We start from the raw sequence: 144,179 nt of genomic DNA on the forward strand, positions 1-144,179 counted from the left end.
TTATTAAGATGATAGGGTAACAACTAATGTCTTGGGAGCCTTGAGTGGGACAATCATTCATGGAGAGATAGAGGATGAAGGATGGAAGGATAGAAATTCTACTCTGACTGAGACTATAGTGCATTGGAAGGTCTCTGATGCCTTTCTAGGAGCCATTCTTCACCTTTTGAAACTTTGCCAAGTGTGACCTTTCTGCACTGAATAAAGGTCACTTTGATTTCTATGGTTAGTGTGCTATTGATGGATGTTCTGTGTATCAGTTTCTCTATACAGCAATAAATCCCCTTTTTTTCTCTCAAGTCATAGTTTTTCCATTTGAGCACCAGTCTTCAAATATTGGTTGCATATACTCCATGAATTTTGAACATGTAAAAATAAGGGTCTAACGTTTTTCATTACAATTTTAAATAGGTGTCGAAGATTAGTTACTAGTATTTTATAAATATTGATTATAAATATCACTCATTTTAATGACTCCAATGGAGTATAAGGCAACAAGATCATGACTCTCCTAAGAAAATAAGAAGCATGAATAGTTTCTTCATGCCAATTAAAATTCTGACACCAATGCTTCTCCTAGAACTTCACTCTTCTAAGGTCTGCTGATTTCTTTTGTATGGATCAAATTAAAATTCCCTATTACTCATTCATTAGAAGCAACAATACAATTTGCTTCGACGTGGATGAAACTGGAGGGTATTATGCTGAGTGAAATAAGTCAATCGGAGAAGGACAAACTTATGGTCTCATTCATTTGGGGAATGTAAAAAATAGTGAAAGGGAATAAAGGGGAAAGGAGAAAAAATGGGAAATATCAGAAAGGGAGACAGAACATGAGGGACTCCTAACTCTGGGAAACAAACTAGGGGTGGTGGAAGGGGAGGTGGGTGGGGGGTGGGGGTGACTGGGTGATGGGCACTGAGGGGGGTACTTGATGGGATGAGCACTGGGTGTTATTCTATATGTTGGCAAATTGAACCAATAAAAAATAAATTTATAAAAAAATAAAAAATAAATCTCAGGTCGAATTCGTAAAAAAAAAAAAAAACAAAACAAAACCACAAATTAAAATTCCCATTAATAGAGGAACCCACTGGGTTCCTAATTCTGTAGATGTGCCTCTGGAGAAGTGGTGGAGCTCTAAATTGGGCCTCTTCGTAGGCTACTGGTCCTCAGAGCTGCTCACCAAGCTGTGGTTAGGTGGGGTCTTCTGTAAAAACTGTGGCAACCTGTTTCTAACAAAAGAGTTGGAACCTGTCTGGAGCAGACTGAAGTAGAAATATAAGGGCTACCACAATAGCTAAAGATCTTAAATTGAAAATATCTGTAAAAAATACCAACTAACTTTACCCTGCTCAGATAATAATGGATTTTGGACTTCTTTTCTTCTTCTTCTTCTTCTTCTTCTTCTTCTTCTTCTTCTTCTTCTTCTTCTTCTTCTTCTTCTTCCTATTCCTATTCCTATTCTTATTCTTTCTTATTCTTATTCTTTCTTCATTCTTCTTTTTTTGCTTTCCACATTGTATCCTGGACATAGAAAATGCCTAGTAAATACTTTCTGGTTGGCTATCTTTATATATTATCTGTTAAATAGCCACAACTTATAAGGGATCATAGAGGAATTTTGTGTTGTGATTTGGCATGGATAAACCTAAAGGGATCCCCCACACACTTCTCCAGATGTTTTGGCCTTAAGAGCTTTTGATCTATTTTCCTGAACAGAGTTTGAGAAATTGAACTACCCATGCTCTGAATAAAGAAGGAGGTGGGGGCAGGGAGGAGAAGAGAGGGAGGAGGAGGAGGACAAGGATGAGGATGAGTAGGAGAGAAAAAGAACAAATGGAGCAAACACACTTTTTCAGTTAAGACGTTTTGAACTCTGAGATTACCCAACAAAAGTGGCATAAACAGTAAGAGGGTTGTTATCTCACATAGCAGGAAGTCTGGAGCCAGAGAAGTTCTAGGGTTGGTTTAGTTACAAAATGATGTCACCAAGGTGCTTTCCAGGCTTTTGCTATGCCATCCTCAGCATTTCAGTGCTGTCTCCTCTGGTGGCTGTGAGACGGCTGCCGTGGTAGCAGGTATCGCATGCAGACAGGACAACATGAAAGGAAGAAGAAAAGCGGTGTTTGCTTCAGTAAATATCTTTTTATTAGCAAGGAAAAGACCCCAAAGCATATTCTCTCTCAGTTCCCATTGGCTGAGACTCAGTTCCGTGCCCAAACCAGTCACTGCAGAAAGAACTAGAGAGGCGCCCATGAAGCAAAAGGTCACTTAATTCCTCAACAAAGAAGAGTTATAAAAGCAACAAAGGAGGAGGAAATGCCTAGTGGATTAGGCGTCAACAATGTCTCCCACGTTATAACATCAGACTAGGCTATCTGCTTCCCATCTTGTTTCTTTGGATTTTCCTTCAGGGATCTACTTCTTTGGACATCTTCTTTAAGGTGTAGTAGTTTTGTACTTTGGATGTGCTCTAAGTTTATACTCTGTTATAGGTCAGTTAGCAGTATTTTATCCCTGTGCCTCAATGATTGATTCTGGGTATGTCCATGCTTAGTTCATGGCCATTAGCATGGCCAGCAGGACTGGTTTAAGTTGATGTCATCAGAACGAAACTCCAATCCAGCTACGGAAGTTGATAGTTGTCTCTTTCTCCCACATTTAAGTGAGCTTGCAAGTAGCTGTGGCTGCTCCTAGAAGCCGTTTTGATCTCTGAAAGAGTTTAGCATGAGATGAAGTCAATATAGACTGCGGAACAACCAGGAGAATCACACAGAAATTGAGTTTGACCCATGAGAGAACTGTGCCTGATTTTATTCTATCTCTGGATTTTTACACAAATCATACATCTATGTTATTGGTTAAGCCGGTTTGGATTTTATTTTATTTTTTAAGATTTTATTTATTTATTCTTGAGAGACACAGGAGAGAGGCAGAGACTTAGGCAGAGGGAGAAGCAGGCTCCATGCAGCGAGCCTGATGTGGGACTCAATCCCAGGACTCCAGGATCATGCCCTGAGCCAAAGGCAGTCGCTCAACTGCTGAGCCACCCAGGCGTCCCTAAGCCAGTTTGAATTTTAAAATAAACACTTGCGGGCACCTGAGTGGCTCAGTGGTTGAGCGTCTGCCTTTGGCTCAGGTCGTGATCCTGGGGTGCTGGGATGGAGTCCCACATCAGGCTCCCTGCATGGAGCCTGCCTCTCTCTCTGTGTGTCTCATGAATAAATAAATAAATAAATAAATAAATAAATAAATAAATAAATCTTTAAAATAAAAAAATAAACACTTGCTGAATAATACATTTAAAGAAAAATCCTAATTGTAGCTTTTACTGATTTAAAACTCTTTATTGTCTCTCCATTGTTCTCAAGATAAAGTCTAGAATATCCAGTCCCAACCCCATCACAGCCTCTGTTTGCCTGCAGCTTACATTTCACTGCAGTATATGTATATATGTATATATATATATGTATTTAAGATTTTTAAATTTATTTTAGAGACAGCAAGAGAGAGCATGAGCAGGAGGGGCGGAGGAAAAGGGAGAGAATCTTAAGCAGACTCCCTGCTGACCTAGGAGCCGGTCATGGGACTCAATCTCACAACCCTGAGATCAAAACTGAGCTGAAACCAAGAGCTGATCACCTGACTGGGCCACCCAGATGCCCCTCACTGCCTTGAAATATTGTTATTTCCCAGGTTGTGGTCTCTGTGCCATTTGCAGATCTTTGCACACCTTACTTTCTTTGCCTGGAATACCAATCACACTTTCCCCCCCCGACTTGTACCTACTCGTCTGTTGCAGATATTATTATCCTCTAGAGAAAAGGGCTCTAAAATAAAAGTAAGAGTAGAGGATACCTCTGTATCTCCTACCTCTTTAACCACACCTGCTGTTCTTACAGTTAATTTACTAAAGAAGATCACAACCTCCGTGGACTCTTGAATGGAGAAGCCTGCCTTAATTCTCAAGAGCCCTGTTGGCAAACATCTTCATATCTAGTGGCTTAAATTGACCTGAATTTTTTTCATATATTATTCAACTGTTGGTTCAAAACTTTTACTGAGCGTAGGTACACAATCTCCTCAGCTAATTGGATCTTGCCTTTAAAGAACCCAACTCTTCTGCATCTGAACTCAAACCCTGAATATTTAAATTTCACTTGTGCCTTTTTTGATTATTAGTGTATCATCTGGAAAAATGTCTTTGCCTGCTTGTATGTATTGTGTTGTATTTCATGGGTATTGAAAAAACTTGGTATTTATTTATAAAACCCATAGTAACTCTGTACTAAGGTAACTTTTTTTTTTTTGTACTAAGGTAACTTAAATGGAAAACACAAAATACCTTCTTGTTTAAGGGGTTACTCTGTCCCGCGCTGTTGTAAGTAACGTGCGTGCGGAGGAGAAAGAGGGAGGAGCAACAGTTGCTGGCAATTTCAGAGCAATGAGTGATGTGCTGAATCACTGCAGAGCATAGAATTTGCAAAGTAATGATTCACTTCTAGCTTATGGGGCATAACCTCTCTGCCTGGGGTAGCACAGAAAAAGTGACCAAGAGCATTTGTCGACCCTTTTTATAATAACCCATAGTTGCTTTAAATATTCCATTTTGTAATCCCTCTATGGAAAACCCGTAGAATCAAGACATCTATTGGTCTCAATTGCGGAAGAGCCAAACCTTAAGTATTTCTGCAGTTTCTGGTCTGGTAAATGTGTCGTGCAGTTTATTTTTCAAAAAGTGACACATAAAACACTTAATTCAATTTAACAACAAGGTTTGGCTTCTAGGCAGTTTCTCGTGTGTGACTTCAACAGGTTTTCTTGGGTTGACCAGGGGCATTTGTAAGGAGTATCACATGAATTAATGATGGTTGTGCACAGAAAATTAAGTGTTACCTTGCTATTTATGCCGCTATATCCCTTGGTGCAAATCCCTACGGAAGACCTACTTCTCCATGAACAATTCCTAGCAGAATATCCTTCCAGTTCCATGATACTAGAGAGAGAACTTAAAACATATGAGGGGGGAAAAAAAGCACACTTGGGCTTTTCATTCTTTATTACCTTGGTGGTGTGGTCACGCACTCCTTTTTTCAAAGCTGTAAAGCTTTTGCTGCAATGAAAATCCTTCCTGCCAGGTTGCCCAGCAACAGCTGAACCTCAGTAAATGAGGACTATTTCACACTGTTACAAAGACAATCCCGTGTGGAATGAGATGGTACTCTTAAGAATCCTCTATTTCATGTGTTTATTGAGATTAGTAGCTTTAGCCTGCTCTGGTTTATTGGGAGGCAGAAGACCTTGGGTTAGTCCTGTCTGGTCTCTATCTCTGATTTGTCGGGTGAAGGCACATATGGGGGAGATGGCCCCATGTCACCATGGGAGCGAAACTGGGAAGGAGGGACAGGTTTGTCTTCAAAGCCAGCTCCATTTTAATCTGTGATTTCTCCTCACAATTAATTTTTAATTACAAATGAGACAGGAATACGTTCTCCTTATAAAAATAGAGTGATATAACGAGTCGAGTTTCCCTGGACTGCTCTTTTCAAGCTTAACTCATTCCCAGAGATCACCGCTATTATCAGTGCATGGAGGATCCATCTGAGAACGTGTCCTGTGTATTCACATACTTGTAAATGCACACGTAGGGGTCCTGGGACGTTGTTTTGTGTGTTGATAGGTGGGTTGGCTTTAGAAAAAGGAAGGTCACACTATGTGTTTTGTTTGGTCACTTGCTTTTTTCAATCAACAATATTTCTGGGAGATCTTTTATATACATACTTTTCCTTTTAACACCTGGCAGTATTCCTTGGTTTGGTGTACACACAAGAGTTGACTGAGCCCTTCTGCCCTTTATGAAAAGGATGTTTCCAATTCCCTTTCACTTTCCCACCTCCTTGGATTGGCCAGTTCCTCCCACTCTCGGTCCACCAAGGTCCATGCATTGTTTCCATGATGCCAAGCAGTACTCACTGAACCCACTGGGCCACCTGCTGTCATGTAAAGTTTTCTTTCCATTTTTTTAAAGATTTTATTTATTTATTCATAGAGACACATACAGAGAGAGGCAGAGACACAGGAGGAGGGAGAAGCAGGCTCCATGCAGGGAGCCCGATGTGGGACTCGATCCCGGGACTCCAGGATCATACCCCAGGCTGCAGGCGGCGCTAAACCGCTGTGCCACGGGGGCTGCCTGCAACGATAGTTCTTAACCTGTATAGTTGTGCTTGTGCTTCTGAACTTTGCTTATTTTGTTTTCTCCACTTGGATATCCTTTTTCATTCTTCCCTTCTAGCCCTCAGTTCCACCTGGCTGATTTCTACTCATCACTCAAGGCCCAGTTTAAATGTCACTTTCTGTACAGTCTCTCTCTGCTCTCTCCCTGCGCCTCTCTTTTTACTTGGTTCTTTATTCCATTACTAATAAAATGTGTGCTTTGGTATATGCACACACTCACACACATTCATGCACACATGAATTATTACATTCAGTTATACAGGGTCCCTAGGTATGGTTGTTCAGGCTGTGTACTGCACAGGCCTGTGGGGCATCATTCACATTAATAATTGTTGCATATTAGTTTTGTAATGTTTATTTGAGGGGCACCTGGGTGGTGGTTGGTTAAGTGATTGACTCTTAATTTTGACTCAGGTCATGATCTTGGGGTTGTGGGATCGAGCCCTGCATCAGGCTCTGCACTGAGCACGGAACCTGATTGTGATTCTCTCTCTCTCTGCCCCCCTGCCACATGTACACGTGCTCTCTCTCTTTCTAAAATAAACAAATAAAATCTTAAAAAATATATATGTTTATTTTAATTATTGTGTTTTGACCACAGCTTAATTTATTTACTTTTCTAAGATAATAATTTTAGGCACTCCACTGTGTTTGTATCCTTTGGCATGGGGGGGGGGTGTTAATAACTGATATGTGTATAACCCTTCACATAATTACAAGGCATATTCACATATAACAATACTAGTAGTTTCATTTTATTCCTTTTGTTAAGTGTCTCTTATATGCTAGGAATCTCTCAAGAAGATTTCTTTTACATGCATTCATTATTCCATTTAAAAATCATAATTACAGGGGCACCTGGGTGGTACGGTCAGTTAGGCGGCTGACGCTTGGCTTCAGTTCAGGTCTGATTTCAGGGTCCTGAGATCGAGCCCTGAATCAGGCTCCATATTCAGCGCAGAGTCTGCTTCAGATTCTTCCTTTCCCTCTGCCCCTGCCCCCCTCAAATAAATAAATCTTAAAAATAAAAAATCATAATTGCATGCAAAAAATAGATAACATTAGTTCCACTGAACAGTGAAGGAAACTGAGGCTCAGTGAAGTTGAATAACTTGCCCAAGGCCATTAGCACTAAGTGCAAGTCGTAATGCCCGACTCCCTACCCCTTGACCTGCCATTACCCATTTTATAGAGGAGGAAACAGAAGCTAGGATGATAAAGGGCCTTAACTTTATCCATACTAAAAAGCTCATATGCTTTGCTCTATTGCATATTGGCCCTTAGGTTATCTTAATATTGCAACTGAAATGCTCTAATTGCAGTTTTTTAAAAAATTAACTGTGGGTTATTGGCAAAACTTGACAATAAAACCACATCTTGCAAATGAGGAGACTGGAGCTGAGAAAGTTTTAGTGACTTGCCCAACATATATCTAGTAAATGGCTAAGCCTGGACTAGCCCCCAGGGATTCTAACTTCAAATGCATCACAACACATCACAAGTCAAGTTATGGACTGCAGTGGGCTCCATTCCCCGGAGCCTCACGACAGCATCACTCCGGAGCTGGTACCTCCATGGACAGCCAGCTGCCCCCATCACCACCCCAGAGGACATGATCCCTTTTGAGCTTCAGGTGATAAGAGCAGAGCTATATATTGCTGTTCACCTGACTAGGATGCCAAGGGCACCCAGCTGGCTGAGAGTCATCTGGGAAAACCGGAACCTGCCCGTGGAGTGGGAGGGGCGGGGATCTGAGGGGCCCATGGCTGGGCTCCCGGGAACCCAAGGAGAAGCAGGGTGACATCTGTGCTTGCAGATTCCGGCCAGTGGCTGATACCTTTGCATTTGCTGTGAGAGGGATGAGACGGTGCTGTTTTGACAGGCATAGCACTAGAAGCTGCTGAGTCACTGCTGCTACATCCTTGGGGGAAGTGGGGGGGGTCATTCAGCTCCCCACTCGGCCTCACTCGCTCCGGGATTGGTTAGCCAGGGCTTTGGGCATATTGTAAGGAATGCATGCATGGAGCCTGGGAAACCAGGGCTGGTTTTGAAGGAGGTGGTATCAGTTAGGGAACAATTGCCAGGCTGGAGGGAAAGGAGTCCCCACTTCTGCATGCAAGCCTGCCCCATTCGCAAGCCCACGCTGTGGTCCTCAGAACCCAGCCCCTGGCTCCCCTTACCTCCTGGGCTGGGCATTGCTTGAGCCTCTCTGCTGCAGTGATGAGCTCACCCTTGCAGGCCGCGAGTCCCCATCTGTGGGATCAGGCCATACTCTTTGCCCCCTGGCCTACTGCCCTTTTGACAGGCTTGATATGGGAGCCCAAACGGATTGCTTTGCGAATTGTTGTTTTGCTAATTTCATTTCCTATGAAACAACAAGTGATCGCGGGTTCATTAACCAGTTGTGGGCAAATGGCTAAGTGGGCCAGGCCTCACCTGTACCGGAGCCGTTGCATGAGGTTTGAACTTAGTGTGGCGCCGTGGGGAGCGGGAGGCAGGCACCGGCCGCAGGTGCCAGCGCAGTCCGGGCTCGTGGTGGGTTTGAGTGTCCAGGTGGGCTTTGCGGGTCTAGACAGGATGCGTGCAATCAGGAGGGCATGTGAATCGGTGGGGGGATAGTCCTCGTTTCCCACCAAGGGAGCTTTTCTCTGGAAACCTGTTTGCTGGGCACGGCTCCGTGTGCCTTTGGTTCTTGGGTTGCCTGTGCTGCATCTGCGAGCTGCACCGGGGACCCCGGGCTCCTCCCTGAACAGCGGGGCTCGGGGGCAGTGCCTGCCCGGGGCACAGGCCCTGCGGAGACCGAAAAGTGCCCAAGTTTTTGCAGCTCATGTGACCCAGGCATCCAACTATTCGAAACACAGTAGCTCTTGGAAGACAATCGTGACAATGTGGAAAAACAATAAAAAGCAAAAAACAAAACAATCCCCCCCGCAAGCACCCTCCCCCCCACCCCCCAAGAAAACAAACAACAACAGCAAAAAAACCAAAATGAAAGAACTAGAGCTGAGGCGAGAGATGGAATAGTTCCTACTTTGGGGCACACACAAAGGCGGGAACCTGGGACAGGTGGGTAGAGCAGAGGCATGGCAATCGCCACTGGAGGAGTAGTTTCCAGATGCCGGTCATTCCAAGGTTGGGGAGGAGATAGGATAGTTGCCTGGAAGGGAAAGGAGTCTCCAGGAAGAAGAGTTTCTGGAGGGCACCTGGGTGGCTCAGTCGGTTAAGTGTCAAGTCATGATCCCCGGGGCCTAGGATCAACCCCGCATTGAACTCCCTGCTCAGCGGGGAGCCTGCTTCTCCCTCTCCCTCTGCCACTCCCCCTGCTTTCTCTCTCTTTCTAAAATAAGTAAATACATAAAATCTTAAAAAAAAAAAAAAAGAATTTCTGGAATCCAACCCCTGCCTGTGAAGGGGGACAGTAAGACTGTGGGGTCAGACCGTCAGAATCAATGTCTGTAAGAGACAGGCACCACTGGGTGATACTTGAGTCTCATTCTCCACAGCACTTATTGCCATCAGACAGCAGAGCTCACAGTCTGTTGTAGAAGGTGCCTGGCACATGCTCATACTGGCCCAGGTGAGTCAAGAATTGACAACATCTATTAGGAATTGGGTCCAGCCATGGGTCAGGGTGAGCTCAGTTTTCTGAAGGCACTGCTTGATTCCCGCCTCATTCCTAAGTGGACATTTAGGTGTGTTCTCATACACACCAGTTTCTGTAGGTCTCCAAATCACCCAAGTAGGAGTTAGGACCCACAGATCTGAAACTTTTTCTCTGATTCCCTCAGGGATGATTTGGACATCTCTGAAATAGCTTTGGAAAATTCACAGTTGATTGGTGGCTCATGTGACCCTAGAAAGCATTTCTTAACTCTTGATATGATTGTACCAATGGGCTAGGAATGTTCCTGTGTGCTTACGCTACTAAAATGACTTAAGGCACGCCAACTTCTCAATTAACAATTGGAACGGGTAGTACTATGGACTTGGTAAAAATTATAGACTAAAGGTGTTTTGTCACAGGCAGAGATGAATTTGGGGAAGAGTAGATTTGATGCACGAAGAGTGTTCCCAGCCTGGGTTTACTTACCTTCCAATTCCTCGATGTCTACTGACAAAGAAGTCTCTTCCCATTGGAAATTCCAGACTGCAGAGAGTTTTCCCCTCAGAGCCTTACACATCTGGATTGGAGATTAAAAAAAAAAAATCATACAGTTACTTCTATATAGTTGGAAGTTTAGCATAATATAGCCACAAGAGCCAGCTTTGTCCCTTCCAGCTCAGAGGTCTTCCCATTTTACCATGCTGAGCCCCAGGTCAATTAAATCAGAATCTTATAAAATTGAAACCAGGTCACAGGTGGGATGGGATATAGATCCCCTCAGCCCTTAGCATGACCAGAGCTACTGGGCAGGGCTGTGTCACCTCTGTCCTCAAACCTCCTCACTTAGGTTGCTGAGGAACATGATCATTTTCCATGTGACACAGGCTGGTCGTTTAAAATCAATTCTTCCATTTACAGGAAATCAGTGTGAGTACCATGATGCCAGCAGCAGTCAACGTAAGCAGCCATTTGGGTCAACTCTGTAAGCTGGCAGCTTCCAAGAGAGGGTACCCGCTATATGCGTGCTTCGTGTCTCTCTCCCTCACTCCCCCCACCTCATCTGTCGGTGCTTCTGCCTGTCTGCCTGCCTGCCTACCTGTCATTCAATTTACTTATTTATATTATGTTCCCAACCGTTCTTAAAAGGGAGTCCTTGAAAAATAGTATTATAAATCTTTTAGTAGAAGACATTCATGAGTAGTGGTTTCGGTTCCTGCTCCTCTGGATTTATTTACCTGGTCTCATATTCTGGAGTTCCCTCATGTGTGCACTTGCTTGCATCTCAGGATTTGCTTACCTCATGTCTCACCGGCATCCCCTTATTTACATTTCCCCATTCAGCTTTTCCATTCTTCACAGCCCACCACCGGTGTCATCTTCTGGGCATAGCCCTACCATCAGAAATATAATCTCTTCCATTTCTGAGCTGCTGTAGTGCTTGCAGCCGAGGTCTTAAAGCATCTATCACTTTGCACAGCAAGCAGCTGGGTGTCCGTAGATATGTCTTATCTCCTGGTGGTGGATGTTATTGGTGGTCTATCAACTAACTTCCCATTCACCTTGGGACGGATGGTATTTTCCACAAAGAAGTCGCAACAATAATTCCAGTCTCATTTTTTTCCACATAAGGATCCAGTCTTGCCACGGATCCATCAAGATGCAGAGTTTATGTTCCCTCCTCTTAAAACTGGGTGGGTCTTTGTGACTTCCTGCATAAATAGATGTGAACGAAGTGAGGTAAAGTTAGTAAAAGCAACTCCTCGACTCTTTCTAAGGACATGTACCTTCAGAGCCCTGTGTTGCTATGTGAGAAATCCAGCAACTTGCAAGCCTCTGTGTGGGAGAGACGATGTAGAGGGTCATATAGAAATAAACAGAGATGCCGTCGAGTGCCCTGGTGATCTTCAGGGTGCCCCTCCTCCAGCTGATGCCATATGCGGCAGAGATGAGTTGCTCCACTGAGTCTTGGCCAAAATGCAGACTTGTAAACTAAATAAGATGGTTTGTAAGTCACCAAGTTTGGGTGGTTTATTGTGCTAATAAGCAACCAGAGCATTACTCTTCCTCCTTCTTAACACAATTTCAGTTTTGTTTAGCTTTCTAGCCCTTTCCCACAAGCTCGTGTATGTGATCTAGAGGGAGGTGGCCCCATCACCAGTTCTAGGGATGGCTCTGTTTGGGCTAAGGGTATTCCTGTCCACTTGCAAATGGAATTACTTGCAATTGTTTCAGGATTCAGTTCAGGCCCACGGACAACAGAAGAGGTTTGTTGAGGATTTCTTGGCTTGTTCTTTTTTCCCCTCTGGGAAAACTTCTGCAAGCTACTTTTTCCCTCCCTTTTTAGATTTTTGTTATGTGCAGACTGAGGTCCAGAACCACTACACCTATATTCTTACCAGCCCGAGATGAGTCTCCCTCACGGAAAAGAGCAGAGGCCAAAAGTATCACAGGGAAATGGAGCCAGAGACACCATCCCTGAAGCCCACTCAATACATGAGTATGTCATTAAGGTCAGGTTTTGTTGAAAGTCATGCATTCCTAAAGCAACAATGATTTAAACAAGATAGATGCTTAACTCTTTTTCATGTAAAAAGAATGCAGGCCAGGGCTAGTGTGGTGACCACATCCTATGGAGGAGTCAGGGAGGGACCCAGGATTCTTCTAGATCATCAGCCCACTATCTCTAGGATATGATCCTATCCTTAAGGTTCAAGATAATGGCATCTGTTTTCCAGGCGGCTCTAAGGAGGAAGGCATAAGGAAGAAGAAGGCAGAGTGTTATGTACCATCTGTCTCTTGGGGAAGATTCTTAGACACTGCCAAATACACTTCTGCTTATATCTTTTTGGCTAAAACTTAGTGTGAAGGAGGCTGGGGAAGTAGTTTTTATTCTGGGTAGCCAAACGCTACGGTAATAATGGGGGATGTATGACTATGGGATATTAGGGGACAACTCAGTCTTTGACACAATGAGGCAATAAACTTCATTACCACTTAAGGTGAATTTACATTGGATTTTCTGTTAACTTAGAACTAAAGACATCTTGACCGACACACCCTCTTCCTCATGTGTAATCTACCCTTTTATTATCAGTCTGTTTACTCAGAGTTTCAAGTCCTGGTGATCTCGAGTTAATAGACAAGAAGAGTCTCTCATCTTATATCTTCTAAGGGAAAAGGTGTCATAGCGCAAGGAATAGTCCAAGTCAGAGATGGAAATATCTTTCGTATTGAATGCCAGCCTCATCACACACACCTTGCAGGAGGACAAGCCCATATTCTGTAGTGTTTGCTGTTACAACCCAGCACCTATCACAATGCCTAGCACATAGTAAGTGCTCAATAAATGCTGTTGACTAAGTGAACGCCCAGATGAATTCTGACAGATTGATATAGATTGCCTAAGGAGCTATGTTGAGGAAGATTCCAGGGCTTCATCTTGGCTGAGCTCAGAGTGGGGGATGCCACATTGTCTGCCATCGCTGGTGATTGATGCAGAAATACCTCAGATGATTCTTAACACCAAGTATCTGTTATGCATATTTATTTTCAATTAAAAACTATCTTTTCCCATAAAATTACATTTTTTCCACATAAGGAAACCTGCCACAGTAACTTGCACGTGGTGGGAATCAATGAATATTTGTTAAGTATTAGTCATGTTTTCCAAAAACTGTGCTCTGCAGTCAATGGGCAATGCATCAGCTGCCTACTGACTGATATGTTTCAATTAAAAATTCCTACATATGCCTTCACATGTATTTACCCAATCAGTACTTTTTTTAACCTAAAAAGAAATATAATCAGTATATTGCAACTTGTAGGTGATGTTAAAGGAATAGCAAGCACTCATGAAGGGCTTGAAGCAATAAAAAAACCTACGTGGAGATGGTTTTTGTTTACTTTCAAGGAAAATAATTCAAAGTACATATTAAGCTCTCGGAGCAATGACGAGAACAAGAATGTCAAAGTAGTCACGGTAATAATGGGAAGCTAATGAGACCCATGTGTGCAATGTGATCTCCCAGTGGGAAAGAGCAGGGCTGTTTGGGATGGAATGCCTCATGGAGAAGGGAGGGCCAGTCCCTCTCTAAGAATCTTCTAGGTGCCAGGGCATTTAGAATGCTAGGTCCAGCTTTCAGACTTACATGCTCCATCCTTGAAAAAGGCTCGTGTCCGTGGAATAAAAAGAGAAATGTACACAAATAAAAATTATTAATAATAGCCGGTACCAAGAGAGGTCTTTTTATGCATTGGACACCACTCTAATCACTTTATATTTATGCTTAATTTAGGACTTATAACAAGCCTACTACTATTTTAATGAGGTAGGTATTGACTTATGATCAGAAATGTAAGGGGAGCCTTGTGCATAGCTTAGTTGAGAAGGAATAAAAAAAAAAGTCAGAGTTGTTGACTCTAGAATACACTGCAATTATTTAGGAACAAACCACGGTCACTCATATTTGACTTAGAACAAGGGGAAAAGAAATAGAAAGAGGAACCCAGGGGAATCCCTGGGTGGCTCAGGGGTTTAGCACCTGCGTTTGGCCCAGGGCGTGATCCTGGAGTCCCGGGATCGAGTCCCACGTCTTGCTCCCTGCATGGAGCCTGCTTCTCCCTCTGCCTGTGTCTCTGCCTCTCTCTCTCCTCTGTGTCTTATAACCTCCAGTGTTATAAGTACTAAATTAAGCATAAATATAAAGTGATCCTCTGAATAAATAAATAAAATCTTAAAAAGAAAAGAAAGAGGAACCCAGGCTGTGTGCCGAAAACAGCATTGTAATGGTCATGGGACAGTCCAGACCAGTCCTTGGGGTTGTGTCCTTCTGAGACGCTGGACAGTGTTAGTGTGGACAGAATGGGCACCTTCTCTGGGCATTTCAGTAGTAATCACACAAAAGATATGGACCCCTTGGCAGAAAAATGGTAGAAGAGATGGTACAATGTTCTTGGAGGAGGTCTCTCTTTTTTTTATTTTTTAAGATTTTATTTATTTATTCATGAGAGACAGAGAGAGAGAGAGAGAGAGAGAGAGACAGAGAGAGAGAGATAGGCAGAGGGAGGAGCAGGCTCCATGCAGGGAGCCTGATGTGAGACTCGATCCCAGGATCTCGGGATCATGACCTGAGCCGAAGGCAGATGCTCAACCACTGAGCCACCCAGGGGCCTCTGGAGGAGGTATCTTTCTGATCTTTCTAGCCCTCAGAGTTTGTACACTTAAATTAGAGTATATCCAACGCCAACTTTTTATTAAAAAGTCACCTTTTCTTCATCTTCCTTTTTTCTCCTTCCCTTCTATGCTTTCTTCCTGAAAAAGAATTAGATTACAGTGCTAGGAACTGGAACGGGAACATACCAGATAAATGCACTGTTGCCATCTCTTCCATCTTTATGACGTTCGTGGCCTGTGAATTGCTGGAATGTTACAGGAAAGCCGACTAGGATGTTATCTTAATAATGGTAATGAAGGGGAGAAAGCAAGCAACAGAGAGCCTCTTAGAAACCCTCTCATTACTAGCAGCTCTTTCATCTCCCTAGGTCTCTCCTGACATCCTTCTGCCTGGAAACTTCACGAGGGACCCAGGGTACACTTTAAACAAAGCTCGTCTCCCCAACTCTGTGATGGAGTGCTTCTGCCCAGAGGTCTCGGAACATTCCTAAGATGATTACAAGGATGAGGGCAAGGCCTGGCGAGTGCGGGTTGTCCAGGTTGAGGTATGATGAGAGGCAGATCAGGAATGGTGCCCGAAGCCCTCTTCCCTTCCTCAGGGGAGCTCTGGGATCCTCTGGGCTGAAAGCCCTCTGAGAAAGTCTAATTCACAGCTGTAAACGGGCCCTGAAGAGCAATTTCAGGGAATGGAAGAAAATTGGGCGCCTGTGATGAGTAGAGGAAATGACACAGTGCCCAGGAGGAGAAGGTGGGGTAAGAATGTAAATCCTGCTTCCGTGCTTGGGTATTTGCACTCCAGTTGTCCTAGCATCTGCCAAGTGACCTGGCCAAGCAGGGGCTGGGGTTCCCTCTCAGCGTTGGAACCTGGGATATTCTTTGGCGGAGATGCAGGGACACTAATGTGAAGTGGTGCTTGTTCCACGTTGTCATAAGTGATTAAATGAAGATTTCTGGAAAACGAGGGGGTGATGGAACAAACCTCTGAGACTGTTAAAGGACTGGAGGGTTTGGGCCCATAGGAGCAGAATGAAGTCAGGCCGCGGGGAGGTGGAAGCAGAGAGCGACAACAGCGCCTCCTGGCGAGCGCGGACCCCGGGGAGAAGACCACGGGCTCCTTCAATTATCCGGGAAGCCACTTTCCAGCTGCACAGAGCACCCTGGGATTTTCCCCTTCTGTCATTAGGACCCCCAATCATTCGAGATCAGATATCTCCAAAGAAACCAAAGAATGTTCATGGACTCTGGGACTCTCTGGCCAGAGACTAAAGTGTGATCTTGGGCGATTTGTCAAAGCTTTGACATCTTCCTAGGCCTCGGGTGCAGAGCTGCAAACCTAAATGCTCTGAGGGGGTTGGAGGGGTAAGAGATTCATTTTTGGCAGTAGAAGTGCTTCCATCTCCTGGAGCTGTGTCCCCCTGGAGTTCCTGTATATTGCAGGAGGAGGCTGTCAAGGCCTCAACACTGAGAATAAAATCGTGGGGCCCACAGTGTTTTTCCTTAGTGATCTCAGTCCTAGGCCTGAGTCCTTCTGCTTTTTCCTCCCTTCTGCCTCTCCTTGAGCTTCGGGCTCAACATGCCGTGGAGTGATAACTTTAGGAACACTGAGCCTGTCTCACCTGGGGGTGTGGAGGGGGGCGGCGGGTGGAGGGGCCGTGCAAAGTGTCAGGGCTCCCAGGGGCAGAGCTAAGGGCTGATGGATTGCCTGTCAGCCGCCTGAGCTGGGACTTGTGACCTGGCCCTGTGACCTGGCCCTGTGACAGCCACACTTTTACAAAAACTGTTTGAAGAGCCTGCTGTGCTCACTTCCAGTTTGTTCTTTAGGCCCAGCTCTGGTTCGTCAAAGTCTGAATGCAAGGGCACATTCTGGCTCTCTAACCTGGCAGGAGCGTGGCAGGGAAGCTCCAGTCTTTTCCAGCCTCTGTTTTTTTTTTTTTAAAGATTTTATTTATTTATTCATGAGAAACAGAGAGAGACAGGCAGAAGGAGAAGCAGGCTCCACGCAGGGAGCCCGACGTGGGACTTGATCCCGGGTCCCCTGGATCATGCCCTGGGCCGAAGGTGGTGCTAAACTGCTGAGCCACCCAGGCTGCCCCCAGCTTCTGTTTTGTCACTGGCATCACAGAGGTCTCTATGGCTCCCCCATCACGAGGGCTCTAGCTCCCCTTCCTCCGTCCCTCCTTCCCTCCCTCCCTTCCTTCCTTCCTATAGGCACCACGTTTTACATTAGGACCTCAGGCCTTATTCACCTTATAGCTGAAAGTTTGTAGCCCTTTACCAACCTCTCCCTGTTCCCTCCTAGATAAAAATCTGTTTTCTTGTCCCATTTTTAGTTGCGAAGTGGGTAAATTTCTAACTGGATTAATGTCCCGTACACCTGCACTTTTTAATCAGGTTTCCAAACTGAAACCTGGCCCTGATTCTGTGGCCCAGGTACCAGAGAGGCAACGGTTAGGGATGGGAAGCAGCTTCAGTGGCAGGAGCTCAAGGACTGAGAGGAATAATGAGTTTGACACCTGGGGGCTCCTCTAACGGAAGCAAGGAGCTTGTGTTTCTTGGAACTAAACCCTTGGAGCTCCACAAGAAGCAGATGGGTGATCCAGTGACTATTTCTCCTGGGAATCAATAGATTTATTTTTCTTTAAAGAATTGATCCAGTTCTCAAAACAATAGATCTTTTTTTGTTTCTTTTCTTTCTCTTTCCTTCTTTGCCTCTTTCCCCTTTTCTCCCTCCCTCCCTTCTTGCTTTTTTCCCCTCTCTTGCCAATCTCTCCTAATATAAAGAATCTAAAGAAAGTTACTGCTTTGTTGAAAAGTAAAGGATGTGCACAAATGAACCATCACACTTTACGATGCCCTGCATGCTCTATTCACAACCACACTGCTATTTTATGGTGCCTATCCAGGATTATGGGGGTAGGCATTAGGAAAAATTGCCTTTTATGTTTTTCATTTCATCGTGATGCCATCTACTGCCTTGGCTTCCACATTAAGAGACCAGAGGTAATGTACCAGGCTTTTAAAACTCAATTAAACCACTTGAGGGGACTCTTCATTCTGTCTTTGCCAGCAGAGACCCTACTTCCTGCACTTTCATGTCCCATAGCATGTGGCCTAGTGTCTCCCGCAGAGCAGACGCCCACTCAGCTCTGACTGTGGAAACAGAGGGTATTAGTCTGAACTGCCAATCTCCCTCACTCTGTTGTGACCTTCTGGAAGGCGGTAACCATGACTTGAAAAAAGTCAAAACTTTAGGTCCCACCCAGATACTAGAAAGCACAAATAACTAAACTACAATATATGAGTTGTACTCAGTAAGTGATGAGAGTGTTTATTTTTTAGGTGTGTAAGCAGCTCCTGGATTGCCTTTAAGAATGTGTATGTAGGGGCCCCTGGGAGGCTCAGTCGGTTAAGGTCTGCCTTCAGCTTAGGTCATGATCTCAGGGTTCTGGGTCGAGTCCCACATCGGCCTAAATAAATACAATCTTAAAAAAAACGGCAGCCCGGGTGGCTCAGAGGTTTAGTGCTGCCTTTAGCCCAGGGCGTGATCCTGGGGATCCGGGATCAAGTTCCACGTCGGGCTCCCTGAGTGAAGCCTGCTTCTCCCTCTGCCTGTGTCTCTGTCTCTCTCTCTGCCTCTCATGAATAAATAAATAAAATCTTTTTTTAAAAAAGAAAGAGAATATGTATGTAAATGGAGGGGGGTCAGAGTATAAGGCGGTCTGTTTATCCTGTGATAATTCTTTTAAAAAGGAATAAAAGGACACCAAGATAGTATAGCTCCGACTATCTCCATCCGAATGCATGCTACTAGCTGGGGGAATAGATCAGTTACAACCCCATTGTTTGAGACAGTCGCTGCTGCTTATTGCCTTTTCCCTGTGGAATTCTCCAGAAATCTTTCGGCTGTGATTATTCACCAGCATGTGACCACCAGCACTGAGTGAGCCTCTGTGTGCAGAGCCTGCATTAGACATCGCATTCGAGGAGTGAGCAAGGCAGGAAGAAGAGCAGACAGCAAAAATGACAATCACAGGACAGGTTGTTTGGCTTCAGGAACTTACTGTCTTGCTCAGTGAACAGAAAATGCACGCAAACCCACGTGTTTACTCCTTAGCTCCTCGACGACTCCAAAGAAGCTGTTTTGAGGCTGTTAGAATGTGTTTCCCTGAAGCACCGAAAGATAAACGAAGTTTTTCCAAACAGAACTGGTATCCACAGGGTGGATGGCCACACTGTAAATCATCTTCCAGAACGTCTCCATCCTCTTCTCGAGGAGCCACTTCTAAGGGAGGGAGAGCCTGGCAACCCGTGTAGTACTTTCTACCAGCAAGTTCAAAGCTGTTGCAAACAAGGCCCAATTGATGCAGCACACTTTTTCTTGGGAGAAAGGTAGGGTGTCCTACATTAAGGGAGGGAAACTAAGACACCCGGGTGAGGTTACTTTCTTGAGATTGTGGAGAGCTTGTGACAGACAGGGATGGAAACTTCCAGCAGCTGCTTCTCGGTACAGCTTCCTGCCTTCAGCTGTGGCTGATTTTGCTTCAGAGCTGATTTTGCTCTGATCGATTCTTTACCTGACAACGGACATGAGCTCTTCTTATGCCAGCCTGCTTTTCTTGCAGTCCAGAAAGAACCTCCACACTTTGGGGCTTTTGTAGAACGAAACACAGGGGCCTGTTGCAGGCGAGCCGGTAGCCAGAGCAGTGGGGCCTCTTAGTAGCCACGTGGTCTTGGGAAAGTCACTTTTCTATCAGATTCGGTTTCCTTATGTGTAAATGGGGATGCAATACTAATGACAGGGCAGGGTTTCTGTGAGGTCCTCATGCACCAGAAAGTGTTTTAATAAAAAAAAAAAAAACCCACGTGTTTATTTTTGTAAATTAAAAACTTTATGCAAACTGAAACTCTATATATCAAATGTTGACATTCTATAAGAATCTGCTTATCTATTACTTCCTGTGGCATTTCTTGTTTGTTTGTTTAAGATTTTATTTATTCAGTCATGAGACACACACAGAGAGGCAGAGACATAGGCAGAGGGAGAAGCAGGCTCTCCGCAGGGAGCACCATGCGGGACTTGATCCCAGGACCCCGGGACCACGGCCTGAGTCAGAAGCAGACGCTCAACCACTGAGCCACCCAGGTGCCCTTTCCTTTGGCATTTCTTAAAATCAGGAATCTTCCAGCTGTCTGCCTCATCCACTGACCCTTCCTTTCCTAAATTGTTTTCCTAAAGAATTTGTTCTCCTTATTGTCATCTCCAGGGGAGTTGTCTTCATGTTCATTATTCCAGAAGAATGTGGCTGCTTCTTCTTCTTCTTCTTCTTCTTCTTCTTCTTCTTCTTCTTCTTCTTCTTCTTCAAGATTTTATTTATTTATGAGAGAGAGAGAGAGAGAGGGAGAGAGAGAGAGAGAGAGAGACAGGCAGAAGGAGAAGCAGGCTCCATGCAGGGAGCCTGATGTGGGACTCGATCCGTCTTCTTCTTCTTCTTCTTCTTCTTCTTCTTCTTCTTCTTCTTCTTCTTCTTCTTCTTCTTCTTCTTCTTCTTCTTCTTCTTCTTCAATTTTATTTATTTATTCATGAGAGACACAGGGAGGGAGGCAGAGACACAGGCAGCGGGAGAAGCAGGCTCCCTTATGGGGAGCCCGATGTGGGACTCTATCCCCGGACCCCGGGGATCACGCCCTGAGCCAAAGGTGGACGCTCAACCAGTGAGCCACCCAAGCATCCCAAGAATGTGGCTTCTAATACATTTCAAGTTTTCTTGATTACAATCATTTATTTGGATTAAAAAAACCCACAACATATATGGATGTAGAAACAGATCAGAAGATATCCAGAAGTAGGGAGGTAAAAGTGAATCAATTTCCCTTCCCTCCAATTCCCATCCCACTGCAGTAGCCAGAGTTAACCCTTCCACGTGTATGCTGCCTCTTTCTCGTGCTTATGCAAACACATCTAACACGAATGGATATGGGTTCATCTCCCCGATTTTATCCTCTACAGAAAGGGGATCATACAATAAGCATTAGTCTGCAACTTGCTTTTTGCTTTAAAATATAACATATTCCTTCAGGAATATTCTTTTTATTTTTGAAGATTTTATTTATTTATTCATGGGAGACACACATGCGCACGCACACACACACACACACACACACACACACACAGAGAGAGGCAGAGACACAGGCAGAGAGAGAAGCAGGCTCTATGCAGGGAGCCCGATGTGGGACTCGATCCCGGGACCCCAGGATCACGCCCCGAGCTCAAGGCATACGCTCAACCACTGAGCCACCCAGGCGTCCCAGGAATATTCTTTTTAATGGATCTACTGTATGTCATAGTATGGATATGCCATTTCTTCAATTCTTGTCTTATTTATCTTGATTCAATTTTTCAAGTTTTCCTCCCCCTGCTACCAGAGGATGCTGCCAATAGTCAAATGCAAGTATTTTAAAGCATATTGATGCTTTTATTGCTATATGGCAGGTTTTCAAAAGTGGTGTCATTTGGTCAAGGGGAATGTGCATTTTGAAATTTATTAAGTGTTGTTAGATTGTTGTAAAAAAAAAAAAAGGTTTAGCAATTCATGCTTCCACTTGTATGAAAAAGCCCGACTGCATCCTGGCCACCATGACTGCCATCAACTTTTCTGATCAGTTTTAATTTGTTTCCTTGATTATTGATGAATATGAGTATTTTTTCATATATAAACTGGCCATTTCTAATTCTATTTCTGTGAAATTCCTGTTCATATTCTTTGCCTTTTTTCCTATGGCAAATTCTTTCCATATTAATATTAACTCATTTGCCATATATAGTTTAGACACGTCCTTCTAGTCTATTATTTGCTTTCTGCTGATATTTATGGCTTCTCCTGTCACACAGAATTTTTAAGTAATTCAGCCTCTTTTTAGAAATCTTTATCTTGTTTTCTGTGGTGCTACAGTGGTCCCTGGTTTTCCCCTTCTTTCCTGAATGATTCTTTTGCCATTTATCTCGTTTCCTCTTCTTTTTCTTCATTTTGCCCTATAGCTATGAGTTCTTCCCACTTAGTCTTTCTTTTGCCTTCTTAAAATCTTGGAACATTTATCAGTTCCTTTTCATTTCTCACCTTTATGCTGATGATGCCCTGATCTATGTCTCTGGCACCAACCTATAGTCTCAGGTGTCCGGTTGGCCATCAGACATCTACACTTGGATCTGGCTCCCTCACCTCACATACAACTTGGGTAAGAAAACATTCTTTGTTTTAACTCCCCAAACCAGTTCTTCCTGCCAACTTTCCTGACATTCTCAATACATTAGTTATCTGTTACCTGGGCTTGAAATTTTGGGTTCACCTTCAACCCTTACAGCAAAGCATTCATCCAAGTTTTGTCAAGTCCAGCCCTTTCCTCTCTATGCCTGATGGCCCTTCCCTGGTCTAACACCTGTCACCTTGTAAGGAAATACTCCCATATTTACGGATGTGTAGTTCCTCCCACGGGGACACAATGATGTAGTGTATTAGGAAATGCTCTTGCGCTTCAGAGAGTGGAGACACACTTCAGGGGAAAAGTTGAGAACATGGGGGTGATGGACAGGAAATCTCACTGGTAGAATGAAGTCATATGTTATGTCGATCACTTGAGGAACAGGTGGTCCCTGTAGGTAAATCAGTGGAAATGAGGAAAGAGTTCCACTAACAAAGATCTTCTTGGAGTTAGATGTCCAGGTAGTTGCTCAGTATCACATGTTTTGAAGATGGTTTAACCATATGGAACAGGCTAGAAGGTGAGAGTCTCCGGAGCGGCGTGCAGGAATATCAGCCTTTGGGGTAGTGTAGTGTTCCGGGGAGATCATGAAAAAAGGGGGCAAGCTAGCTGTAAAACAATTAGAGACTGAGTTTCATAAGTCAGATCAGTTTTCTGAGTACCCTTCCTGCGTTTCTACTTTATTCTCCTTCATAACACTGAAAACTTTTCTAAGTTTTGGCTTGTGTCAGTGCTACAAGGGGGCAGAGCAGACCTCTCACTGGAATTAGTGCTGGTGGTGGTGGTGGGTGGACTCAGAGGGAAGGAACTGAGTCGAGTCGCCACAGTACTTGGGAAGCAAGGTGGTGAAGTGATCGGAGATGTGGCTGCAGGGCCAGACTTCTTTCCACCACTTACTAGCCGTGTGACCTTTATCAAGTTACTGGACCCCGCTGTGCCTCTGTTACCTTGGCCATAAAATGACAATAATAATGATACCACTCAATATGGTTGCTAGGAAGATGAAATATATTAATATTTGTAAAGTGCTTAAAACAGTAATAAATAAATACTATGTAATAAATACATAGTATTGTAATAATAAATAAATAATATAATAAATACCATGTCAATCTCTGCTTTTCACCAGGAAACTACTTTAGGAACTAAAATTTGGAGTTTCTGTATTTTACTTTATTAAAGGAAAGGACATTATCTTCTATTCTCCCTGCCCTGAAAAATTACTCACCCCCCTTTGCCTCACCCCACTTCCACCATGAACTTGGATTCATTCTGTCTGTGGGACAATGCCTTTTATTTTTACCCTTTGCTTTGTGCGAGTTGGTCTCTTATACTACCCTTGTTCCCACCTCTTTGACTTCATTAAGAATATTACCTGGTATGTCCTTTCTTCCCAACTCTTTTCCTCCCTTCCACCTCCACTCCACAAATGCTGCCTATTCTTCTAGATCTAGATTAATGCAAATGTTTCCGGGATGAATTCTCTACCTTAGCTTTCAACTATTTATGGGTCATCTTCGTTAGATGTTTCACATGTACCTTTGACCCAAGATACTTAGATTTTAGCTATTTATTTAGCTCTCATTCTTCCCACTCACTTTCTTTTTTTTATATTTTATTTATTTATTCATGAGAGACACACACACACAGAGAGAGAGAGAGGCAGAGAGAGAGGCAGAGACATAGGCAAGAGGGAGAAGCAGGCTCCATGCAGGGAGCCCGACGTGGGACTCGATCCCGGGTCTCCAGGATCACACCCCAAGCTGAAGGTGGCGCTAAACCGCTGAGCCACCAGGGCTGCCCCCCCCCCCCCCCCCGACTCACTTTCTTATAGTTTCTCTCCTATTGCTGCCTACCAGCCCGTGAGTTGAGAACACCCAACCACAGCCCAGTAGAATAAAGAAAACCCAGTAGAAACACATCATCACTGACACTCCTCATCCCTTATTCCAAATGTCTATTGGTTATCATGTTGTCTTGGTTCTACCTCCTAAATCATTCTTTGTCCCAGCCCTCTCATTAGCTTTGTCTTGATTACTGAAATAGACTCCTAATTATTTCCTTGGCTCTAATCTTATTCTACTCTAAACCATCCTCCATGCAGCAATTATAATAATTTCTCTAATACACAAATGAAATTGTCCTAGTCTCCTCTTTTGATATTGTAAAGACTTTCCACTGTGGAAAGATAAAATCCCTTTCCCTTCTGCCGTCTGCTGTCTGTCCTTCTACTATTCTCGTCTCTCATCATTGCTCAACTTTTACTCTGAGTTTCAGCCATTAATGAATCATCATACCATTTCCTGACTCTCTGCTTTTGCAGGCTTAGTTCCTTCTACCTGGAAGGTCTTCACTCATGAGTCTACTTGGAAAACATCTTCAAAACTCTCCTTAAATGTCACCTTTTTGTGATGGTTTTTCTAGTTCTTATGCTGATTTTATGCATTATCTTTCTATTTATCTCTATTATATATCTATAAATAATTCAATTTTCTTTTTTTTTTTTTAAAGATTTTATTTATTTACTCATGAGAGACACAAGGAGAGAGAGAGACAAAGACACAGGCAGAGGGAGAAGCAAGCTCCATGCAGGGAGCCTGATGTGGGACTTGATCCCGGGTCTTCAGGATCAAGCCCTGGGTTGAAGGTGTCACTAAACCGCTGAGCCACCCGGGCTGCCCAATAATTCAACTTTCATACATTATAATATATTATAAAATAATAAAATAAAATATAAATATAACATAAATTATATATATATTTTATAAATACACAAATCTCTATACTGTATAATAGAAAGTAAAATGTGTACTCTATAAATTAGAAAGTAAAATATAATGTAAAATAATTCCATTTTAATATATAAATTCTATGTAATATATAACATACATATATATAATTATATTCACACAGTACATTGAAAGTATATTATTGGTTTGTTTACAGGTCCACTCCCCTCAGCAGACTGAGTTCCCTGTGGGTGTGATTGTGGGTTATTCAGATCCCTCTTGTTTAGCGTGATCCTTTATATGTTATAGGTGGTCTCTCAATATTTATTGAATAAATACACAGAATAACTCATACTCTTTACAACTAGAGAGTAAAGTCTGCAAAGGCAAGTACAGTGCCTTTTATATATACTCTTGTATTTCATTTATGTTTGGAAATTAGGAGGCAATCAACAAGTATTTATTGACAATCTCTGTTGAGCTCTGCCACATAGGGGTAGAGTCTGTTTTCTATTATTATTAACAAATGTTGTTACGCATATATGCCATGCTCTCATCATTAGATTTAAGTTCCTTTAGGGTAAGGACCATGTTTTATGCATTGCTAAGCCCACAGTGACTCTTGCAGTACTGTTTAATGAACGTCCATTGATTGAATAACCAGGTAGCCAAGCCTGGATTATTTTCTTCCAACATTTATGGCTTTTTATTTCCTGGAACAGTATCTGGCCTCTCCTGTGAATGGTTCCTAGTGAAGATGTTGCGGAGGCCTCTGGGAACAACTTAGTTTGGGCCAAGCAAGGGCTCTAAGCTCTTTATACACGTCCTGATGTGCTCTGACAGGAATAATATCACTAGGTGTCTCAAATAACACACTCTTGAAAGCACCTGGTCGTTGACTTTTGCCAGGAAATGGCACTGCTCCAGGGGCCTGTTCATTCTGGCTGGCGGTGAGTTGAGTGAATTCTGGGCAGCCTGTCAAACTTGGGTGGCCATTTTTGATTCTGCCCCAACCAGCCGAGAACTCTTCCATGTTTCCTCATGTGCCAAGCAAAAATGATAATTGCCTCTCATCTATCTGAATGAGTTATGATGAGTCTAAATAAGATTATTCAATATGAAGGAAGCAGCGGTTGGAAGTGCTTGAACAGCATAAATGCAGAGGAGAAACCGGAAAACTCCTTCCCACCCAGTATTAATACCTGCTGTGACCTATAGTTGAGTGATGAAAATTAGAAATGATTAGGAAGTGGGGATTTGTTCCATTAGATAAGGATAATTATAAAATTATGAATATGAAACGCCTCTTTTTGTCTTCCATTTTAATACATTTTAATCTAACGACAGTATTTATTATCTTCTAGGAATGCGTATTTCATTATTAATGTAAAACAACAACAACAACAACAATATTTTATGTTCAAGTCCTCTGTTTCTTAACAAATGGAGCAGAAGAGTGCTCCTGAAATAAAATGATTGCCTGGGTCAAGAGTTGTTCTCACATGTGATCAGACATTGCCCCCTGGTGGTCCAAAGTGATCACGTATTTCCTCCAGAAAGAGAAAAAGGGAAGGCAACATGTCCCAGGCTGAGGTGCCTGAGGACCTCTCTCCCTCTCTGTCTCCCTGCTTCCCCACACACTTCCTCTTTCCTTACTGTCCTTGCCTCTCCACCATGTTATTTAAACCACTGTAACTAAAAAAAATAAATAAATAAAATAAAAGAAAAAAATAAACCACTGTAACTGTCACGTACACTTTTATAATTCCAGTGTAGTCTTACTTGCTCAGTTTGATAGTCAAGGAAATATATATTGAGCACCTACTATATGCCAGGCATTTGCTACCACCAGAAATTTTTGGACAACTTTATCTTATCTGTCTCTTTATTTTAACAGAGTGTGAAGCTCATCATTTTCCTAAGTGATATGAATATATGCATATGTGTGTTTACACTTAATTGTTGTTGACGACTTGTTGCTGTTGTGTGTTTAGCACCCAGCCACGTGTTTGGCACTTAGTAATACCTAACATTTGTGGAGTGAATGGATGAAAGTTAAATCATTTCAGTTGAAAGAAGCAACCACATAGGGTTATAGAAACAGAGAGGCGAGCCAGCAAATTTGGGGAGGCGGGACAGGGTGGAGGTGTGTTCAAGAAGGGTTCCTTAAAGGAGACTTTGGATGCTTGAGCTGCACAGGGAGGTAAGGCACGCAAGCAGAGAGAACAGCATGACCAAAACCATGGGCCTGGGAAGGAGCATAGAATGTGTGTTCAGTAATGTTGGAAGATGCCAAGACTAAGACTATCCAATGGACAATCGGCAGCCACTGCAAGAGCGTGAGAGAGCTATATTTGACTTTTAACCAGATCACCATCTGGATGGCCCCAGAGCTGAGGATAAGTTTCTCTTATATGCTGAGCCTGATGTGCAGGAACCACTCCACAAAAGTTAAATGCAAACACGACTCAGTAAGAATGGAAGTAAAATAAGGACATTCCTGAGGGTGGTTGATGCAAGTAAAAGATAAGTGAAGAGAGTGGGCATATGTTTGTGTGTAGAAGGGGGAGTAAAAGACTGAAAATGAATGTGACAATTTCCTCAGATTGTGTAAACTGCACAATAGATCCTCAATGAATGTTTGCTGAATGAATCAATGAACCTTAGGGCTAGTTGTCAGAGCAATAGTGAGCGGAAGTTGTGGCAGTGAAATCCTACAGATTCTGTGGTTTCTTCTGTGTTTTTAGTTGCATTAATCAAGCCCTACTTTTGTTCTGTTTGGTGTTGCATTCCTTAGTGTGTGCTACATACAGACCTAGACTATTGATGTACTTAGGTTTTTAACCTACATTTCATAATGTTTCAATTCTAAAATGATTGAGGAAATAAACCCTGAAATCTGGGTATCACTCCTAAAATTTGACTCCCAATTCAAACTGTATAAGCTTTGTTCCTGGTGTGCTTCCATGAAAAATATCTGCACACTTATTCATGGAATAGGAATCTACCTTAAACTTATACATATAGCAATATCCATTTTGCAGTAGTTTTCCTTACATGCTGTTCTCTTTGCAGAGACTAACTGAGATTCATGGGCCTTTTAATGAGTATATTACTCTAAATGAGTTTCACTGCACGGCAAAATCTTCCTAGAATTTATCGTAGTTTCTGGAGATCATGAGAATTTAGAAGTCTAGCACAATACTTTGTCAGTATTCTAGATTTTGTAAGCATTTAAGAAATAATCTATTCTTCAGATTTCATGTATTTTTTAAAAGAATTTATTTATTTATTTATTTATTTATTTATTTATTTATTTATGAGAGAGAGAGAGAGAGAGAGAGAGGCAGAGGCAGAGAGAAAAGCAGGCTCCTCCCAGGGAGCCTGTGGGACTCGATCCTGGGACTCCAGGATCACGCCCTGAGTCAACAGCAGATGCTCAAACGCTGAGCCACCCAGGCATCCCAAAGTTTCATGTATTTTTAAATTTGCTGAATTCTTTTTTTTTTAAAAAGATTTTATTTATTTATTCATGAAAGACACACATACACAGAGAGGGAGGCAGAGACACAGACAGAGGGAGAAGCAGGCTCCATGCAGGGAGCCTGATGTGGGACTCGATCCCAGGTCTCCAGGATCACACCCTGGGCTGAAGGCGGTGCTAAACCGCTAAGCCACCTGGGCTGCCCAAATTTGCTGAATTCTTAAGGATGAGATAGGATGTGAGTAGCCTGATCACAGGCTTGAGAAGAAACCTGATTTGAACTTGAACTCCAGACAGTTTTACTTTATGAATAATACTTTTCTGGATAACATTTTTTTAAGGTTCCAAATTGTTATTACTTTTAAAAAGGGCCATTATTGGTCAAAATTCAGTCAGGAACCAGTTCTGTCAAAGGGAAAGAGATTTAAGGGAATTCAGTGTTTACTTGAACTTTGGAAGACCTGCAAGAATGAAAGCCAAAAGGCCTTTAGCTGTTTTGTCCAGAAAGCCAGAAACTTGCCACTGCCACCCAGGAAACAAGAGATGGCAGGAAGGGCCAATGTCCGTGGTCACAGTTTTCCTGAAGTGGGGCATTGTCAGGGATATGTGACCGCTACAGAAGATCATGTTTAGCTGAAGCCCACACATCCACTGCTAATTCCAGAGGGAAAAGAATGCCTTCTTCTCTTCCACCTTCCAAATCTGATATAAGTGCATATCATTGGCAGGATCTATAGAGTATCGAGAACTCTGCTGGCAAAGGAAATGTGGTTCACAAGTTTCTAGTCTCTGGGGATGGCACAGAGGGAATGAGGAGGATGCTGAATGATTTTGGATGATATCTAGCATATTCATTGACAATAATCAGACTATCCATACATCTTACTGGTTTCTTGTATTGGCAGAGTATATCCTTGAGTACTTTTTTCAGAAATGGACAATGACTCTTATGGTTTTTATATCTCTGAAAATATCTTTATTTTGCCTTCACATTTGATTGATTATTTGGTGATTATAGAATTCTACATTATTTCCTCAAGACTTTAAAAATATTCCATTAGCAAAAAAAAAAAAAAATATTCCATTAGCTTTTAGCATTCAGAGTTGCCAACAGGAGGTCAGAGGCAATCTGATTTTTATTCCTATGTAGGTAAACTATTTTTACCTCTCTTGATAATTTAAAGGACAGGATGTTTCAAAATTTCAGCATTTGTATGGGTCCAGCGTTTTGTCATTCACCCTAATTAGCACCCTGTTGGTTCTGACGAGAACATTGTAGGTACAGTAGAATGGGAGTAAAAGCCTCCTTGAAGAGGCTCATGAGAGAAGAAAGGGGGAGAAATAGTGCGCAGGGAAAATGCTTTGGGAATTTTTCTGCAAGGTGAAGCAGAGAAATATGTCAGTAGCTGGTGGAAAATGGAGTAGAAAACAATTTTATGATGGAAGAGGTAGTAACATGTTTGTATGCTGACATTGTAGAAAGAAAAAGAATGATGAAATAGGAGGGAGAGGGGAGACTTCTTGGAGCAATGTATCTGGGTTGGTTGGAGGAGATGGACTCTAGTGCACCAATGGAAGGCTTGGCTTTGGAAAGCTCATCTGTAGTAATGGACTGGAAAGCAGAACATAAGCGTGGTAGGTGGATAGATGCGTTGGTGGGAGTTGATGGATATTATGTTCTAAATACTTCATTTGCTCAGTGAAGTAGGCAGCAGAGTCATCAACTAAGTGTGAACATAGGAGAGGAGATGTTGGAGGTTTGAGGCAGTGTAAAAGAACATAAAGATAAAACCAGAGAAATAAAGTGTGATTGTCAGAAAAAATTAAGGACTCCACTGAAGATCATGTCCATGAATTTAAAGAAATGTCAGTCAGAATAGCTGTGTGATTCCTGCAGTTATGTTCATCTGCATGGGTACAAGCATGGACCATATGGAGAGTTAATTTATCTGGGGTTACAGGCTTGGCCAACTAAGTACAACACATTCAGGGAGGGTAAGGATATAAAAAAAGAGAGAGATGGCAAGGATTGCCCATGGAAAATAGGCTGGTAAGGGGGAGAGAAATGATGACTAAGGAAGGAAAAGTACATGAAGAGTTACTGTCAAGAGACTGGAGTTCCAGTGTGGTTGAAGGGGAAGAGTCAAGTTTCTAAAGAGATTCAACTGGATACAGCAGGTGGTGGTCAAAGAGATGCAAGGAATGGAGACAATGGTGGGATTTGGATTATTGATAATGAGAAGGTCTAGGGAATAACCACAAGGCTGAGTGATGAGGAAAAGTGAGAGACCAAGATCACTCGAGGAGGGGAGGCCAAGCAACCCAAGCAGAATGAGGAAGCCTCAACTGTGTGAATATTAAAATTGCCAATCACTAGAACAGAAGTAGAGTTGAAGAGAGTTACAGTGATTCAAGAACTAAAAATAATGGAAAAATGAGGCAACATCACCTGGAGGTTGGTAGTGAATGCCAACGATGAAGAAGTTGAATAGTAGGGTAACATGAGCTTCAAGACTGGGTGTTTTAGGGCAGCCCCGGTGGCTCAGTGGTTTAGCGCCACCTTCAGTTCAGGGAGTGACCCTGGAGACCCGGGATTGAATCCCACATCGGGCTCCCTGGATGGAGTCTGCTTCTCCCTCTGCCTCTCTCTCTCTGTCTCTGTCTCTCTCTCTGTGTCTCTCATGAATAAATAAATAAAATCTTAAAAAAAAAAAAAACCGTGTTTTAGGGAGGAAGTGGAATGATCTAGATATGGCAAACAAGAGCAAGGTTGATACTTAACATGTCTTCTTGAGACACCAGCAGAGGAAAAATTGTACTCAGGTGAGAGAGGGGTTTACATTGGGAACAGAGGGAATTTGTGATTTGAAGGAGACAAAGCACATCCAGTGTTCAGGACACAAATGCCAGGGGTTTATTACCAGACCCTACGAACTGTGCTGATGCGATACTCTCCCATTTCCGATGATAGTTTAGTTCATCTAGACTCCATTTCCTCAGCAACAAATGGGATCTTGAGGCTTCAGAGACCTGGACTAGCAGTAGCCTGTAACGGCATGACCTGCAAGCAGAGTCAGCAGCCCAGGTGGTGTGGTCTGTTGGGACCAGTATTAGTTTGATGGTGTGTGTAGCTGAAGCTTTTGGTGGTAAAGTTCTGGTCAAAGAGTTATCCCCAAGTGATTTTATTCTGCTTTTCTTTGTGGTTAGATGTAAGAAAGTTTTCTATTTTTCACAGAAGTTGGTTTTTCTGATTATCTAAAATGGTCCTTTATATGACATAAATAATTTAAAACCAAACAGGCACTATCAAACTACAGAAGGAGGAAAGAGACGGGAACTAATATTTATTAAATGGCTCTATATACCAGGTACTGTGTAAGTATTTTTGTCAATGGATTCATTAATTCATTTTGTTCATTCATTCACTAACTCACCAGAAATGTGTGTGTGCATGTGTGTGTGTGTGTGTGTGTGTAATACTTGCTAAATACTAGGGATTCAACAATAAATTAGAAACTCCATCTTAGAGGAGCTTATGGTTAAAACATCTAAGCAAACAGAAATTATAATGTAGTGTGACATAGGTTAATAATTAATAGTTATTGGGATATTTACTGTGCACCAGGGGCTGTGGATGATCTTTTATATTAGCTCATTTAGTCTTCTCAGCAATATTCTCACACATTATATTAATCATCTTGTAATAATGTTGTGTTACAAACCATTTCAAACCTCAGGGACTCATAACAGCAAATATTTACTTTTCTTGCATATTTTTTTCTGTTTTAGGGGCTCAGTTAGCTGGCCTTGCTCCAGGCTTTTGATTGGACTTAAGTCTGCTCATTGTCTCCACATTCTCGTTACAGCAGTTTTATTGTGACATATTTTCATGACAGGTTATAGGAGTATAAGGTAGCTAGCCAGCCTCTGCACATTTAGAGAATTTACTCATGTCAAATTTATTATTATTCAATTGGCCAAAGTATGACACATAGTCAAACTCGACATCAGTGGGATAGGAAAACATATTCTCTCTCCTCTAGTGGGAGGTCCTGCAAGTCACATGGCAAATGTCAAGGACACATGGGGAGAGTAACAAATTGAGAACAGTGATTCAATCAGCCATTTGCATTTAGTATTATATTATCCCAAACTTATAGGTGAGAAATTTAAAGAAAACAAGCAACTTGCCCCGGGCCAGAGAGCCAGGAACCTTTAGCCCCAGTGACCATGCCCTTGCCCACTACACTATTTTGCACAAGTGCTTTGGGATGGGGGAGGGTGGCTTGCTAGTCTAGTGGAGTGTGAAGGAAGGCTCTTAGAGAAGGTAAGACCTGGGGGTGACCTTAGTAGTATTTGGCCAGACTAAGAGTTTCTATTTGGTTTAACATCACAGAGGGCATTAGGTACTTTTACTGGAGAGGTGAGAACAGAAAGCAAATGGTAGCAGGCTAAGGGGTGCATGGGAAGTAAAAGAGAGGAACAGCTTCTGGAAGCTTGACTGAGATGAATAGGGAAAAATAGGATTGGAGTAGGGTAGAGGATAGCATTTTTTTTTTTTTCTTCAAAGACCTGAGTGCTTAAGGCTAACATGAAAGTTAGTAGAGAGGCACCATTGGATTTGGATTTGACCTCTAGAAGACATAGACATGGCCAACAAGCACATGAGAAAATGCTCCGCATCACTTGCCATCAGGGAAATACAAATCAAAACCATGATGAGATACCACCTCACACCAGTGAGAATGGGGAAAATTAACAAGGCAGGACACAACCAATGTTGGAGAGGATGTGGAGAAAGGGGAACCCTCTTGCCCTGTTGGTGGGAATGTGAACTGGTGCAGCCACTCTGGAAAACTGTGTGGAGGTTCCTCAAAGAGTTAAAAATAGAGAAAACTCTAGCATACAAAAGCTTCGCATGCATACTTGTCAACTACCTCTAAAAGTTATAATTTCCTAACACACCAAATCCAGTGACTGAGGTTTCAATAGATCCTTTTGTGTATTAAAGGGAGACACAAGGTGTACTAGCATTTCATTTAAATCCATGGATACTTCTGGAAAGCCTTTTCACACCTACTTGTAATAAATATGTTACCACAGATCCCGAATGCAAGTTAAATAAATGTATCAGTTCAGTTCTATATGCTATGTCACAGATGCTAAGCTAGATCACATGTTAGTGTGCAATGGCACACACAATCATGGAAATTATTGCTTCTCCCTCTTTTTTGAGTCATATCCAACTCTTCTATCTTCCTTACTTACCCCCCAATAATCTATCTTGTAGCAAGGGGCAAGGATATGGTGGATATTCTAGAGGCCAAATCCTTCTCTTCTTTTGTATATTTTTTATTGGAGTTCAATTTGCCAACATATAGAATAACACCCAGTGCTCATCCTGTCAAGTGCCCACCTCAGTGCCCGTCACCCAGTTACCCTCACCCCCCGCCCACCTTCCTTTCTACCACCCCTAGTTCGTTTCCCAGAGTTAGGAGTCTCTCATGTTCTGTCTCCCTTTCTGATATTTCTCACTCATTTTTTCTCCTTTCCCCTTTATTCCCTTTCACTATTTTTTATATTCCCCAAATGAATGAGAACATATAATGTTTGTCCTTCTCCGATTGACTTACTTCACTCAGCATAATACCCTCCAGTTCCATCCACGTCGAAGCAAATGGTGGGTATTTGTCGTTTCTAATGGCTGAGGAATATTCCATTGTATACATAAACCACATCTTCTTTATCCATTCATCTTTCGATGGACACCGAGGCTCCTTCCACAGTTTGGCTATTGTGGACATTGCTGCTAGAAACATCGGAGTGCAGGTGTCCCGGCGTTTCATTGCATCTGTATCTTTGGGGTAAATCCCCAACAGTGCAATTGCTGGGTTGTAGGGCAGGTCTATTTTTAACTCTTTGAGGAACCTCCACACAGTTTTCCAGAGTGGCTGCATCAGGTCACATTCCCATGAACAGTGCAGGAGGGTTTCCCCTTTCTCCACATCCTCTCCAACATTTGTGGTTTCCTGCCTTGTTAATTTTCCCCATTCTCACTGGTGTGAGGTGGTATCTCATTGTGGTTTTGATTTGTATTTCCCTGGTGGACAGTGATGCGGAGCATTTTCTCATGTGCTTGTTGGCCATGTCTATGTCTTCCTCTGTGAGATCTTTCTTTCTTTCTTTCTTTCTTTCTTTCTTTCTTTCTTTCTTTCTTTCTTTCTTCTTTCTTTCTTTCACTTCTTTGCTCTCTTACCCTTTAAAACAATGCAGGTGATTCTAGTTATCATCATAATAAACCAATGAAACATTCAATTTGCCTTTTATTATCTGATATAAATAATTCAGTTGGTTAGATCAGGTCTCCCTCCCAATATCATGACTTTAATTGGTTTCCTTGGCATTTAAGGGTTCAGATGAATTGAAGATATGGAAGCCACTCAGAAGCTGCTGAAACATTCAATTTCAGACTGAAGATGATATGGACCTGATATGGACCTAAGAGACCTGTGTGATGGTGAAAAGAGTTTCAATCCACTAGTCCTTGTTAATGAATAACAACTCCAAAATTCAAGACTTTAAAAAGAGTTCATCTCACTCATGCTACATGTCTCTCACTGATGGGGCTGTGCTCTCCTTCATCTTTATTCCAGGTCGTAGTAGTGGAGGGAAACAGGTTGGTGAATCATGAGTTTGCTCTTAAAGCTTTCACTTTCAGGGGCACACGTTACTTCTGCTCATATCCCACTGACCAATGTAGTTCATACAACCTTACCTAACTCCAAGTGTCAGGAAGTACAATCCTGAAAGGAAGCCAGAAATATTTAGTGAACAGTGCTAATGACAAATAAGTGAGAAGGCATCTTAGCTGTCATCAGTGCTGTCCGCCAAGTCAGACTGTGATCTGTGCTGCAGGTGGCCACACTCTGCCCCTCCACGGTCTTTCTCTACCTTTCTTCTTCTTGCTCAGCCTCAGAGGTTGACATCTATGCACTGTGTTGACTGAGCTCACTTCCCCTTTGGTTTCTGGTTGCATTTGGCCAATGTGAGGCCTTGGCTAGAGATTGAAGGATGAGAGTAGAAAGATGTTTCCCCAATCCTTCCTTGACAGGCTACATTTGTTAGAGGCTAAATTCCTTTTCAGAAGGTCATAGCTTCTCATAGCCCCAGATTAGGTAGCCTTTTTCTTTAATATTATTTATTTATTTATTTATTTATTTATTTATTTATTTGAGAGAGAGAGAGAGAGAGAGAGAGAGAAATAGGCAGAGGGAGAAGCAGGCTCCATGCAGGGAGTCTGATGTGGGACTCTATCCCAGGTCTCCAGGATCAGGCCTGGGTAGAAGGCGGCACTAAACCGCTGAGCCACTGGGGCTGCCCAGGTAGTCTTTTTCTATAGGAACAACTGTCTCCTGGGTCTTTAGGAGGTGTTTGGAAATGGCTTCTCTCTTTGTTAGTACACCTTCGGTGTTTTACCATCCTTAGTTGGTTTCTTTCAATATGTCCATACTATCCTACTGCAATAGAATCTTCATTAATTTCTCTTCATCTACCTATTTATAGTGATGTATCATCTGTTTCTTGCCAGGATCTGGACCCATATGATGATCAGTAAAAACTTAGCAACTCTTGAATCCACATGGAGGGTAGCCAGCTGGTTGAGAGGACTGCTCAGATTCCAATATTCCATTGGCATATTCTCCAGTGCCCCTGTGGATGTGGCCAAGGAGAATAAAGGACAAGCAGATCTATTTAGAGCCATGATCCAAGAGCCATAGATGAGAGAGCGTCTTTCTGGGTATCAGAATAGAGATAGGAGCAAAGAATGTTCCCTATTTATCGCAAGGGTAGAGAGCACTCACAATATCTCGCCAGAATTTCTATTGTCAGTGAATGCTATATATCCTCTATCATTTCCTCTTAAAACAAGGGTGTTTAGGTGTTTATTGTGATCATCCTATCCCCATTTCATCATTGCATATTGAATTTATTGAGGAAAATAACTTGTCGTCTTAATTAACTTGTTTCTGTTCAAGAGGGCTCACATCCACATCTGTCAGAGAGAGTACTGTGCATCACCCAGAGACCCTGGATATTGAGCTTGCTGCTATGGTCAAATGGACCTGGGGATTTTATCTTAGGGACAGTAGTGAATGTGGGAAGGAGAGTGATTGAATGCGTGGTAACCAGTAGGGTGGTAGTCACTGGTGCTCTTCATTAAATATTTCTGACTTTCCTCCTTCTGAGCTTATGTTAGGATTGTACTTTCCTTCCCGTTTGGAGTTAAACGTGGACATATTGCTTGCTTTGACCAGTGAAATATGATGTGTGCTGCTCCTGGGTAGAAGCTTTAAGAGGGCCAGTGTGTGATTTGCCCACTTCCATTTTTCTTCTTCCGTAGTGACCAGCAGTGTGACCATGGAACTGCTTGGCCTTTAGCGCAGAGTGAGAAATGAGAGTCCAAGTGGCCCATGCTGGACATGAATCAGGAGTAGGAAATAAGCTCTGTGATTTACTAGCCTCACTGAGGTTTTGTAGGTTTTATGACAGCCTGATCTAGCATCTCTGTTTGAATTTGTAGCAAAGATAATTCTAGACAGAGTATGTAGCATGTTCCAGAGACCATAAGTTTCTTGTCAAAGTGAATAGTCTGGTGTCCAAGAGGAGTAATGTTCTTGAGATATTGAGGGGATAGTGGGGCACTTGAATGCCATGCATAGGAGTGCAAATTTCATTCTGATCCAGAAGCAGGAAGAGATAGTAGAGGACTAGAGAGACAGAGTGTAGAGGAGCCTGCAGATTGGAGCGAAGGATGTGTGTTGGTTGCTGTAAAATCTAATAAAACCTAAAGTAGGGCAGTGATTGTGGAAATAGAAAAGAAGCGAGAAATGAAGAACAATTGGGAGGTCAGATTGATGCTATTTGATGACTGATTGGAGGTGGGTGGTGAGGACAGTGAGGGATCCAAAATGACTCTGCAGTAATTTGGGGGAGGAGCTTGGGAATCTTAGTTTTGTTTTGGACTCTGTGTTTGCCTTAAGAATTTCCAGCAAAGCACCTGATTAGAAGTCAAGGATAATTGCTTTTTTAGGGCTGGGAACACAAAAGGTGATCGATTATTTGGTAGCTAAGGTCAAGGATGCATTATCTCCTCCTTCTTGTTCTCTCTCTCACTGGGATGGGGGTGGATGTGGTGCAGTGTAGCTATCAGTACATTTTTACTTCTGTTTTCTCCTCAGAAGTGTTGTAAAGGCTGGTGCTTGCCTCCAGAGAAAACATTTGTCAACCTTCATGTGTTCTGTGTATTTTTGAGTATAGAAGAGATAGGAGAGCAGGGTAAATCGTTAAACCAATGAGAGTACGTGAATTTTCTTCAGAATGCATTTCAAAGTCATATATACAATTTAAACACAGTCCTGAAGAAGCCAGACTCCGTGAAATACGTTGTGTCAGAGATGCAAGACTATTGTTTCCTTGGCGTTATCCTTCTCTTAGATGTTTTCTTTCTATTGTTTTATTAATCTGCAAGATGTAGTTGTTCATTTTTTTTCTTGTTGGGTTCCTTTGGGTTCCACTTCTACTTTTTTGAATAACATAGTATGAGTTTCTTTTCAAGCCCCACCCCAATGGAACATGCCCTGACAGAAACACCATCACCATTGTGGCCATCACCAAGAATCCACATATCTGTATTGATTCTATTTTGTAGTGGGGTCTCTCAAGTGAGGTTGCAGATAAGTTGTGTTAGTATTACTCGGGAACACGATAGAGACGCATATTCTCAGGCTTCCACACAGACCCCAGGAATCAGAAATTCTGGGGTTGGAGCTCAGCAAGCTTATTAAAATCTCTCCAAATGACTAGGAAGCACACCAAAATTTGGGAACCACTAGTCTAGAGGAGCTTCAAAGACATAACATATCCTCACTGGTGTGGTAAGATTTGAGGATGGTCTGCTGATGAGCTATTAATAAGGAGAGAAATCATGATAAGTGGGCATAGTGTGACCTGGAACGAAATCACTTATCCTTCTTCATCTCTCTGTGTCTTAGCTTCTTCACCTTTGGGATTAGGCAGTTGGATCAGTCAGTATTTCCAATTTTGGGACTCACAAAGTAGCGTGAAATGTTTGTCAACTATTTCTAATATTTCAGAAAGCTTCACAGAAGTTTTATGTTCTCCCTTAATTTGCTGCAAGGACAGACCAAAATATCCTGTTTGCTAGTTCTGAGCCAAAAATAAGCAAGTAGATTGTGAGCTTCTTGTGATCATTCATTTTCATGTTTCCAGGGCTTAATCACAGGGTCTGGCCCAATGGGAGCCATTCAAATAATGTTCTATCAGAAACAATTATGAACTAAGTTACATAAAAATCAGTATGAAAATGCAGAGTCTCTTATGCCAATCAGAAGCTCCGATTGACTTCCCAAAGGAAGATCATGGAGCTCACGTCTGTAAGCATGTGTACTGATCATTGCTGTGTTAGATTCCTACAAATAAAGGATATTTAGATAGGGACCAGGTGGCCTCACCTCCAAACTTGGCTTGGATAGTGCTTCTATGGACTACAGCCCAGTGTACTTACTCATAAGTCTGTGTGGTTTCATTTATTTATGATTTTCTGCTAAAACTGGACGTGGTTCCTTTGGTCCTGTAGGATCCATCTGGGTCATTGACAGGACCCTGCTGTGTCCATGTGTGCAGTGTGCTTATCGGCAGCGCAAGATTCAGCAGTATGGCAGGGCAATCACATTTAACAGGCTGGCAAAGGCGTTCTGTGGCCACATGGGAGAGTGTGAGGTGTGCCAGGAACCTTCCAAGTGCTCTGAAAGGGGGTCTCTTTCTCCGAATTATTAGTCCGAACCTATGGTTATCTCCTTCAGTCCTGAATGCTTTTAAGGGGAACAGATTGAAGACCTCTCCTGCAGTGCTGGCCTGTCAGAAGGAGAGAGAAAAGAGATGCCGCCTGCTGTTCCAGAAGGGAAGTGAATCAGCAGGGCACTGGTTTCCTTCAAACTCTAATTATTGTCTCTTTGCTTAGGAGATTGGCTAATCCAATGGGCACCCTTTAAAAATCTGAACTCCGGGGTCGGGTCCATGAAGGGGCAAGAGAACAGACGGCACCTTTATTAGTTCACAGAACTCCAATTCTTTATTAATCACAGCTTGCTCACAATGACATACAGGAAAATAGCACTAATGAAGAGTAAATATGCAGGCAGCAACCTTCAGGAGTTGGGATTTGGGGGAGAAACGACTTCAAAACTGCGATAGGTACTTATGGTGGGTGTCTGGTGATTCTTAGTTGGCACAAACGCCCTGCCTACCCCCCTTAGCTGTATCAGCCCTCACAGATGGAGTAATTTCTTTTTATTTTAATAGGCAGGATTGCCTCACACTGGGGAAGAAAGACCAGCTTGAGTGAAAGTCCGCAGTGTTTTTGATCTTGTTTGTACGTGTGTTTTAATGCAACAACCAGCTCACAGTTTCCAAGTGGAAAAATATTCAGTAGCATCATGTACTTGTACTATAGGTAAGAGCTTAAAATGAACATCATCAATCATGGCATCCACAAATAAGCCACCTGACACATTAATTAATTCATTCCATCAAAAGAACTTAAACTAGAGAATTAAGCCCACTTCATGAAGAGCGATTTCACGGCTGCTTGAACCATGTGGATTTGGATCTGTGTTCAGCAGTTTTAAAAGGTTCAGCTTTCTGCTTCTACCCAGACTGATCTCAGATCTGTCTTCTCATCCATCCCTTTCTAACGCCAAAGCACATTTGTAGCACATAATCCAGTAGAAGCAGAAGTAAATGCTATGATTGGTGTATTTTTCTTTTCTTAGCCTGGTTTTGTGGTTTCTAGGCAGTTAGTAGATTATGAGTGAACAAATGTGGAGGTTTGCGTGGAATCATAATACCTGTAACCTAGGTATGGTCTTAGTCAAATTCAGAGATTACAAAGCCGTCTAGGTCATTAGGCAATGGTGGGTTTCTAGCACCATAGACTGTCTACTGACCTCATTTTTCTGTTGGAATGAAAAGGGCAGGGAATGGAGTTCAACATGAGGGCTTCAAACAGAACAGACCTAGCAAATTCATTTGAGTGGAAAGACACGACATCAAAAGCCTGTTACAGGACATGTAAGATTATGAAATAACTTGCATAATGCAATACTTGTATTTTTTAACAAAAATGTAAGTATTTACAAAATAAGATCCAAGGTATTTTTTAAACATCAAGCAAAACATTCTGCAAAGAGACCGCATTGAATTTTTTTTTTAATTTTTGATTCTGTTTTTTGTTTTTTATAATGAGTTCTTTTTAAACCATGTCATACATTTCCCATACTGATATCGCATGATCCATTATAATATAGGCAGGGGGATTTCCTAATGGTAGGGCGTGCCATACCCTCCATCGCTTCAGCCAGACAGTTCCACCTGGAGCTCCTTGTTCCTGCGCACCTCCGCAGCATGCCTCTCCTGGAAAACACCAAAGGGAGAAGCAACGTCACAGAGCCTGGTTGTCTGCTCCGCAGAGAACCAGGAAGGCCTGCTTACTCCTGTACACGATACACTTTCTCCCTGGAAATCACCCAGGTGTTTGGTGTCTCCCTTGAGGGACTGTTCTCATTTCACGAGAAATGACAACAAGAGACCCAGGAAGTGTTACGTTACAGAGGATCTTGTAAGCCTTACAGAGTCTAAAAAAACCTTAAAGCTGCATTTGATCAAAACTGTGATCAAGAGGTCATATGATTCAGAGAATTTTCAATATGACGGCTACTGTATAAATCTAGGAAATAGCACTAAAATATCACATTGTTGTTTTCCCTCTCATTTTAATGGTGTTTTTCCTCCTCCCCAATATTTTAAGGGCTTTTTTTTTTTAAAAAAAAAGATTTTATTTATTTATTTATTCATGAGAGACATAAAGAGAGAGGCAGAGACATAGGCCGAGGGAGAAGCAGGCTCCCCGAGGGGAACCTGATGTGAGACTTGATCCCAGGACCCTGAGATCATGGCCTGAGCCAAAGGCTGATGCTCAACCACTGAGCCACCCAGGCGTCCCTTAAGGGCTTTATAATTGCCAGTGGACACTTTGAGAGGATTAGATGCAGGAAGATGACTTTTTGTATGCCTCCTAAATGCTTGCTCTGATAGTCAAGGCCTTTCAAAACTTGACTCCAAATGACCTTTCTAGCCTTACCCTCCATTCTTCTCTAACACACACATACTTGATGTTTCCATATAATGAAATTGTCTTTTCATGCAATTTTTAATGCTTGAGATTCCTAGTCTTTTGTCTCTATTTGGTCAGGATCATAACTTACTCTTTAAAGCATGTGGTTGTTACATCTTCCTCCATGAAGATTTTTAGGAGACCACAAAATAAAATTAACCTTACTTTCCATTTGAACACCTGCACAAATCTTTGCTTATGTGGCAAATAGGTGGCAGCCCTTTTATTTTAACTTCTGCTCTGGGTATTTCTGTTTTTGTCTCATCTTCCATATTAAGTAGATGCTTATATATAAACTCACTCAGGGGCAGGACTGCATTTTCTCACTTTAGTTATACTTGCTGGGCATAGTAGAGTGTTTTGCACTAAGCCCGTGATTGGTGGATGTTTATTTACCTGAGGAACTGAGGCACTAAGCTTGGTTTGGGAACTGAACTTTCTGTGGAGGGAACTGAGAGGAAAGGTAGATGTACATAGTTCTGTACTAAATGACTATATGCCCATTGTGTTGCATACCATAGGTACTAAATAATTGCTTCTTGAATTGAAATTTCAAAATGCTGATGATTATTAGTATTACTTTTCTACTTAGTGTATTATTTACACAGCTATTTTTTTCCTCCTATAACTCCAGAAATTTCTTGTAGATTCCCTTAGTTCAGGGGCAAAGACCTTGACCAGCTATAAAGTAAATCTTATCATTAAACTCTTAATCTCAATGAGTCTTTGTTTACTGTGTTCTTCATAATGCTGAGCATTGATTAGGCACCTAACATGTGATCAGTTCTGCATGAATACAGATTTTTACCTGTTAAATTCCCTTCCTCCTCACAACAGTCCCATGGTAGAGGTGTAATTCTGGTTCCCATTTGACAGATGAAGTAACTGAGGCACAGAAAGCGTACGTCATTTGCCCAAGATCACAGAGCTAACAAGCGGCAGAGCTGGGACCCCATGACAGCCTGGTTCTACAGCCCACTCTGCTAATCACGGCTATGTAAGCTCAATGTTAGGGGAAAGAGAAAATTTAATAGTTGCATGGAAAATGTGTCTTTTCAAATGTAGGTGCTGGGAGAAAAAAGGCATATAACATCTTATATACTTCCTTGAAAGACAGAATTGGAGTTAAGCAGGAAGTTGACTCTAGAGAGTTTAAATGCAATTTTATTTAATTGTTTTAAAAGAGCTTTTTATGTATGTTTAAAAGCCATGTCGAGAAGGGGATAAAGACATATAGGGAAGTTATATGTGTCCCATTTAGAAATGTCACAGAGAAAGTAGTGTGGCTATAGCTGGCTCTGCCTTCTTTTTTGTCCTGCCATTATGAGGAAAAAGATGCAGCAAAATCTTTCTCACAAAGAAACTAATTAGTGAGAGCTGAGTTCTGACAAAAATTAGGAAAAAGCCCAGGCCATCAGTTTACTAGAACAAAATAACAGAGATCTACGTCTAAAGATTGATACAAATTCAAATTTATAATATAGTAGGGAGCATTAAAATTAGTATTATTGGGCTGCTCTGGAGCACACTTCTTATTAAACTCAAAATTAGTCGTAAGGAAATGGGTTTTGCTACAGAAAAGAACAAATAGATCTGTGAGCTTGAAATAAACATAAAAAAGGGAAATTAAATACATTCTGACTTTTTAGGAAAAATATTGTTATTTCAGGTATTTTGGTAAATCTATTATTTGGAAAACTTTGCAATCATCAAATCACCAAATAAATAACCATGAAATTGCAATTTGACTTTATGATATGAACGTGGGAGAATCAAAGGGCAGACATGCAGAAGGCATGTGGTTTTCAACATAGTCTTTTTCTTTTTTTAAATCAGGAAATTGCAGTTGACAGAAGTTACTAAGGTAGTTGTGATACTCTGAGAAAGCTCATCAAACAGTCAAGGCTAGTCTCTGATAACATTCATTTCATTATTGAGCTTCTACTATTCATCAGGCGCTGTCAGACACATGGCGAGACAGTCTAAAGCAGATCTATATTCACGAAGTTCTCTGCAATTTCCCTCCTTCCTTCCATCAATATAAGGGAGGTGTAATAAATCATATTTTAGCATTGCATGCAACTATTCCCTTGATATGCAAAAGTGTATGAAAGGTGGTTTTAGGAAAAATTCTGATTCCCTAAGAAAATGTGATTAGAGAGATTTCTGGGTCAAAGCCAAGGAATATGAGGTGTTCTTTTTTTTCTTTACCTTTTAATGTCTCCTTTGCCTTAGGTATCAAACACAAACCAGGGACTTGAATCAGATGACCTAGAGTATCAGTTCCATCTATGAAATTCTGCTACATGAGTCTATTTCAAATGCAAGATGAGGTCAATCAATATCATCAAGAATTCTTTTTACAAATGACCATGCACTTGCAAAACAAAAGAAGGGTCAGGAGTGAGCTGTTAGTGCCAGGAAGGCACATTGTCATATATCAAGATGACAGTGGTCACCGGAATAAAAACTTCCAGTGGTACTGCCAAGCCTGCTTACTGAGCAGTGCTTGAAGATTGGCAAGGAATTGTAGCTTTAGCTTAGTATAAAGGGTGAGAATCAAAAAGGCACAGCTTCAAATCCAGACTCTGTGGTCTACTTGGCTTTGTGATCTTGACCAAATGGCTTAACCTCTCTAAGGACAAAATTCCTTAGATGTGAAATGAGGACAATAACAGTATCTCCTTACAGGGTTATTGTTTGAATTAAATACGTTAGTACAGGCAAAATGGCTGGCCCACAAGGAGCTATCAGTAAGGGCTAGTTTTAACTCCTCTTTTCCTTTCATTATTCATTCATGAGACAAGCTCAATGGTAAATAGTTACGTAAATGGCACTCATGAATGAGAATGACCCCCCCAAACAAAAATCAGATAAGAGAATAAAAATTGATAATAGATGAAAATTAATAATGGTTGAGATCTCTATCTAAAGAGTTATACAACATCAAAATTGTGCCTTAAGAAAAGAATCACAGAATCCTAGTCCCTCAAATTATTTTTATTATTTTAAGCTATATCATATTATGCGATGTGATAATCACTGAAGTAATGGCTACAGTGTTTTCACTCCAACTTTTCTGTATCAGAGGTGAAATGATCAATTATACTAAAACAATGTCTCTTATTTCCTAAGTACTGTCCTTTGTGGTTGGCTAGGTAAAGTAGCTGTCAAGGTTGCCTGCGTTTTTTGGTTCTCTCACTCCTGAACACTATGGAAAGTTCCTTTGGTCTTTGTTACAATATTATGGTCTGGGTAGTCTTGGCAGTGGCTAGTGAATGGTGGGATACAGCTATAAAAGCAAGAAGATGTGACACCATTGAATTAAGTGGATAATTCAATAAGAATTCAACTTCTATAAGAGTAGAAGTCCTTTTAATTGACCTGCTAGGTTAGCCAACAATCTCCATCCCCCCCATCATTCTAGTATCTCCTAAATGTTGGGTTGCTTGTGAAGCTATAGGCTCTTCCTTTTTATTTCCACATACTTTTCCCTTTCCCTAGTTGAATTACATATTGCTTGTGGTCAATGATATTTCCAGCCTGTTTGACTAGCTAGTTGAAAATTTAATTACATAATTTAATTAAATATTACAGTAATAGAAAATTGTCAGTGTGGAGGGAAAGCTTTGGAAATACTTGAGAAAGGGTATTATGATCAGATATTGGATCAACTACAAAAGCCAGGGGAAATTGTAAAAAAGAAAAGTTGTTAAGATCTTATATATATCCATATGATTTTGCAGATATCTTTAGTCCTCATCCAATTTTACAGAAATTGAAACTGTACATCATGGCTAATATGATATAGGTGGAAAGTGGGGGGGAGGACTAGGACTGATTCATTTCTCAAAAAGGTCTTGGCCTATATCAAAAGATTGGTAACTGGCTGTACATTTAAATGTTTGATATTAAAGTTTTTTGTTTAATGAATGTATGTATTATTGTTAAAATGATTATATCTGCTTTAGCTGATTTTTCAGAATTATCCACTACAGATCCTGGTGGAGTTTGATGGACAGCTGTTGCTACTCAGGGTTTCTGATGGGCCAGGGAGTGAATTTTCTACAGGATACTGTTGAGTGTTAGGAGAGGAAGGACACATTCAGGGAGGAAGAAAGTGTCTCTTTAATCCTTTCTGCATGGAGGAACAGGTACTTTTCTTTCTGTTTCCATCTCTGTCTCAGTGTCTGTTTCTATTATACTATGCCAAGAATAGGAACATTGTAAACTTCACCAGAGTGTCAATCATAGTCCACAAACTACACTTTTGAGTCCTGGGCATGACTATTTATGTCACTCAATTTGAAGACTGTTGGGTATGTGTAATTTCAATTTGAGTGACATAAACAGATCAGTCTAGCGTAGCTCTTTCTGTCTAGACATTCCTTTTTCTACACCTTTCTCCACATTTGATTCTTTTCTATATAATAAGCTGGAGTGTTGATATGAGATGCTATGAAAACAGATATTGAAAAAAAAAGTGTAACCCTCGTTTCTGAAGGAAAAGGGACAGTTTTATAGCACAAAGATAAAAAATATTTAAATATAATTTGTGACAACATAACAAAGCATATTTAAGAAGTCTTTAACTCAGTGGTTCTCAATTCCTGCTAAATATTAGCACCTACTGGCAAATATTAAAAGTAATACTGATCTCTGAATTCCACCCAGACAATCACATCAAAATCTCTTAGTTTAGGGACACCTTGGTGCCTCAGTATTTGAGCGTCTGCCTTCGGCTCAGGGTGTGATTCCGGGGTCCAGGGATTGAGTCTGCATCAGGCTTCCCCCAGGGAGCCAGCTTCTCCCTCTGCCTATGTCTCTGCCTCTCTCTGTCTCTCATGAATAAGTAAATAAAATCTTTAAAAAAATCTCTTAGTTTAAAGAACACTTCAGTATGTTCTAAAGTTCAACTGAGATTGTTTTCGCTTTAGGCTTTCGGTTTTAGCTAGGGACTTTGAGCTAACATGGCTGGGTTTCCAAGAAGTTTGTGGGAATTTATCTGTGAATGACACTAAAAAAAAAAACATGGACATCATGGGAAGACATGCTCTGCTTGGATGCTCTGTTCTCCTACTTGAGTACAAGAGGGGCATGGGGAGCAGATGGAGGCAGAGTGCTGGCAAAAGCTCACATGAAATTGTATCACGTCTCTGGCTAATTGATAGGGTTAGTGAGGCCTGTCAAAATGGTGGAAAGTGTGTGTCTTAGCCTTGATGTGGATTTATTTTTACCAACATTTTCCAGTGCTTTTGTATTTACTATCTATATTGGTCCATAATATATGTTAACTTATTCTCTAATTTTTGCCGCTGTTATTTTTTGCTGGGCTTTATATTGTCTGCACGGGGAAAGAGATGGTTAGTAAATGCTCTTTGATATTACATCCCCTTCCAGATTTCTAAGCACATAGTCAGTACTCCATAAATACTCAGTGAATAACTAACTCATTAATAGATCTCATTTTCAGTGGTAATCATCTTTTGATGCATCAGATTCCGCAACAGCTTATGTGTATTAGCAATATCATGTATTTTCAACATTACTATTATTATTGATTCTTTTTACAATTTTAATCTCATTGTAGTAATTTCATTCAGACAAAAGGCTAGATATTGGTCATAATAAGAAACTTACTTTGTCTTATTTTAGGAAAAAGAAAACGTAGGAAGTAACGGAAGTAAATTTGGTATCCCCAAGGAATCTCTCTTCTTTATGGAGAAGGTAATAGATCTTGGGTAACTCTGGCCAAAGATCCTATTAGATTTGAAAAACGTCTCTGTGGCAATGAAATACCAGGGGAAATGTGGTCTTAAAAATGATCTGGGCTGCATTATTCAGCATGAGATAGAATACTGTCAGCTGAGATTTAAGTCAGAATGGGCTATAAACCCCCAGTTCTCAAACCTGGAGTCATCTGGAGAGTTTTTAAAAAATGTAGGTGCCTGGGTCCCACTTGTGGAGATTCTGCAGCTTCATGTCAGGAAGGCTAAACTGTCCACAGGTTGATTATTTCTAGGACAAATTGCATGTCTGTATGCATGTATGTCTGAAAGGGGGTGGAGATTAAATCTGGGTGAGAATGGGGAAGAAGGCAACAAGGTGCTGGGCAGGGGGGGAGTGAAAAGAAACACACAGTAAAAAAGAAATTGCTTATTAAAATCCAACACTTCTGGAAATACTAGTTAAAACATGCAAATTTTATGTACCATTTTATAATTGAAATCAAGAGGGACGTGCTGTATATTTACATGTGTGTAATTTCAAAACCAATAATGGTCCTTATTGTCAATGATAGAAATCTTGTACTCGATACTAAGGCCTAATTGAAAATCCTGAAATATGACCAGCACGCCCCATTCCTAGAAGCTCCACTCGATTTAATTTTTAGGGGCCAAGGATATGAGATGATTGAGTCATAATTATCCAGAACAGAAGACATGGTGGTCTTCTGCTGTCCATGGTACCAGTACCAGTCAGCAAGAATCTCCTTGGTTGGGCAGAAATGTGTGAACGGAGGGCAAATGGAGGAAGACTGAATGGTTCAAGGTGAGGGGCATAAGTTTTAGCCAGTGGACCTTTGCTCTCCTGCATCTCAGCAAAGCACTTCCTATGGTACCACCGTGTGTAACATGCAGAGAGCCAAAGTGCCACCTTCAAATTCTGACCTGATGCACTTAGATGAAACACAATGTTCTGAGAGTATGGAAGCACTAGCTTATATAAGTGAATTACATTTTAACTTTAAGGTTCTGACCAAGGCTTGAAGTGGATTTCCCAGGTCATCTAGCACTTTCTCTACACACATCCGAGAGCCTCAGTGTCCTACTGCTGTCTCAGAGCCCACACATGCTTCCCCAGCAATGCTTTCACAAATTCCTCAAGTGCTCAGATGCCCACAAAAATCTCCATAGAATTAAGGGCATATATTTTTAGGTCTTGTACCTGATTTCCTTTGGTTCTGGCCGGATATTTGTAATCAGAGAATGAGATCGAAAACAGAGTCATCAGAATAGATGCAAACATCAGAGTAGGGCTGCCTGATTCTTAGATGAGATGGGCTAATTCTAATAGAGGACACGAGTCTTCCTAAGAAATACTTAGAAAACAGGAGGCTGATCTTGTCTAGACTGTATATGCTCTGACAACAGGGACAGTCCTACCTCTCTCTCCATTGCCAACATGTGATAGCACTCACTACTGGCGCAGGAGGCAACTGCTCAGAAAAGGACCGAGACATCGTTTCTCAAAAATCATATTTCTTCATGCTTAATCCAATTTCTGGAGATAGACAAAGCTAAACTATTCATAGCTATACTATACATTTTCAAAGGAAAGTTTTCTGGGTGGTGGTGGTGGATAGACAGCAGTAGAGCCCACACAAGGGAAAGAGCGAACATTTTCCAGAGGCTCTCCAGCACTGCTCATCCCGATGGAGGGGAGTGGGTATATGCTAGGGCTGGTGAGCAGAAAGGCACCAGGATACTAGAACTTGAGGAAATGAGCATCCTCTACTAGGTCCCCTTTGCTTTGGTTCCATGCGATCATCATACTCTAGTTTGCCAAGTAGATTTTTCCTACATGGAGAGTATCAGCTTCCCATTTTTCATAGATATTCTGTTCTTTTCTGACAAGCACATTTTTCCAAATTGTTATGTATTTAATATTACATCTAAATTAAATAGTAAATATTGAACATATTGTTTTATCATATATTATCACTACTTATTAATATTATATATTTGTATGGCATGGTTCATATTTCCAATTTATTATTTTCCTAATAGATCGGCTCTTAAGGTTTGCACAGAAATCTTTTATGTACTTGAAAAGCATGAATCAGCCTCCCTGAATCCCTTCACCACTAAAAAATCTGACACGATTCTAGCTCTAGTGTTGGATCCCCATTCCTCTACCATGTTGCAGTGCCCATGAAGTCAATGCTATGAAGGGAGAACCTGCCCAAGGGGTTGGCTGTCCCTGCACCTGAAGCAAGTTTTGACTAAGTCTCTGGTGCCCGGGGAACTGGAAAGCCACCCAGCTGTGTTGCATGTGAATGCATGCTAATGCCCACTTTGTCGGGATTACCTTTTCCTGCAGACGTTCAATAATAGCAGCTAGATTAGCCTCACGGTTTTCTTTAATTTGTTCCATTTTCAGGATCAGCTTTTCCTCCGCCATTTTGCTGAAGTTGTTGTTCTCCTCCAAAGCCTTCTGAAGGACTTCTCGCTCATGTTCCCTCTTCTCTGCCAATTGTTTCAGCACCTGGGCCTCCTGAGACTGGGGAAGAAAAACAAATCCATCTTATGGTCACCCAAATGCCAGCCTGGTGGAACAGTGGTCTGTTGATTCGAGAGTGTTCTTTTCAAATGAACACTACTTCTAGCCTTGAGCACTGTTCAGTACTCATCTGCATGGCTTAGAGCTTTCTGTAGAATGTGGTTCGCTGGGAGATGGGGTTTGCTGAGATTTCAGCTGTGAAATTTTTGGATGCCCCATCTTAGAAGAAGCATTTAATCCCAATGAAGGACTTTTTGGTTTTGTTTCTGCTAAGCATTTATGCAACCCGGAATGCTGCAGTTAATCACTGGATAGCAGCATCCTTTGAAGCCTGAGGAGAATACGGGAAGATTGGGGCAAGTTCTAGTGTTTTCCCTGCCCCATTTTTTGATCACCTGTACACTGAGTTCTTTGCAGTAAGCTTTTCAACTCTAGCCAATCAAATTGTCAAATTCATTTTCTCAGTTCATTCCACCACCTATACCTCCCCGCCCCAACCCCAACCTGCCTGTTTTTCTTTCTTTAGCCAAATTTTCTTTGGAGACTTGTGAGCAGTGCAAAGTTAATGTCCACTTGGCCACAGAAAATAGAAAGTCTCTGTTCTGGCCTCCACTTGAACATGCTGAGGTCATCTGGGTCATCTTTAAAACCTTGTGGTTACTTAGTGATTAGAGCAGAAGCATCAGAGCCAGATGAAGAAAGTGTTAACACAGAATAAATTCAAATTCAGACAGAGCCTTTTGGGAAGAAATGAAAAAGTATTTTCTAACTGGTTCATCCTCCCGCCTCTAGGTGGGACTATTGGTAAAGCATCCTACATTGATTTTGCTTCTTTACAGCTCCAGTACTACTGAATTTTGACAGAGACAGACGGACTAAAGATGTGTGTGTGTGAGTGTGTGAGAGAGAGTGTGTGTGTGTGTGTATGTGTAAAGTTTCTCTCTGATGGATCCAGGGCAAGGGGCCTGGAACATGCCTGCTGTTCCTCACTGTAGCAGCTCACAGAGAGAGTTACCATGGGTCATTATCAAGGGGCAGCTGAGTAACTTAATTTTCAGGTGCTCAAATTTACTGTGGCACTTTTAAAACTGTGTTTTAATTTATAGTTTATATTTGCATTCTTAATTTTCTTTTGCAAAAGACCTAAAGACAGCTAGGAGGGGCACCTGGGTGGCTCAGTGGTTGAGCGTCTGCCTTGGGCTCAGGTCATGATCCCGGGGTCCTGGGATTGAGTCCTGCATCAGGCTTTCCGCAGGGAGCCTGCTTCTCCCTCTGCCTGTGTCTCTGCCTCTCTCTGTGTGTCTCTCATGAATAAGCAAATAAATAAATAAAATCTTAAAAAAAAAAAAAGACAGCCAGGAGACAGCAGGCGAATGGAATTGAGAAGGGAAGCCCTGGGGTCTAAAAGGGCAATATTGCAGCACATGCCTTTTCAAAACGTCATTCTTTGGTGGGGCACATTTGGTTTGTGGGGACAAACACTCCCACAGGCCCCATCATCAGTAATGGAGAGAGGCCTATTGCCTTACTGGGTGCAGCATTTGGCTGCGTTTGAAATGCCTCCGTTAATGGCGTTAGTACTTTTGCAGCCATTGGGGCTAAATGAGCTTACCCAGCATAGGTGTCAAGTGTATTTCTTTAGCACAATTAATGGGGTGAAACAGAAACAGAAGGCAGTCCAGAGCATTCGCATGTGAGGCAGCTGCTAAATGACGAAGACCTGCCAAACCATGCGAGGCCACTTCAGGGCTGCTCCTGCCTCTAGTGCCTGTTGTCATCCAGAGGATGACATGGATTGTCTCAACTAATCCATTTTTAGGACTTAATGATTACCTGTGTTTCAAATATTTGAGCCTCATGTCCATTTAAAAAAATACATGACATGAAGTTGATTATGGAAAGAATGGCACACTGAGGAAAATATTTATGGTGCCCTATCTTGGTTTCTCCTCACAAATACTCAACTTTTACACACATTCTTCAGCAAAGCTAACAGTCTTGGGGTCTCTCGCTCAGCTTGTAAGGTCTCCGTTACGCCACTGCTGAAGACAATCATGCTCCTTTTCCTTCTTTCACAGCCTAGCACCCAGATTTTACTGCTTACAACTTCTCTGACTTTATTCATGAGAAGAAATTGATTCTCTCATAAATACACCTTAATCTCCCAGGGGCACCTGGGTGGCTCAGTTGGTTGAGCCTCTGACTCTTGGTTTCAGCTCATGTGGTGATCTCAGGGTTGTGAGATCGAGCCCCCCCAACAGGCTCCGCGCTCACTGGTGAGTCTGCTGGCGATTCTCTTTCTCTCTCTCCCTCCCATTCTTGCTCTCTCTCTCTCTCAAATAAATAAAGAAATCTTAAAAAAAAATACACCTTTATCTCCCAGTCACAGCCTCAAGGAAGAAAATTGGTTATGATTCTAATATTTCTCAACAAATGAGCATTTAGTTCAGAAAACTGCCCTAAAATATAATGTGCATGTGAGGATGTAGAATAAAAATATGTGTTAGACAAAAGTGGAAGCATTTCCCTTCATTTTGGCTGGAGTAAAGTTCTCACTACATGGTGGAAAAGGTGTTTTTATTTTATTCCTTGCTTGGGCAGATTAGCAGAAAAGAACTCCCACTGGGAGGCTTGAAAGGTAGGATTCGCTAAAAGTTGTTAAAAATAAATTGTTTGAGGGAAAAGGGCCTGACCATGGAGGACCATCTCTGAACAGTATGTACCTAATATAGAAGATCACTGAAACACTGAAATGGAAAATTAGGGCATGATAATCATCAGCTGATATGATGCAAACGTCAAGACAAACTATTTATAGAACTGAGACATCCAACATGACATTCTGGGAGATTAGGGATCCTTCTCCACCTTGTTATTATAATAACGGAGACCGAGAATTGGTGAACACCTTTTCTACGCATAAACCTCCTCAACTGAACTCAGTATCACTGAAAAGATTGCATGAGACCTACGTGAAGGGAAAAATAATGAGACAGAGAGAAGAGTTATTATACATTTAGGAACACTTTAACATTTTCCAAAGGGGTTCATTACTATTCCTTGTATTACCGAGTATGAATTTAATTACTATACAAATGAAATGGAAGATAAATTTGAGTTAAGTGGTATATAAAACTCACTTTATTTTACATACACATAAGAGATTTAAGACTATATTTTAGATGGTGCTAGTGTTTCATTTATTTTGGAAGTGAACACATTTCTAGCCCTTCATTTTATTGTCCCCCTTCATCATTTGGATATATTACTTGCCATTAACTAGAACCATTTATCAGACACTGGATCCCCTAGTACCTGAGCATCTTTACAATGTTAGGTTAGAGGATGTGTCTTTACTTATTGGCTTTACTGTTAATGATGAAAAAACTTTAGTGACCCAGTTGGAACCATAAATAATGTCTTGTTAAAATAAGATAATTGAATATAATCATGTAAAACAAAAGGGTGCCATATTCACTTTGTATTGAAGAATGAGAAGCATAACAAACATTTAAAAACGATTAAAACCCAAAGGCCTTTAGAATGAGCTCTTCTGCTAAAGCGTGTAATGTGTTTACTTTAGTGAGCTCCTAGGACGAGAACCACGGGGGGTGCTCTTCACTGAGGGGAGAGCACCCATGAGGGTTCTGTGGACCAGGTGTCCCATTCTCCAAGGAGCAGATGCTTTCCCGAATGTTGAACTACAAATAGTCTAACAATTTAGTTCATAATCCATGGCTGTACAAACCACCTTCTCTTTTCCTGGATGCAACTGCAATTGTCATCTATGCGATGCCAACAAACAGAAAATGAAAGTTTACCAAGTTCTGTGACTAATGGTCCGCTTTATGCCATTTTGTTAAAAATAAGCATCATTCTTTTAGAGATTAAGAGACTTTGGAGTTGATATGTGCCAATATTGTCAGTATGCCAATTATCTCGATGAACTAGTTTGAGTAGTGCTCTTTGTGATTCAACCTATGTTAGGGTGAGATGTTATCCGTGTCATTAGAATGCTCACATTTTCATCATTTTTTCCTAATACTCATTTTTTTTTCAAGCCACTGGTAGTTTCGGGCAGACCTATTTATATACTTTGGTACCTATCAAACTGTTTCTCCTTCTTTGTAACCTGATAAATATTTTATAATATTTGAAAATATCTATGAAATGTATGGTAATATTTCAATATCTTTGTTAATAATGAACTTCTTTTCTTTATAAAATTGTGAGTTTTGAAATCAGAGAGGGAGACAATAAAAGAATCTTAACTATAGGAAACAAATTAAGGGTTGCTGGAGGGGAGCTGAGTGGGGGGATGGGGTAGCTGGGGGGATGGGCATTAAGGAAGGCTGTGTGATGCAATGAGCACTGGGTGTTATATGCAACTGATGAATCTCTGAACTCTACCTCTGAAACTAATGATACATTATATGTTATTTTATTGAATTTAAATAAAATAAAATTCTAAAATACTGTGAGTTTGCTGGACTATACAGTCTCTGTGGGCAGGAACCAGATGTGTTTTTGCATAATAATAGCTAAATGTCCCACAGTGCTTGTCATGTGTCTTCATGTAAGATAAGACTTCTGTTTCTCACGTTAATTCCATGACAAGCATCCTATTTTTGATCTTATTTTATAGAAGGGTAAAATAAGACATAGACAGGTTCGTGACTTGTCCTAGGTCACACAGCTATTATGTGGTAGAACCAAACTTAGATCACAGGTATTGACTTAAGCATACGTTCTTATCCACTGTGCATTTAAAGATGCTTTTAAACACTATGCTTGGCTTAGGATGACCATATAATTTACTGTGCAAACTTGGGCACTTATGAAATTGAAATAATAATGATATCCAACAAGCAGGAATAAGCTGGAGTTGTCCTGGGCCAACTGGGATATGGTTAGCTTAGCTCTGCTGTTTCTTGCTAAACGTTTGTTGAATGAATAAATGGCCAGCTAGCTGGCCAGCTGGCTGGCTGGCCAGCTGGCTGAATGGATGGATGAAAATGTTTATATTGTTTCACCCATGTGGGTCAGTTGCAGTATGGAAACTTTGATTTCAAAATATGAGCTTCAAGCTGACCTCATGAGATAATACAGTCTCATGGCAGCAAACACTGATTCCCAGAGATAATCAAAGAGAGGAGAGAAAGCAGGAAAAAGGCTCATTTCTTGTATAACAAATTTCTTTTATGAACCAATCAATGGGGCATTAATTCTGGTTCAAAGGAGGATTGTCCAACCTAGTAACCAGATGGTCAATGCTGCATTAGTGTCCACAGATGAAGTGAGGAATTGGGGACACTGCCAAAATGTTTATGGTGAAGTGAGTTTGAGCCCATGTGGAGATGACTCGGTGGTAGCCCTCCAGCTGAAAACCCAGAAGGCCTCCACGACATAGCCTAGGTCCCTGGCTCCCATATGTGGTCCCTAAACCCCCAGAAGCAGGCATTTCGATGGTACCAAAGGAAGGGAGAGGGGGTCATAAGCTTTTTTAATGTTTTAAAAGCCTTATCAGAAATAATATTTCGCCTTTATGTCTATGTCTAATTTTATATTCATATTGACTTAGAATTAAGTCAGTGAGAAAATGCTTATTTTTTATGATAATCAAAAATATTAATTGGCAGTTGTAGATTCCATTGATTATAACCATGACAAAAGGACTTTATTAATACTACTATATTAATTTATTAATACTATTAATATTAATATCATTAGTATGCTTGCTAATAATTAATATTAATATTAATATTAACATTAATAGTATGCTTGATAGGCATAATCTTTTAAAACTTGTAATTATGAGAAAGGAAATAGATCCAGGACAAAATGTTGCTGACCACTGGGTCAGGTTGGACATCTGTGTATTTTTGAAAGCCTTTGGCGATTTTTTTATGTTTCTTGTAATGGAGTTTGAGTATGCCTAATCTGGCATTCAAGGCCCTCCACAACCTTACCTCACTACTCTTCAACTCCCTACCCAAGTCCACTAATTCACTGGTCTATCCATTGCCCTGAAAATACATGTCATGTATGTATTCTTACCTCTGAGTATCCTTAGTTTCAGAACCATTCTCAGTCTAGAACACTTTCATGTCTTCTCTATTTATCTAACACTATTTATTTTTGCAGTCACTCAGCTCATTTAAGCAGATTTTTCTGAAAAATGCTGTGATTCACATCAAGTAGTGAAATGGTTTTATCTATCTCAATGGTCTCCCATTTCAGCTGAAGTCAAAGTCAAGTCATTAAAATGTTATCTGCTGACCTCAATTCCTCCTACTAGTCACCCCTTGGTCCTTCTGCTTCAGAGCCACACTGAGCTCTGTATTATTTCTTAAACTGTCCTAGCACACTCCTACCCCCAGGCCTTTGTACTTGCTAGTCTCTTTACTTCAAATGCTCGACTCTGGGAGAAGAGCTGTAGAGCTTAATCCTTTCCTTTATGCTTTTTTCCCCCCAAATGTTCTCATATTTAAGAAAGATCACCCCATACGAATAGTGCCTTTCACTCTGCACTACTAATTACCCTTGCCCTGCTTTATTTGGTGTCATCTGATGTATTATATACTTATTTATTAGCTATTTATTCGCAATTGGAATAAGATTGATAAAGCATCTTTAGTAGCTAGAACAGTGCCAGTTAAATAGTAGGTGCTTAATAAATATCTGTTAATTGAGTGATTTTTCCCAGACCAAGAATTCTGTGGATGGTAGAGTTTATTTAGGGCCCTTCAGAATATATCCTTTGGAAATGTATTGACTATAATTTTATTTTAGGATCTGAAGATGAAATAAAAAGTCAAAACAAGTTACATATTGTTACTTTAATGTTTGGCTCTGAAAATTATCATTTATTTATTCATTTAAAAATATTTGTAGAACTATTCCTTAGGGACTAATAACAAAAGACACAATTCCTACCTTCATTGAGTTTATAATCTAATGGAGGGGAATACAGGACCTAATAAGCATATGCTTACTAATTGTGCTAAGTGCTACAAAAAAAATAATAAAGTTGAATACCAGAAGAGAGACCAACAGGTGAAAATTGGGTCTGAGAAGCTCTCTCCTCACCATGAGGATTGACAAGCAAATGCAGAGCCAATGGAAGCCAAATAAGAAAGTGTGAGTGAGATTTAGGAGATCCTGGTACTTAACAGTAGGTCCTAAACTTCACCTGGGTTGGTTCTGATCATGTACAGATTGAAATCATAGCATGGAAGTTTCTTTGTATCTTGTGGAGTTTCTCTGTCAATGTTATTCTTAGAAAACATGTAAAAAAATAGTAAAGTTGAAACCGAATAATTATCTGGTACCAATTTGAAAAAGTTAGGCCTAAAATGCCTCCATAGTTCACTAACATTTTCCTGGTCTAATTATCTGTATCTGTGATGTCCAGCTTAGTAGCTACTAGCTACATATGGCTCTTTCATGTTACTTTTCACTTTTTAAAAGGTGACTGCTAGAACAATTTAAAGTACATATGTGGCTTACATTATGTTTCTGTTGGACAGCACTCTTCTACATAGCTGCAGAGATTGTCTTTTTTCCTGTTGGCAGGGCTAGGAGAATCACCGATTCACTAGTGTATGAGCTAAATAGTTATTGCAATTGTTATACTAACACTAAACCCCTACAGATAAAAATTGTAGATATCAGTAATTTTGCTTGTCTAAGTCCATTCTCCTCCTTTGGATAACACCACCTCAATTTTATTTTAGGGCTCTACTCCTCCACATATCTCCGCAGGGACTTACCTCACCGCCTCTGCAAGTCATGTGATGCAGGCTGGCTAATCAAAGTACTGCATCCCCTTGGCCACAAGGATGGGCTCAAGGTTGGGTGTGTGACCCGGGACAGGACACTGAGGCTCAATCTCAGGACTTTTGTTAGAACTCTTGGAAAAGAAAAACCTTCTCCCTGTTGGAGTGGCTAATTTGTGAGGAAAATCAATTGGGAGCCACCACCGGAAACTAAACGTTCTGGGTCTTGAAACCCATTAGATGCAGGAAGAGATGGATGCTAATATAAAAAGGTTTTATCTGACCATATTGCTTGATCTGGATCCAGCTGTTTTGGAAGCAGTAACCATTCCTAGATGTTTTAGTCACTCACCCACTTGTGCTTTAGCTAGTCGAATTGAGTTTTGGTTATATGCATGTCCTCACGAAGGTAATCACTGAGATATATGCACTGGCTGGAGGCTCTTTGAGGAGAATTAATAATTCTTCTAATGAGCACTAATTAAGTTGGCACAACCCAATAGAATAAAATCAATTAATGATTTTTTAAGTTGGTACTTTCCGTTAATTAGTTATATTTTCTTCTAATTAAAACCCTACTACCAGGACATAATCTATATAATGATTTTTGCCTTGAAAATTGTAACAAGTAATACCAGATGTGTGAAGGAATACTGATTCTAAAGGCTTTCAAAGAACTTTGTTCCTGGTGTCATAATGCTGGATAATTATATTTGTAAAACATCTTTTAGTCATGTGACCAATTTCTAGCTCAATTCAATTGCATTCAATTGTATAAATGTGTAATTTTTGATACTTTATCATTGTCAGAGTGTAGGAATTTTATCAGAATTAGCTAACTCAGGGAGTTTTATGAGACTACCTAGTTAATTTTGATAATCTCTGTGTTATTCTTTTCCTTTTAATAATATCCTTCAAATTAATTACGTTACCTAGAAACACCAACAACATTCTGAACCATGATGTTGAATTTTCATCTCAAAGTTTTAATCTCAGCTCAGTCACTGACTTTATATTCTAACCAGGTCACAGCATCTCTATATGGCAGCCTGGGACCTGCCATTGCCTCTTACCTATAAGAGAACTTGAACTGCCTTGAAAGCAACATACTTCATTGTTGTATTCAGTTACTTATATCTGTTGGCAACAAAGTCTTGATGGGCTAACTGTAAGTTATTTTCCTTTACAACTGAGAAAAAAGCTATAAATAACAACAAAAAAAACCCTGTTAAAATTTTTTAAAGCAACTTCCTGTACATAGACTTGGGTTAGTAGCTCAATTTCCTCCTTTTAAAATCCACATCTGTGATAACTGTAGTTGATCAAATATAATAAACATATACATAAAGAAATACTTGTCAGATGCTTGAAGAATCTCACCCTTTGGTGAAAATTGAAATTGTGTTTTGTATATTTTTCTGACATAAGAAGATTTTTCAAGTATAAGGACCAAAACATAAAGTATATTCTAGTTCAAGAAATTTAATCTGAGGACTTCCAATCTTCGAGTCTTTCTTGTTATCTGATATTACATACGTATGTATATATGTGTGTGCGCATATGTGCACACACACGTTATACACACACATACATGAAGAGACACATGTTTGGCTTTGTCCCATTTTGACTGTTAGAGAAATCAGTTTTTAGGAGAAAGACTATTTTTGTTTTCTTTGTAACTATTCTATATAAAGGTGTTGAATGTATTCGCTTTTTATAGACAACATATTAATAAAAGAAAAGATTATTATAAAAATGCAGTTTCCATTCATATAAACCTGTGCATGGAGCATATTCTTAGTGACTACATGCTCCCTAAAATGCATTACGATTTTCAGTGGAAAATACAATATAGGAAAGAATTACCTAAAAATAATTCCATTTGGGTGGATCAAGAGCATCTTGGTGGGATGAACTTAAACAGTCACATGGTCAGTACAGATGTATTCAGACCTCTATCTTTATGTGTAGAGTCCTTGGGATTTCTGATTGCACTCCTATTTTTTAATACCCTTGGCTTCCTAGTCATCTAATTGTGAAAAATTACAGATTTTGGAAAAGAAAAGGGCTCTAACACAAACAACGGCCAATGGAAAAGAGAGAAAAATGCCATCAAGGCTTAGATAAGGCCTTGAGGAGGATAGAGCAGTCTCAGGGCACTTATCGTGGGCAGAGCAACATCTGGGCAGAGATATTTCAGAGGGAGGATCTGATGGTCTATAGTTTCAAGGAAAATCATGCACTACACTGGGGATGGGACATAGACCCTGAGAGGGAGGAATCATCACTTCTGCATCCCTCACCTCCAAACCCTGGAGTTAAGTTACCGAAAGCTATGCTTTCTTGGATATGCACCATGGACTAAGGTAGGGCAATTTTTTATGATAAGGGATCCAAGGGAGGGAGAAGGGCACTAAGGTATTGAAGCTCTTTTAGTGTCTAAGATCTTTGGTTCTAAGTAGTTTAAAAGCAGTATTTACTTGAAATAGCCTGGCTCTATGTCTCTGGAAGATGTACATGTGTTGGGATGTTGCAGATTCACACATAGTTGTCCCCTGGAACCTCTGCTAGGATGTGTGGGTGGTGAGGGGAGGAGGGAGAGAGGAGGAAGAGAGGGAAAAAAGAGGGAAGAATTTAAAAACCTATGGGAAAAGTTACCTTTCTTCTTTCCTCTGCAGCCTCCAGTTTTTTCTGGATCTCCTCCAGAGACAGATCTTTCTTCTTCGGGGAAGCTAAAGTTCGTGGGGCTTCTGAGATAGGAGATGGTGGTTTCAGGATCAGCTCAAAAGCCTGGCCAGAGGCACGTTTGTTGATTTGCTTCACTTCCATATCTGAAAATGAATATTTGAGAATGTTAAGCATACAGAGAGGTGAAGCATGGGTTTATTTAAACAATTTGAATTCTGGCAATTGAAGGTTGCATTGTTATTCTGGCAAATAGGAATAAATGCTGCATGTTATTATCTGCTCTACATTGATTTGAACATACAAGACCTCTTTCTTTCGTATAATTACAGATATATTCTAGAAGAAGAAATACTTACAGTGTTGGGAAATTCAACATGTCCATAGGGAATTGAATAATGGTAGGCCTACTTAGGAAGAAATAGCCTGGATTGATTTTAAACTAAACTTTATTTATCTTTTGAATAAACATGAGCTTCACATGAAAATAAAGTGGCACAGATTTAGATTTATCTTTTTTTAAATTACCAGGGTTGGAGGCACTTTTAGGCTAAATGACGGAGAAAAAAAATAACAAAGATTTATTGGAAATTTGGAATTCTCTACCAATTCTAGAAAGCAATGCATGAGCAATGTTGAATGATCTATTTAGCATCTAAGACTCAGCTTATACATAACTTCTGACTTTCTTTTTCCCCTGTCTTCAATCCCTAAAGCTGCAGAACCTATCACCGTCTTCCCTGTCTTACTAGTACATTTTGTATAATCTGCAGTTTTTAGCATTTAACCACACTGGGTTCTGTTTGCTGATTGTTTGTATGTTGTACATATGTCTCTTCTCATAGGCTCTAAGTTCCTCCAAAGAGAGGCCTGTTCCGTATTTATCTTTGGAGCCTCTGTGGCAACACAGTGTGAGATATTGGAATCCCAGAAGAAACATGGCTGGATCACTCCTCACAGCTGTATCCAGCAGAGGAAACATCTTTCTGGTTGATCTGTTGACTGAATGAGCTTATACAAAATGGGCTCATTTATACAAATAGGCCTGCATTCTACCGAACTTTTGGTTGGAAACTGAAACCCTTTCACACGAAGGCTGTTGCCTTAGAAATGGTTGCTTAGCATTTAGGACATTTGTGTTGTGTTAGCATAACTTTGGAAGGAAAAAGCCTCTGTGTCCTGGAGCAGGCTTTATTTTTTTAAATATTTTATTTATTTGTTCATGAGAGACACACAGAGAGAGGCAGAGACATAGGCAGAGGGAGAAGCAGACTCCTCGCAGGGAGCCCGTAGTGGGACTCGATCCCAGAACTCCCGCAGACGCTCAACTGCTGAGCCACTCAGGCGTCCCTGGAGCAGGCTTGAAAGGCACAGACAGGGTTAAGTGCCACAGATGCCTTCAGCTTGTCCTCAATATTTGTCTTTACACGTATGGAAGAGAAAAATGATAAGCCAGCAGGTACCAAAATATACCTTGGCTCTAACTGCTATACACATCACTCTATCAAACATTTTGATATTGAATCAAAATGGATTGACTGGATTAAGTGACGATAATCTTGTTGGTAATGACAGCTACCATTTTCGATTCCTTACAGGGGTCAGGCTTGGTGTTAAGTATTTGCCTTCCATAGACCATTTTTTAAAAAAGATTTATTTATTTATGAGAGAGAGAGAGAGAGGCAGAAACACAGGAGGAGGGAGAAGAAGGCTCTGTGCTGGGAGCCTGACATGGGACTCGATCCTGGGACTCCAGGATCATGCCCTGGGCCAAATGCAGGTGCTAAACCACTGAGCCACCCAGGGATCCCCTCCATAGACCATTTAAACCCTACAACTGCACTGGGAGGAAGATACAGAGTTAAATAAGCCTGAGAAAAAATCTAAGTAACTTGCCTGAGGTCATGCAAATATGGTAGAGCCAGGAAGAAAACCAAATTGAGTAGAATGAATCTGGATAAATCAAACTGAAAGTGTTGCACTCCAATGAAGTTTGTAGTCATGCCAATTCTTTAGGCTTTCTTTTTCAGATTCTCATTATTGGGGGGACGCCTGTGTGGCTCAGTGGTTGAGTGTCTGCCTTCGGCTGAGGGCATCATCCCAGAGTCCTGGGATCGAGTCCCGCATTAGGCTCCCTACATGGAGCCTGCTTCTCCCTCTGCCTCGGTCTCTGCCTCTCTCTCTCTCTCTCTCTCTGTTTCTCATGGATAAATAAATAAAATCTTAAAAAAAATCTCATTATTGGGGCCTCCGTCATAAGTCATTTTTATCATGGGAACTTGTTAGCTTGTTGACATGCATATTCAAAATATGGGAACTTTATTAAGACTATCATAAGGGGAAAACAGTGACGGTTGTTGATTTTTTTTCTTTTGAGTTTTCGAAGTATAAAGCATTTTCTTGCAAATTATGATTTGGTCTAGCTAAAGCTTAGCATATTATATTATTTGCAAAGAAAAGCCTTAGACATGTTATCGATGTTGATATGCTGGATGTGGGTGCTAACAACAATCTAGCCATGTTCCTTAAGAGACATTAATGTGCTGTTGTTAGCATCAAACTCAAACTCTTTTAGGGGAGGCAGGCTTGTCAGTCAGTACAAGGTGTCTTTTTTATTTTTTAAAGATTTATTTATTTATGATTTTAGAGAGACAGAGAGTACATGGGGGGAAGCTCAGAGGGAGAGGGAGAGAGAATCTCAAGCAGACTCCCTGCTGAGCATGGAAACCAATACGGAGCTCGATTTCACGACCCTGAGATCACTGCCTGAGCAAAAATCAAGACCCAATGCTTTACAGACTGAGACACCCAGGTGCCCCAAACGTGTGACTCTTGATCTCAGTGATGTGAATTTGAGCCTGACGATGGGGTTAGAGTTTACTTAGAAAAAAACAAAACACAACACCTTGAACTATTCTGAGCAACAGGCAATCAATAAGACCTTAGCACGAAAGTCAATAGTGAGATCTACAAAATACTGATTTAATTATATCAGGAGCTATGAAAGAGAACAAGTGTATCTAAGCTTTTTCAAATTATGTTAGCAGGAGCATTTCTGTTGTAGGCAACTCACCATCATAAGTATAGATGTTGATGTTGCGAGGTTCCGGGTAAAAGCAAGAGCAGATCAGTGACAGCATGGACAGCTCCTTCATTTTTTCCTTGTAGGCTAAAATAAAAGACTGAAAGTTAGTAGCATTCATTTTCTGAATTTCCTCTTAATGCTTCTTTTAGTCTGAATAATAATGACAGCCTGCTGCAGAATGAATATTGTCAGGGGCATAGCTTTGCAAAATATAAATAAAAGGAAGATTGAAACAGGACCCTCAAGTGCATATTCTTTATTACGGAGGCCATGAATTACACATTATAGCCCGTTAGATAAAAAATGAGAGAAAGGGAGTTAGAGAAAGAAAGGAAAGCAGGAGGAACTAAGATCCAGCAGGACAGAGAGAGGAGAGAAAAGACACGGAAGAAGCAAAAGCAGACAAAATTAGTAGAGAGATAGGTCCGTTCGAGTATGTGTGTATGTTGGTCTACTGGGCATACGTAGGATTCAGGAGGTGTCCCTTGCTGCTTGGGCCCAAGTGGCCACATGTTCAGTGGGGGACAGGCAGGGAACCCATCAGGATGGTTCTCAAGCAGATACATCCTCCAAGGACCTATGTTACTGCTTTCTCTTGATCCCAAGTGCACTTTTTGGTTGCAGCTTCTTTCCACACACACAGTAATCATAGATCTGAGATCTGATTAGGCTCTCCTTTCCTCTACAGAACCTGGTTTGGGAGCCCACCTTGCCAAGCAAGCTACAGGAGTTCAGGGAGTGATCGCCTTCCTCCTTCACCCCCCCTCCCTATTTCATTTTTCCCTTTCTCTGTCAAGAGGCCTCCTGCCCAGGTAACCTTGGAAGGCATCTCCTCAGTGCTGGTTGTCACCAGGACAAGAGATGACCAGAGGGGGGTATAGGGAGGTGGACTCTTCTCACCATTGTTGATCATCAATAAATTAAGAAAAATGGAAGAAAAATGATAGGTTTATTTTGCACCAACTTGTGGAAAAGCATAAACTTGTGATGATGGCCTAGCATGTTGAATCTCACAGGTAATATTTACCTCTTGGCAGGGGCTTCTGATCATTACGATTACTCAAGGGAGGGTGAATACATTGGGAAGACAGGAATTCCCAGAAGGTTATTTTGGGCATTATTGCCAAATCCATCTTTTGTGGGCTCACTGGAAACAGAATCAACACCCAGATGCTTTAGAGCTACAGAATGTTAGATTAAGAGGGTCCTGAAAGATCATTTAGCTAACTGTCCACCCACCCCACCACCAATTTTGTAAATAAAACTGGCCCCAGAGGCTAAAGTTGTATGTGGCCTCCAGATAAAAATGCAGTAAATGGATCAATATTAAGATTGCCAAGAGGCCTTTTTCTATCTCTGCTTTCAGGATGAGGTTCAATGTGTCAAGGCTGGACATACTTGATATCACTGAACCACACGCAATGATCAAATATTGCCATATTGTATATGGCTCAATGTGACACATCCAGAGGGTCTAAGAGAATTTCTCTCCCTGTTTAGCGTATTTCCTTTAAAATAAGCAACACAATTTGCCTTTTGCCATAACAGTCCTGCTGACACCTACTTTGAGAGATTATATTGGAGGCCTTCGGAATTTTAGAAGGCTGAAATTGTATTTCTTTCTCTTATTTGTCTATTTAGTTAACAAAACCATGTCACTTGTATATAAAGGTCCAGGCAGGTCTTTACATGGATGCTCAGTGTGAATCACAGTTTCTGATAGGTAGAAGCATTTGGTGGTTTAATACATTTAATTCCATGAAGAATAAAACCTAAAACAGCAAGTTTTTGTAGGCTGGTGCCTTTTTTTTTAAATAAGAGAAAGCACTATGATATCCAAAATATTTTGCAAAATTAAGCACATATTAGGAGCACATGTTAAAGATACCAACTTTATTAAACAGGTCCAAGCCAAAAATAAAAATAAAATAAGATTTTTCTATCTCATACATCAGTAACAGATTACAGCTGCAGGAAAACATGAATTTCTACTGAAAATAATACTCCCCAACATTTGTCTTCAGTTTCTTAGAAACGAAATTCAATAATTTTTAGTAAGGCCACTGCTCTGTCATGCTTGATAAGTTAATGAAGGCAGGAGATACAAAGGTTGTCACGGACCAACACTGTAGAGCCCTATGTGTAATGTTTAATGTATAACCAAGATTGACAAAAAGTTTGTTCTTTCCTCTCCAGGATGGTTTGGGGACAAAACTCAATCGACCTCAGTGAGTGATTACTTAAGAGAATCCTTACATTGTTTTGATAGAGGGCCACGACTCTCCATGGCATGAACTCACCCACAGCCACTGCATTGATTCTCACTCACATAGTTGCTCTGAATCCTAGGAAGCTCCTTAAAACCACTTGGCAACCACAGCTCAAGCAAATCTTGACTCTCTGCAACAAAGTCATGCTCTCCAGTGAAGGGTTTCCTCTTCACTCGGTGCAGTTGCCCAAACTTTTCTCAGGAGGCACTGCCTTTCCTAAACCTCTCCTCTCATGGAGATTCTTGCCAAAATTTCAATCCCAATTCAGATGCTTCCTCCTCAGTGTTTCCCTCTCTTGGGGGTGCTCCCCACATTGATCTCTTATTGCCCTTAGTTAGGGCAAGGGCTGAATAGCATGATTACTATACAATCTTGATTATATACTCTTAAATGTGATTCTATACTGTCTAGGGTCAGTCACTACTAGGTTTTGATGTGTAGTTTTTGTTTACAAAACTATAGGATCTTTGGAGGCAAATGCTACATCTTATTTATCTATGAAAAAGTTCACAGGGCAGGTCTGGATGGAGCAGAAGGCTATTGCTTAATAAATAATTGTTGGCTATCTTGCTCACTGATTTTAAGTCACTCTCCCAATTAACAAATATTTATGATCACAACTTATGGGCAGGCATTCTGTGAGGCATTATGGAGTTACGAAGAGATATGTAGTATCCTCATTCTCAAGAAGCTTTCAAATCTGGGAAGTGAAGTAGATGGATATAAAAACATGGAATATATGGATAGAAACAAATGTGAAATAGGGTGTTGGATGGAGGTGCAGGTGACTTGTATTAGAAATTGAGAAGAACCTCAAAGCCCTTGGTGCTATGGGGAGAGTGGTTAGGAATGGCTTAACGGTTAGGGTTGCCAGATTGGACAAGTAAAAATACAGGATGCCTAGTTAAGTTTTAATTGCATGGGACATACTAAAAATAATTCCTTGCTTTTCTGAAATTCAAATTTAACTGGGTGACTTGTATTTTATACAGCAACCAGAGTAAATGGATCTGGATGGTAAAGACTGAATAGTGTTAAGGAAAGCAAGGAAGGGAGAAGGTATGTTTATTCTTGTTGGCATGGAAATGGGGTTCTGAAGAAGCTATCTGGAAGATTTTTATGGGTGGACAGTGAGTTGAGTTCATGCAAGATATGATCACTAAACTCTAGGGAGCATCATTCACTTCACGGTCTTTAAGAATGCGACTGTCTATCTAAGAATATCATGTGTCTATGTGATATTTCATGGGCTGCACTACAATGAGGTTTTTAGGAGTTGTGTCCTGATAGAAAGACTTCCTGGGGATCAATTTTGCTCTAAGACATTTGGTAAGAAGTTTTGAATTTTTGTTCATGTGAAAAAGTTATGACTTAAGTAAGATATTGTGTTTACCTTAAGAAAACCATAGGTATATTTTTTATGTATATTTATATGTCAGGTATATGATATCCTGACATTCCAGAATGTCAGGATATCATAAATTTTCAACATGTTACTTAAAAGAAATATTAGCTTGAGTGTTTGGTTTTGAATCCACATTCAGGTATGTTTTTGTGGAAAGTCTGAGAGGCACAGAGGTGAGAATGAGTTAGCTGAAAGTCCTGGTTTGCTTGCACAGTTCTGGTTGAAGCCCATTAACAATATCGTTTTTCACTGTCAGAATTCGGCCACTACAATGATCTTAGCAATAGGGAGCCATTGAACATTTTGAAAGGGGGGTTACCTGGTGAAAGCCTCTTCTTAGAAAGATTTATCTAGCCGTTTGGTTGTGCAGGAGATACACTTAAGACACAACTGACTGAAACTCAGCAAATAATGTGGTATGGCTTAAGAAAAGAGTAAGGAATGGCGAAGGGAAAAGAAAGGGAAGAAATGAGACTTAACAAAAGAAGAATGGATAACTGTAAACAATAACTGTATTTAGAGTCAAGGGCAGAGGGAAGAGAGCAAGAAATCATAGACAGGCGGCCAAGGAAGCTTTCCAGACAGTGTCACTAAAGCTTGAGTACCATAGGATAGGTTGGCCTAGCAGAAAATAGGGTGTGGGTTGAAATATATGGAATTTGGATAAACTTTTTAAAAAATCAACAATGAAAAATCCCAAGCAAATGTGAAGACTATTAGAAATGTGCTAATAAGATTTTACTATTGATATTTCATATTTTGAATTCACAATCCCTTTTATTGGTTTTTGGAACTTGGCATATACTCATTTTTTCATTATGCTCCAACACCAAGTAGAGTTCTGTGCATGTTTGTAAGGATGTGAGAAGTAACAAGTAATTCCGTGTAATCTTTCCCATAGTTGATTGCATTTGCTATTAACTATTAATGTTTGCAAGTTAGTGATTTCTCTAGTGAATTCATTTAAAATTCAACCCATATGATGTATGGGTATAATGTATACCCTAATGATGTAAAATGATTCTAGAGCAATATCCATTTAACCTAATGATGTATGAACACCCACTGTTTTTCCATTCTTCCAAAGGGCTACCATGAACTATGAATAATGGTAGCTAGTTGCTCTTTGGGTTTGGAGCACAAACGATGTATCAGGCACCGTGGTAAGATATTTGTATGCATTTTCTCATTTAATCTTCTCAATCGTGCTATGAGAAAGATATAATTAGACTAGATTTACAGATGAAAGAAAGAGATGCAGAGAAATGGAGTAGTTTGCCTGATATCCGATAGATCATAAAGTGTGGGGTTCAGTTGGAATATAGGCCTGTCTGACTCTGTGCCTTGCTCTTAATGCCATTCTCTTCCTCCAACAATCTGTTCAGATGCATCATACACACCTTCAGCATATACATATTGTTTTTAGCAAGAAAGTAATGTGTATTACCATTGAGTTTGAAAATAGAGAACCAAAAACCTTTTTCTCTCTCTTCCCATTTTCCTTTGGCATTTGTTCTTTAATTAATTCCCATATGTGGCTTATTGACTACATGACTATATGTTAAGTACAGAGATTTACAGAAAGAAAGTATAAGTGTTTTTTTTTTTTAACATGTTTTACTTGGATAGTAAATATTGATGCAGAGATGGCTAGAAAACTCAGGGACAGTTTCTCAAAAGGATCCCTGAGTATATATTCTAATATGACTGAATATATCCTTATACATTTATATCACAGCTAATGAGGTAAGTGGAGAAAGTGGTAATTACCTAAGTAATTTCCCTAAGGGGAAAAAAACCTTTGCATCATTTATTTCAATATTTTAAGAGTGATATATGTAGGCTGGCAATTACTTGAATTTTCTCATTCTTTTCCCTTTTTCTTTTGTGTTTGTGTGTGTGAATCTGAGGTATATTTTTTGTTTGAAGAAAAAGGGCATCGAAGAGAATAATACAATCAGTACTAAAAATTTAATAGTCAAATTAGATTGTGGATTAGATTAGATTAAAGCAGCAGAGAGGTTATGTGTACTTGAAAATATGAAATAGACAGAGTAATTATTTCCTTACTATTCTAAACATGTAATCCTCACATAGATCAACATTAGTGATCTTACATCTTTCCTTGGCATCTTCTTTTTCCATGTCATAAATTAAGCTTCTCATCCTCCTTTTAACTTGATTTTGAACATATTGTGTATGTGTGTGTGTGTGTGTGTGTGTGTGTGTGTGTATTACATTTGGTAGTTCAATTGCTTTGGGGTCCTAGGGCCTGAAGTCAGATTATTTTCTAAAAGTCAGATCTGCCATCCCATTTAGAAATACTTTTGGGAGCTCTATTAGAGTGATTTTTTTTCTTGAAAGATGAAATAGAGAAGAAGGATTTTATTTAAAACACTTGTATACCATGTTAGCTTGAATTTGGACCTTAAAAAAAAGGCTGATGAATATAGTTGATGAATGTGTAATTGAGGACTCAACATTTAAATGAAAAATATATCTCACATTTTTGAAGATCTATTTTAACATCCCAGAAGATCACTGATATGAGGTAATGTTCTAGATATTTCTGTTAAGATGATGTAATGCTAATTGGCTTAGTACAAAAATGGATTCAGTCTACATTCATTCTACCCACCTCCTCACCCCACCGCCAAAATTATGGTTTCCTAAGATACAATGACCAGGGAGGGTCTGAAAGATTAATGTTTGATCAGCTGAAGCAGTATACTTTCCCTGCAGAAATAGATATCAAATCAAATTAAGGGGCATTTGAGAAGGTCAAAGCTGTACAACCCATTCATGTGTTGTATAGAAACATATGAGGCTCTTAAATTTCAATTCGATTGATTCTTGGCAAAGCAATTGTGACAAGGAAAAGAAATTGGATGGATGACATGAATCAGTTCTTGTGATCAAAACTGTAGTAAGAGCAGTAAATTGTACCAATCTGAGACCTCACCTTACCCTTGATTCCAGTTAAAGCTCCTGCTGAGTTTAATGAGAATCCCACTATATCATGCAGGGTCTTGTCCTTTTTTTCTTTCCCTCTAATGAAAGAAATTTTTACAGTCCTATGTGGAGATCAGACTACACTGGTTTATAGGAGTAATGAAAGCACTTCTGTTTATATTTCAAGACTTTATTGCCAATCTAATTTTGAGTATTAAAAGACATTTTTTTTTCTTAAGCCCTCAACACTACCAGGTAGTAGTGTGGCCTAAAATGATAGCTAGATTGGTTAGGACTTAAATGAGAGAAAGCCATCTCAGACACTGGAAAGTCTGTCGATCTGTCTGAGTAGAGGTCTCAGGTAGGAATGATTCTTCTCTTCGGTGTAGCCTCCTGAGCTGGATGCATCTGTCATCTGAGGTTGCCACGGTGTTCTCTGAATGGCTTCCTCTTCATCCAAGTAATTTAAATCACTCCCCATTATTTTTTTCCCTTCCCATTACTTTTAAATTTTTTAGCTGACGACTGGGAAAATACTTGCCATCCATTCTTAATTCAGCAAAACTCACACTTCCTATGTATACTAATGATTGCATTTGTGGGCTCAATTTCTAGAATCAAAAATGTTTTAGTTATCAATGATAAGGATGTTGGATTTAGAATTAACTCTATGACTTGTGTCTTTGCATTGAATAAAGTGGTATGAAACTACAATACAGTAAATTACCTACTATGTTCTCAGTGAAAGCAAGAACTTTCAGAAATAGAAAATGCAAGACTTTTTATCACACGTGCAAAAAAAAAAATCTGTCATATAAGATTCAGATGACTTTATCTCAGTTAATGGGCCAATTGACATTCCTCCTGAATGGACCAGTGATTTAGATACTGAGGATATGGAAAATGAATTCAGAGAAAATCCTATCTGTCAATCACAAGATGGGGCTGCATGTCTTCATATAATGAAACATGTTAATTTATATAAAACATTGTGAAGAAACAGATTAGGATTAGGCACAGATTCCACAGCAATTTGGGTGACAAACCCTAGAAGTTAATCTTGATTTAACTCTTCTATTGGTCTGAAAACTTAAAAAAGTTGAAAGCATATTTCTCGAAGAGTTTCTATGTAAACTTCTACTTCCTTGGAAAGGTGCAAAGTTCCTATGCATTCAAAAAAGCTCTATATGTTGTTTTAGTTCTGAGTGTGTCCTACAAAATACGTATATGCTACTTAGAATAGTTACTAGCATCGACTGCTAATAAAAGTATTTAACTGGGTGCTATTGCCAAATGTTTCTTAAGGTTCCACTGGATAGAATCTTTATCTGGATAGTATACAAACTGCACTCATACTAGTCTCCCTAAATGTTTTCTTAGGAAATAAATGGTACGTAAATAATGAATATAAAATATTGCAGTCGATGGCCACAAAAACCTCATGTAAGGGCAAGCATTTTGCTTGTTTCCAAGAACCTAATGAGAGTTCCAGGGTCTCATTTAATGAAATTTTGTAAAATGCACAGTACGTGACATTGGTTAATAGTGGCCTAAAAACTCAGATTTTAAAATCACATTCAGTAGAGTTACATTTCAGCTGTCCATTCAGAAGCCACACATTAAATGCTTCTGTAATTGGTACAGTGAACAAAAACTGAACAGGCAGGTAATTTTGCTCTCCGACTCAAAGTAAATCCCTGACTTTGCCCTTCACACTTCATACATGCTACGGAGAATAGAATAAACAAATATATCTTTTAAAAATAGGAAATATTCATATTGTTAAGATTTAGAACTACTTGCTATTAAAAGAATTATGATAGCACTATTATTTTTGAGTTGCTGTGGGGGTTTGGGGGGAGTACCAGAGCCTTGGAGATGAGTGTGAAGCACCTTTACTGTTGCAGCGTCCACAGTGGGATCTTCAGTGGCCATTCTCAAGGCAGCCAAGGAACATGAAAGAAACCTTTCACATTAATTGAGCTATGGGATGAACATTGCTTTTTTTGTTTTGGAAATTAAATGCTACATCCTCAAGATCTGCCACATAAAGACTCGTTTGCTCAAATAGGATTCATCAGAGTGTACACTACAACTTGCATTAGTGTAGTTTTCTGCAGGGAACGTGAAACAACACACAAAGTGAGTGCATAACGTGTCTGAAGCCACTGCGGCCTGCAGTCACCTGCTGTCATCACTGGTACAAAAAGGATTAAAATATAAAAGACAATTTATTCTAACGCAATTAGAATTAGTAGCCACAGCGTTTTTGGCCTGGAAGGAACATTTAAAATCATTCAAGTAAAAAAAAAAAAAAAATAAAATAAAATCATTCAAGTCATCTGCTATTTTCATTTTATAGATGAAGAAATCAGATTTAATAACCTTTATTTCTCCGAAGGGCCCCCTTGGGGGTGATAGGTGGTAGAGTGATGCAGGTGGCAGAGACAAAGTGGAAAATAGAAGTGGGACAGGAGTGTCCTAAATCAAAGTGGTGGTAGGCTTTTAATAAATCAATGGCTTCCTTCAATATTTGAGTCTTGCGTTTCTAAATTGTCCGTACATTTTTGATGTTGGGCAATAAAAAACAATTTATTTTGCATTGTGGCAGGGTTTTTTCCCCCCCTCTGAGACCTGGGAAGTCTTTAATCTCCTCTTTCAGAGCACTTGGGTGCAGCATTTCAAAAATAGCCGTATATTTTAGTTCCTCTTGGGAAGCAAAATTTTCTGCGTGTGAAGCCTACCACTCAGGTGTGGATACAAAGCCTGGGATATATCATGTTTATAGCTGCTTCTACCCACCAATGCAATATGTGTACTCCGTATTACTTCCAGAATTCCTTCTAGTCACAGAATTTTTAGGAAGAATTGATTTTCCTTTTGCTTTATAAAATTATGATATGTGTGGAGACTCTTTCGAGTGCAACTATCATCCTGTGCAGTAGCACTTGGCTGAATCAACTACACCCGAAAGGGAGGAATGACTGCATTATAGGACCTTAAAGATCTTTCTGGAACTTTAGTTTTTTTTTTTTTTAAATTTTTTAAAATTTTATGACCCTGAGAAAGAACTATTTTGGAACTTTTCCTCATCTATAACTAATAGCTCCAGGCTCTGAAATTTTATGATCCTACAAATTTAGCAATTTTGCCTTTAAATAGAGTAACTTTCTCATTACCTGTAGATTCATCTTTTTGTATCTTCTGTAATAAGCATTTTCTTTACCTACATTTTTAAAAAACAAATTATTTTAAGGCATTACTAAATTTTAAAGAAAAGGAAAACAAACTTACCCTTTCTACTTTTAAATTTCTACTTTGCAAAATTTTTCCTCTTTTCAAGTTTTTTCTACTTTGCAAAATTTTTCCTCTTTTCAAGTTTTGGTATTTCATAATAAACAATTATATGATATAAAATACTATTAAATATATAACGTGCTTCATAAGGCGATTCATGTTTTAAATTGTCAAACTATTAGAGTAAATTTCATTTTTCCATATACTACATGTTAAGATTCACTTTTGCCTTTAAATATATAATTTTCATTTTTAGAAGCAGAATAAATGATGCACATAGTGTAAGCTTTTTGGATACCATCTAAAACTCCTTTGGAATTTGTAATACTCATTTTTGAGTATTACAAGATATGAGAAGGATTACATGTTTTTTTGCTGACTGAATAAGTTTGGAATAGCCTATATATTTTATTTATTTTTGGCAGCAAATGCCATATGATTTGGTGATAAAAATTCCCAATGAAAAATGCAAGCAAAAATGGAGTCAAATGTTTGATCTGCATAGACAAATGTGGATTGGAATTTGGCGTAAGTTGCTGATATTATTTTAAAAATCATCACTTGGTAATACATAATATATAAAGGCACAATGTTGACTTTATTTTATGGTCTATTTCCTCTAGATTTACTCTGCCTGAATATTATTCATAAAAGAGTGGACTTGGGGCACCTGGGTGGCTCAGTGGTTGAGCATAGTCTTTGGCTCAAGGCTTGATCTCAGGGTCCTGGGAATGAGTCCCACATCGGGCTCCCCATAGGGAGCCTGCTTCACCCTCTCCTGGATCTCTGCCTCTCTCTCTCTCTCTGTATGTCTCTCATGAATAAATAAATAAAATCTTAAAAAAAATAAAAGAGTGGATGTGTGGTTGGGAATGTGGCTCACATCTTCAAAACACTTGCCAAATAATAACAGATAGAGCAGGTTAGAGGATCTGCGTACTAGCGTGTGGTGCCAATTCAGAAATGTCTCCAACAGTTGTGAGTCATGAAATTCCATAAGGCTGGGTTTGTATCTCCCTAAATACAGGAATGAATTAAACCTAATGGTTTCCATCACAAGGGCCTTTGGGTTTCTTCTCTTTTCAAACACAATAATTCCCCTGGCTTGTTTCACAGTGGTTAGCCCTTATTCCTCTACTGTTTTGTTTGCTGCTAATTGTTTCTTCCCAACTATATTTAAGTTTTTTGAGGATGAGTGAAGGTGTCTAATTTACTGTTTTCTATATCTTCCTTCCACATGTAGGAGTGTGTATGGCAGTTAGGCATTCCATTGGTTGCCAAGCAGGGTGGGGCTGTTCATCAGCTGCAAATGGTATCTGAAATGATCAGTGGCCCAGCTGGCTTTCCCACTGAAACTAGGTATAGAGTGGGGTTTAAAGAGACCAGATGTTAGAGCCAGGTTGAGCTCAACTTTTCTCTCTACTAAATATACTAGCTTCATTTTATGCTACAGACTGGTATTTCTGCATCTTGAAGTTGTTTGCTTCTCTCGCTTAGCACTTATCCCCTAGCTGTAGCTGCGTGGACAGTTTCAAAATGGCACTAGCTAATGGCACTAGCTAATGGCACAACTATGATTGCTTGGTTCCCTAGCAAAATTTAAGAAAGCCCTACCACATTTATGCTTCACAACAGCTGGTAATCAACTATCTCTATTCAAGGAGAAAAAGGTAGCAAGTGAATGTTTCCTCTACATTTATATGCTGTGTTGCTCCCCCCCCCTTATGGAAAGAATATGAATAGGAGCTGAAGACTTATGCTCTTTTCAACTTTAAACAACTTATTAAACCTGAACAGGAGTTTATTTATCCACAAAATGGAGATAGGGTATTGTTGTAAGGATTGAATTAGAAATGCTGTACTGATACAAGATATTGTTAGTGAAGACGATTCTTCTATAAATTGATCTTTAGTCTTTGAGTGACTATTTAAAAAATTTTTATTTATTTATTCATGATAGACATGGAGAGAGAGAGAGAGAGAGAGAGAGACAGACACAGGCAGAGGGAGAAGCCTGCTCCATGCAGGGAGCCTGATGTGGGACTGATCCAGGGACTCCAGGATCACGCCCTGGGCCAAGGCAGGCGCTGAACTGCTGAGCCACCCAGGGATCCCCTTTGAGTGACCTTTTGAAGTTTTACTGGTCTTGGCTATAGTGAGATGTCAAGGAGCCTTATTTTGTACAATTTTGCCATCTTCTCTTTGTTCATCCTTATTTCATCCATCAATGAACACAGTCAGAGCTTCTATGATGTCTAAGAGAGACACTGGTGATTAACCAGCTGAACTCTGGGACTCAACTTAAATCCTGGCCCACCACTCATTGGTTGTCTGTGACTTTTTCTCCTTCCCTTTCTCACCTGTGAAAACCGAAAGATAATACCTCTGGTAAAGTGTTTGGCATAGTCGCAGAACCCGACAGATTATGTACTCAATACATGTTAGCTGAGAGTAGTAGTATTAGCACCAGCCACAGAGGTGCTATAGGGGAGACGAAGGAAGTGGAACATGGTTCTGTACTAAAAGAAGCCCTCAGCATAGATGGATCGGAGCTGACTACCCTACATATTTCCCCATTCACTTCTAAAATTTATCAGAAGTGATAAAATGTGTGTTTTTTTCCGATAGAAAAACTTCAGGGCTATTTGTTATTTGTCAGAAGTGACGGCTTCCCCTTGCAATTAATTTAGATGAGTAAGCTTTCATTTTGCCAGGCAAACAGGACAGTGTTCTCTGCAAGTTACAGTTTTCTGTATTTCTTCTCTTGGATGTTGTAGCACAGCTTACGGCAATTTGTAACCAATATACACTGCAACTGTGAACACTATTTTAAGATTTCATCTTAAGCAAAATTGCAGTGGGCGAAATCCAATTCCTTCAAAGCTACTTAATTCAGTATTTCTTCCATGTTAGTCTTGAACTTAGAAAAGATGTTCTTCCTAAATAATGAATTTTATTTTCTTTTATTTTTTCTACTACTAAACTTTTTTCTTTCTTTCTTTCTTTTTTTTTTTTTAGCCAAGTTTTTGGTTGATAGAGAATGTGAAGTTCTTTTCTCTCTACTTTGTGTTTGGTATTCAGAACCCTGCTGGGTGTTTTCAAGTGAGGAAATGTCTACATTTTCTTTAAAGCTGATCTTTTCCTACCGGGTGCATGTATTAACGAACTTGTGAGGATTTACATTGTTTTAATGCTTTCCATATGAAGCTCCTCCTTTGTCATTATTCTTTTTTATGAGAAAGTAGGAGTCTATCATTATCTGTATTTTATGGCCTTTAAATGGGAAAAAATATTGAGTATTTTTATATGGAGATTGCTATAATCAACAGTGTCTAATTTGAAAAAGACCTATACAACACTTGTAAATGTAAGCACATATCTCTATTAATATATCTGCAGTTATGTCATAAATATAATTCCTAGTTTATGTACCATACATTTATATGAAATTTTGGAGGTAAAATATTTAAAATGCTGTTTTATACTGGTAGTCAATTATCCTCCCTTAAGCCTTTGTAAAGTCAGACTCGTGATGAATGCTAATTTGATTTCTCAGGGTGTCTTTATTATCCTAACGATTACAGTCTGCTAACCTCTTCCAGATTCACATTGACTGGTACCTGAAACACTATTGATTGAAAAGGGGTTACAGTCATGAATGACTGAAGAATAACATGAAACTCTACTTAGAGTAGAGTAGGCTTAAAAAAGCCATAGGCTTTTCCCACCACATTTGTGTCTAAGGAATATTATGTTTGTACTGTTTGGCTCTAGTATCTTTATTGTGCTTTGTTGTGCTATCTGCTAATGGATGGAGCGGAGGAAGGCTGAATTGATCCAGATAAGAAAGTACCTGGAGTTATCTCTGAAAGAAAAAATCTCGCTGCAGGAAGGGGGTTGGAAATGGAAGTAGGACACCAGGAGAATGCCAGGTAGGGAGGAGACTGGAGAAGCAGCGAGGAGGGATTTTGCAATGGTGCAAAACTCAAGTGCTTTTGAGTTCAGATGAAACTGATGGTTGATAAGATTGCAAGAGACTCTGTGTGTGGCATGTGTGTGTTACATGATACAATTCCCCCTTTCCTGCTTTTTCTTTTCTTTTCTTTTTTTTTTTTTTTTTAGGAGAGAGAGAAGAGAGAGGGGCAGAAGGAGAGGGGGAGAGAGAGTCCCAACAGGCTCCCTGCCCAATGCATGAGCACCTGCTGTGGGGCTCGTTCTCACAACCTTGGGATCATGACCTGAGCTAATATAAAAAGTCTGAGACTTAAGTCACTGAGCCACCCAGGTGCCCCCTTTTCTGCTCTTTAAGAGACCTCAGTGTAGACTTTTACATCTTAGTGTTTCTGGAATCAGTTTTTATTTCTATTTCTTATTTTAATTCTAATGAATTTTATGTAGTTGGGCCTTATTGGGCAGATAAGAATGGTCAATTTTATTGAAGTGTTATATGTATTTGAAGTAGGATGAGATATGAAATATGACTGTGAAACATGAAATGAGAAATAAATGCAAGAGAAGTGTACTTTGAATTTTGGCATGACCCAGAGTGGATTTGTCTTGGAGATATACTATACTTGCAGCTGCATCATAAATATAATATCAGCTCTCCCTCCATCACAAAGAATTGTTGAATAGTGATCATTTCTTTAATTTCAAGTAATTTCTACTAGATTTGTTGCTGCTACTAAATGTAGAAAATCACAAAGCACAAGAAGTTAGATGTTTACTTTAAATAATTCCTTTAAAAATAATTACTCTTATTTAGTATTTTCATTATCTATTTAGGGGGTCTTGAAGAGAGATTCATTTTTTTATTACAGATTGTTTACCATTCAATTGTTTAATTAAGCCTCATAACAACCATGTGATTTAGGTAGTATTATTTTCCCCATTTCATAATTGAGAAAACTGTGGTATAGAAATTATCATTTGCTCAAGGATTATCTGATAGTGAGTATTGGGCCAGGATTCAAAACTATGTCCATTGAATATGCAACCCACCTCTAATCTGCCAGAGTGCTCACTTTCATATAATAGTAATGTTGCTGACCTAAGCTTTTTTTTTGGGGGGGGGATTTATAGTATTGTTTTAAATTTTCATAGCATTTTGCACTCCTTTGAGTTCCATGACAAGTTGCTTTTTCTTTATCATACAAAGCTTTTCCCTTTTGTTTTTAACTTTTGGAGGCCACTTTAAACCAAGCTTTCAGCAAATCTGAATGTGTGCACTTGGGTTGCTTTGTCTAAGGTGGGCTTGTACAGTTGCTCAATGGTGCTGACTCAGAGGGTAGAGAATGTCAAGGTGGTATGGCAAAGGGCAGAACAATTTGTACTGAGTTTTACCTTTTCCTTTTCAACTCTCTCGCATTTTTAATTTCTATTTGCAAGGGTATCCCTTCTTTGCCCAGTAATTCTCTTAGCTTGATGGTTGCCATCTTGAGCCACTTCTCACCATCCTTCCCTTAAAGAAGATTGGGTTGGGGAAAAAAAAATGGCGATTGACTGTGAGAGATTAAACTTTGGATGAGTTGCTTCTTCTCAGCCAACATTCACTGAAGAAGAATTTTAAAGAAGAATCTTGGGTGGGACCTAAGCATAAGCCCTTTGAAATATCAGATACTGTTGCCCAAGCAATTCACTCAACATTTTATTTCAATTAATAAATTGAACTTATTATTTAAATTTAAAATTATTTAGGAAGTATTTTTTTTAAACAAATGACTCAGTTTCTGTGCTCCCTGTTTCCTCATTATTCATTCTAAATGTGCATGGGTACATGAGTAAAATATCGAGTTGTTCTATCTAATGACAAAAAAGCTACAAGTTGCATTTATATAGTACTTGACAGACACTAATCACTTTCACATTTGTTTCCTTGGTTCTGAAAAGGACCCTCTGAAACAAACACTTGCCCCTTTACAGAGCTACAATAGAGGCACAGAAAGAAAAGGGACCTGACCAAGGTTGGCTAGCTGAGAGAGTCAAGACGAGGGCTCAGGTCTTCAGAATCCTGTCCTTGGCTCTTCCAGCAATGCAGCACCAGCAGCATGTGGACAGGGGCGGAGCTGTTAGGGCTTAAGTCCTCTATTCTTTTGAGTTCCTAGTTGCAGAGCTGGTCAGAGGAGGGAAATTACACTAGAGGACCATGCTACTCCCCACACTGTTCCAGACACCCCACTGATCACCAGCATTAGATTTAATCCAAGTGTGGTTCTGGACCAGCAGCATCAGCACCATCCAGAAGCTTGTTAGAATCGCAAATTAATGAGACCCACCTCAGACCCATGGAATCGGAATCTCTGGGGTGGGATCTGAGTGCTGCTGATGTGCAGTAAAGGTTGAGAGACATTTTAACTAAGGGATTGGATTGGTTGATAGAAGACACTAGTTAGATATTTCAAGTTTGTATCCTCTGGGTAGATCATAGTACTTCCTAACTGATGTTCTTTGTGTAGCACTATGAGCTGTCCTGTAATATTGTAGTGTAGTATAATAAAATTTTTTAAATGGTGGAGACTTCCAGTTACGGTTATAAATTATTACTATTAGTATTCAACTTTTTTGTATGTATAGAGTCTTGTCTTCTACAAAAGACTAAATTCCTCCAGCAAGAGAATCATATTTATTTATATTCTCATGACACTTAGCATAGACATAGACTTCAGAAGAGAATTGGTGTTTGAATCTATTTTATTTTGATAAGTCTTGTCATTAACTATTAACTATTAATGACTTGTGACTAAAGGCAAATATGTTTAGTGTGTGACTTCCCTCCTGAGTGCATATTTGATTCCAGGACTTACAGGAGTAAGTGCTAAACTTTATTAGTTTTATTTTTATTACATGCATATATTATACTATTATAATCAAATAGAATGCTTATCTAATATATATTATATATACCTGTATATCTCTCTCTATATATATCTTCATTTGACATATGTTCTGGCCCTGGCCTTGAAGCTTACCACATATGAACTTGACTGAGTAAATTCTTTGAGCTTAACTTTACTCATTTTAAACAGAGCAACATGTATACTAGGCCCATTTCATAGAGACTATATCCAGATTAAAAAGGACAGAGCAAGTAAATATTTTCTAAGAGCTACAAGGTCCATTATAGAAGATCATGCTATCTAACTTTTCTTTTGAACATTTTACATTTTTCAATCTATGTTTGTCTGCTCTCTTTTTTTTAATATAAAAGGAAAAGATAAGCCTGAAGTAGAATGAAAAGATTTTTAAAGTGACAGGACTCTTGGGTCATATAATTTGTACATCAAAAGACTAGAATTGACTCTGGTAATTTTTCATGTGTTTGAATGAGGATAATGAGAAGGATGTTAACTGGCATTTCTCAGATAAAGCTGCAAGACTTAAATTACAAAAAGAGATATTAGTGTTAGGAATAATAAAGAACTTTACACTCATAAGGGCAATATGTTCCATAGCAAGGTTCCAAAGGAAACAGCAATAAATTCTAGTGTCTGCTCAACTGCCTGACTAGGTTGGTGCTCTTTCCCGTGAGAGACTGGAAGTGATAACAAGTAACGTCTAGATGAGATTTTCTGGTCTCAGTTTTGCAACAGTCAGTATATTACGGGCTGAGCTTTGTCACGTGAGTTAGGCTTCTATCTAGGAGGAATCTGGAACTGAAAGATTATCGTTAGGTTCACTGTGGGTGTTGTTGTTGAATGGAAATCAGACTGGGACTGCAGTGCATGGGAAAAAAATCTTCCAAAAGAGGAAGTGAAGAGTGCAAACAAAAATTTAAAGTTTAAAATGCTCTCTTGTACAAGTATTTGTGGAACTAGGTTTAGATAAAGTTCATCCATTTCTTTTTATCCTGATACAAAGACCCAACTTGAAAGGTTGAAAGATTGACAGATTGATATTCTGATGATCTACTGTTACACTAATCATCTGTATTATGGATGGTGTACACTCTGAACTCAAAAGTACAATTATTCCAAAAGAATAACTGCTAAATAAGCACTCATACCAGCATTGCTTTATGATTTTGTGTGGAAAAAAAAAAAGAGTCCCAGGCAATGTTATTTTTAATGTACTATACAAAAACTGTAATTATCTATTTCTGGTCAAATTTTTTGAGTTTTGTACTTTTTCCAAGTATTAAATATTTTAATCTGGAGGTCGACAAAATTACAAATGAGGAAAGTTTAAAAAATTTTTGCTACAGTTTTATAGTATAATGTATGGCTGCTTCTCTTAAGTACAATTCCTAGAGAAGCTATATTTCCAGATGACTAGCAAAATGATTGCCAGAATGCATTAATTAACCTTTATATTCACATAAAAGTGTTTTGTGAGAACAAATGTACACAAAATGTTATCTTTAATCATGGCTAATAAAAATGGGTTATATAAATACAGGTTTTACTACTGTAAATGTCTCCTTGACAAATGACAAGACCCGATTCCTTTATTAAAAGATAATTAAAAATGTTTCACAAGGGATTCAGAGCCTTCCTCCTACCTGCTTGCTTTTGAGGTAATAAGGGGAAGAGTCTTAAAGTAATATTTAAAGATTATACTAAAGGTGGATGCCTGGGTGGTATATCTCTTTTAGTTCTAGGTTTATTTCATAAAACAAAATACTAAAAAAAGTTAAATATTAAGTATCTATGGAGGGAGGTAAGGGTCCATTTTAAAATATGATAAACACAGGGGATCCCTGGGTGGCGCAGTGGTTTGGCGCCTGCCTTTGGCCCAAGGCACGATCCTGGAAACCCGGGATCGAATCCCACGTCGGGCTCCTGGTGCATGGAGCCTGCTTCTCCCTCTGCCTGTGTCTCTGCCTCTCTCTCTCTCTGTGTGTGTGTGACTATCATAAATAAATAAAAATTTAAAAAAAAAATAAAAAAAAAATATGATAAACACAATGCCATTGATTAAGTTTTTTTTTTTTTCCCCAGAACCAGTCGTCATGGTGTGTCCACATCAGAATTTCCTGCTGCTTCCTTAGCTGAGCCTTTAGACAGCCATGTATTCCATACATTACAACCCCCAAGGTCTCAGAGCTCTTGTTCCCCCAAAGCCTAAATCATGGCAATTATTTTAATAAGTCCCAAGTTAGCAATTAAAAGTAGTCGCCAGTTTGAAGGTATCTCCTCTTCAAAGTGAGTCTGTACTAAGAAAAGATAAGACCATATCAGGCTTGTTAGACAAAATGGTGGTCTCACAAGTTTGCCCTCCATGGTGGGAACACCTCTGACATGGAGCATATATAAGAGTAGCTGGTACTGGTTAGAGAGACAGATTCTGGAACCAGAAGGCCTGGCTCAAGTTCTGTATCTAATGGTATGACCTTGGGTAAAAGTCACTTCGTCTCTCTGTGCCTCAGTTTCCTTATCCATAAAAGTATTTACTTTTTCAGATTATTGGATGATTAACGTGACTAATATCTGTAAGGCGCTAGTGCCTAGCGTGTTATATATGCTATATAAGGATTAAATCAATCAATAAAAGTCATTTCTTGCAGACACTCTAAAATTTATGTCTATGCCAGAAAAATGAATCTTGAAAGAGAACAGTGGCAGAGGAAAAGTGTTGATTGACAACAACAACAAAGGAATGGATGACCCTGGGCTTAATCCCACTTTAGGTTGCATAACGTTATATCCTACCACTCTGTGGCCAGTTTTATTTGGGACTATGTTTTTAGTGCCCTATTTGGGAAATGTTGTATTTCTAATTTGAGATATTTTATGTATAGTATAATTTTGTAGGACAGCATTTCCAGAAATGTGGTAATGCACCCACTGGATGGGAACACTGACATATGGTATTTTTGATGTTATTCTTCGAAGACCAGTTTTTGTTTTTTTCTTTTGGCTAACTTTCTTAAAAAGTTAATATGGAATAAGAGAGGTCTTTCATTGGCTGAAGTAAAGAGAAAACACATTCATAATCTGTTTTCAAGATGCACCCATACTCAATACATTATTAATAATTTTCTCACATGGAAGAAATTGTCTGTTAGAATAATTTGGTAAGTAACAAGTATGGGCTATGTTTAAAGGCAATTTTAGTGTTGTTCAATCTTCTGTTTTAGTTTCTACAGTATGTGGAATATTTGTAGCGAATTTGCTATATGGCAAATGGAATTAGGCAAATTTTAGATTATCCCATAACTAAAAGGTTTGAGTTGAACTCTTTGTTCTGCATGTTGTTTTGTAAATAACAGTAAGCTAGCAATATTGATTCATCATCTTGCTCAACTGTGCCACAAGCCATATCTGTTTTTTTCTTAGACACACACACACACACACACACGCACACACACAGAGTCAAATTCTCATTTTCCACATTTCTCTTGAAGGTCTTCCGCTGAGTCCTACAACACGAATATATTTTTAAAAATCCAATTAAGAGCGTGATGGCAGAGAACACATAACTCCCAGAGGAATAAAATCCCTAAGAGTATGAGTTTGGAAGTGAAATATTTTGTAAAGATTGCCATGCATTTGAAAATATTAAGACCCGATACCAAACCTTAGTATGGGAGGAACATGCCTATCACAATTCTCTATTTCTAAAACTGACATGTTTGGTGGTTAGAATCAGCATCAACTGGGAATTTGTTAGGAATGCAAAATATCTAGCCTCAACCAGACTTACTGTATCAGAATTTGCATTTTAATGAAAATCACAAGTAATTCATCTGCACATTAAATTTGGGGAGCACAGTAATATGAGACTATTAAATATCTTACAGATGGATTATAGTTACATGAAACCTAAGAGAAAAAAAATCCCTGCCAGTGCAAACATGGAAATAAATCCACTTTTGATGATCCTAAAAATTAGTTCATGTTTGTTTTTGGAACTCCTCCCTCAGTATCACTTTGTATCTGTGTTTTTGCTGCTAGCCTGCAAGATCCCTGGAGGTGGACATTGACATCTGGGTATGTCCCCAACATCTCGGGCACATTTTAAATAAATGAATAAGTAAACAATATTTTTGTTAATTTATTCCTTTATTTAAACATTAAAATATTCTGTTCCTATATAATTTTGCTGTTACTACTGACCATTCTCTACCATTCATCCACTACAAACTCCCCAAAGTAACATCAACGATAATTATAATAGCAATGGAATGAAACCAGAAAGTAAAATCATAAGAGAACAACTAACCAGGGTTTACACCCATTTCCACTCATTTTATCTATCTCCTTGAAAAGGTCCACAAATCCTTTTCATCCACTAGAGTAAAGGATGGCATTAATTTATTGAATAAGCAGTTGAATGTTACAGATTTTTTTAAAAAGAGATTTTATTAAATAGTATTTGAAACTGGCTTAAAAAAATCACCTATTTCCTAGGAGAACTTGATTGCCCTCTAGTGGGGTGAAAGTTAATGTGAACTCCAAGATTTTCCAATTCAGAGAACCAGGAAAGAAAACCAGCCTCTGTTCTGGAAACATCTGGGGCATCAGCTAATTTGGTATTTGCTTCTTATCTGGCAAATATCTTGCATTTTTCATATAAGGTCACAGGTCCTCTGACAACAGAATAGTGTGCGTTTCTCCAAGGCCAAATAGGAAAGTGGTACGAGCTGGAATTAGATTTCTGCAGCTTGGGAGTGGCCTCACCCGCAGTGGGCAGTCACCTGCTCAGGGCCGGCATCAACTCCTGGGGTGGGATGGGGCATATAGTCAGTCCTACTCAGTTGGAGTAAATAACAGTGGTGATTGACAAATCAGGAATTTTCCTAAAGATGGTCTGGATTCATTAATGACAAAAATGCTCAACTACATATATGCTTGATTCATCTCCAGTTTCATTTTAAACTGTACAAATTTAACTTGAAATTCTGGATGATAGTAACTACTAGATATTCAGAGAATTAAGTAACTATTTTGATCCTAAATTGTAGGGTGGAAGATTATCATGTTGTGTGAATCAGATTTGTGGCAAACTGAAAGGACTGATAGGCACTCTTGAATCTGAGTAAAATGTAGCCTCTTGCAGCATTTTTCCTTTTTTTTTTTTTTTTTAAACCATAGAGAAGAGGCTATTTGATGGAAGGCATACTGGGCCAAATGACTGAATGCTTATTGTATAATCTCTCTATTAATAATTTAAAAAATCCCCAAAGTAAATGTGTTTTTAGTGCAACAAATAAAATCCCGCTAAAAATGTAAATGCCTAAGAGCAGAGGCAATCATTCTAACAATAAAAATACTCCCTTCCCCCTTCCTTAGGATAGAATAGTTTACTAAAACCTGTAGGTCACTTCACAAAACCATTGCAAATTGTGACTGAACAAAATTCCAGACTTTAATGCTAAAAACCACTCCATCTTCTTTATTTATTATTTTAAAATATGCTTTCAGAGAATTTTAACCTGTGTAGACCAACACCACCAGGTATATTAATTCATACCATCATACTAGCTATTTGTATTGGCTACACTTGCTCACATAATGCTTACTGCAGGCTCAGCTTACTCTGCTGGAATTAACCATATATAGAATTGATTGATAAGCTACTGCTATTTCTCTTTCAGCTTGATCTTGCAATCCTGACCAAATTCTCATTTTTCCGCTTCCGGCTATTTATATATCCATTTAGAAGGCACCCACTTCATTAGAGAAGATAATGGGGAATACTATATGCACCTAGCACAATCATGCTGAATAATTGTTTAATGAATCAGGAAAAAGCACCCACCCTGGTGATTAATTGATTATGCTTTGCAACTGAAATGATTTCAAAATCCATTATTTTAGCATTGCAGGGGTTGTACTTCTTCTCATGATTTGCAAATTCAGCTTACTCATGGCAGAAAGGACCCTTGCAATTGTCATATTTTGGGTGGGATTTTTATTAATGGGATGGTGTCTACCATTTCACGATCCAGGTTTCTGTGTAGAATTGAGACTGTCAATAATCAGCAATTGGAAGAACAATTCAAAAAAAAAAATAAAAGAAACGGTTACATTTTGTGCATCACCTGTTATTTATATACTGATTGATAGATATGACCTTATGGAATATGCAGTGAAGATCCTAACATCTCAATTATATATGTATAATTTTACCCATTGCAGTCACAAACAATTATCTGCGGAGAATTTTCCAGCAATCTTTGGCACACAAACTCTACCCTTAGTAAGCACCTGCACATAATATGAGACCCACAAGAACATATGTAATCCCGACAGGAATTGAAAATACATTCCGCTTTATAATGTAAAATGAACAGGACAAAAAAAAATTCTTGGTTTTGAAGGCTGGAGGGTAAGGAACGGAGGAGTAGGAGGAAGAAAAGTGAGTGCAACAAGGGTTAATGCTGCTTAATGAAATTCAATCATTCAAGCCTTTTGGATCAATAAGGCTACTGAGTCACGAAGTAATAAGAATAATTAGAAAGATTTGACATAATACTGATAACGATGAGTCCGCGGCCGCCCTCCTGCAGCGGAAACCTCTCGGCGGTGGGGGTGGGGTGGGGTGGGGTGGGTGGGTGCAGAACGCAGAGCGAGATCGCCCCGCGTGCCTCGGCCTGGGGACCTCTCTGGACTCGGGGTGAATCGCGACCTGCGGGACGCGGGGGTAGCTCAGGACACTGCGCAGAAGCGCGTCTCCCCGGCTGCCCCGCGGGGGCGGGCGCCCAGCTCGGGGGAGGGGAGCGCACAGGGCGCGGCGCGGGGCTCTGCAGGGCTGGCAGCGCTCCACGCGCCGGCTCGCCAAGCGCGCCCCCCAGCGGCCAGCGGCGGACCGGGCCGGGCCGGGCCGCAGCCGGGAGGGGAGGGGAGGGGAGGGGAGGGGAGGGGTGGGGTGGGGTGGGGCGGCGCCGCGCTCGCTCGGCCGCGGTCTCCCGCAAAGGGCGCGCGTCCCGGGAACCGAGGGAGAACCCCGCGTGGGGCCCGGGGCTTCAGCTGGGGGCAGAAAGTGGCCTGAACTCCGCGGGCCGCAGGAGGGCGAGAGGAGAAACCCCGCGGCCGCCCCTCCGGGAAGGGGTCACCTCTGCGGTCCTGCGGCCGGCTGGGGCGTGGCGGCGCCTTTGTATGGCCGGGCGGGGCTCAGCGGCCTCTGCAGAGCCACCCCTGGGCCGGGGCCCCGGGCATCACCGCAGAGCGCGGGGCGTCTGGGGGGTTCCGGGCTGCGGGGCTGGAAAAAGGGGCCCTGGGTCTGCAGAGCGCGTAACTGCCCCTCCCCGGCGGGGTTCGACGCCCAGCCTCGGAGCCCGAGGTCCCCCCAGCGCGGCAGAAAGGGTGCGGCAGGGCGGAGCTGCGCGGGGCGCATCCCGCAGCGGTCCCCGGTCCCCGGGGAGGGGAGCCTCAGCAGCCGCCCGATCCGGGGCCCCTCCCTGCCCTGCACCCCAGCGGCCGCTGGAACCGCGGGGGCGCTTAGAGGCGCACGACCGGCCGGGGAATCTCTGTCTCAACTGTTTCTCCTATATGTAGTATTCAGGTTGAGCCCATAGAAATTGTGGTGATTTGGTCCCGTTTGACCTAGAAGACGGTATTTCACGTGGCTCGATCTCAGAAGTTGGCCTCTTTTGTAACTGTGTTGCTGCATCTACACCTACCCAGGTTCCCGAAGCTTTTACCCCGAACGATCAATGGGCTCAAAGAAGCCTTTCTCCGCGTCAATGTCTAGTCACCCTCTGTGTGCAATGTGGGTTTTTGAAAAGAAAAAAAAAATGTTAACCCACTTTTGGCCTCCTCTCCCTTCAACAGAACAATGAGGCCGGGGTGGGGAAGGCAGGGGCAGTGGTCAGGGCTCGCTGGGAAGCCGAGGCTGGGAGGCAGGAGCGACCAGCGCGGGGCGTGGCTCTGCTGTCCCCCCCCCCCCGGCTGGGCTCCGGGGTGTCGCGCTGCGCTCCCCACCCCGGCCCTGTTTCGGCTGAAGCTGCTGCACCCGGCAGGGGGGAGGAGGGAGGGCGCCGGCGCGGCTTCACACAGGGTGGGGCCGTCCGCATTGTGCGCCCAGCGCTGCAGGTGCCTCCCCCGGGGACCGCTCGTCCTCACACAAAGAAACCCCACCCCAGCGCCTGCGAAACCGCTGTCCCTCCACCCCGCCCCGCCGCGCGCTCCCCCGCCCCTGCAGCTGCCCACCCGCGCCCTCCTTGCCCTCCCCGACTTCCTCTCCCCTTCCCCTCCCTTTCCCTAAAACAAAGGAGCGTAGCACCCCCACCCCCCGCCCTAACCTCCCCGCACCGCGCCCCAGGACTAGCGGTTTTTCCGACGAGACAATACCATAAAATTTGCCCCGTTCTCCGCCCGCCGCCCCCCTCCCCCCGTCTCCACCCATCTTTCAAACAACCTTAGAAGGGACCGATTTGACTTCGCGTTTTTCTTTTTTCCTTTTCCCCACCTCCCTCCCCTCTTCCCCATTTTCTTTCTTTTTTCTTTCTTTTATTTTTTAAACTAGAGAAGAAATAAAGGATGTTAGGAAGCACTTTCCAAAAATGTCCCTTAACCTCATTTAAGGCAAACAGTAAAGGTAGCTCCCCCACCCCACCCCCCAACTATTGGGCCCTAATTTTAAACATAGAAACAGAACAAATTCTCTACCCACGGGAGGGCAACTTACCTGCTTCTACCTTCCAAAAGAAAATTTTAGTTTTAGATTTCCAGGGACCCCCCTCTTTGCCCTTCCCAAACCCGCAGAACTGCCTTCGTCCTTCCCGGTTCCTGTTTTTTTTTTTTTTCTTTTTCTTTTTTTTCTTTTTTCTTTTCTTTTTACCATTAACGTCTTTTTCTCTACAAAATATTTCCGAATGCCTTCAAAGCTCTAAGAAGGAAGGTGAGAGGTGGGCTCCAGGTCGAGCCGAGGGAGAACGGGGCGCGATGCCTTACCCATTGCTGTTTTAGCCATTGTAGGGATGTGCAGATGCTGAGCGGCGGCGAAGGCGAAGGGTCCAGCTACAGCAGCGGAGAGAGCGAGAGAGAAGACTGAATAAGGCACTGAGTCTGCAGAGTGGGACCGTGCGAGAGAAAGAGCAAGAGGCAGGAGCCCATGAATAATTATCACTCAGAAGCTCAAGCAGATTGGCTCCCAAGGTCCCCTGACATGACTCCCGCAGAGTCAGAATCTCCAAGCATTAAATATTGATCGGCCAATGGTGCTGGAGTACAAAGTACCAGAATGCAGTTTGAAATGGAAATCCGTCCTTCCCTGGCAGCTCCCCCCCGTTTTGGGGGCCTGATAGTACAGTCCAAGTAGAGTGGAGCCTTAGCCCAGAAGCCTCCTAGGAGCTAAGAACTGGGCTGTGCCTACCTGGGAGCCAGGAGGATTGACTTTGTTCACACATGTTTTATCGCACAAACAGAAAAAGGGAAAGGGGTTTAGAGCTTTGAGAAGTCTTCACAACATGCTGACTATTGGAAACATTTGTGGTTTTACTTGCTCATGGTTTCTCTTTCACCCTTGGCCCTGGTTTGGTAGTTTGTGGTATTTAAGCTTGACCCCATGCCTGGCTATTGGTGGCAGATTGAAACAGAATTGCATTGTCGTCCTTTGTCTCTCAGCACAGCTTGGTCTCTTGAAGGTCTCTCAGTAGAGTGAGGCCTGGTGTTTTCTACTCTTGGCACAGAAGGAAGAGGCTGTTTGGGCTGCTGAGGAATAGGTACATATAGTTATGGTCTACTTGGGGACCTTATGGAGGAGGACCTGTGTCTGTGTCTTGTCCACGGGCTTACAGGGAGGAACCAGGTTGGCTGACTGGCTTGAGTGTTGGAGGAACCAGAGGTGGGTAATGCCATTCTGCCTTGGAGATGTAGGATAATATGGATTGAAACCCCAGTGACTCTTGCAGGTCTCAAAAGAGAAACCTTTATACTGAAAACCCATCCGAGATGAAAGGTGTGATCTGGAGCATGGTTTTTCAGAGATCCAGAGACTTCATTGATATAGGCCAAAGAAAGATGTGTTTGGGATTCAGGCTGAGCAATGTGGTGTGTGAGGAACTCCCAGGTGCAAAATGTGACCTTTCGGTAGAGAGAAGATATTCACTAATTCATTCCTATTGACTTAATGAACTTCATTCATTAATTCATTCTTTCTTAGAAGACTTGCATAAATATTAATTGAGCATTTATCACATGCCAAGGTTTGAGGACAGAACAGTGAAAAAGATTTTAGACCTTGTTCTCATGGAGATTTTAATCTCTGTTAAATTAACACAGTGATTAAATTAACTCAGTGATTTCACTGAGTCTTCCTCCCTTCTAGATCCATTCAGAAACTGTGGTTTTTGACATTTGAAAAGAGAAAAGGCAAAGGATTGTTAATTCTATTGCATTTGAAAGCCAAAAGAATAGCACATTGTTGAAATCATGAACATATACAAAATCCTGGCAATTTTTAAATTTTATAGAAATGATTGGGATTATTCTAATGAATGAAGTAAATTCTTAGCAGCTTTCTATTAAATCACATTTCAAAATTTTTTTCTAGCCTCATGAATAATAACGCAGTTTTGAACACATAAAAAACCGTTTGGAAGTAACAGGCACTCTCCTTGGTGCTGAAATAAATTTCTTCACCTCCTGTTAACTTGTAAGACATTTAAACCCCATAGACATCTTGCTGAGTGATGGAAAGTACTGGAACTAGAGCAATTCTGACCTGCTGAATCATAGGAAAAATAAAACATAAAGTGGTGATCAATAAAATTACTTCTCGAACAGGAAGATTAGAAATTATTCCTCTCGTCATTGTACAGGTCTGTGAGTATGACACAGCAATAGAGCAGCATGGAAGTTGCCAGCATCTGGAAATAACCGTTTTCTCCCTTTCTATGGTCATTGTCCACTTTAAACGTGAGAGCTAATTCCTTCTCAGTGGAGTACTTATCAGCCATAAGATGAAGGACCTTCAGCATGTCTGTGTGACTCATATTTTTAGAGTATTCCTCTTCTCCCCACCACACCCTTTCCCCTCAGGCTATGTATCATCTTTACATATTCTTCAGCTTCCTTGGAGAACAAGATCCCTAAGTCATGGCATTAAGGACTTTAACAACTACCACTAGTAGTTGAATAAGATCTTTTGCACTTTTAAATAAACAAAACAAAACAAACACACATTCTACTATCTAATTTCTAATCCTATGGTGAACATTACTTACTAATGGATAGGAATATGAGAAGGAAGTCAGTATATATAGGGGCAAGTGTTAGATGTGTGTCTTTTTTTCTATTTCTGACTTACTGGGCATTAGTCTCCTAACCTCAGCTGTGTGTGATTTTCAAGTAATGCTAAGCAGGGGAGAGGGTAGGTTAGTATGTTTTACTATACAATATAGGAATAGTAGGCTGTCATCAACTGGCTAAGAACAATTAAATAAATTCAAAGAGCTGACTTATAATCAATTCCTGTTCTTTCTTTTAACATAACAATTTCAATCATGGATCTTGGCCTGGGAGGGTAGGGATAATCAGGAACAGGGAATTATTTTATATTTAATAACTTATTCATTATATGTTCATTTGTTCAGGTATTCATTCACCCAACAAATATTTATTTAGTGAAATTTTGGGCTTCTATATTATGAAGTCATCCAACCTTCACCCTAATTTCTAAAAAATATGCAATGAAAAAAGGTAACCCCCACTTCTTCAAGAAAATGCTATTAATTTTGGAGGGCAAATATTATCCTGTGTATCAGTTAGAGCATTTTGGTTACAAAGTATAGAAAAAACAACCAAACTGGCTCTGATAGTAAAAGATCCTTTTTTCTTTTTGTTGTTTTGTTTTTGTTTTTGATTCATCTAACTACAGAGGTAGAGTAGGCCTAGCACTCCGGAAATAAGAATCAGCTTTTCCTGAAGCAAATGGTTTGGATAAGGATGAGGGGACACCTAAATTAAGAAATAGGTACTAGGTTTGTAAAATGTAAAATAAAGCCAAAAGTACCTATCTCCCAGGATTTGGGGTAGACTAAAGGGTTCATGTATAAACTGCCTAAATCAGTATGGATACCTTTTTAAAAAATATTTTATTTTATTTATCCATGAGAGACACACAGAGAGAGACAGAGACACAGGCAGAGGGAGAAGCAGGCTCCTTGCAGGGAGCCGGATGAGGGACTCTATCCCAGGACCCTCACACCCTGACACCCTGGGATCACACCCTGAGCCAAATGCAGACTCCACTACTGAGCCACCCAAGCACCCCTCACTATGGTTACTTAATAACTGTAGCTGCTATGTTTATGGTTTCCAACAAATTTAAACTTTTTAAGAGTAGACACTGAGTAGTGTATATCTTTATATCCTTTTTGGTGCTTGGCTTCATGATTCACATGGTTGAAAGTCAACAAATGCTTGTGAACTAACAACAGCAATAATAAAACATTTGAACATAATTCAAAATGACTGAACCCAGTGAAGTAATAGTGATACTTTCAACCACCTTTCTTTGCTTTGTGCCAAGTTTTGAGGACAGAATAGTGAAAAGGATTTTAGACCTTGTTCTCATGGAGATTTTAATCTTTGTTGATTTAACACTTCTGTGATTTCCCTGAGTCTCCATTCCAGAGCCATCCAAAAACTGTGGTTTTTGACATTTGAGAAAAAGGCAAAGGATTGCTAATTCCATGTGGGAAGCAGTGAATAAGATGTTTACTCTTATTTCTTTATTTATATACTGCCCATTCCCTAAAGGACATAGGTAGGTAGGACTCAATCAGTAGAAGACCCTTGCTAACCTTTAAAAATCTTTAACAGCAGTAAGAGGAAGTTGTAGAAGTAAAAAATGTGCTAACAGAGATTTTAATTACTGTGGGTTACAGTGTATTGTGTATTATCTCTGTGAGGCCTGAGGTGTTGATTTCTGCCCAAACTGGAGAGGAACAGTTGCTTTGGAGGATTAGCTGATGTAATCTAATGTAGTCATATGATTTTCTGCTATTAATAATCAAGTGTCTGGGAAAGAATCCTAAAGTAATTATTAAAAGTTAGTAAGATATGAAAAATACTGTTAGAGCTGAATTAATTGTTTTGATCTGACCTCAGTTGATTACAAGGGAAGCTTGTGGGAAAAAAAAGGCCATAGAATTTTTTTTAGGTGGTTGGGAATGCAGTTATAGCTGAAGATATTAGAAATGCATTTAAAATAGTAAGATGAAAAAATGGCTAATTGACTAACATTTTGACTATTTTGCTATATTTAACCTATTACAGATTAATGAAAAAAAGAATCAAACATCCTTTAATAGCATTGTCCAATATGTCACGGGTTATTTAAAAAGAAAGTCATTTTGAGGAAGAAAAGATAGTTTTCCTTCTTAACAGTGAAATCGATATTGTTCAGGAATTTTCCAACATGTCAGAGTTGTTTTCTGCAATGGTGAATGAACATACCTTATTGTTTCTTCTTTGATCAGTTGTTTAAAGATGAAGAATGGTTAGTTAATTATTATCTCCTTTTTTTTGTACCTGGGGTTTTCTGAAAGTTCAAATGGGACTTGTACATATTAGTCATTTGTATAATTTACCCGGAAGCAAAATGGACTATTGAAATTAGTAAGTCCTATTGATGGTTTTATAATTGAACTCTTCTCAAAATGAATTTGCTCTAATCATAAGAAGGACTTAATATAAATTTAATAAGTTGAATCCTTACATTAAATTGGTATGTTGAAAGACTGTTTGCTATCTTGGCAGCAACTACTATGACTCTTTCCTTCTCTCTATGAGTTGATTTACAGTTTGAGTCCAAGGAGAACATTAGTTGGACACCACTGAAACTGGGAAGTTGATTCCCCTTGGGATTCCACTCAGCATTTTAGCTTACAACACAATGGAGACAATACTGAAGTGTCTGGAGGAGAAATCTAGGAGAAGTATGACTCACTCTACTTATCACATAGGACCCATTTTATTTTATTTTTTAAACAGAAGTCCCACTATGAGCATTGTACTATACATACTATTAACAGTAGTTGCCTAAGAACTTTGTTTATTTTAAATTACAACCAGAAGGAGGAATTAGGGGGGAAAAAGCAAAAGCATTTTATTATACTGCCTTCCAGAGATATTTTTTCCATTAATCATTTATTAATTTATCCTCTGACCCTCTGAACTTATCCTACTCCTGTTCTGCTTTATTATCAAATGGAATTGAATTAATATATGTAGGTAGTATTTTTAAAAAGCTATTTGATCAAAAATTCAATTTGACAGTAGCATTAGCCTTGAGCTCAAGCATCATGGATTTAACTACTAGTTAAAACTTAACCGGGGCGGGGGGGATATTTCTTGAAGCAAACTGGCATTTATCAGGGAAAGCAACTGTACTTATTTAGGAGTTTTCTGAGAACTCTTGTGACTGAAAATGATGTGTTTTATTTCTGGGTATGGCTTTGCTGAACTCTTGGGTGGACTTTGCTACATGCTTCTCCTTAGTTAAACTAAGACTGCCATTTCTCTCTTAAAATAGCACTATCTTCCTTTTAGTCAAAGAGGACTAAGTGAGCTGTAATGATTTCACTTGTTTTGATGGTTGTAACATCAGCAGGTGTCACTGGCATAGTGGCAGTGGGGTCATTTTTAAGCTTATGATTCTGGAGAAGAGGCAAGAAGTATGAGGACGATCATAATTCTAAAAGGAATATTTGCAATTCTACTTTGTATCTAATTTTTAACTGGCCTAGAACCAACCAGGAGTATAAGTCTCATGGATCAATTTGGCCAAACTTTAAAACTATGTGCCTTTTTTTCTCTACCACCGCGCCTCCCTGCAACTAAATGATTCCACTTTTTCTGAATTGTTTCCCCAGGCATTAGTTATTGTATTGACTCAGGATTTGGTTAGCCTGTAAATAGTCAGGGACGATTTTATTAGCTGGAACTATGCTAGCCAACAAATTTTTGCGGGTTGAGTGGACTTCTAAAGCTTAAGCTCTTTTATTTGTCATTTAGTTATAGTCCGTTATAAATTGAGGATCACAGATTTCAGTCCAAGGACGACATTTTCATGATATCTGGTGTCTTGGATCTTTTCTGATAAGTTACCTTGCTAAGCTTTTCACCAAAAATATGGGATGCAGAGGGATTTGTCTTGAATCCTCAGAAAGGCAGTATGATCTTCTCAAAGTGTAAGTCATATCTTGATGTCATTAGCATGGACGGCCCACCTAATTAAATAGGAAAAATAGTCCCATGGGTGTATATTGAGATAGCAGAAAGGTAATCAGCTGGTACCGGTTGCTTCCTAATTGTAATTGGTCTAATTGCAAAGAACATTTTTGGTAGTTTTAAACAAATGATGTGATGGTCCCAATTGATTTATGACAAAGTAGTCGACTTATAATTTGCATTATTAGTGACCTGCCCCTTTCCATTTTTTACATTCTAAGGGTGATTGTGAGATCTTTGGTATATATGTAACAGCAGCAATTGTGGGAGGCCTAGAGTTCAATTGAAACATATGCATTAGATGGGTTTGTGTTAATACTTTTTAGGAAGATCTGGACCAGATAAGAAATTCCTCAGTTGGTGGTGTTGGTAGCTATGGCAATTGTCTGTTGCAATTGTCTTTTTATTTCTGTAAATTTCCTACTTCTGAATTAGCTATCCAATGGCAATGGATATCTAGATTATAAAAGCTTTAGTATATTTGCATTGGAAAGTACAAATCCATGGATTATATGTTCTGGAATTTAAGGACAGCATTAGGGGTTTGAAACACTTGAAATGATCCTGTTTTCAATATAGTTCTAAAACTGACTTTCACTGGTGTTTTCCCCTATACAACTAGTCCACTGGTTGTGTATTATATAAGGGGTGTTCAGTGGTACCTCTTTAGGAAATACAGTTTGCATCTGTTGGATATGATTATATATGATACTAGGTTTTGAAAGCACCTGACAAGATCAAGATATGGTAAGGATAATGTTGGGCAGTTGGAAAATGAGAATTTATGGAGATTTTGTGTTGCACATTATATCATAATTAAGGCTAGGATAGAACTTTAAGATAAGGAGCATTAAGTTCTTCTGTAAATATTAACTGTCCAATTTTAAATACCATTAGTTCATAACCTTTAAACACAGTGCTTTCATTCTATGCCATCAGTTCAAGACAACAAAACTTCGACCTCCGCTGTCAAATCCAAAACAACTTACCCAAAATCCAAAAAACAAAACCTTGAACCTTGAACATTCCTTAACTTTTTCTTGTTTGTATAGTATGGGTGTGGAAATTCTGGAACCATTTTGCATGTACAGTAGGAATGAGAAACTGAGTTAATGTAATCTTATTTTGGGGAACCAGGCTTGCCTTTCTGTGGCAGAAGAGAGATACAAATATGGAATTTGGGAAGGTAGAAAAGAATATTGTGGTATTAGGTTGGAATTATATATATAAGAATTCATAGTGTAAAAATACACATGCATTTCTTGATTCATGATTTAAAATACACCATATCTATAATACAAGTCTGTGCTTAGTTTTATCTCCTCAATGCACTTAGAAGCCATTATACACTGGTATAATGAGAATGGTTAGCACCCAGAGTTTAGTTTTGAAATACCATTCTCCTCTAAAGGAGCAGAATGATCTTGTCAAAGTATATACTACATTTTTATGTAGTCAGCATGAGAAAGCCATCTAATTACATAGGAAAGAGATTCCTTAAAAGTGAATATTGAGGAGATATAAACTTATAGATTTGAGGACAAAGACTCTAGGTAGATTTAAACCATGTAATGGTTTCTGAATATCTTAGAGACTTGGCTGATTCCAGGGACTGGGACAGAGAAATATGTTTGAAGCACCTTAATGAGTCAATACAGAAGGATGTTCTAAAAACTAATGGATATTATAAAAAGGGCACAGGAGCCAGCTTAAAGGAATCATAATGACCAAATCTGGGACAATCTAAGCATCAACACAAATATAGCAGCAATAGCTAAGAATTCACTAAATAAAATAGAATTCCTGGGTCTCTACTGATGATAAATAAATAAATGGGAGGGAAGGAAAAGCTCTTCTTTATCATGGAATTTTTTATAATAAATGTAGAAGGAAAGATAGAGTTGAAAAAAAATCACCATTCTGCAACTGCCATAGCAATCATCGACTTAGGCAAGAATCATTAATAAATGCTAAAACTACTAGGTGAAAGTTTGATGAGGAAGAGATAATTAAACTGTCTCAGAGTATTTCCTCACAGATTACTTGTTAATTACAAAGGAAATATTGATGATTTTACATAGAACCTTGAAACCTTGTGGAAACCAACTGAGCCAGGCGATTGAAGTTAACATCACTAGTAATGTGATAAATAAACATCATGTGCCTCTAGATATGGCACACTAAGGACATAACATCAGTTACTTGGCATTCCTGCCAAACATGGAAAAATTAATTATGACAAAACATCAAACGGCCCATATTGATGGAGAGTCTAGAAGACAACTTGCTTTATTCTTAAAAAATATCAATGTCATAAAGGAGAAGACAGATGAGAAACTACTAAAGAGACATGACAACTAATTGCAGTGGATGATTATGGAATGGATTCTAGATCAAGAACAAAATTATATAAAGGGTGTATGTTATGGTATTATAGTGTATTATGTTATGACATCATATCAATAATGATTTTTCTGAACTTAATGACTACTGAGATTATGTAAGGATATATTCTTAAAAGATAAACATGGGAATATTTCTAAATAAAAGGTCAACAATAAAAAAATAAAGGATCATAATATCTGTAACCAACTTTCAAATGGTATAGCATTAGTAATAATAATTATTTTTATTGTTTTTATGAATATGTATATATGTAAATATATGTAAAGAGAGAGAGAAAGAGAGAAATGGAAAGCAAATGTGCAAAATGTCAACAATCAGTGAATGTAGGTGAAGGGCATATAGGGGTTAACTGTTCTTGGGACTTTCCTGTCCAAATAATAATAATTATTATTTTTAAAGATTTATTTACTGAGAGAGAGAGTGCAAGTGAGCACGGGGAGAGAGATAGGGACATGGGAAGGGAGAGAGAGAATCTCCAGCAGACTCCCACTGAGTATGGAGCCTGAACACACGGCTCCATTTCAAACCCTGAGATCATGACCTGAGCCAAAATGAAGAATCAGAACTCAACCAACTGAGCTACCCACTCACCCTTAAATATAGATTTAAAAAATATAAAAAGTTAAAAATATTATTAATTCATTTACCTCCTCAGGGCTTTGAGGCTAATAGGTCAATGAAGGTCTGGATTTGGTATGTTTATTTATTTATTTAAAGATTTATTTATTTACTTTAGAGAGAGAGGGAGAGTGAGGAATGTATGTGTGCAAGAGCAAGTGGTGCAAGGGGCAGAAAGAGAGACTCTTCAAGCAGACTCCCCACTGAGTCCAACATGGAGCTTAATCTCACCACCCTGACATGGTGAGCCAAAGCCAAGAGTTGGTCACTTAATCGACTGAGCCAACCAGGTGCCCCTTCCTTTTTCATTATGTGTTGTTTTCAGTAGTATTTCTCCAGTAGGACTTCTCCAAGTCAGGCTATGGGCTTAATTTGAAGTTTTATTAATATTTTGTTTTTCTCCCGAAAAGCTCTTTTTATATCTTGATTTGGCTCATTTTGTGTATTTCTATGAGATTCCTAGTTCTTTCCTGAAGAAAGGAGAAAAAGTCATGCACCTCGAAAAGTTCAGATTTCTTGAGCGGTCCTGAATCTTCAGACAAGCCAGAAGCGATGCATCCCATTCCATCTCATCCCCTTCCTAGTGTATTTGTACAAGTATCATACAAAAAACCCAGAGTTCTTTGTTTTTCAAGTAATTCAAATGTTTGTTACTTCTCTATTGTTTTTGTAATATCTCTTCAGGTTTCTATTTAAGTGTCCCTTATCGTTTCTGACATTGATAATTTGTATCTTTGCTCTTTTTTTCTGGATCTTTCTGACTGTTGGTTTCATTGATTTTTTTCTACTGTATTTTGTTTCATATTTCATTGATTTGTACTTTTTTCTTTATTATTTCCTTCCTTCTGCTTGACTGCAGATCTCAGAGAGAGCTACCTGCCCTGGAGCTGACTGATGGTTATCAGGGAGGAGGGCATTTTCAGCTATTTTCAAAAAACCCTTATGACTGTGGAATATGTGTGGTATGTAAATTTCTGCGTAATGGCTACTGGTAATGCTTTTGGTGTCTCCATCCTAGTTAAGATAGGCTTGCCTTATTCCCTTCACTGTAATTCCCTCAAACTTTTTGGTAAGACACTCTCATAAGTGGCACAGGGTGCCTTTTGTCACAGCTCATTAAGGTGCATGCATTGTCTAAACTTTTGTGATGCCACAAATGATCAGGGTGTTTTGAATGATTGCAGCCCAAACCCTCCCTGCATTGTAAAGGCTCCTGTCTAATGATTTCATCTATTGATAAGGTTTGGATCAATTATTTCACTTCAGGTAATAAAATGTGTTTTTAAGAATTCTATATTACAATCCCATAATTCTACCCACACCACTGTGCAAAGAACTTTCTCTTATCCAGCTCCCTGCTCAGCAGGGAGCCTGCTTCTCTCTCTAGGTCTCCCACTTCATCTGATTGTGCTCTCTCTCTCTGTCAAATAAATAAATAAATAAATAAATAAATAAAATCTTAAAAAAAAGAAGAATGATTTTGGATCTCTGAAATATAGTTAGTAAAGGCCGATGGAGACTCAATTTCATCCTTTTAATTGACATTTTTCAAATGTCAAGGATTCAAAGTAAGGATTTTTAAAAATGTGTATTAAATAGATTTTTTGCTTTTTAAAAAATTATTATTTATTCATTAAATTATATCTATATTAAATGTTTAAACAATTACATTCATTATTATATTTGACACTCAAATCATTTCAAGTTTGGCCAATAGGCACCCCTTCCTCTTGGCTTCTGTGATCTTTGGAAATGATCCTTTAACTTTGACAATTTCCCTGCTCCCTGACACAGCAAAATGTTCATCTTTTATTTCCAGATCCATATTTAGAATCAACTTTTCCTCTGAAGTCCCTGAATCCTGTTAGAGAGAGATGGTATTTGGAAACCATAATGCTAGTTGTGTCTAAAAATATTTGGTTTTCATTACTTCTAGGTGTCTTCTGTAGACAGAACATTTTTTTCCATTTGTATTTTTTTCAAAGGAGAAAAAATATGAATCTATAACAGTATTTCAAATTCAGATTTAACATTAAAATATTTAAGTCAAATTTTTGATTTTGTACTTTTTTGTCTTACATGGAGTATTTTAGTATAATATTAAACTTAATTACATATTTGCACACACATATATAATGTTGAAATAAACTTACCACTATGAGTACCAACAAATGAATACTGTTAAGATTTCTTTTGAACTCTATTTGTCCATGAAATATATCCTATTCCACTAAGTATGAAAAATCAAAACATTTGTGGAAAAACAGTTTTGTGTGTGTGCTTATGTCTCTAACTGGATATACAAGTAAGTTTATTTTTTCTTATTGTCATATTTTAGAGCTCTTGCTTCAATTCCAATGTATTCCATCCTCTTCTCTTTTTCTATAGCTATTTTTTTGTAATAAGTTGTGATAGTACAAGTTTACTACAAAAAATTCTTTTTACAAATATAATCTGCCAAATAAATTATTTTCTTGTGCAGAAGATAGTATAATGTATATGCTATTCTGCGTTTTTTCTACTTTGTATATCTTAGAGATCATTTCATATCAGTGTATATCTTTTTTTAAAAAATATTTTATTTTATTTACTCATGAGAGATACAGAGCGAGAGAAAGGCAGAGGGAGAAGCAGGCTCCATGCAGGGAGCCTGACGTGGGACTCAATCCCGGGTCTCCAGGATCACGCCGTGGGTTGCAGGCGGCGCTAAACTGCTGAGCCACCGGGGCTGCCCATATCAGTGTATATCAATCTTCTTCTTTTTTATGATTATACACTATTTAATTTACTGTAATTTATTTAACCAGTCCCTGCCTATGGACATTTGAGTTGTTTCTGGTTTTTGTTTTTCAAATATAATTAAAAAAATTTGTTTACTTATTTGAGAAGGGGAGGAGGGACAGAGGGAGAGGGAGAGAATCACAAGCAGCCTCCCCACTGAGCATGGAGCCCCTCGACGATGGATCTTAGGACTCTAAGATCAAGAGCTGGGTGCTTACCTGACTGAGCCACCCAGGTGCCTTGTTTTTTAAAAATGATTTTGCAATGAATAACTTTGTATGTAAAATATTTCATAATTTTGCCATTTCTTGACAGATACTTAGAAGTGGAATTGCTGAGTCAAAAAGAAAATGCGTATTTTAGTAACTTTTTTTTTTTAAAGAAGGATTTTTTTTTTTAAAGTTACTACTCTTAGAGGGGTGCCTGGCTGGTTCAGTGGTTGAGCTGAGTGTCTGCCTTTGGCTTAGGTCCTTTTACCAGGACCCTGGGATTGAGTACCATATCAGTCTCCCTGTGGGAGCTTGCCTCTCCTTCTACCTATGTCTCTGCTTCTCTCTCTCTGTGTCTCTCATGAATTTATAAAATCTTAAAAAAAAAAGTTACTACTTTTAGTTACTGTCACATCCTTCTTTATCACTGTTAACTCTTTTTGTATTCTTATCTGCCATGGGGTTGTTCCATCAAAATAAAATAATACATTGTTAATATTTTGGATGTTTGCCAGTTAGAAGTGATATCTTAATAAAATTTTCACGTATGGTTGAGTTTGAGCATCTTGTCATGTTTCATTCTTCTGTTTATTGTTTGTTCACATTGGTTGCTCATGTTTCTATCTGGTTCTTGTTGGGTTTTTGCCTCAATTTTTAGGATATCCGCATGTCATGAAAATATCATCCCCTTGCCTATGATATTGTTATAAATATCTTTTCTTAGTTTGTCCTTTCAGTTTATGATATTTATTCTTATGTAAGTTTTTAAAAAATTTTAGTTTAATCAAACTTATTATTCCCTTTATTGTTTTTAAATTATGAATCAGGGATATTTTTCCATTTCCCAAGTTATAAAGAAAATTTACTCTTATTTTATTTCTCTGTGTATAATTTTCTTAATTTAAGTTTTATATTTTAGAAACCGGATCTCTTTGGAGTCAGTGTGAAATGAAACTTCAATTACCTTTTTCCAAATGGCTATCCTTTATTTCAATGGCATTTAAAAATATCCATCTTTTCCTCACTTATTTACAATGCCATCTTTGTTGTATAAAAGAATATATTTTTAAAGATCAAAAGTTCACACAAATATTTCTGGTATCAGAGCTAGATGTTCTCTTTAGTATTCAACAGACACAAACTGCCTTCATTTTCAAGTAACGTCAACTCAAACTCATCCTTAAATTTGGCTATAGAAATTTCATGTTAGGTTTTATCTAAATGTAAACAGGTTAAGAGCAGAGGCAAAATTTCCAAGACACTATCCTATGCCGTACTACAAAGATGTATAAGGCATAGATTTTGTAACTTATGGAGCTTATGGTCTAATGAGAGAGACAGGTACACAAAGACTTTTTCAATATATTTTCAAAATAAAGATTACTGATCTATGCACAGCATTTGCAAAGATATATATGTGGACTTAGGATTCTTCAATAGAATGTAAAAAACAAAGAAGGCAAGATAAGACAATTATATTTATTTTATGTCTACTCCTTGATTATTAGTTTTCTTCGTTTTAATTTTATTTTCAAAGTTGAGCTAGAAGACCTGGACTAGTGAGGGTGAGTGGATGCAAATAAGGAAAGAAAATTACTTGTGTGAAAGGCAGAGTACAAGGGTAATGGGTTCTTTAGGTTCTGGTTAAGAAGGAACTCTGCATTTCATTTTTAAGGCCAGGATATCTTATGAAAACAGAAAGACTTTGATTCCTCTATTTAGTATCTGAGACTTTTCCTCACATGGGCAGAGGTTTGCTCTCTGGGTGACTCCTCACCCCAGGGCCTGCAGTGCTTGATTAGATAGCATACTTTTCAACCATGTGGTGATGTGGACTTGCTTTCTGCCTGAGGTTTTTAACTTTTAATTGACACCACTGCCCTTTGGTGTTTAGAAGGAATTTTATTACAGGCAAAAGGTGGTTTTAATTCTCCAGTAAGAAGGTCAATTAAAGATAATTTTTCTTTCTTCCTGTTTAGCATTGGCATGATTGGAAAATGAAGAACATCTCATCTGTCAGATGCTGACGAAACTAACTGGAGGGTAGATGCCTGGGACAAAGGCATGGGAGCTATTTCATCACTGGAGAAGCTGTTCAGGAAGAGCTGCTTGTAAAGGCATTTCTCCTTCAGAACAAATGCCCATTCCAGACTAGCATTGTATATTGAAATGCTGCCCTGGGGAGAGAAGTGGAAAAAAAGGAATGTTAAAAAGATGTCTTAGCTAATAGCTCATGTGAGAAATAGCATGTCATTTCTCAATCAATGTCATTTCCAAGTCCTGCAAGGAAATTATTTATGGGGAATGGTTATGGGGCCTGTTCATACATCATTTTGATCCATATTTGCCCCTTAGGTTTGGTCAGAGATATAATTTTAAAAAATCACCTTCAGCTGCTCCTCTGGAGTTTGGTTGGAGTGTTCATATGACTTTTCAGGTTAAGGTTGTATTTATTTTCATGGAATTACTATATTTACTTCCTTACAGTACAGTTGAGGGGAATATTGAAACACTTATCATAAGGCATGATAACATTATATGAATCAGAGATGGAAAAAAAAATTGACCACCTAGTTACAAAACAGAATTTGTGTACTTTCACCTTCCAAATACACTTCCATCAGAAGAGGAACATGGTAGCCTATTGTTTCTCAATGGTTTCCAAGTCAACTAATTCTTTTTGATGTTTGGCTCATCAAATAGAAGAATTATAACCACTATATGTTAATAAGTTTTTGAGTACTTAGCTTGTACTACACATGGTGGGTTTAATATATACAGTATTTAATTTAATTTAATTCTCACATCAACTTTATATGATATGTACTATCATCTTCATTACAGCTCTGAAATCTGAGGGCTACAGGAGTTTAATAACTTGCACAAAGTGACAAAACTACTAAGATTTGGACGTAGGGCTGTCTGATTCCAAAGCACATGTCCTTAGCAACTATGCTTAATTTATGTGGAAACCAAAACAAAATTTTGGATTTGGAACTCTGTTTTAGACTTAAAATACGTGTTAGAAATTTGATGTGATGTTTTGGGCAATAATGAGAAGTCACTACCAATGATTTGAGGTCTGGATACCAGTTCCTGTGGCATAGTATGTGGATACTAAGTATGTATATTTATTTAGCAATGTGTCTATGAATGAACAAATAGGCTTTTAAGATTTTGACTAAGAGATTGGTATTTATGCATGTATAGATAAAGACATATATAGGAGTTTCTCAACTGATGGGATTATTGCAGTCTGTAAGCTTATTATGAACTCAGTACACAATTCCGTATAGGATCGATGTTATTTATTCATCATGTTTATGTATTAAGACCAATCCATAAAAAAACCATACTTTTATCTGTTGTTATGGCCATTTCCCCAAACTCATAAATGGCGAATGAAATATAGTAGACAACAAAAAATATTTTGTTGAATAAGTAACTGAATAAATGAATGAAAAAATGGAAGGATATTAGCAGTTACTTTAAAGATATAATGTTATTTATATTATTGCTTACATTGGAAGATATATTCAGAATTCTAACTTGGGATATCTGTAACTTATCTTTCCTCCCTTCATTCCTGTATACACAGAAGTATGGGTGGAGACCTTTCATCAGGTCACTAATTTAGTTTCCACAATTAGGGAAGAGGTCTCTAGCAGGCCTGGATGAAGGACTGACAAGGTCAGAGGTTGGAAGTAGAGGCTCTAGGAAGGCACAGGAAGGATCTAGGAAGGATCTTGGAGAGGCACAAATGGTGGTAGTGGACTGTCAGAACAGATGTGTGGAAGGAAGGAACGGCAGGAAATCCTTACTATGGTGAAGTGGAAAAAAGAACTGCTGCTGCCTGCCTCTCAGCATGCAAGAATTTTGTGTAAATCAGGATGGTATACGTATGTGTGCATGCATGTGTAAAATGGGAAAAGATGATTTTTATTGTAGATTCATCACAGAAATCAGTCTCACCATTTTATAGCCATAGAATAACATGGTTTCATACTTCAGATCCCAAACCAGTCATAAGAAGCAATTCTCAAGAGACAGGAAATTCAGCTATACCAGACTAACAGGATATGTGTCGGACAATTTTGTTTCCCAGTTTACATATGCTTCCATGAAGACTTGATTGCTCTAAAACTTATATTAATATTTCCCACTGTTGTGTCAATAGTATCCAGGTACTGCAGTCTTTGCTAGAATCCTCTCCTTTGGCCCGTACCCAAGTCATTTCTCAGCAGAAAGTCGGTTAATTAAAGAAGCTTTTTAATCCTTTCAGTCCATCAAGATACAATTTTGTGCATTGTAGTAGTACGCTTACAGAAAAATGTTCCAGAAAGCCATTAAGGAAGTATACAGGTCTAAATCTCAAACTACTAGAGTATACTCAATGGATCTCAAAGTAGAATCATTCCAATCAAGAGTATTATAAAAACAACTTCAATCTAAAGTCATTCTTGTGTTTTCTCTTAAAATAAGTGAATTAGAATGTGGGTCTTGGGTTTTTTCCTCAAATTTTTTTGTCACCTTTTATTTTGGAATGCATTTTTGTTATAATCAGCAATAACTTTTACCATTTATCAAAATCCATTCAAATTAACTTAAGCAAAAATGGAAATATGTTAAAAGTAAACATCACCCTACTGAGAGGAAGTGAAGTCAGAAAGAGCTGAAGCCAAAATGAAATGTCATTCCAATCCACTGCATCCTCATTCTCTCTGTCTCCCTCCCTCTGGGTCTATGAGGTATCTCTGTTGTCTTTTTCTCTGATCTCCTTCACTTTCCTCTCTCTTAGCAGGTTGACTTACTTGTGCATGTACTATAAAATGGCCTTCCTGGACCCCTAACTGTCCACTCAGTTTGATGCTAACAGAGATGATGTATAATCGCCAAATAAATTTCTGGGAGAGGAAATCTGAATGGTTTGAGTCAGATTTCTACTGGATTGACCATCTGCAGCCAAGGAGGAGGCAAGTTGATGACTGCAAGAGTCTATTAACAGAGATGGCAGTGACGGAATTTTTACAGGAGGAGGAGAAGAAGGAGAAGGGGGAGGAATAGATCATCAAAGATAGCAACAACAGCAGCAAACATTTGTATAGCATTTACTATAAGCCATGCAAGGCCCTTAAGCGCCTTGCCTGTATCAACTCAAATAGTAGGAAGGCATTGGTTGTCTCAAAAGGTGCTTACACAATTTAGCATTTCTCAAAGTCTAGACATGTGCAGACTATACAGACTATAAAGATTGCTCTTTATGTGTATTCAAATAATATCTGAATGTAACTTTTTTGTGACTTCTGTTTAAAGAAAAACAATTATTTCATAGAGAAATAGGTCTTGAGTAGTCTGTGATTTTATCTTTCTTCTCTCTCCAACTCCATTTGTTTTAATATTCTTAATCATTTTCTGTTACTTTTTCTAGTTATAAAGATTCCTAGAGATTGTGGGCTCCTTTTTGCTGTGTCTTATGTACTTACAGGACAGATTGGTATTGCAGAAAGAATAAGGTGTTTGGGGTCAGGAAGAAAAGGGTTTAAATTCTGGGATGGCTGGGTGGCTTAGTGGTTGAGTGTCCACCTTTGGCTCAGGGTGTGATCCCAGAGTCCTGGGATCGAGTCCCATATCGGGTTCCTTGTATGGAGCCTGCTTCTCCTGTCTCTGCCTTTCTCCATATCTTTCATGAAGAAGTTTAAAAAAAAATCTTAAAAAAAAAAAAAAGGAAAAGGGCTTAAATTCTAACTTTGTCACTTCCATTTCTAGGACCTAGAACACATCTTTTAATGTCTTTGTGTACTGATTTCCTCAAGTTAAAATGCAGACATAGTGTTACATGTAGGATTATAAGTAATGCTTATAAAGGGTCTGGTGCATAGTAAGCCTTCCGTACTTCTCACATACTAATATTTCCATATATATGTTTGCGGGGATCCCTGGGTGGCTCAGCGGTTTAGCACCTGCTTTTGGCCCAGGGTGCGATCCTGAAGTCCCGGGATCGAGTCCCATGTCTGGCTCCCGGCATGGAGCCTGCTTTTCCCTCCTCCTGTGTCTCTGCCTCTCTCTCTCTCTCTATGTCTATCATAAATAAATAAATAAATAAATAAATAAATAAATAAATAAATAAATCTTTAAAAAATAATATTTCCATATATATGTTTGTGTGAATATAGCATATTAGCCTCTCTTAAGGAAATTTTTTTTTTTAAGGAAATTTTTGATATGCTTATGTTGAAACATATTAAAGTTGATAACTTACCTGACTTTCATGGTTGTGAGACCCCAGGCCCCTGTGAATGGAGAAGGGGCTAGAAAGAAAGCAAAACATGGTGGAAGAGGCATTTGACCAGTGATTAAGTTATGAATATTGGCAAGTAGAATAAAAATGCAAAATGTATTTTGTGCGTCAGTGTGTATGTGTGCATGTTCATGTGCGTGTGTGTGTGTGTGAAAGAGAGAGGATAATGGTTTTTTACAGTCACTGTTTAGAACTACAAAGCTGAGCTTTATGATCGCTCATCATTGGACGTTGTCTATATCTGATTTTTAACAGAAATTTGGCAACTTTGTTCTTCCAAATACACTTTCCAGCTTGAATATGAAATTATTTATAGATTTATTTTCTCTGAAGTTTACGGCCAAGTCTTTTGCAGTGCTATTTATTTCTTAATCTTCTTAGAAACTACCTTTGTAGCATCATCTTTGCAGTGTCAATTACTCTCATCTACTGACTTTGGATGTACAAGTTTTTTTCCTTGTGAGGTCTTTACTCCCATTGATTTTTATTCCTTGGGCAATTTCATCTTTAACTCTTTTAAAAGGCCTGATTATTTACCCAATTATATAACTCATCTTATTTATTAGCAAAGAGGGAGTTTAATAAGAGCTCAAATTTGTATTTCTGAAATTAGCAAGTTTTGATACAAAAATAGAACAAAAAGTAATGAGATTATACCTTGCTTATAGTGGTGACATGGAAAATAACATGCAGAAGTCCTTATTGCAGTGACTGGCATGTGAAAATCACACACACACATTGTGTGTGGGTGTCTTTGTGTATGTTTACTTACTCAGTACAATGAGAGGCAGGGTCATGTAGTGGTTAAGACCCAGACAGCTTTGTATTCTTCTGGTCACCTTCTATGACAAGGAGTCCTTGATGATGAGCCTTCCCAGTTTGAAACCTCAGGAAGACTATATAGTGAGGAAAAAAATTCAAATCAAGAGTTTTAGCCTACTTTTGGCTGTCCTTAAGAGTCTATTTTGATATAAAAATTTCCAACTCCAATAAAGAGGTAACCATCTGAGTATTTTTGGAAAAAACCTAGTCATTTCAGGATGAATTTTTACCAAGAGAGAACCTTACTTTCCTCAGCCATTCTAAGGATAACAGCAATTTATCTCACTGGCTTATATACTGTTGGTGGGAATGCAAACCGGTGCAGCCACTCTGGAAAACAGTGTGGAAGTTCCTCAAAAAGTCAAAAATAAAATTACCCTATGATCCAGGAATTGCATTACTAGGTATTTATTCAAAGGATACAAAAATAATGACTCAAAGGTGCACATGCACCTCAATGTTTATAGCAGCACTATCCACAATAGTCAACATGTGGAAAGAGCCCAAATGTCCACAGACTGATGAATGGATAAAGAAGACATGGTATATATACACTCAGCCCTCAAATATAATGGAATCTTGTCATTTGCAGCGATGTGGATGGAACTAGAATGTATTATCTTAAGCGACCTAAGTCAGTCAGAGACAGACAAATACCATTTGATTTCACTCAAATGTAGAATTTAAGAAATGAAACACATGAACATGGGAAAATGAAAGAAAAATAAAATAAGATAAAACAGAAAGGGAGACAACCATAAGAGATTCTTAACTATAAAGAACAAACTGAGGGTTGCAGGAGGGGAGATGAGTGAGAGAATGGGGTAAATGGATCATGGGCATTAAGGAAGACACTTGTAATGAGCACTGGGTATTATATGCAAACACTGCATATTATATGCAAGTTCTACCCCTGAAACTAATAAAACGCTCTATGTTAATTAACTTGAATTTAGATAAACCTTGAAAAAAATTACAGTTAGTTAACATACAGTGTAATATTAGTTTCAGGTGATTCAACACTTCCATGCAACATCCAGTGCTCATCACAACGAGTGCACTTCTTAATCTCCATCACCTATTTAACTTATTCCCTGATCCACCTCTTTGTATATTAGGTAACAGTTTTTGAGCATGTACAGTTCAGAAAGGAAAATAATTTAAGGTCAGGAGATCTGGGCTGTTGTGAGGGTCCATGTATATAAACATGAGCGTGTCAAGGCCAAATGGGCATCATAACTCTAATTTGTTTTGTGGATAAAATAATTTGAAATATATGAAAGAACCTTCTAAGGTTATTGGTCACCAGGAGTTGTGTAGAATATTTGATTCTTGAATATTTTACCACATGCCCACAGAAGAGTCACTTAGCCTTTTATATACCTCATGTGGAAACATTTACAAATACTTGTCCTAAAATATTTGACAGTTTTGGCAATGCTTAGGTCCGAGCTTAGATGCAAATGAGTTTGTTTGTGATGATGCTCTTGAGAAGAAATGTCTTTAAAGAAAATGGGGTGAGTGACACTTGAAACATCCCGTTTTAAAAATTTCATTCTTTGGGAAAATATTGCTTCTCAAAAGACAGTGGTTCTAATTTGTTTGATCAAATGAATGCAATTTGTGCCAGTCACCACTGGGGATTATAGCCTATAGGCTTACGCATCGCATCACCGAAGGAAAATGACTCTCCTATCACACCTGAAAAATTAACAAGAGTAGGGCAAAAGGGAAGAAACGCAGACGCCTCTGCAGTATTGAAAGGGATTAGTCATAGAATTAGAAGGGAAATGAAATGGCACCTGTGAAGAAATTGACTCCCCGATAAGAATTCAAATCAGAGAACTGAGTGGGTCACAGCGGCCTCCTGCAATCCAAGACAGCACACATCTGCATGTGCACCAGCTTCAGGACTGATTCCCTTTTTAAAGTGAATTCACAGCTTAGAGCAAGGACTGGGAGTCCTGCTTCCAGAAATGAAGGTGGCAATTACCCTCAGGAGGAACTTCTGGGCAAGAAAACCTGTGAGACAGCTATCTAATTCTTGCTCAGAAAAAAGGTCTTTGGTAGGGAAGGGGAAAGCCTTGTGTGTGACTATCATTTGGGTACCTTCCGGTTTGGGACTTCTGGTGGCATGATGTTTCATTACAGCTATATAAATGTGAGACATTTTGGAAAGAAAACAGCCTGGGAGAGTGGGGTGGCTTATGGGGCTTCCTCCCTCTGTGGCTCTCTGGTTCCCACAGCAGCATCAAGTACATAGGAGAACATAGCTCATGTGTACCTCGGTCTCTGGGGTCACTGCTGTTTCTAGCAGGCTGCAGGGGGCTTTATAAAAGTCTAGGCCTGAAAACTAACCTTACTTTACCCTTCCTGGTGATCAGACCCTGATTTGTTTCTAGTAACCAAGTTCTTGCTTACTTCCTGTGGGCAGGTCATTGCCTTATTTCAGTAGCTGAGACCCCATCAAAGCCTTGCCTGTCTTGGTTCTCTTCTAAGACTGAAACCTCACCTGCATCTCAACCATCCTAGGGACTGGAGAGCAGGCTCTGAATCACAGTGACCTTGGACATGTACTTGTTTTCTCCTGCTATGCTTGCGGACTGCCAGATGTTCTTAGCACAGTAGATTGTTGTGCTGGGGCCGCAGGTCATGCCTGCCATGTTCTGGAATCTAAGATGCCCAAAGGCAGGCACTATTTCTGTGGTGTTCAACATTGTGTCTCCAAGATCCTGAATGGTGCACAGCATATAGTAGGTGGTCAGGAAGGCTTTTGTTGTTGTTGTTTTTTAATTTTTTCTTATTTATTTATCTATTAAAGATTTTATTTTATTTATTCATGAGAGACACACAGAGAAAGGCAGAGACACAGGCAGAGGGAGAAGCAGGCTCCCTGCGGGGAGCCCAGTGTGGGACTTGATCCTAGGACCTTGGTATCACGACCTGAACCAAAGGCTGATGCTCAACCACTGAGCCACCCAGGTGCTCCTGTTGTTTTTTATTTTTGTTTTTCCTGCTAATATGTGCCTGAGTCACTTGTGTTGCTCTGACTAATCCATCTTATCTAGTTTGGCCATCTGAGGTCTGACCCTCCCTCTGCTGATTGATTCCCAATACTGACATACATAATTTAGTTGGAGTAGCACACTATTATTATTCATAGCAATGCTTAGCACTTTTCATCATCAAAATGTCTTCCAATTTTAGTTAATTAATCAGCTGCAGATTTGTGTGGAGGTGACTATAAAACCTGATGTGTGATGATAAATCATTGCAAAGTAGCATGACAGTTTAAATAGGAAAGAGATAAATGTGAAGATACTTTCAGATTAACTATGTGGGGAAGTCAGCCTGAGGAGTGTGTGGTGTCCCCCATAGGTTCTCAGATTAGTTTTGCACAGTGAACCCAAGGATACTTGGGTTCAATCTTGAACCCTCCAATTACTGCCTGATTCTCGTTGAGCAGGTTTATTAACCTGTCATCTCAGTTTCCCTGCATGTGCAATGGGGGCTTGATCATATCTGAGAAAGAAAGCTATGAAGATTAGATGAAATAACAGGTAGAGCACCAAAGACTGTGTTTGACATATGGTAAGGGCTCAATAAATACCTAATAGCTACGGAACTCGGTGAAACCACAGCTCAAATCTGAAAAGTAAAATTTGCCAGAGTTCTGAAGCAATGGAAGTTTATCCTTTGGTGCAGTACAAAGAAGGAGCCAAAGGATTAGGGTTTCCTTTTCCACTTAAGTGGGAACATTTGACCCGGCCAGATTGTACAACTCCTGAGAGGCATGAGTCACACAAAATACATGGGACTGGAACTCCTGCTTTGGACCTCATATCCTGGCATCTCAATAAGATATGTATTTTAATAATTATTTTTCAGGGATGTAAGGATGAATTGAAACAATGTTTATAAAGGTTTGTACCTAGCATATGGTAGGCTCTTGATGAATAATTTTATTATTTTTTTTTTTTGGAAAAATAAAAATGTATTTCGTCCTTAATACCATGTATAGAGTTGGATTGAAAATCATTTTAGTTAATGAATATTGAAATATATTATACCTAACTTGTTTTGAAACATTAGTGTTTAGAGCTAGGAAGGCCTGGAGAAAATTGCCACTTTATAAAAAAAAAAATGCAGAATAATCTCCAGAACTTTAATTTTCTAGTCTTCAATTTTAAATTCGGTTTCCTTCTTCTCGCATCCAGTCTCTGCATCCCCACTGCCATCCCTTTTCCCCACTCAGATCTACCACTTTTGAAATGTGCCCCGGGGTCAGCCCGGGCTCAGGGCAGACCAATGCCATCTCATGGGTGATGGCAGAAAACTTTGGAAGGAGCCACGGGAAAGTTCCATAGGGTTTGGTGGCCAGGCCTCTGGTGCGGAACGTATGTGATATGGTTGTCCAGTAGCACCAGGCTAGCCACTTCCCCAATTCCTCTGTTCCCCCCCAAGGCCATCGTAGAGAAGAGGGGGTGGGGGATGAAAGTCAGCCTGCGGCCACCCAGCCACCCAACTGTCTCTGGTGTGTGTACACACTGGGAGAAGGGGTGTCTTTGTCTAATTCACACAAAGACTTCACCCGGGGCAGCAGAAACTCTGCCTTCTTTTTGGGAATTCCTAAAAATTCACACAAAGTAGAACAGAGGTCCTTTTATTCCATTCTAAGGACTAATTGCTGTTTCAGAATGTTTTGTACTTCCCTCCTCTGCTCTGTTGCTAAGGCTCTTCAACTTGCTTGGAATGTCTTTTCCTCATCTCTCTCCCCACTCCTTCCCCCTGCTGTCCCATCAAAGGCAACCTACAAAACTCATCTCAGACCTCCTCTTTGTGAAATTTTCTTGTGGTCTTGTGGCAGACACATCCTCAGAAGACCTCCAAATGAGTCATGCTTTTGGGTAATTCTCTCCTCTGAAGTGTAGGCAGAACTTGTTCTGGCCAATAAAATATGGCAGAGGCAATAGGAAGATTACTCCTGTGATTACCTTACATTCTATAAGACTCCACATTAGCAGACTGGAGAGGAGATTGTTCTCCTGGCCTTGAAAAAGTAAACTGTTAGGAACTTTGAATAGAGCAAAAAGCATTTTATTTAAGTAAAACAATGAGTTTATTCTGGAAGAGGAGAGGCATTGCAATTTGGGACAAGCAAGCAAGCTGTGGTGAGGAAACAGACCTGTGGAGAGCTAGTCTGAGGAAACAAGGGGAAGATCCTCGGCTTTTCTTAGGCTTGGAGAGGAGAGTGGGGGAATGTTGATGGAAACAAAGTTCACCGAGAAGAATGAATGTTGGCGGTTGTGGCTCTTTCTCCTTGGCATCAATCCAGGGTTGGTGCATTGTTGTTGGGCAGGGAGGGATCTTCTCTTTTTTCCCTAAAAGCAGGAGATAAAATTCCTATGTGAAAAATGTCTTTCCTCCCTTGCCAAAATTATTCTTATCTTACCTTCCTCCTACTGGTTAAGCAGGCAGCAATGAGTGGCAGGTGCATGAAACCTCGCCCTTCAGGGAGGTTTCTGACTTAGTTGTTTGCCTTTTTCTTTTTTAAAAAATATTTTATTTATTTGAGAGAGAGAGAGAAAGAGAGAGAGAGAGAGAGAGAGAGCAGGAGCAGGGGGAGCAGCAGAGGGAGAGGGAGAAGAGGCTCCCACTGAGCAGGGGAGCCTCATGCAAGGCTCAAAGCAGGGTTCAATCCCAGGACCCTGAGATCATGACGTGAGCCGAAGGCAGACACTTAACCACCTGAGCCACCCAGGAGCCCCACTTCATTTTAAATAAGGTCTCCTTTTTTTGTTTTCCCATTGCTCCTTCTGAGAAGGCTGGGGAGAAAGCTGTGGGGCAAAGGCCTGCAGGCAGCCCCTAGGGAATGAGAGTAGCCCTGGGATGATAGCCTGACAGCAGGCAAGAAAACAGGGAAGGACCTGAATTCTCCCAACAACCACAGGAGCTTGGAGGAGCACCCTGAGCTCCAGGTGACAATGTAAGTCAACCAATGGCTGGATTTCAGACCAAGAAGACACTGAGTAGAGGATCTGGCTAAGCTGAGCCAAGACTTTGGTCCCTAGAAACTGTGAGATAATCAGGAGGTGTTGTGTTAAGCTGCTAAACTTGTGGTAATTTGATCCACAGCAGTAGAAAACCAATACCACCACCTTCCATGGACATTAGTGCACAGACAAGTCCCTGACTGCCCCTATGATGTGTTGTAATATTGCTGTACTTTTATATTACTTTTATTCCAGTATCTATCAGACTGTATTGTTATTGGTTGTTAACTTGCCTGTTAATTATGCTTGGTTGGATGACCCCAGGTTATAACAGACATCTAGGCAGAGAATCAAGACATATAAGATAATACATGTAGAACATCTCCAGAAGTGAAGAAAGCCACTTGGCCAGTCAGTTTTAGTCTTTGTCCAACTCAGGAGAGCTGGACAGTACTATCTTTTACTGTAGGTGTCTTTTACTATTGCTCTCAACTGTAGCTCATGAAAAAAGGAATATATGCCATTGTGTTCATTTGTAGGAATGGAGAGAGAAGGTCAGAAGGCAAATTTTGGTAGTTAATAGGATAAGGAAATGTATGGAGGAAAAATATGTCTTCACGAGGTTAGCGAACAAATTTTTATTGATTTGAATAGTGTTTAGCATTGACATGTACTTGTTTTAGAAGAAAGGACTATACTTTTGCTTTTTATGTTAGACAGTGTAGAAGAATTCCCATATTTTTCCCAAATCAGCAATCAGCATCTCATTCTTCGAATTAAAACCAAGTACACAGATCAACATGGTGACATAGGTTGTTTTCAACTTCAGTTCTCACAAGAAGACCAACTAGCCACTATTCAGGGATAGGACGCTGTTGTAAAAATCTCAGAAACCCAGGGGGCAGGAATCAGATAGAAACAGAGAAGAGAGTCAGGGCTTACAGCAAACAGAGTTGTACCTGTTAGCATGGCTATTATTGAAGAGACAAGAAGTAACAAGTGTTTGGGAGGTTGTGGGGAGAAAGGAAACCTTTTTCCACTGTTGTGGGAATGTAAATTGGTGCAGCTGCTATGGAAAACAGTATGGAGGGTCCTCAAAAAATTAAAATAGAACTCCCATATAATTTAGCAATTCCACTGGAATATATATATCAAAGAAATAAATCACTATCTTGAAGAGATCTTTGTACCCCCATATGCATTACAGCATCGTTTACAATACCCAAGACATGGAAACAACTCGTGTTCATTGACAGATGAATGGATAAAGACCAAATGTTATATATACAGTGGAATATTATTCAGCCCTAAAATGAAGGAGATCCTGCCATTTGCAACAACATGGATGAAATGTGAAAGCATTATGTTGAGGGAAATAAGTCAGAAAGGGAAAGACAAATACTGTAAGATCTTATTTACATGTGGAATCTAAGAAAGCCGAACTCATAGAAACAGAGAGTAGAATGGTGATTGCCAGGAGCCAGGTGTGAGAGGTGGGGGAAATGGGCAAATGAGGTCAAAGGTACAAACTTCCAGTTGTAAGATGAGTAATTCTGGGGATGTAATGTGACATGGTGACTATAGTTAACAATAGTGTCTTGTATATCTGAAAGTTGCTGAGAGAGAAGATTTAAAATCTTTTTACTACACATGCAAATTTGTAACTGTGTGATGTTTGGTAGAACTGTTAACTAATCTTTTTTTGTGGTAATTATTTTGCAACATATACATATATCAAATATTATGTTTTAGACTTAAAACTTCTATGTCAGTCATATCTCAGTAAAGCTGGGAGGGGGTCCCTGGGAGGCTCAGTCAGTTAAGCATCCAACTCTTGATTTTGTTTCAGGCCATGATCTCAAGGTTGTGAGATCGAGTCCTAAATGGGGCTCTGTGCTGAGCGTGGACCTTTCTTAGGTTTCTCTCTCTACCTCGCCCTCTGCTCCTCTTAAAAAAAAATAAAGCAGGGAGAAAATAACATTTCTATAGTAATGTAGAATGACAAAATGGCATTATATAAGGTGTGTGAGTAAAAGAGAAGGCCCTCTGATGTGAAGAATGACTTCCAAACCCCTGACCCCCACCTTCCTGTTTTTATGCTATTTTGAATTTAAGGTTCCAGTAAAGCAGTTATGATGCTGCATTGAGATTACATGTCTGTTACCACCTGAGAGAGGCTACGCAAGGGGTGGGAGGAGCACAGAGGGAGAGCCTGTGCTGCAGCCCACAGCACAGAGGAAGACAGCTGGGCCAGTGGCTGTGAACATCAGGGCCCTTTCCCCAGAAATATGAGCCCCAGGAAGTGTCAGACTCCCAACTCCCCAGATTTGCTTCTTCTCTTCCAATGGGTAATTACAGAGAAGGCAATAGGAAGTGTTCAAACTCATATTCTATGAAAATGAAAAAGAAGGATGGATTAGGGATTTAATCCTCCCACCTCCACTCTAGTCTTTGGACCAAAAATCCTCCTCCTTTAAAATATTTATTAAGATTTTGAAGTTTTAACCTTTGTGGTTGTAATAGACAGCAGTGCCCTTGACAAAGAATGAGGTCCATACAAACTTAAAATATTTTAAAATAACAAAATCTTTAGGTTTTTCTTTTAACTCCATAGTAGGGACCCATAGGCCCTTAATACCTCATAAAATCCTCCTTTTCATCTCCTATTGACTGCTCAACTCAGCCAGACAGCACAGCACCTTCTTCCCTTAGAGCCCACTATCTTTCCCCCTACCCATCCCCATTGTCCAGCTCAAGTGTAGAGGCTTTGTCCCTAATCTACTTGCCCTACACCTCTGAGCTCTTTATTATGTAAATTAACTGAATTTCTTTGTTAAATTGTTGCTTCTCCTAAGAATATTCTTATATTTTAAATCCATGTGATTATTCCAGTTTGCTAGCATCATTGTGGCTACTAAGCACTTGCAGTGTGGCTAATCCAAGTTGAAATATATGGCAAGTGTATACACACTGAATTTCAGTGTGAAAAAAGACTGTAAAATATCTCAATATTTTTTTATATTGATTGCATATTGAAATAATATTTTGGATATAATGAGTTAAAGTATGTTAACATTAAAAAAAAAAAAAAAAAACCAAGTGCACAGGATTTACTATCATCTAACATTCCCGAAAGCTTGAAGTGAGAAAAACTTTACTTTTACTGTTTAGTGTTTTAAATATTCAGACGCTTTTTTTCTCTAGTACATGAGTCCATCATTTTTCAAGTTTTCAGTTTGATCATTATAGCCTCAATAAATGAACCTATTTCATTGCAATCAAAAGAAAAAAAAAACTTATTACACTACAGCATCAAAAAAAGATTATGAATAATTATTCATATAAGCTAAGTCTGCAAGGCAATTAGAGGAGCAATTCACTTTTATTTTTACTGTATCTGCAAAATTCCTCCTCTGACTCTGCTAGTATAGGTCTGTGCTTCCAAATATGAAAAATAGATATAATCTGATTTTCAAATGAAAAAAGATGAAGAGAAAAGCTGCCTATAAAAATCAAATATATCCAATCAAGTGCATTATTCTGAGGTATATCTTACTTTATTCTTTCTCTCTCTGTCTGTCCCATCATTTAAGAATAAAATGAAGCCAATGAACCATTTTGATTTGGGGCCATTTGTTGAGCTTCCTTAAATAAGGAAGTAGCTGATACTTGTGTCTAACATTTTTTTTTTTTTTTAATTACCTCATTCTGTTCCATTAATCTGTGTTGTCCTCATGCCACTTGGGGAGGATCCCCCCATTGAAGTGAAATGCTTGGATCCTCCTTTGTGAATATTATCCCACTTCAGAGGTCTCCTCCCTTCCAATCTAAAGTTACCTGGGCCTATTCTCATTTCTTCATGATTTTATTAGGTAATAGGCTAGAGATTCAAATAAGTGAGGTTGTTCTGAGAAGTTAATGGGTTTTTCCTCTTGAAAGGTGATAATTCCTTATTTTAGATGACATTTTAGACTTTTCAAAATACTTTCCCATGCATCTCATTTGACATTCACAGTAATCCAGAAAGCAGATATTTCTTTCCCTATCTTGCAGAGGAGGTAACTGAGAGGTTAAATGACTCTACCAAGGTTAGGTAAGCAATTATGAGAGAATCCAGGTCTTTTGTTTAAAAGCTTTTCCCTTATGATGTAACTGCCCTGTACATGAATAATCTATTTTTAGCCAAAGAAGAGCCAGTGTAACATCAAGCATGATATTAGTCAGAGGGGTTTTATCTTATTATTATTATTATTTTTAAAGATTTATTTATTTGAGAGAAACAGCATGCTCATATGTGTGAGTAGGGGGAGGAGCGAAGGGGAGAGGAAGAGGGAGAGAGAGAATCCTTAAGCGGATTCTCTGCTGGGCTCAGAGTTAGACTTGGGGCCCAACCCCAGGAGTGAGATCATGACCTGAACCTAAATCAAGAGTCAGACACTCAACCAACTGAACCACCTAAGCAGAGGTAGTTATATTATTAAAAAATCCCGTGTTACCTCTCAAATCATATCACATTGTTAATGTCCTCTTTTGTTTTCACACTAGTAAAATTGCATGGCAATTACCTGTGATGTTAAAACAAGGCAGATGTTAGTACCCCATCTCAGACTAAATGAATTAAAATTTCCAGTAGATGGGGAAAAAATTGGTAGTTTTAAAAAAATCCACTGGTGATTATTAAATCCATCCTTAAAAACCATTATCACAGATCCTGACCAGTAATTTCGGTAATTTTTTCCTTATCTTGTGGCAAAGGGCTTAGTGCAGTCTAACTCTTGGTGGAGTCATCTCCCCCAGAAGCCTTTCCTATGAGTGACATAAAGTGAATGACTGTGACACAGGTATCTGGTGATCAATGTAGAGATGCAGCAATGAACTAACCCAGCGCCGAAGCTGCTTCCCAGTATTTCACTATTAACAAATCAGGAAATAAGGTTTAATAAATGGATTATTAGAATAATAGGATACTGGAATGGATATCATTTAGAAGTAATATATTTCTAGAGTTTTCAAATACCATAAGCTAGCTTCCAAGACTAAGCATTTTCTAGAGGGTCAGTGGAGGTATATATATTGCAACTGGGTGAGACTGAGGATTAACCTAACACTCATACTTTTATTTCCTCATTTTCCTCCAACTAAAGCTGTGCTTTGTTTACCACTTCTCTTCTCTACCACTGCTCTTTAAATGAACAATTGCTATCTGTTTCATGCATTGGTTAATTGCCGTATAACAAAATGTAAAAACAATTATTGGCTTAAAATAATTTCATTTGCTTATGATTCTATGAGTCATCAGCTTGGGCAGTTTTCAAGCTCAGCTGGGCTGATGGTCTTTCCTGGGCCAATCACTTGGCTGTCATTTTCTGGTGGCTTAACAAGGATTCAATTGTCTAAGATGGGCTCACTCACAAGTGAGGTGGTTAGCAGTCTGTCAAGCTGGGGTGCTTTGCTCCACTCTGAATGATTGATTCAGTAGGCTAGTTCAAGATTATCTACACTGTGGTCTTAGACTCCAAATGGAGTCAAAAGAGAGCAAGCCTTAATGTGCAAGTACTTTTTAAGTCTTTGTTTATCTCATGCTTGCTTATCTTGTGGCAATATTCCATTGGTCAAAGCAAGTCAAATGGCAAAACCCAGATTCAAAGGGTGGAGAAAAACACTTCTTGGTGTGAGGAGAAGCAGAGTCACATTGCAAGTGTGCATGTATACGAGAGGTCATCTTTGCAAATGACCTACCATGGTTAGTAAAAATGGATATATGGTTACTTAAAACACATATCTGTTGTTACTTAAAACAAATCTGAAGAGATTCAGATGACAAATATCCTAAGAATAAAGAACAGCACAGAAGAACAGTAGATTATAAAATGAATTGAAGCATTTCTTCTAAGCATCATGCAAATATAAGTTTAAGTAAACATTTTCTTAGTATCATTCAAATCTTGCTTTTTTCCCTCCAAATAGTTTTATCCATTGGGAAAGATTATGTTAAACATCATTTAAATATTTAAGCCCCGAGGCATTCCAGGTCATGAATTATATTAACTTGCACAAAATGAAAGTTTGCATAAATGGCCAAACATAATTTCCATCCTAGAATATTTTATCATAATTATGAAATATCATATTAAAGTATGAGTGAATTGCCTGAGCTCACTAGAAACATGTCACTAGTTTGGTGCTCTGACTGCAAAATGAGCAGTATTTACTCTTGAAGGTTCACTCAAGTAATGAGGCACATTAATTCTGAGCAGGGTTTCAGTTATTGCTCTGAATTTAATCTGATCTTTTAATTCTTCACTGCCTATAAAAAATTCATAGACTAGAATTTGATGTATCCCATGTTCCTGGTAAGCACACACCTTGCTTCTAATTTGAGGTCTATTTAAGAGCAAAACAGGCTGGGAAAATGCTTGATCTTGCTATAAAGTACAAAGTACATGACCAAATCGGAAAACACCTTTTGTGAAATTTTGTAAGAATCTCTGCCTACTACTCTTATGATAGTGTACTTACTTCTGGATTAAACTACTACAAAAATACTCCTTCTGGGACATTTGGGTGGCTCATTGGTTGAACGTCTTCCTTTGGCTCAGGTTGTGATCCCGGGGTCCTGGGATCGAGTACTGTATCAGGCTTTCCCCGGGAACCCTGCTTCTCCCTCGGCCTATGTCTCTGCTTCTCTCTGTGTCTCTCATGAATAAATAAATAAAATCTTTTTTTTTTTTTTAAATACTCCTTTCTTCTTTTCTGTTTCCCACGCTCTGGTATTAGTCACTGCTCTCTTTGGTTTGTCTTTGTCTTTCTTGATTCTTCCACACAAACTCATTCAGATTCAGCTCATCCATTAATTTCATTCATGGGCTACTCATGCCCATCCCTCACCTAACCTCTCCCATGGCTTTTTTTTTTTTAATGTAACATTTACTTCACTGCTAGAAACTTTCTATCATCTTCAGACTTTCTTTACTCCTTCAGTAGAAATGTGGCCTTCAAATAAGATTATATAAAAGTATATATATCTATCTGACTATATGATATATCATGTATATAAGTAGAAACAGCTCTAACTGTAACTATAAACTATCTATCTATCTATCTATCTATCTAGTTGGCTTCTTCTGTTATTCTTGTAAACTCAGAAAGGCTCAGCTTGTTCTCTGCATTTCTAAGCCTTTGGCATTTCAATTGTTTCCTGCCATTGCTTCACTTGGACATTGTGTTCATGCTACTGCTCACATTACTTTCTCATATTTCTTCTTATCTCCCACTCAATACTTAGGAACCTTAATATCCATGTTGAGCATGAACACTGAATCAAAGTTTGTTGCTCAATATACTGCCAGCAACCTTCCACTTCCACTTCCTAATACTGCTCATTATTACTCTCATACCCTGGATTTTGCCATTATCAACCCTGTTCTAGGTCACATATTGCTTGCTTTTAGTTGACCCTTCCTGACATTTCTTTACATCTGCTAAATCTTATTCTTTTTTTTTTTTTTTTAAAGATTTTATTTATTTACTCATGAGAGACCCTCAGAGAGAGGCAGAAACATAGGCAGAGGTAGAGGACAGGGGAGCCCGGTGAAGGACTCTGGGATCACACCCTGACCCAAAGGCAGACACTTAACCACTGAGCCACCCAGGTGCCCCATGCTAAATCTTGTTCTTACCTTCATGAACAGGTATTTTCTCTCTCTTTGCCTGCTTTGCATTCCTACCAAAGTAGAAATGTGAAAAGTCTGGGCCTTAATCTTCCTCCACCACATGGTAGCTGAATGACCCTAGTTAACTGTTTTGGGTAGCTGACTGACCCTTGTTAACTGTTTTAGGTCTCAACTTACTTTTTTCTGCAATGGAAACAAAATAAAAACTTATTGCACAAGATGAAATGAATTCTCAAAGCACAGGAGTTGAAATCTTGGTGAAGATTATTGAACATATGAATCTCATTGAAGTTACTTGCTATTATTAGAACAAAAGAAACATTTTAAACAAAGTATCATAATAGTAGTCCTCAAACATGTCTAATCATATTGGAACTATAAAATGATGCCATGTTTGTGGGCATGTGGAAAGTTATAGGAGGTCTGACAAGTGCAGGTATGATTAGGCTCTATTATATAGTCTTTGGTGAGCACTAAATGAGCTACTATTTGGCAAACATTTGGGCACATGGATTTATTTGCTGCTTTGCTTTTCTGTGATACCATTTCTCAATGCAGCATTTATTTCATCTGCTTTTGCTTCCAGGTCATAGGATGTTGCTGAAGAAAGTCATTCAATGGTGAAATAATTTATTACACTCAAGATTGATGATCTCTAATTTTAGTTGGGCTTTTACCTCTACTTCTTTCTTCTCTTGTCCATTTCATAGATCACTCTCCCTGAGCTGTCACCTCTCTGTCCTCAAGCTCCCAGTATCCCTGTCCCTCTTCATTCAGGTCAACTGATCTCATGAACTAGACTTACATGTTTACACTGGACTTAGCAGCTTTCCCCAAAGGTGATTACCTGCACATCATGAGACCTCTGTTTCTAATTAATAGTGTATCGTCACTATCTCTTTCCAGGTAATTCACAGAAACAAATTTGTGCCCTTTGGTTTTTAATTCTTTCTATGTCCACTTACCAAATCTTATTCTCTCATATTTTTTTCATTATAAAATTTTACGTGCCTCAGTTCAGGTTCTTACTCAGTTTGTCCTGCACATTTCTTTCACACTGGACTTTTCTCCAGAGCCATGCCTCTTGACAGACTACTCTACCCTGGGCCCAAATATTAAAGGCACTGCTTAACCTCTGTCATTGCATGGTTTTAAAGTACGTGCCTAATAAATTGATTATTTGTTTCATTGAAGTAAGAACAGATAAAAGAAGCCCTTTCATTTTATTTATTTATTTATTTTTAAAGATTTTATTTATTCATGAGACAGAGACAGAGAGAGGCGCACAGACACAGGCAGAGGGAGAAGCAGGTACCATGCAGGGAGCCCGACATGGGACTTGATCCTGGGACTCCAGGATAACACCCTGGGCTAAAGGCTGCGCTAAACTGCTGAGCCACCCGAGCTGCCCAAAGCCTTTTCATTTTTAAGACTTAGCTGAGGCATCGTCTCCTCAAGGAGATCTTCCTTGAGAGATAAATCTTCCTTTTCCAGGTTTGAGCAGGGAGCCTGATGTGGGCCTCCATCCCAGGATTCTGAGATCATGACCTAATCCAAAGGCCGATGCTTAACCGACTGAGCCACTTTGATGTCCCACATTGGTTTTGATTTTATCATTAAATGTGATGGGCCTCAAAGCCTACTTCCTTACAGAAAGACTCATACAATGGAAACATAAAGCTCTTGGAACCAATGAGCCCCTTACATTGGTCAATCAAAAACACAGATAAAAAAATGTGAAGTAGTTTCAATTTAAAGCCTGGAATTTTACCAAGACCAAAGTTTTCTTCAATCCATATTCTTTTTGATCCATTCTAGGAAATTGCTTGTTATAATGTCAAATAAAAGAAGCATTACATAATGACTGATTTTGGTGAATTCATTTGTGCTGGAAATGGCAGTGCTTATTTGTAACTTGGAGCAGAATGAGAACAGAATTAGTCTTTTTACATGATGTCATAGACTCCAGAATTGCTGACATTTATTCTAATAATTTGAAGTGGATAATGAAGGAATTGGAAGCTACTCCATTTTTTCCTCAACACGCAACTGAGTGAAACCCCAGATGTCTTAATGATCTAATTTTTGGATTTACCCATATTGTGTATGTGCTAATATCACTTTGTGGGCCTCTTTTGGAAATTGTGAAGTTGACTTCTTCAAAATAGTTACTTTGCTAAGAAAAAATTCATTTGGAAGATAATTCCATCTACTCTGCCTGTAGAGGGAGTGTCTGTAATGTTTGACAATACATCTAGTTTTGTTGGTTTGTTGAAGAATGATGTCTATTCTTCATTCTCCATTAGATGATATCAAAGATTCTGAGAAGAATCCCAAAGGAGACTTTGTCTATGTGCCATGAAAGTCATCCACTTTAGGAGAGCCAGAATCTTAAATCAGCATATTTTCAATTAGTTTGTTAGGAAATGGTAGTAAAATAGAAATATACCTTTCAAAATAATCGTGTAATATATACTTCCATTATATTTGCATATATATATAATAATAAATAAATATGTTTTCAATGTTATATTTTAAAATACATAATAATACATAATATAAATTAATATACATTATATAAATATATGTGTGTCTTTAAAATATATGATATGTATGCCTTTAAAATATGTATACATTTAAAAATATACATAAATTGATATACATATCCTATAAATATACATTGCCTTCTAAGAAGAGCAATTTTTTTACAGATTTTATTTATTTATTCATGAGAGACACAGAGAGAGAGGTAGAGACATAGGCAGAGGGAGAAGCAGGCTTCCTGCAGGGAGCCTGATGTGGGACTTGATCCCAGGACCCCAGGATCATGACCCGAGCCAAAGGCAGATGCTCAACCACTGAACCACCCAGGTGCCCTGAAAAAGAGCAATTTGCATTGTGAATAGCAACATATGTGAACACTTTGCTGCCCAAACCCTTGCTAACCCTGAGCATTATCATTGTAAAAATATTGTCCACTTTGGCAGGTGAGAAAAGTATATTATTATCATTTCAGTTTTCAGTCCTCTGATTATTATTGTGACCAATTTTTAAAATATCTTTAGTATTTATCTTTTGAGGTTGATAGTTCATATACATTGCCTAGTTTATACGGAATTGTTTATCTTTTGCTTAATGAATGTCTCTGTACCCTCTATGTAGTATGGCTATTAAGCCTTTCTCAGTCACATGTATTGTGAATTTGTTTTTTGTTCATCTTGTCTTTCAATTTCATTTATGATGGTTTCTTGAATGCTTTCTCTCCTTAAAAACGTGTAGGTCATTCAGTTCCGTCAGCCCATGGAAAAGTCCTAGTTACACTTTGAATTGAATTGACCCTGAGAGAAAAGATCTTAGAGAATTTGATTTTGACATAAACAGATTGGTTGGAGTTCCTGGATGCATGTTGGTGTTTCTTGCCCCTTATCTCCCCCACTCCTTATTTTATAATAGGTCATTCTTTCTGACACCTATGGAAAATCGTCTGGGGGTTTTATTTTTATTTATTTTTATTTTTTTATTTTTTTTCTTATGGTAGTCACACGGAGGGAGAGAGAGAGAGAGGCAGAGACATAGGCAGAGGGAGAAGCAGGCTCCATGCACCGGGAGCCCGACGTGGGATTCAATCCCGGGTCTCCAGGATCGCGCCCTGGGCCAAAGGCAGGCGCCAAACCACTGCGCCACCCAGGGATCCCAGTCTGGGGGTTTTAGTATCGATTTACAGATAATGAAATAATAGCACAGAGTTCCAGTGTTTTAGAAGTACAGGTTTTCTCTGAGTGGAGTTTTTGCTGAAGGATAACATTAGATCTTTATTTCGTGAACGTTATTCACCTGCGTAAGCAAGCAAATAAATGACAGAATCAGTCCAGGTGTCTGTAGAGCATCTTGATATTTTTAGTGAAAGTGAGTTATCAAATATCCTGTCTTACCACCTTGGTGAATGACTCTATTCAAGATAATCCAAGATATATTGGAAAATATAACTCAGAGTCTACTTCTTATTTTTGAGTATTAGTCATGTTCGCTATAGCACGGATACTGAAGTATGGTGCAGATACTGAATGAATAGGAAAGAGATTTTCCAGGCTCGTAAAATAAAGGGAAGACTGGAATTCAACTACAAGTGTGCTGAAGAAGGGGGCATAGAGATTCCGGTGGGGTGTAAATTCTTCCTGGTGAGTGGTGGTGCCTCAGGGGTCTGATGATATAAATAGACTCCCTAAGACAGTGTTTCATTCTAAGAAAATAATGGAGTAACTGAACAGAAAATCTGAATCCTTTTGCTTTTCTTTAAGCTAAGTAGCGTGCACTTGGGAGTCTGTCTCTTCAAAGAAGTGCTGCTGCTACCAGTATTTAAGAGAAGAGGTCAGGTCAGTGGCATAACACACTAATATGGTTTAAAAAGTGGTAGCAAAGGGTACTGGACAAGAGTTGGCAAGAGAAGAGGTGGTTACAGATGGAAAACATTTTTTTGGGTCAGATCCAGATTTGATGTAGATCCAGTTGTTGTGATCTTTTGTCCTTGCCCTGGATGGTGGGGCCCTGACAGAGGAATAGGGAATCCTGTTTCCCAGGAGGAGTGTTGGTATTGTATTGAGTTTTACTCAGATGATCACCATCTTATGTCATCATTCTTAAGGTGCTGGAATAGTGAAAAGGCAACTTTCTTGGTTCTTCTGCCTTTTTTTTCTTCCAGGCATAGGCATGAGTTCTATATTTCTCTCTAGTTACAGGGTATTAAGTTAGAACTAGCAGTTTACACCTTACAAATGAATCTTATGTAGCATTTTATCACCTAGTTAATATCTCAAGTCAAAGTTTTATTATACTATATCACATACCAGAGATTTTGTAAATTGAGATTTGGTAAAGTTGCCATTATAAAATCTACCACATAAATCAAATGGGAAGACCCAAGATAAAACTTACTAAGATTATTTTTTAATAAGGAAACTATGCGTGAACAAGAATAATTTTCATAAGATGACAGCTAGTATATGGACACTAACTGATTTATAAAATCTTTTGGCTTATTAATAGATGCTCTGGGAAGGGCTTTAATTTTTAAGAAATTATGGACTATTAGAATAAAGGAAAGGCTGAAGTTTCACTGCACATTTAGAAGGATTTTAAGATGACCAACCAAAATTGACACTGTGTTGCTAATGTATATGATAAAGAAATACTTGAATGGGGTCTGGGGATAGGTGGAATGTGGGAGAGGAAAGTACTCATTTTGGTAAGTAGAGTTAAGTGCAAGAAGTAAAAATTTTAGAAACTGACTTGTTAAATATTTATTTAATAGAAAAAGAACTATACTAATTTTGATTTCCCCAGACAGGGAATAGGAAGAAAGCCCAGCTAGTCTAAGAGAATAATAATAATAATAATAATAATAATAATAATAATAGCAATAATAAAGCAACTAAGCATATAATTCAGCTTATTGTTTATAGAGATTTATTAATTAAATGTTAAATAAATCATAGAAGCAGTGTCACCCAAATCTTTAGAGAAAGTATTTTAATAAAGAGATGAAAATGAATTATATATAACTGGTTATTTTTGTGTAATTTGTGCTTTTAGAAGCTGATACGATATTGTCTTATACTTTTGTTTATGCTCTGTGCCAGCATAAACAAAAAAAATACCACAGACTAGTAAATACTTAATAAATGTACACCTTTTGAGGTTAGTTTAAAATTTTTTTTTAATTTTTTTTTATTTATTTATGATAGTCACACAGAGAGAGAGAGAGAGAGAGGCAGAGACACAGGCAGAGGGAGAAGCAGGCTCCATGCACCGGGAGCCCGATGTGGGATTCGATCCCGAGTCTCCAGGATCGCGCTCTGGGACAAAGGCAGGCGCTAAACCACTGCGCCACCCAGGGTTCCCTAAAATTTGATCACAATTTTTAATTAGTATTCTTTTCAGTCATCAAGTTTACAGTGAGCATTTTCTGTATTTCTGGCTTTTTCCTAGGTACTTTGTAGATATGTGATAAATATAATACCCTTTTAAGTGAGTCAGAGGATTTTTTTTACAGCTTTATTGAGGTACAGGTGACATGAAGTAGACTGAACTTCTTTAAAGTGTTCAATTTGATACGTTTATAATATATATATATGTATATCTGTGAAATTATCACCATAGTCAAGATAATGAACAGGTTCATCACCTTCAAAAGTTTTCTCTTGCCCTATTTATTTATTTATTTATTTTTATTTTTATTTTTATTTTTATTTTTTTATTTTTTTAATAAAATAATTTTTTATTGGTGTTCAATTTACCAACATACAGAAGAACACCAGTGCTCATCCCGTCAAGTGTCCTCCTCAGTGCCCGTCACCCACTCACCCCCACCCCCCGCCCTCCTCCCCTTCCACTACCCCTAGTTCGTTTCCCAGAGTTAGGAGTCTTTATGTTCTGTCTCCCTTCTGATATTTCCCACACATTTCTTCTCCCTTCCCTTATATTCCCTTTCACTATTATTTATATTCCCCAAATGAATGAGACCATATAATGTTTGTCCTTCTCCGATTGACTTACTTCACTCAGCATAATACCCTCCAGTTCCATCCACGTTGAAGCAAATGGTGGGTATTTGTCATTTCTAATGGCTGAGTAATATTCCATTGTATACATAAACCACATCTTCTTTATCCATTCATCTTTCCATGGACACCGAGGCTCCTTCCACAGTTTGGCTATTGTGGACATTGCTGCTAGAAACATTGGGGTGCAGGTGTCCCGGCTTTTCATTGCATCTGTATCTTTGGGGTAAATCCCCAACAGTGCAATTGCTGGGTCGTAGGGCAGGTCTATTTTAACTCTTTGAGGAACCTCCACACAGTTTTACAGAGTAGCTACACCAGTTCACATTCCCACCAACAGTGTAAGAGGGTTCCCCCTTTCTCCGCATCCTCTCCAACATTTGTGGTTTCCTGCCTTGTTAATTTTCCCCATTCTCACTGGTGTGAGGTGGGATCTCATTGTGGTTTTGATTTGTATTTCCCTGATGGCAAGTGATGCAGAGCATTTTCTCATGTGCGTGTTGGCCATGTCTATGTCTTCCTCTGTGAGATTTCTCTTCTTGTCTTTTGCCCATTTCATGATTGGATTGTTTGTTTCTTTGGTGTTGAGTTTAAGAAGTTCTTTATAGATCTTGGAAACTAGCCCTTTATCTGATACGTCATTTGCAAATATCTTCTCCCATTCCGTAGGTTGTCTTTTAGTTTTGTTGACTGTATCCTTTGCTGTGCAAAAGCTTCTTATCTTGATGAAGTCCCAAAAGTTCATTTTTGCTTTTGTTTCTTTTGCCTTCATGGATGTATCTTGCAAGAAGTTACTGTGGCCGAGTTCAAAAAGGGTGTTGCCTGTGTTCTCCTCTAGGATTTTGATGGAATCTTGTCTCACATTTAGATCTTTCATCCATTTTGAGTTTATCTTTGTGTATGGTGCAAGAGAGTGGTCTAGTTTCATTCTTCTGCATGTGGATGTCCAATTTTCCCAGCGCCATTTATTGAAGACACTGTCTTTCTTCCAATGGATAGTCTTTCCTCCTTTATCGAATATTAGTTGACCATAAAGTTGAGGGTCCACTTCTGGGTTCTCTATTCTGTTCCATTGATCTATGTGTCTGTTTTTGTGCCAGTACCACACTGTCTTGATGACCACAGCTTTGTAGTACAACCTGAAGTCTGGCATTGTGATGCCCCCAGACATGGTTTTCTTTTTTAAAATTCCCCTGGCTATTCGGGGTCTTTTCTGATTCCACACAAATCTTAAAATAATTTGTTCTAACTCTCTGAAGAAAGTCCATGGTATTTTGATAGGGATTGCATTAAACGTGTATATTGCCCTTGGTAACATTGACATTTTCACAATATTAATTCTGCCAATCCATGAGCATGGAATATTTTTCCATCTCTTTGTGTCTTCCTCAATTTCTTTCAGAAATGTTCTATAGTTTTTAGGGCACAGATCCTTTACCTCTTTGGTTAGGTTTATTCCTAGGTATCTTATGCTTTTGGGTGCAATTGTAAATGGGATTGACTCCTTAATTTCTCTTTCTTCAGTCTCATTGTTAGTGTATAGAAATGCCACTGATTTCTGGGCATTGATTTTGTATCCTGCCACGCTACCGAATTGCTGTATGAGTTCTAGCAATCTTGGGGTGGAGGCTTTTGGGTTTTCTATGTAGAGTATCATGTCATCGGTGAAGAGGGTGAGTTTGACTTCTTCTTTGCCAATTTGAATGCCTTTAATGTCTTTTTGTTGATTGCTGAGGCTAGGACTTCCAGTACTATGTTGAATAGCAGTGGTGAGAGTGGACATCCCTGTCTTGTTCCTGATCTTAGGGGAAAGGCTCCCAGTGCTTCCCCATTGAGAATTATATTTGCTGTGGGCTTTTCGTAGATGGCTTTTAAGATGTCGAGGAAAGTTCCCTCTATCCCTACACTCTGAAGAGTTTTGATCAGGAATGGATGCTGTATTTTGTCAAATGCTTTCTCTGCATCTAATGAGAGGATCATATGATTCTTGGTTTTTCTCTTGCTGATATGATGAATCACATTGATTGTTTTACGAGTGTTGAACCAGCCTTGTGTCCCAGGGATAAATCCTACTTGGTCATGGTGAATAATTTTCTTAATGTATTGTTGGATCCTATTGGCTAGCATCTTGTTGAGAATTTTTGCATCCATGTTCATCAGGGATATCGGTCTGTAATTCTCCTTTTTGGTGGGGTCTTTGTCTGGTTTTGGAATTAAGGTGATGCTGGCCTCATAGAATGAATTTGGAAGTACTCCATCTCTTTCTATCTTTCCAAACAGCTTTAGGAGAATAGGTATGATTTCTTCTTTAAACGTTTGATAAAATTCCCCTGGGAAGCCATCTGGCCCTGGACTCTTGTGTCTTGGGAGGTTTTGGATGACTGCTTCAATTTCCTCCCTGGTTATTGGCCTGTTCAGGTTTTCTATTTCTTCCTGTTCCAGTTTTGGTAGTTTGTGGCTTTCCAAGAATGCGTCCATTTCTTCTCGATTGCCTAATTTATTGGCGTATAGCTGTTCATAATATGTTTTTAAAATCGTTTGTATTTCCTTGGTGTTGGTAGTTGATTTTCTTGGTGTTGATCTCTCCTTTCTCATTCATGATTTTATTAATTTGAGTCTCCTCTCTCTTCTTTTTAATAAGGCTCGCTAATGGTTTATGTATCTTATTAATTCTTTCAAAGAACCAACTCCTGGTTCTGTTGATCTGTTCCACAGTTTTTCTGGTCTCGCTTTCGTTGAGTTCTGCTCGAATCTTTACTAACTCTCTTCTTCTGCTGGGTGTAGGATCTATCTGCTGTTTTTTCTCTAGCTCCTTTAGGTGTAGGGTTAGCTTTTGTATTTGAGTTCTTTCCAGTTTTTGGAGGGATGCTTGTATTGCGATGTATTTCCCCCTCTCAGGACTGCTTTTGCTGCATCCCAAAGATTTTGAACGGTTGTATCTTCATTCTCATTAGTTTCCATGAATCTTTTTAATTCTTCCTTAATTTCCTGGTTGACCCTTTCATCTTTTAGCAGGATGGTCCTTAACCTCCACGTGTTTGAGGTCCTTCCAAACTTCTTGTTGTGATTTAGTTCTAATTTCAAGGCATTATGGTCTGAGAATATGCAGGGGACGATCCCAATCTTTTGGTATCGGTTCAGACCCGATTTGTGACCCAGTATGTGGTCTATTCTGGAGAAAGTTCCATGTGCACTTGAGAAGAATGTGTATTCAGTTGAGTTTGGATGTAAAGTTCTGTAGATATCTGTGAAATCCATCTGGTCCAGTGTATCATTTAAAGCTCTCGTTTCTTTGGAGATGTTGTGCTTAGAAGACCTATCAAGGGTAGAAAGAGCTATATTGAAGTCACCAAGTATAAGTGTATTATTATCTAAGTATTTCTTCACTTTGGTTATTAATTGGTTTAAATATTTGGCAGCTCCCACATTCGGGGCATATATATTGAGGATTGTTAAGTCCTCTTGTTGGATAGATCCTTTAAGTATGAGATAGTGTCCCTCTTCATCTCTCACTACAGTCTTCGGGGTAAATTTTAGTTTATCTGATATAGCATGATTATTTTAATATCCATTCAAGTTGTGTATCAGTTGTACATTCTCTTCTGTTGCTGAGTAGTATTCTATTGTATGGATATACCACAGTTAGTTTAACCATTCACCTGTTGGTGGACATGGATTGTTTCCAGGTTTTGGAAAGCATAACTGAAGCTACTGTGAATATTGTTGTATAACCCTGGCATGGGGGTATACTCTCTTGTCTTTTAGGTGAATACCTTGGTAGTGGAATAGCTGGCCATATGGTAGGAATATGTGTAACTCTTAAAGGAACTTCTAAACTGTTTTCCTAAGTGCTTGTACCATTTACATTCTCACATACTGATACGGTCAGTTATTTATTTATTTATTTATTTATTTATTTATTTATTTATTTAGTAGGGAGCATGAGCTTATTAGTCTGACCTACTGATTGAATAGCATTATCTGAATCATAAACTACAAAATCAGGAAATTACTAAGAGAGAATGAGGTTAACACATTTACCAAATAAAAAATTATCAGAGAAGAGTAAAAAATTTGGCACCAGAGAAGCTTTCTCCTATCAGATGTACTTTTTAAAAATAATAATGTCAACAATAATCTCTAATGGAATTTTAAATGATCTACTGCAGTCTAAACTGGCTAAAATAAATAGAAGTTCCTAATAAACTCCTTCCAAACATTTAATTAAATGTATCAAACATAAATGACATACTTTTAAATCCAATACCCCAAACAAAAACGTCAGAAATTCATTTTGTTAATTGAAAAATAAACAGATCTCTAGGAGAACAGAAGATTTTGGCCATTCTAATAGGTGCTGTTATGGATCAAATTGTTTCCCCCACAAAGTCCTAATCCCCAGTACTTAGGAATGTGACCTTATCTGGAAATAGAGTTGCTACAAATGTAATTAGTTTAGATAAGGTCATACTGGGGTCAGATGTGCCTCTAATCCAATATGATTTATGTCCTTATAAATAGGGGAAATTTTGACATAGATGAATATACAGGCAGAGAACACCATGTGAAGATTAAAGTTATGCTGCCACAAGCCAAGAAGCTACGAGAATCGAGAGACAAGAGACACCTGGAACAGATCCTTTCCTGGTATTCATGTCACTTTTTAAGAAATGCCAAACAGTTTTCTTTTTTCTTTTTTTTTTTTTAATTTTTATTTATTTATTTATGATAGTCACACACACAGAGAGAGAGAGAGAGAGAGAGAGGCAGAGACATAGGCAGAGAGAGAAGCAGGCTCCATGCACCGGGAGCCCGACGTGGGATTCGATCCCAGATCTCCAGGATCACGCCCTGGGCCAAAGGCAGGCGCCAAACTGCTGCCCCACCCAAGGATCCCTGCCAAACAGTTTTCTAAGGCAACAGTTGCATTTTCCCATCAGCGCTATATGAGCATTCCCATTGTTGCGCATTCTCATCTGCGCTTTTGATATTGTCATTTTAAAGTTTATTTTAGCCATTCTAATAGCTTAGGAGTTTCATCTCATTTTAGTTAAATGTATATTTTCCTAATGATGAAACATGGTGAACATACTTTCATATGTTTATTTGTCATCTTATATCTTCTTTGGTGAAACCCTTATTGGCATAATTCTCAGTGTATCCATTTATCTGTTGATAGACACTTGCATTGTTTCCATCTTTTTTACTATTGTGACTATTCCTGGGGTAAAAACCGGTATCTATTTAAATCCCTGCTTTGAGGGACACCTGGGTGGCTCAGCAGTTTGGCGCCTGCCTTCGGCACAGGGCGTGATCCTGGAGACCTGGATCGAGTCCCACGTCGGGTTCCCTGCATGGAGCCTGCTTCTCTCTCTCTCTGCCTGTGTCTCTGCCTCTCTCTCTGTATCTCTCATTAACAAATAAATAAAATCTTAAAAAAAATCCCTGCTTTGAATACTTTTAGGTATATACCTAGAAGGGGAATTGTTGGGTCACATGGTAATTCTGTTTTATTTTTGGAGATAATTCTATACTTAACTTTTTGAGATAGTTCCATGTTTAAATTTCTGTTATTTTAAAAAAGATTTATTTATTTGTGTGTGTGTGTGTGTGTGTGTGTGAGAGAGAGAGAGAGAGAGAGAGAGAGAGAGAAAATTGAGGGAGAGGGAGAGAATCCCAAACAGACTCCCCACTGAGCACGTAGCCCACTGCAGGGCTCAATCCCACCACCCGGGATCATGACCCAAGCTGAAATCAAGAGTTGGACGCCTAACTGATCCACTCAGACACCCCTTAAATTTCTGTTTTGATATTTAAAGTGGGTCTTTTGTAGGGAGAGTGTGGTTGGCACTTGCTTGTCTATCAATCTGGCATTCTCTGCTTTATAATCTGGATACTGCACTGGCTTTCTAGGGATGCCAGAACAACGTGACACAAACTTGGTATAAAACAACAGAAATGTATTTTCTCATAGTCTGGAGCCTGGAAATCCCAACCAAGCTCTTATAAGGGCTGTGCTCCCTCTGGTGCCTCTAGGGGGGATCCTTCCTTGCCACCTCCAGCTACTGGTGGCCCTAGGTGTCCCTTAGCTAGTGGCCACATAACTCCAATCTCTGCCTCTGTCTTGACATGGTATTCTTGTGTGTCTGTCTTCATATCATCTTTTCTCATTTTATAGGAATATCAGTCATATTAGATAAGAACTCATTCTGCTTCAGTATGATCTCATCTCAACTAATTATATTAGCAATGATCATATTTCTGGATCAGCTCACATGCTGAACTACTGGGGGTTAGAACTTCAATATATCTTTCAGAGAGACACAATTCAACCCGTAACAGGGATCTTTGTCTATATACATTTCATGCTAATGTTATTATTTTGGAGTTAAAAATTGGACACCCTTCTATTTGTCCTATCTGTTCTTCTCCCCCACCCTTTTTCTTTTTGCTTTCTTTTGGACTAAGTATTTTTATTTTCCTTTTGGCATATTTTCTATAACCTTTCTTTAAAAAAATAAATGTTGTATATTTTACAATATACTTCTTTAATTTATTACCAGCTGTCTTCGAGTTATATTGTATTATGTCATGTGTGGTATAAGAACTTTATAGCAATCCATTTCCATTTCCTCCCTCCTAGTCTTTGGGGTTCTTTTATATACATTTTATTTATTTGTTTGTTTGTTTATTTATTTATTCATTTATTTATAAGATTTTATTTATTTATTCATGAGAGAGAGAGAGAGGCAGAGACACAGACAGAGGGAGAAGCAGGCTCCATGCAGGGAGCCTGATGTGGGACTCGATCCCAGGACTCCAGGATCATGCCCTGGGCTGAAGGCAGGCACTAAACCACTGAGCCACCCAGGGATCCCCTATATACATTTTATATGCAACTCATGTCATGTATCTCACAGTAGATCATTATTTTTTCTTAAAGCCGACCATTATTATTTAAAGATATGCAAATATAAGAAATGAATTTAAAATTGACCCACATATTCTATTTCTGGGACTATTCATTTCTTTGTGTAGATCTAGCTTTCCATCTGGTTATCATTTTCTTTCTGCCCAAATGATTTCCTTTGCTTTTTTCTTATAGTACATTTCTATTAATTTTGAATTCTTTTGGTTTTTGTTTTTGTCTTATTTTTTAAACATGTTTATTCTGTAATAAATATAGATTGCAGAAACTTTCAAGGAATAGTAGAGAGGTTCCTTATACCCTGCACTCAGTTTTACCCAAAGGTAACACTTTGCATATTATAGTGTAATATTAAAATCAGGAACTTGACATTGATACAATCCATATACCTGATTACTAGTTTTGTTAGTTTTACACGCTCCTGTGTGAGTATATATGCAGTTTCTTCACATGTAACCACAAAGATCCCTCATGCAATCCCTTTACAGCCACATGTGTGCCTCCTATCCATCCTGTCCTTAGCCCCTGGGAATCATTAATCTTTTCTTCATTTCTATAAAAGTTTTTATTTTAATACTATTTTAATAACTCAGTCTTTAAAAATCTTTCTCCATTGTTTGCTGGCTTGCACAGTGTTTGAGAAGCTGGTTATTACTTTTTACTCTCTTGTATGTAATGGTCTTTCTTCTGGCTGTTGTTAAGATTTTTCTCTTTATTATGGTTTTAAGTAATCTGATTATGATGTCACTTGATGTAGTTTTATTTCTGCTTAAGCTTCTTGGATCTTTGGATTATAATTTTTATCAAATTATAAAATTCATCAGTCGAGATGAACAATCGGTTGAGAAACAGACTCTTGGTTTTGTCTCTGGTCGTAGTCTGAGGTCATGAGTTTGAACCCGGCATCAGGTTCCCTGCTCAGCACAGAGTCTGCTTAACTTTCTCTCTCTCTTCCTGTGCTTGCTTTCTGTCTCTCTAAAATAAAATAAATCTCGAAAAAAAAAATCATCAGTCATTATCTCTTCAAAATTTTTTTCTGCCTGCTTCTTTCTTTTATGTATATTACATTGCTTGTAATTGTCCACATCTCCAGAGCTTTGTTCTTTCAATTTCAGTCTTTTTTCTCTCTGTTTCATTCTGAATTATTTTTATTGCTATGTCTTCAAGTTTACTGATCTTTTCTTGATATGCTGTTGATCCCATCCACTGTAGTTTTTATTTCAAGCATCATATTTTTCATCTTTCCAAGTTTGATATGGGTCATTATTAGATATTATTAGATATTCTGCATCCTTATTTACATGAACTATTTTAAAGTCCTTGCCCGTTAATTTTATTATCTGTGTTATTTCTAGGTCTATTGCAATTGAAGAGTCATATTGTCTAACTTTTTTTTATAAAGATTTTATTTATTTATTCATGAGAGATACAGAGAGAGAGAGAGGCAGAGACACTGGCAGAGGGAGAAGCAGGCTCCATGCAGGGAGCCTGACGTGGGACTCGATCCCAGGTTTCCAAGATCAAGCCCTGGACTGAAGGCGGCGCTAAACCACTGGGCCACCCGGGCTGCCCTATTGTTAAGCTTCTTTGTATGACTTGTAACTTTTATACTGAATGCTAGAATGTGAATTTTACCTTGTTGTGTGCTATATATTTTTGTGGTCTGTAAACTCTCTTGAGCTTTCTGGGACACAATTAAATTCCTTGGAAACAGTTTAATCCTTTTAAAGCTTGCTTTTACTTTTTTTTTTTTTTTTTTTAGATAGGATGATGCAGTTTTTATTATTGTCTAATTTTTTTCCAGTATTAGAACAATTGCCTCTGACCCAACTCTAGTGGATACATCATGTACCATGAAGTATTCTACCCTAGCTAGTGAGAATATAGAATATCCCCAGTCATGGAGGAGTCCCAAGTTTTCTTCCTTCTTGTGTTTTTTTCCCCCTGCCTTGGGAACAATGCACAGACTTTATTCAGATATACTGGTTAGTACTACCTGAAAACCCAAGGAGTACCATTTACAGAACTTGGGAGCTCTCACTCTTTGCAGGTCTCAATCTCTGCAGTTGTCTGCCTCTTGTACCCTAGTTACTTTGGCCTTCTTGGCTCCCGGTTCTGACTCTTCAACTCAGGGAGAGTCTTGGAATCCACTTGTGTTCCAGCTTCCTCTGCTGCTGCCTGGAAATCTCTGGGCAGTCAGTTGAGTTAATCAAAGAGCTCACATTTTTTGTTTCCCTTTTTTCAAAAATGACTGTCCTGCATTCTTGATGTCCAATATTGGAACATCACCATTTTTATATGTATATATATCTTTTAATTTTTTCCCAGGTGGGAGGAAAAAATCTGGTCCCTTACTCAATCTTGACAGGAAGCAGAAGTCCCAATGAACATTTTTAAATGAAAAATGTTAGTGGATTGACTCACTATATATATAGTGATAAATACATATATATATGTGTGTGTGTGTGTGTGTATGTGTGTGTGTATCTCTTAACCCTGAGTATTTCTTTTAAAGCTTTTACCCCAAATTAAAATTGTGCATTTAGGGCAGCCTGGGTGGCTCAGTGGTTTAGCGCTGCCTTCAGCCCAGGGCGTGATCCTGGAGACCTGGGATCAAGTCCCACGTCAGGTCCTTGCATGGAGCCTACTTCTCCCCCTGCCTGTGCCTCTGCCTCTCTCTCTCTCTGTCTCTCATGAATAAGTGAATAAAATCTTTAAAAAAATAAAATTGTGCATTTATAATTTGCTTACTTGTTTATCTTTCTTACTATACCATAAGCTCAAAGAAGCACAGACTGTTGATTATTCACTCTTATTGACTCTTATATATCTAACACGATGTCTAGTTTATTGTTTTCATGAAGAAACCAATGAATTAAAGATTTTTTGAAGAAAGGTTTTTAGGCATAAGTAAAATGCAGCTTACCTGCAATCCAAACTTTCAAAATTCAAGCATGTGGAATTATAATTATTGAGGTGATATAATTTTGAAGTAACAGAGAAAAGTATGATTAACATTATTATTTTATTTTCAGTGAATCAAAGGACAAACATTATCCATGCAGCTTTATATAGAAAATTATTGCCTAAAAAGATAAAAGATATAGTAAGCAGTAAGTGTAAGAAACTTGTTGATTTTTTTGATTGAATAAATATTTTCTGTTTGTCAGCACAGATCCAACTGTATTTCTTTATTGCCACTCAGGCTGCAGTCTGTGTATCATCTAAATTCCCTCCATGTACATGAAATAGCACATTATCTGCATCAAGGTAAATTTATTATTTCATCAGGAGTGGGCAAATACCATATAGATCTCCTCTGTGATGGTAAAAGATGGTTATCACTATTATCACTCCAGACTTCCTCTACCCACCTGTTGCACTACATATATTTTCTTTAATTTTCAAATTCTTGCTTAAATTTACAGAAAAATGGATAAATTCCCTCAAATTGAATTTGGATGAGAAAAATTCCTCCCCTACGAACCTCCAAACCATATGATGTCACAGATAGAGAAACAAAATTGGGTTTTTTGTTTATAATTTACAATGGAAAATAACAAGAACTCATCATTTTTTGGGCAATTGATCTGAAGTTCAAGATCACCATCAAATTTTTATGATCAGCCTGATTTCATCGGAGTTTTAAAATTTGAAAGAGGTATGGTTTTCAACTGTGTACTATGAAAAATATGAAACACACAAACATGGGTGGAATAGCATAATGAACCTTCATATACTCTGCGCCCGGCTCCAACAATCACCAGCTCATAGCCAGTCATAGTTCATCTCTATCCTCACCAATTCTCCAGATTATTTTGAAGCAAATTCTATATGTATAATTAAAAAACCTGTCTCTCTAAAAGATATGAACGCTTTAAAAATAATTACATACCATTTTAACACTTAAAAGGTAAATTTAAATTTTACAATTAATTGTAGTTGTGTTCAGATTTCCCTGTCTCATAAGTTATTTTAGCATGTAATTTGTTTGCATCAGATCTAAATGAATCTAATGCACTGCAATTGTTTGATATATCTCTTAAGTGCCTTTTAATCTATATTTTCATCCATCTCTTTTTTCCACTTGGAAAGTATTTGTTGAAGGAATGAGTTCATTTGTTCTGTAGAATTTCCTACAGTCTGGATTTTCCTGACCACATGCCTGTGATATTAACTAACACTTCCCTCTGCCCCCTGTTTTTCTGTAAGTTGGTGGCAGGATCTAGAGGCTTGATTTTCATCAATTCACCAATTCAGGTTTGACTTTCTTGGCAAGAGTACTTCATAGGAAGTGTTGTGTACTTACATCAAGATACACATAATATCTGGTTGTCTTTCTTTTAGTGATGTTGGGAGTCACTGATGATCAGTGCATAGATCCATTAATTCATTAGTGTTTGTAAAACAGTCATATTGAAAACCCATCATTCTTTTTTTCATTTGTTAGCTGTAATGCTTCTATAAGACAAACTTTCTCATTAACTGTTTGTTACCTAGATGCCTGGTCATGCAGGAATGACAGGTTAAATGCTTTACTTACCTTTATTTACCAGTTTTCAGATTCATTGTGTGGTTGCCGCACCCAATCCTCTCATGGTGGTCAATGAGTTTTTTAAAATGAGTGATTATTTTTATAGAATAATTAGACCATCTGGTCAACTCTGATCGAACTCTCAATTCTTATAAGGATTCTTGGATAATAACAGTAAAGAAATGAAGAAACATAAACTGAGATAAAAGGCTTATGATATACTAAAAAATGCATTAAAATAGACACCATGATGACCTGCCTCCTCTCCCTTTCCCAGTTGATATGTGAAACTTAAGCTATATCTCTACATTTGAAAAATTAAAAGAGATTCCCATATTACTTAAGGTGGCATGATACATAACATGCAGCCTACTATTAAAAGTCAACCAGCTTCTTCAGAAAGAGCAGAACGTTCAGACAGGTAGATGCACCCAGGCTTGTTGGTTATTCTCTTGGCCCTTTGACTAGTGTGTGGGCACTTAGGCAACAGTGAAGCACACTACCTGTGTGAGTAGAAGGTGCCAGAAATCATTGTCTATGAAATATTTCTAAAATATTGCCACATGATCTATGAATGGCAAAACAAGAGCCCTTTAATCATTTCCATATTCAGTATTGAATTTGCAGACTTACTTGATGCTTTTTATAATACTCTATGTGATATGCATCTAAGACCTAAAAATCACACTGATTAGCTCGTACATTGCTTGGCAGCCTCCCTCAATATTTCATGTCTTCCCTTTTGTTTGTTGACAGGGGATTTATATTCCTTAAGATTGACAAGTTGTATATTCCAGTTGCTGAGTGAAGTAATTAAAACCTAACTTCCTGTGTCATCACTTTTGAATTGCTATCCGGGTAGGCATTTATTGCCCAGGACACCAAGCACTCCTTTACAGGAAACGCTTCTTGCACCTGTATGGTTATCTGTCATTCTGATAATAACAACAATGCCGTTGATAGTGATTATCGGTGTACATTACTTATGTTAGTGACAGGAACATGAGAGATACGTTAACCAACAACTGCTGAAATGCTACATAGCATAGGACTTATGGGCACTTTTAGTCTTACCTGGATGCTTCTCATTCAGCTCAACTGGAGGTTGAGTTCTTGTCTTTGGAATTGTATCTATTCACATCAGTGGCAAATGGACCACAGTGCCCACGTGGCAACATAACACTTGGCTCTCCGGGAAGCTCAAGGATGACTCCTACCATTCTCAGCCATCATCATCAGTATAGTCGTGATAAAGGCAAATGCTTGTTGGATGTTTAGGGCAGATGTGGTTATTCACAAAGCGTTTCATGTAGGCTGTGCTGTTTCGTATCCCGACCACATTGTGAAGCAAGGGAATCTGTTTGCAGACTAGATAATTAGCTTCTGGCTTCACCATGAACCAGTTGTCTCCTCCAAATTGTGAGAGTTCACCAAGCCTCAGTTTCTTGATCTTGAAAATGGGGACGACAATATATCAACCTTAAGGGGTTGTTATATGTGTTAAATGAGTTATTATGAGCAAAGCGCTTTGAATCATGAGCACTCTAAAGTTATTAGTTGTTATAGGACTGCTGATACAACAGTTGTCTGAATAATGGTCATTTACTTTGGCTAACAAAGAACTTGGCATAAGAAGAAAATTCTGTGTGTTATTAAACTTGATGGTTTGTGGAAGACATGACACATTGTCTTCTGTCCTCTTGGCATTGCTACACCCCATCTGTGGCTCAGCCTCTGTAGCCCCTAGAATTGTAGCAACTCAGGAAGTGAATTGAGACTGGTGCTCTTGGGTGAGGGCAAAATGATTTACAATCTCTGCCTCCTGGAATACAAAGAGCATCTTTACTTGGATCAGTTTAATAATTTCCTATAGTACCGAAAGCCACTCTGTATGAGTCAGTAGAAGCCAGAGTATTCCTCAGAAACAAATTAAGTCTACAATTGCTGCGCTTAGTCCAACAAAGATTTATTCCCACTGGATTTTTGCCAATCACCAAGGCATAGAAAATCATTTGAACTTTTTACCACCTCAGCCCAGAGGTGATATGTGTCACTTCTGTGCACATTTAATTCTCCAGAACTAGAACATGTTCTTATCTCACTATAGAAGGGCCAGGAAATGGAGAGGAGAATGGGAAAGATTTAGCACTGCCTTTTCTGGCACACATTCCAGATGGCTCCTGCATACTTATTGATTACAGGTTGAAGCATTTGTTCCCAGTGATCCCGGAATTGTTAGTAACAAGGAGAGATGGGTGAAAACACTCCCTGCATGGACTTCATGCGGTATAGAAGGGTGATGTTTGGCTGGTAACACTGGCTCACTGATTGGATCACAAGTGGGCATAGGGTACAGATAGTAAAGAATAAATTCTAAAGAAAAGAAGCGGTCTTTGTGTTTTGCTGAGACATTTCTCCACTATCACTTTGGACTTGGCCAAGAACTAAGGCATTTTTTCCCTTTTTGCAAAACATAATTTAAAAATTCTGAGTGAGGGGTGCCTGGGTGCCTCAGTTAAGCATCTAAGGCAGCTCAGGTCACGATCCTAGGTCAAGCCCTGTGTTGGGCTCTCCCTGTTCCTTAGCTCCCTGCTTCTCTCTCTCCCTCTGCCCTTCCCCACCACTTGTGCGCGCTCTCTCTCCCACAAATAAATGAATAAAATCTTTAGAAAAGAATTCTGAGTGAATGTGATATCCTGGGATCTCATAATAGCAAGTGCCAAGCTGATGTTTGTGTGCACATGCATGTGTGGACTCATGTGTATGTGTGTTCGCCTAAGCGCTTAAAAACAGATCCTAGAGATTCCTGCAGGAGGTCCTATTATTATCTGTTTTATAGAAAAGATACTAAAGTTTGGGGACATTAAGCAACTTGTCCAAAATCCACAGCTAGGAAATGTCAAAGCTGGAATTTGAACCCCGGTCTCCCTGACCGTAAATGTGACCACTTCTTGATTACTATTCTCCCACGCATAAAAAGAATTTTCTTTCAATTTTTTTGTTGTAATATCTCTTTTGCTAGAATGTTTTATTTCCCACCTCTCATGCCCAATACCTAGTATATTACTATTTTTTTAACATAGAAATTCAATAGATCTGGGATAAAAGAAGAAAAACCCAATCCAAAATTGCATATTTAAAGCAAATTGAAGTTTTTTATTTATAAGAAATAATGCAAAAAATGAGAAAACATCAGAATGTGAAATTGTGTGATGGAGGATGCACTAAATACTGTATCTTCTCCACTGAAGAGACCAAGTCTCATGCAAACTCCCTTTTGAAAACTTGCCTATATATGGAACTGTTGGGTTCCATTGTATACCATTGCCCTTGTCCAGAGCTGATCTGACCAAGCCAGGGCATTTGATGCAAGGGTAGCTGGTCCACAGCCTGACCAGAAGCCTGTAAGTAGTTCTGGTGTGAATCTTTGGCCAATGGAAGCTGGATAGTTATGCTGGTGACCTGGTAGCAGTTTTATAGTGTGGCTGATTTCTGAGAAGAAGACAGCACACAAAACCAGATTAGAAGCCCAAGTAGAAACTGTGAAGAAGTAGAAGCCAGCTAAGAGAGAATGGAGAAGGGCACAGTAGCAGCAGCAGGTGGGACAGTTGAGTCTTGTTAAAGGCAGAACCGAGGAAAAAAGATCAGTAGATACTGTTTCAGGATGGGATAACTTTTTTGCTGAAGCTGTGTTGGATTCCCAGCAACTGCCTACTTCCTACATTGTGTTTTAGTTCTTTCTATA

At 39.3% G+C, this 144,179-nt stretch overlaps 1 protein-coding gene across 1 annotated transcript; it reads right to left on the reverse strand.

Moving 5' to 3' along the window:
- Positions 1-39,612: 39,612 nt before the first annotated feature.
- On the reverse strand, positions 39,613-89,580 carry STMN2 (stathmin 2). The gene is made up of 5 exons (XM_077876482.1): positions 89,331-89,580; positions 63,559-63,654; positions 60,459-60,631; positions 49,831-50,022; positions 39,613-40,979 (listed from the first exon to the last, which is right to left on the reverse strand). Exons 1-5 carry the CDS (start codon positions 89,347-89,349, stop codon positions 40,920-40,922), a joined length of 540 nt encoding a protein of 179 aa, XP_077732608.1. The 5' UTR covers positions 89,350-89,580; the 3' UTR covers positions 39,613-40,919.
- Positions 89,581-144,179: the final 54,599 nt, after the last annotated feature.

Source organism: Canis aureus, chromosome 28 (genome assembly GCF_053574225.1).
Source record: "Canis aureus isolate CA01 chromosome 28, VMU_Caureus_v.1.0, whole genome shotgun sequence".
Taxonomy (NCBI): domain Eukaryota; kingdom Metazoa; phylum Chordata; class Mammalia; order Carnivora; family Canidae; genus Canis; species Canis aureus.

Excerpts from the sequence above, each read along its gene's own strand:
- STMN2 (XM_077876482.1), bottom strand. Across the intron at positions 50,023-60,458 it reads CTGCAGAGGAAAGAAGAAAG|TCTCAGGAGGCCCAGGTGCT; the intron begins GTAACTTTTCCC and ends TTTCTTCCCCAG. Across the intron at positions 40,980-49,830 it reads TTGAACGTCTGCAGGAAAAG|GAGAGGCATGCTGCGGAGGT; the intron begins GTAATCCCGACA and ends GGTGTTTTCCAG.